General features: G+C 52.8%; 6 protein-coding genes across 13 annotated transcripts; 4 read left to right on the forward strand and 2 right to left on the reverse strand.

The window, feature by feature from the left end:
• Positions 1–7,857: 7,857 nt before the first annotated feature.
• Positions 7,858–26,492, forward strand: AGFG2 (ArfGAP with FG repeats 2). Of its 5 annotated transcripts, XM_084806880.1 has the most exons (12): positions 7,858–8,154; positions 13,234–13,327; positions 13,638–13,753; positions 14,599–14,719; positions 15,551–15,686; positions 17,274–17,399; positions 18,222–18,324; positions 22,084–22,148; positions 22,244–22,330; positions 23,066–23,194; positions 24,017–24,102; positions 24,443–26,492. In XM_084806880.1, exons 1-12 carry the CDS (start codon positions 7,883–7,885, stop codon positions 24,512–24,514), a joined length of 1,407 nt encoding a protein of 468 aa, XP_084663006.1. In that variant the 5' UTR covers positions 7,858–7,882; the 3' UTR covers positions 24,515–26,492. The 5 variants fall into 5 exon arrangements, with proteins under 5 accessions (XP_084663006.1, XP_084663003.1, XP_084663004.1 ...); XM_084806877.1 differs by lacking the exon at positions 23,066–23,194 and having other exon boundaries at positions 7,868–8,154; XM_084806878.1 differs by lacking the exons at positions 22,244–22,330; positions 23,066–23,194 and having other exon boundaries at positions 7,868–8,154.
• A 1,485-nt stretch (positions 26,493–27,977) lies between these two features.
• Positions 27,978–33,093, reverse strand: LOC146343208 (rhomboid-related protein 4-like). Its single transcript, XM_084808128.1, has 3 exons — positions 32,736–33,093; positions 28,821–28,956; positions 27,978–28,059 (listed from the first exon to the last, which is right to left on the reverse strand). Exons 1-3 carry the CDS (start codon positions 33,091–33,093, stop codon positions 27,978–27,980), a joined length of 576 nt encoding a protein of 191 aa, XP_084664254.1.
• Positions 33,094–41,919: 8,826 nt separating this feature from the next.
• On the forward strand, positions 41,920–49,606 carry LOC146343209 (uncharacterized). Its single transcript, XM_084808130.1, has 4 exons — positions 41,920–42,413; positions 44,960–45,029; positions 47,118–47,840; positions 49,430–49,606. Exons 1-4 carry the CDS (start codon positions 41,920–41,922, stop codon positions 49,508–49,510), a joined length of 1,368 nt encoding a protein of 455 aa, XP_084664256.1. The 3' UTR covers positions 49,511–49,606.
• Positions 49,607–49,878: 272 nt separating this feature from the next.
• Positions 49,879–66,293, forward strand: LOC146343210 (insulin receptor substrate 1-like). 4 transcript variants are annotated; one of them, XM_084806870.1, is made up of 3 exons: positions 49,879–50,329; positions 55,482–57,266; positions 65,554–66,293. In XM_084806870.1, the coding sequence occupies exons 1-3, from the start codon at positions 49,978–49,980 to the stop codon at positions 65,559–65,561; spliced, it is 2,145 nt and encodes a 714-aa protein (XP_084662996.1). In that variant the 5' UTR covers positions 49,879–49,977; the 3' UTR covers positions 65,562–66,293. The 4 variants fall into 4 exon arrangements, with proteins under 4 accessions (XP_084662996.1, XP_084662998.1, XP_084662995.1 ...); XM_084806872.1 differs by having other exon boundaries at positions 55,509–57,266; XM_084806869.1 differs by lacking the exon at positions 65,554–66,293 and having other exon boundaries at positions 55,482–57,373.
• A 514-nt stretch (positions 66,294–66,807) lies between these two features.
• Positions 66,808–73,424, forward strand: LOC146343211 (uncharacterized). Its single transcript, XM_084806895.1, has 2 exons — positions 66,808–67,342; positions 73,169–73,424. The coding sequence occupies exons 1-2, from the start codon at positions 66,887–66,889 to the stop codon at positions 73,328–73,330; spliced, it is 618 nt and encodes a 205-aa protein (XP_084663021.1). The 5' UTR covers positions 66,808–66,886; the 3' UTR covers positions 73,331–73,424.
• Positions 73,425–82,039: 8,615 nt separating this feature from the next.
• On the reverse strand, positions 82,040–95,682 carry LOC146343212 (uncharacterized). Its single transcript, XM_084808131.1, has 4 exons — positions 95,665–95,682; positions 89,016–89,175; positions 88,460–88,587; positions 82,040–82,315 (listed from the first exon to the last, which is right to left on the reverse strand). Exons 1-4 carry the CDS (start codon positions 95,680–95,682, stop codon positions 82,112–82,114), a joined length of 510 nt encoding a protein of 169 aa, XP_084664257.1. The 3' UTR covers positions 82,040–82,111.
• Between the last annotated feature and the right edge of the window lie 9,253 nt (positions 95,683–104,935).

Here is a 104,935-nt window from a genome sequence, read left to right on the forward strand (position 1 = left end):
ATCATGGCTATCAGGGACATTCAGATCTTTCCTGTATAGTTCTTCTGTGTATTCTTGCCACCTCTTCTTTATCTCATCTGCTTCTGTTAGGTCCCTGCCTTCTTTGTCCTTTATCATGCCCATCTTTGCACAAAACGTTCCCTTGAGATCTCCAATTTTCTTGAAGAGATCTCTAGTCTTTCCCATTCTGTTGTTTTCCTCGATTTCTTTGCATTGTTCACTTAAGAAGGCCTTCTTGTCTCTCCTTGCTATTCTCTGGAACTCTGCATTCAGTTGGGTATATCTTCCCCTTTCTCCCTTGCTTTTCGCTTCCCTTCTTTCGTGAGATACTTGTAAAGCCTCATCAGACAGCCACTTTGCTTTCTTGCATTTTTTTCTTTGGGATGGATTTCGTTGCTGCCTCCTGAACAATGTTACGGACCTCCGTCCATAGTTCCTCAGGCACTCTGCCTATCAGGTCTAATCCCTGAAATCTATTCCTCACCTCCACTGTATATTCATCAGGGATATGATTTAGGTCATACCTGAATGGTTGAGTGGTTTTCCCGACGTTCTTCAATTTAAGCCGAAATTTTGCAAGAAGCAGCTCATGATCTGAGCCACAGTCAGCTCCAGGTCTTGTTTTTACTGACTGTATGGAGCTTCTCCATCTTTGGCTGCAAAGGACATAATCAATCTGATTTCGATACTGACCATCTGGTGACGTCCATGTGTAGAGTCGCCTCTTGTGCTGTTGGAAAAGAGTGTTTGCTATGATCAGCATGTTCTCTTGGCAAAACTCTATTAGCTTTTGTCCTGCTTCGTTTTGTACACCAAGGCCATGCCTGCCTGTTATCCCGGTGATTTCTTGATTTCCTACTTTAGCATTCCAATCCCCTATGATGAAGAGGACGTCTTTTTTTGGTGTTAGTTCTAGAAGGTGTTGTAGGTCTTCATAGAACTGATCAACCTCAGCTTCTTCGGCCTCAGTGGTTGGGGCATAGACTTGAATTACTGTGATGTTGAATGGTTTGCCTTGGATTCGTACTGAGATCATTCTATCATTTTTAAGATTGTACCCCAGTACTGCTTTTCCCACCCTTTTGTTGACTATGAGTGCTACTCCATTTCTTCTAAGGGATTCTTGCCCACAATAGTAGATATGATGGTCACCTGAATTAAATTCGCCCATGCCTGTCCATTTTAGTTCGCTGATTCCCAAGATGTCGATGTTCAATCTTGCCATCTCATGTTTGACCACCTCCAGCTTACCTTGATTCATTGATCTGACATTCCAGGTTCCTAAACAATATTGTTCTTTACAGCATCGGATTTTCTTTTCACCACCAGACACATCCACAGCTGAGTGTCCTTTCGGGTTTGGCCCAGCAGCTTCACTCTTTCTGGCGCTACTTGGAAATACCCTCTGCTCTTCCCCAGTAGCATATTGGACACCTTCCGACCTGAGGGGCTCATCTTCCGGCGTCATATCTTTTAGCCTTGTGATACGTTCCATGGGGTTTTCTTGGCAAGAATACTGGAGTGGGTTGCCATTTCCTTCTCCAGTGGACCACATTTTGTCAGAACTCTCTGCTATGACCTGTCCGTCTTGGGTGGCCCTGCAAGGCATAGCTTATGGCTTCACTGAGTTACGCAAGCCCCTTCGCCACAACAAGGCAGTGATCCATGAAGGGGGCACCTCCTCCTCCAAGTCATTAATAACAATGTTGAGGAGCACTGGGCCCAGGACTGAGCCCTGCGGTATCCCACTCGTTACCTCTCCCCAGTTTGAGAAGGTCCCATTGATAAGCACCCTTTGAGTCCGATTCTGTAGGCAAGTGTGGATCCACCGGATTGTTGTTTCATCTAGCCCACTTTTTGCTAGTTTGCTCATCAGGATATCATGGGGCACTTTATCGAGGTATGCTGAAGTCGAGGTATATTATGTCTACAGCATAATATACCTTAAATATATCTTTATCCTTCTGAGTGGCTGTGAGCTCACCAGGTGCTTCTGAGAGCTTCAACTGAATTGGGGGTGTGTAGCCTGAGTACTCCCAGCAGCTGAGTTGGCAGGAAGTTTCAGTCTGTTTCCCGCCTCCCAGCTGAGCAGAGCAGAGCAGAGCAGAGCAGAGCCGAGCAAGCTGCTCCAGCTGGTCCAGGGACTACAGAAGCAGGCAAGCTCCCAGAGAGCGAGCGACCAGAGCGAGTGGACAGGGGAAGCAAACAGGAGTTGGCCAGGGGAGTTCAGCAGGTGAGGTCAAGGGGGAGGCCCCTAACTTTTTTTTTCTTTTTTAACTAACTTTTTTCCCCATTTATTTGTCTTGTAACACACACTTCCACACCAGTGGGACTCTGCTTTTAACCTCTACAGAGTAGAGGAGCAGGCACAGGCTAGTCTAGAACAATCACAAAGCTAGACACAAAAGGGAAAAGAGGCAATGGGACAGGACTCTCCAGTGGTGGTGACCTGCAAGGTGCGTGCAGTGTTTGTTTTCTTGCCTGAGAACAACATGGCCTACACCTGCAACAAGTGAAAGTTTATCACACTGCTGAAAAAAGTAAGTGGACTGGAGCGGCAACTGTCGACCCTCTGGGGAATAAGACAACACGGAGAGTTCTTGGACAGAATGGGGGAACTACAGCAGCAAAGGGAAGACCAGAAGCTTGAAGAGCAACAGCAAGATGAGGCAGAAGTGGGAAATGCTGAGGTGAAGAAAAATGGAGTAGAGGATACTCCTTGGAAAAGGGTGACAGTTAGGAGAAGAAGAACTAGACGCCACTCTTCACCAGTGGAAACAGTGGAGCTGTGGTACCGATTCCAGGTACTTGCAGATGAGACTGGAGGCCAGCCTGCAGAGGAAGAATCACAGCGGAACCTACATGAGAGTGAGCAAGAGGCTGAAGGCCAGTCAAGCAGAGGCAATGAAACCCAGGCCTACAACAAGAAGAGAAGAGTGGTAGTAGTGGGAGACTCCTTGCTGCGTGGGATCGAGACCGAAGTATGTCGCGAAGACCCGTGGACTCGCCAGGTATGTTGCCTCCCGGGAGGATGGATTAGAGACGTGACTGAAAGGTTGCCTGCACTCATAAAGCCCGCTGACAGGTATCCCTTTCTTCTCATCCATGTGGGAACAAATTATACTGCCAAGCGGAGCTACGAAGAAATCACGTCAGACTTTGAAGCTTTGGGAAGGAAACTCAAGAACTTTGGAGCCCAGATAGTTTTCTCATCCATCCTTCCAGTAGTTAGAAGAGGGATAGAAAGGAAATGAAAAATACTCCGGGTGAATGACTGGCTACGAAGGTGGTAGCAACGAGAGAGATTTGGATTCTGGGACCACGGGCTATACTTCCGGGAAGATGGGCTGTTGGCAAGGGACGGGTTGCACCTCACAAAGGCTGGAAAGAATGTGTTTGGACACAGCATGAAGAACTTCATCAGGAGGGCTTTAAACTGAATCCTACGGGGAAGGGAGATGTAAAGTTGAGGGTAACAATGGACGTAGGCTCATGCACTGCAACGGAGAGAACAGGTCTAATAGCGCCCAATAATAGTTTTCAGACACATGTCGGAAGAAAGCCATACTATGAAGCACGTGGTCTTTGATGTCTATATACTAATGCCCAGAGTATGGGAAACAAACAGAATGAACTTGAACTCTTAATACAGGAGGGAAATGATGACTTGATAGGTATAACTGAGACTTGGTGGGATGACTCTCATGACTGGAATACAGCACTTGAAGGATATAACTTGTTCAAAAAGAACAGGAGGAACAGAAAGGGAGGTGGGGTTGCACTGTATGTGAAAAATACATATCTCTGCACAGAAATACAGGAGGAGGAGCTTGGTAGGCCCATCGAGAGCATCTGGGTTAAAATAAATGGAGCAAAGAATAAAAGGAACCTGGTGGTCGGAGTCTACTACCGGCCACCCATTTAAGGAGAAGATGAGGATGAAACTTTGGAAAAGCAAATAGCCAGTGTTTTAAGGAAGCATGATGTAGTAGTAATGGGGGACTTCAATTTCCCCAATATTTGTTGGGAGACAAATTCTGCAAAACATGGTCCCTCCAAGAGATTCCTGACTTGTGTTGCTGATAATTTCCTCCTACAGAAAAGTGGAGGAAGGAACTAGAGGATCGGCTATCCTTGACTTGATTCTAACCAGCAGAGATGACTTAGTGGATAAAGTAGCAGTTACAGGAACTCTGGGGGAAAGCGACCATGTTGTACTTGAGTTCTTGGTTCTAAGGGAAGCAAAAGCCGAGTGTAGTCAAATGTGTACCCTGGATTTTAGGAAAGCTGATTTTAATAAACTCAGAACAATGATCAGTAAGGTCCCATGGCAGAAGCCAATGTGGCTTCACAAAAACCTTAAGAGATGACCTGAAAACAAAAAAGGACACATATAGGAAGTGGAAAGAAGGACAAGCAACAAAGGAAGAGTACAGGCAGGTAGCACAGAATTGCAGGGATGGCATCAGGAAGGCTAAAGCTGAGAATGAGCTGAGGTTAGCAAGGAATGCTAAAAACAACAAAAAGGCTTTCTTCAGCTACGTGCATAGTAAAAGGCAGAGGAAAGAAATGGTTGTTCAGCTGATAAATAAGGATGGCAAAACGGTAACAGATGACAAAGAAAAGGCAGAGGTGCTCAATTCCTACTTTGGCTCAGTCTTCTCCCAAAAGAGGGTCTATGACCCCCCCTGGCAAAGGCAAAGTACAGGCTGAAGGGGCAGGATTGCAGCTTGAGATCGACAGGCATATGGTCAAGGAACACCTCATTACTTTGAATGAGTTCAAATCTCCAGGGCCAGATGAACTGCATCCTAGAGTAATAAAGGAACTGGCAGAAGAACTCTCAGAACCGGTGTCTATTCTCTTTGCGAAATCATGGAGGACGGGGGAAGTGCCAGATGACTGGAGGGGGGCTAATGTTGTCCCTATCCTCAAAAAGGGTAAGAAGGAGGAACCTGGGAACTACAGACCAGTCAGTCTGACATCAATCCCTGGGGAAATTCTGGAGCAGATGATAAAACAATCCATCTGGAAGTGTTGCAGAACTCAGAGTCAGAGAGACCACGGAGTGAAGGAAAAAGAGTTTTTCTTTATTTAACACGCGGGCTTAAGGCTGGAATCACTTCCAAAGAGCCAAAAGCCCCGATTTACATCAGCAAATTGTTTTTATAGACATTATGACACATATGCAAAATCTCCCCCGCCCCTTTCTGTGTGGGTTTGCAGTATTCAGCATTTCCTCTCCTAGCACCATTGTTTATAATACAAGAAATGGGTTATAGGGTAGCCATGTTAAGCAGAGAACAGCAGAGAACATGATATACAATTCTATGACCTTAGCCTTTGTTGACAAGATAAGAAATTCCTGTCTCTGGTCAGCTTACAAACATATATTTTTGAAAGCAAGAGCTCAGCAAGAACATGAAGCATGAGGCTACTTAATCTGACCCCCGATATGGCTGCTACAGAAGCACCTTGAAAACAATGTAGTGATTACCTGAAGCCAACATGGATTTGTCAAGAACGAGTCCTGCCAGACAAATCTGATCTCATTTTTTGATCAAGTAACCTCCCTTGTGGACCATGGGAATGCTGTAGACATCATATACCTCGACTTCAGCAAAGCTTTCAACAAAGTGCCCCATGATATCCTGATGAGCAAACTAGCTCGAAGTGGGCCAGATAAAACAACGATCCGGTGGATCCACAGTTGGCTACAGAATCGGACTCAAAGAGTGCTTATCAATGGGACCTTCTCAAACTGGGCAGAGGTGGGGTACCACAGGGCTCAGTCCTGGGCCCAGCGCTCTTCAACATTTTTATTAATGACTTGGAGGAGGAGGTGCAGGGAATGCTGATGAAATGTGCAGATGACACAAAATGGGGCGGGATAGCTAATACTTTGGAAGACAGAAACAAAATTCAAAGTGATCTGGATAGACTGGAGCGCTGGGCAGAAAACAACAGAATGATATTTAATAGGGATAAATGCCAAGTTCTGCACCTAGGAAAAAGAAACCAAATGCAATGACAAGGTGGGTGATACGTGGCTCAACAAGACTACAAGTGAGGAGGATCCTGGAATTGTGGTAGATCACAAGCTGAATATGAGCCAACAATGTGATGTGGCTGCCAAAAAGGCAAATGCTCTTTTGGGCTGCATTCATAGAAGCATAGCTTCCAAATCCTGGGAAGTACTAGTTCCCCTCTACTCAGCACTGCTTAGGCCTCATCTGGAGTACTCTGTCCAGTTCTGGGCACCACACTTTAAGAAGGATGCAGACAAACTGCAGAGGGTTCAGAGGAGGGCAACAAAGATGATCAGGGGACTGGAAACAAAGCCCTATGAAGAGAGACTGAAAGCACTGGGCATGTTTAGCCTTGAGAAGATGGAGGGGAAATAGGATAGCGCTCTTCAAGTACTTGAAAGGTTGTCCCAGAGAGGAAGGCCAGGATCTTTTCTTGATCATCCCAGAGTGCAGGACACAGAATAATGGGCTCAAGTGACAGGAAGCCAGATTCCGGCTGAACATCAGGAAAAACATGACTGTTAGACCAATACGACAATGGAACGCATTCCCTAGGGAGGTGGTGGGCTCTCCCACACTGGAGGCGTTCAAGATGAGGCTGGACAGCCATCTGTCAGGGATGCTCTGACTTGGATTCCTGCATTGAGCAGGTGGTTGGACTCAATGGCCTTGTAGGCCCCTTCCAATCCTACTGTTCTATGATTCTATGATGCCCCAAAGCTATGTTTTTTGTCACTCATTCCCTAGGCATAATGTGTTCTGTGATATGATGGTGTTTTGGGGGCCTTTCTCTGTAAAAATCAACAAGATTCCTAAAGATCTCAGCCTTGGATCCATGTTTTTGTGCCATGGCTATGCCCATGAGTGGCAGATCTCTGATTTTTCTGTGATTAGATTGTGGTTTGGGGATTTTTTCTGTAAAAATCATGAGGATCCCTGCGGATCCTTGCCTCCATGTTTTTGAGCTGCAGCAGCACCAATGATTGGCAGACCCAATTTTCGTGGTTCAGTCGGTGGAGGCGGATGTGATCTGTGATATGATGGTGTTTGAAGGTATTTTTCTTGTAAAAATCATGAGGATCCCTGACTTGGATCCACGTTTTTGCGCTATGGCTGCGCCCACGAGTGGCGGATCTGTGATTTTTCCAGTTCAGTCCATGGAGGCAGATGTGCTCTGAGATTGGACCATGGTTTTGTGGGTCTCCCCTTTAAAAATCATATGAAATCACGAGGGTCCTTTTTCGATTTCATATATCCTTGTTTTACCCAGTCCCCATTTTATACCAAGGAAGCGGTTGGGAGATTTCTGCCAGGAGCTATTGGCAATACTTGGTGGGAATGGCAGAACTAGGGGGAAAGTGTTCCTTTTCTTTTCATTGTTGCGAGCTGGAAACTTTATAGAGGTGACTCGAGCCCCCATGAGCCCTAGCCTACAGGGGGCTGTGAATCCTCAGGTAAAACTGAGCAGTTAAAGCGGAGGCCGGCAGCCAGCGGGCGGCCGTTGGTGTTTTGGCGGGAAAGCCTCTTGCCACCCTCCGCGCTCCCCTCCCCCGCCACCAGGCGGCGCAAGAGCACGCCACACACCCCTGAGAAAAAGGCGGGAAAACTCCCGGACGCGCGTTGGGACCGAAGCCGGAACGGGGTCACGGCCTAAGGATATAGGGCGCACGCGCTCCAAAGGAGACCTTTCCCCATACACAAACCCAGGGTCTCCCTCCTCCGCCCGTCTGCCTGCCGCGTAACTCGGCGCACGCGCAGCCGAAGGAACGCCGCGAGCCCTGCGTGCGCGTGCGCGATGCAGCTCGGCAGGGGGCGGCGGGGAGAGTCGGGCAGAAGCCCAACCCGAGCGGAGCATGCGCCGCGCGTGGTGGGCGGCTGCCAGCGCATGCGCGGTGGCAGCGGCCGTGACAGGGAGTGAGGGGCTCAGGTGCGCCCGGATGGCGGCCGGGTCGAGGAAGCCGGGCTCCCCGCGGGACTCGGAGTCGGAGGTCTGGTCCCGCCGGGTGAGGGAGCTCGTCAGCTCCGAGCCCGCCAGCCGCCTCTGCTTCGAGTGCGGGCAGCGCGGCGTCACCTACGTGGACATCACCATCGGCAGCTTCGTCTGCACCGCCTGCTCGGGGGCGCTGTGAGTGCCGCGGGGGGGCGGAGGGGCCGCGAGGCCGGCGGCGGGGGGAGCGCTCCGCGTGGAAATGCGAAGGGGGCGAAGGAAGGGGAGGGGCGTTCGGTATGGAAATCCGAGGGTGGGGCGCAGGAGGGCGCTCCGTATGGAAATTAAAGGGGTGGCGCAAGAGGAAGGATGATTTCTATATGGTGGGCTGAGTGGGACATGTGGAGCAAGCGGTAGCGGGTGCGCGCTTTACGTTTTGGAAGGTTTCTCCATTAGTTTTTCCGTGTATAAATGAATGTCTGAAGTACCGTAATAATGGCTTTGCATGCAATATTTATATACTATTTTTATTTATTGTATATATTCATTATAGTTTTAAACCACCCAATAATCCAAGTTCTCTCGGCAGCATACAATATATTAATAACATACAATACAAACAACAAAACCATAAATAGAAACAGCACATAATGAAACTTGCAGCAAAGAGTAAAAATGTTTCAGCACCGAAGTAAAACCAGCCACCACCGAGAAGGCCCTGTCTCTTGTGCATGCCAGGCTAACCAATCTTAACCACAGGCACTCAAGCAGGACCCCTGAAGCAGATGTCACTTTACAGGCAGGATTATACTGGTGAAGGATGCCCTTCAAGTAAATTGGTCCCAAGCTGTTTAGGACTTTAAAGGTTAAGACCAGCACTGTGTATTGAGCCCAGAGTCTTACTGGCAGCCAGTGCAGTTGGCACAAAACTGGAATTGTTTTTAGGCTTCCGGGCAGCTGCACTTTGTACCAACTGGAACCACCATACTGTCCTCAGAGACAGCCCCATGTAAGTGCATTGCAGAAGTCCAGTTTGGAGGTAACCAGTGTATTATTTATTTATTAGATTTATTAGCCACCCATCTGGCTGGCTACCCGGCTACTCTAGGCAACGTACAATACAAATAACACAGAATACAAAAAATTTACATAACTGAACAAAACAACTTTGCTCTAAAAAATAAATAAATCCCTAAAAGGTAAAAAGGTGTCCCCAACCAGTCATGTCTGACTCTAGGGTGCGGTGCTCATCCCCGTTTCTAAGCCAAAGAGCCAGCGCTGTCCGAAGACGCTTCCGTGGTCATGTGGCCGGCATGACTGAACACCGAGGTGCACGGAACGCTGTTACCTTTCCCGCCGAAGCGGTACCTATTTACTTGCAATTTCTTGCTTTCGAACTGCTAGGTTGGCAGGAGCTGGGACTGAAGACGGGAGCTCACTCCGTCACGCAGCACTCGGGTCTTGAACTGCTGACCTGCCGACCTTCCAGTCTGCAGTTCAGCGTCTTAACCACTAAGCCACCGCGGCCCATTAAATAAATCCCTAACCCACCCCAAATCCCTACCTGAACAGCCAGGTTTTCAAAGCCCAGCGGAAGCTCATCAAAGAGGGGGTATGGCAGAGGTCACTAGGGAGGGAATTCCACAGAGCAGGGGCCACCACGGAAAAGGCCCTCTCCCTACTCCTCACCAGCCTAGCTGTCCTGGCTGATGGGACACACAGAAGGCCTACCAAGGCCGATCTCATTGAATGGCATCCCTGGTGTTGTTGGAGGCACTCCTTAAGATAGACCGGGCCAGAATCATATAGGTTTTTAAAGATCAATGCCAGCACCTTGGATTGGGCCAGGAAAACAACTGGTAACCAGTGCAGCTCCTTCAGCACTGGAGTGATGTGGTCTTGCTGATGGCTGCCTTTAATCAGGCAGGCCGCTTCGTTCTGCACCAGCTGCAACTTCCGGACTTTCTTCAAGGGCAACCCCACATAGAGCGCATTATGGTAGTCTAGGCGAGAGGAGACCAGGGCATGAGCTACTGATGGGAGCAGATGGTTAGGGAGGAGGGGTGCAGCCGCCGTATCACATGGAGTTGGTACAACGCTGTCCGGCTCACAACTGACACCTGAGCCTCCATGGACAGCTGGGAGTCTAAAATGACCCCCAGACAGTAGACCTGGTCCTTCAGGGGCAGCCACACCCCATTGAGAGCCAGTGTAGTGTAGTGGTGAGAGTGACGGACTGGGAGCCGGGAGATCCGGGTTCTAGTCCCCACTTGTCCATGGAAGCTCACTGGGTGACTTTGGGCCAGTCACAGACTCTCAGCCCAACCTACCTCACAGGGTTGTTGTTGTGAGGATACAACGGTGAGGAGGAGGATAATGTAAGCCGCCTTGAGTTCCTTGCGAGAGGGAGAAAGGCAGGGTATAAATGCAATAAATAAATAAATAAATTGAACACCAGGTCAAATTCTCCCAACCTCCCTTTGTCTCTCACAAAAAGTACTTCGGTTTTGTCAGGGTTCCGTTTCAACTTAGTCCTTTCCATCCAGCCACTCATCGTCTCCAGACACTTGGACAGGGTTTCTACAGCCAGCCTTGGCGAGGATTTAAATGAGAGATAGAGTTGCGTGTCATCCACGTATTGCTGGCACTGCTCCCCAACCCTCCTGATGATAGCCCCCAGCGGCTTCACACAGATGTTAAATAGCATTGGGGAGAGAATAGAACTCTGTGGCACTCCGCAAGCGAGCAGCCAAGGGTCTGAAGTTTCCTCCCTCAGAGCTACCCCCTGGTACCTGCCAGAGAGGAAGGAATGGAACCACTGTAATACAGATCCCCTATGCCCAACCCCTCCAGGCGGTCCAGGAGTATACCATGGTCAATGGTATCAAAAGCGGCTGAGAGATCAAGGAGAACAAGGAAGGAGCATTCGCCCCTATCCAGAGCCCTTCCCATATCATCCACCAAGGCCATTTCCGTCCCATGCCCAGGCCTGAAGCCCGATTGAAATGGATCCAGATAATCAGCTTCTTCCAAGTGTGCCTGCAGTGCCACCACCCACTCAATCACCGAGCCCCAAAACAGTAGATTCGACCGGGCAAAAGTTGTTGAAGTCTTAGGGATCCAAGGAGAGCTTCATTAACAGTGGTCTTATCATTGCCTCCTTGAGGGTTGATGGCATCACTCCCTCCTCAAGGGAGGCCCCCATCACCGCCTTGATCCCCTCCCTAAGTCTCTCTCTGCAGCTCATAATCAGTCAAGATCATAGAATAGTAGGGTTGGAAGGGGCCTACAAGACCATCGAGTCCAACCCCCTGCTTAGTGCAGGAATCCAAGTCAGAGCATCCCCGACAGATGGCTGTCCAGCCTCGTCTTGAATGCCTCCAGTGTGGGAGAGCCCACTACGTCCTTAGGTCATTGGTTCCATTGTCGTATTGCTCTAACAGTCAGGAAGTTTTTCCTGATGTTCAGCCGGAATCTGGCTTCCTGTATCTTGAGCCCGTTATTCCGTGTCTTGCATTCTGGGATGATCGAGAAGAGATGCTGGCCTTCTTCTCTGTGACAACCTTTCAAGTACTTGAAGAGTGCTATCATATCATAGCTTCCAAATCCCAGGAGGTACTAGTTCCCCTCTACTCAGCACTGGTTAGGCCTCATCTGGAGTACTGTGTCCAGTTCTAGGCACCGCATTTTAAGAAGGATGCAGACAAATTGGAGAAGGTTCAGAGGAGGGCAAGAAAGATGATCAGGGGACTGGAAACAAAGCCCTATGAAGAAAGACTGAAAGAATTGGGCATGTTTAGCCTTGAGAAGAGAAGACTGAGGGGAGATATGATAGCGCTCTTCGAGTACTAGAAAGGTTATCACAGAGAGGAAGGCCAGGATCTCTTCTTGATCATCCCAGAATGCAGGACATGGAATAATGGGCTGAAGTGACAGGAAGCCAGATTCCGGCTGAACATCAGGAAGAACGTCCTGACTGTTAGAGCAATACGACAATGGAACCAATTTCCTAGGGAGGTGGTGGGCTCTCCCACACTGGAGGAATTCAAGATGAAGCTGGACAGACACTTGTCAGGGATGCTTTGACTTGGATTCCTGCACTGAGCAGGGGGTTGGACTCGGTGGTCCTGTAGGCCCCTTCCAACCCCACTATTCTATCATTCTGTGACATTGTCATCCATGTATAACACTCATGTTTGCACACCAGTTATCCCATTGTTTTTTTCTAACCAGAAAAAAAATTGAGGAGGAAATAGGCTTTGGAATGGTAGCATCAGGAGCCCTTTGTCCAGAAGCACTTACAAATTTATAATGACATAAGTTTACATGCCCTGGAGTTCATTTCATCAGATACATTACTTGCTTTCCTCCGTTGGAAGGTATATATTATATGCATGACTTAGAGGAAAGACAAAAATTGTAAACAGTTGGGTCACATGACAATGAAAAGTAAATAGACAGCATGCTGCAGGAGTCATTCAAAGGCAGCTGCTTTGCGTCCATTTCAAGGGGTACAGGGTGCCCTTGATATTGAGGTGTCATGAGGGGGGGGGTTGCAAGTAAGGCCAGCTGTGGGTGACCCCTGAGTGAGGGATCTTTGCAGGGACAGAAATACTTTAAGCACATAAAACCCACGTACCCTCTCTGGCTCATGGGAGCCAACTCTGGAGCACACATGAAAAGGAAGTGTTGTGGAAGTGAATTGCAGCAAGATCTAGGACTTTGACTCCTTCCTCTTCTCTCCCCTGCCCCCCATGCCCTTGTAATGTTTAGTTATTCCTCCGTGTTGCCAGGATCCCTGGTCCGGCTCTGGTCCCAGAGAGGGCCATTCCTGTGTCCAGTTTGTAGCACAAGGCAATTCTGAATAGCCCTTTTAATAATTAACTGCCACCAGCAGTAAATCCTTGCCTCAGCAGTTCAGGGTGGTAGAAAATGGGAGCATGACTGAATGAGGGGGGCCTGGGGGCAGAGTTGACATCTGGGTACTGCGTGGCTCTGTAACCTGAAGGCCAAAACTATCTCCTGGCTTCCAGAGCTCATCATGCGCTCAAGGAGTGGTATGTGTCTCTCTTGGTTGCATGGACAGCTGCCAGCATCACTACTCACCAGGGTGCCTGTCTTGTAAATGCACGCGGTTCCCTGAAATCAGAGTGGAACCCCCAAGTTCACATTTCTTTTGCCCTTTAAGCCTTCTCCTCTCCCCTAGAGAACGTTGGCTTCCAATCAGTGGGCTTAATTGGCAGATTTTTTTCTGTTCTTTTTCCCACCCCAATGCAGCCGTGGCCTGAATCCCCCTCACCGGGTCAAATCCATCTCCATGACAACCTTCACAGAGAGTGAGGTACAGTTCCTCCAGTCCCGCGGGAATGAGGTGAGTTGGAGGCCAGGATGGGCCTTCGTTACTGTGTACGTTAAGGTAGCCTCTGTGCCATTTTATTTATATACTGCCTTTCCATGCGTAGTTCGTGCTCAGAGCGACTTACATTAAAACATGGCAAAATAGCAAAGGGACATGCTCTGTATCATTGCTGGGGAGGTGGGGGAAAGAAGGTACAGGGAGGTTTTCAGAGAGGCAGTGGTGGGCCTGCCCAGCTCTCACTCATTCAAGCTCACTCCCTTCGTAAAGAACCCTGGAGTCCTGAATTGCTGCTTCCTATGCTAACTCTGGCACCCCTCCCCAGGTCTGTCGGAAGATCTGGTTGGGCACATTTGACTCGCGGATGTCTCTACTGCCAGATTCCCAAGACCCCCAGAAAGTGAAGGAGTTCTTGCAGGAGAAATATGAGAAGAAGAGATGGTGAGAGGGAAAACAGGGGCTGGGAGGAGGGGGGGGGGTTATTGGGTAAAAGGGCTCTACATTCCACTGTCCTGCCAGCAGGTGCACATTAGATCCGTCTGCATGTTTTTCATATTTTATTTATGTACTACGTATTTGATTCACCCCATAGCCAAAGCTCTTTGGGTGGCTCATAAAGCTTAAAACGATCACTGCCTTGTTGTGGCGAAGGGGCTTGCGTAACTCAGTGAAGCCATAAGCTATGCCGTGCAGGGCCACCCAAGACGGACAGGTCATGGCAGAGAGTTCTGACAAAATGTGGTCCACTGGAGAAGGAAATGGCAACCCACTCCAGTATTCTTGCCAAGAAAACCCCATGGAACGTATCACAAAATTCATAATTATAGTATAAAACAATGTAAATTCTAAAACAGATTAAAAAGCCACATAATAAACCAAAGCAAAACCAACAGCAGAGGCAAGCAGCAGTAGAAAGATCTGAAAAGCACAAAAAAATTTAAAAAAAAATACTGAAAATACTGAAAAGCTTGGGGGAATAAAGCAGTCTACACCTAGACGGGTGCCAGGTGAGCCTCTCTGGGGAGTGTATTTCATAACCAAGGTCCCACCACTGCAAAGGCCCTCTCTCTAGTAGCCTCCCACATCACTTTATTCAATTGGGGCGCCTAGAGAAGGGCCTCAAGATGACCAAAGGGTCCAGTAGGTATATATGGGAAGAGGTGTTCCTAGAGCACAGCACTGAGTTTTCACAAGGAATAGGGTGGTTAATGGACAGGGATCAGGAAGCAGAGGGAGCAGGTTTTGGGGGGGGGAATGTCCTTGGTGGTTCATCCTCTTCTCTGCAGGTACATCTCCCCGGAGCAAGCCAAAGGCTTGGACTCTCTGACTGCCCAGAGCTCCACTGCAGAGGTTAAGATGCTGCTGGGGGACTCGGGACCAGTGCCTACAGCAGTCAAGCCTGCCCAGGTTGGAACTACTGCGCATCATTCTGACTCGGCTAAGTTGCTGGGTCCCTTCTTTCTGTGCTCCAGCCACCCCAGGCCAGCCTATTCTACGAGCACTCCTATTACTAGGTGTCTTGTCAGCTGCGACAGTGTAAAAGATACGTGTGGGGGAGGTGACAGTAGCACGATTCCTTCAGACTAGCCTTCTGAGCTCCCTAGCCCTCAAGTCCACGACGGGCTCTTCAGCTGTTAGTACTGCCTGGGCGTTCCATCTCCTTGGTGACAGTACAGTACTGTTATTCCACCAGTCACCATGGGAGCCTGCAGCCTCCTTCAGCATGGACTGGTGAAGTCTCTGAATGTCACATCCCATCTCTATCCAGGGGCGCCTTCTTTGTGCTTGTAGCTGATCCTGTCTGCCACAAGCCCCCTCAATAGAGGGTCCTTGAACGTGGGTTCAGACAAACATTGGAGCTAGCTGCTTGTTGTGTAAACGCAGGCAGAATTTGCAGGTCAGCAGCTCACTGGCTCCGAAGGACGGTAGGAGGTGGTGAGCTGCAATGGTTGTACTTTAGGCACAGAAGAGTATTTCCTTAAAGCAGTCCCTGTGCTACAAGAACACCCACCTTGTGGTGGTCCGCCCCCCCCCCCCACATGCCCCCTTGAATCCACCCTGTGTGGCTCTTCTTTCCTGTCCCTGGAGCGAGAGAGGCTCCATTAGAGCCTGAAAGGAAAGCGACTGGCTTCCATGGGCTACCTGGGAGCACCCCAGGCTCTGAGGGGAGAGGGGGGCAAGGTCTCTGGGAGGCCTGAATCCTGGGAGGCTTTCAGGGTGACCGGCTTTGTTTTCCAGACTCTGGACAAAGCCCAGCCGCAAGTCCCTCAGCCAGCCAAGAAAGCCAGTATGGACCTCCTAGCTGACATTGGGGGAGACCCCTTTGCTGCCCCTCAGCCCGGACCTGCCTTTACAGCCTTCCCTGCCTTTGGGAGTAAGTAACTTCCTGTCTTGTGGGAGTGGGCAGACACAGGTATGCAGACAAGCTGGAGGTCAGCTCCAGCCAGAGGGGTCTGGTGGGAAAGTGTTGAGCAAGGGACACCGATGCCGTGTGACAGAGAGACGGCGGTGCAGTGGCCACCTCTGGAGCCCCACGGTCAGTTCTGGTTGCTGGAAAAGGTGCCGGGAAGGGCAGCAGCCAAAGTGGTGGTTGGGTGGGAGCAGCTTCCTTTCCCCAGGAAGAAGGCTAAAGCCATTGTGGCTTTTTAGTTGGGAAAAAGGAACAAGAAGGATATAATGAAGGTGTATACAATTGTGAATGGGAATGAAGGGTGTGGATAGAGAGAACTTTTTCTCCTTCTCCCATCATGCCAGGTACTGAGGGCCACTCAGTGCCATTGGTGGGCAGTAGATTCAGCACAGACAAACGAGAGAACTTCTTCACACAGTGTATACTTAAGAACATCAGAACAGCCCTGCTGGATCAGACCAAGGTCTCGCTAGTCCAGCATTCTGTCGCCACGGTGGCCATCCAGATGCCCCAGCAGGAAGCCCCAGCAGGAAGCCCACAAGTAGGATAGGAAGCCGAGAGCACCCTCCTGCTCATGTTCCTAGAAATTGGCATTCAGGGGCATACTTCCTCTGATACTGGAGATAGCATGTAGCTAGCAGGACTAGTGGCCTTTGATAGCCTTCTCCATGTATTTGTTGTAAGCCCCTTTTAAAGCTGTCCAAGTTAGCGGCCATCACCACACACTGTGGAAGCGAATTATGTACTGTGTAAAGTCCTTCCTTTGATCTGTCCTGAATCTCCCACCAGTCAGCTTCATGGGATGACCCGTTTGGGTTCTAGTATTATGAGAGAGGGAGAAAAATGTCTCCTATCCACTTTCTCCACACCAGGCATCACTTTTGACACCTCTATTGTGTCTCCTCTCCCCTTACTTGCCTTTTTTTCTAAGTCAAACGGTTGTAAACACTGTAACCTTCCCTCATAGGGGAGTTGCTCCAGCTCCCTAATCATTTTGGTTGTCCTTTTCTACACCTTTTCCAATTTGACAATATCATTGACCAGAACCGTACATGGTATCCCAAGTGTGGTCGCACCATAGATTTGTATAAGGGCAGTATGATATTGGCAGTTTTATTTTCCTTTCATAATGATGTCCATCATGGAATTTGCCTTTTTCACTTTAATTAATGTATGGAATTTGTTGCCCCAAGATGTGGTGATGGCTGCTGGCTTAGCTGGTTTTCAAAGCGGACTAGACAAACTCACAGAGGAAGAGGAGGAGGAGAGTTGTCTTGGTCAGGATGGCTACAGAGAACCTTCTGATTCAGAGGCCATCTGCCACTGAAAGCCAAAGGCTCACTGACAAACGATGGGAGAACAGTTACCGCTGCAGCCTGGTTGTGGGCTTCCCAGAGGCATCAGGCTTGCTGTTGGATGAGATGGGGGCTCCTCTTATGACCGTCATCCTCAGACAAAGAGCCGCCTTGGGGCTAGAGCCCATAGTAAAGGAAAGGTATTCTGTGTCCCTCGTTTCCAGCTCACCCTTCCACTCCACCCCGTTTCTCTCAGGCCAGGTGCCAGCCCATGCCACCTTCACCAGCTTTGATGCTTTTGGCAGAGGTCCTGCAGCATCGACGTTTGGAGAAACGCTAGCCTCCAGCCACAGCCCTTTTCAGAGCCAGCCCATGGCAGCAGGTAATGCTCCCTGCATCTCTGCAAGCACCTTTTCCTGGGGAAAGCCAGGCCAACTGGATCCTGTGGTAGAGGTGAACCAGCCAGGATCCCAAAGGTCTTCAGGAGTGGCCATGGGGAAGAGGGCTAGACCCACCAGCTGTCCTGAGAAGAGAACATGTGGGAAGAACCAGCATCCCTGAACACTGGGGCGAGGGTGGGTGGGAGAAAAGAGTCCAAAGAATTTGGCCTCCCTTCTTATGGAGACCATATTGTGGGTTGGAGGGTGGTGGCTTCTGGGTTCTCCGCAGGGGTGTGGGGGCTTGGACTTGGAGGGCTGTAATGGGTTCGGTCAGGACTCCTGGGTTCTCTGAGGTGAAGCGTTCCCTTTCCTCCTCCCCATTTGGCAGAGAGGGCTGTTGCCTGATTAAATAAATCTTTGTCCATTCATCATTTGAGTTGTAGTTGATCAGCTGGTCAATTAAATTTGCAGACAAGTAAAAGCAAAGCTTCTTTTGGTTTTAGGTGATGCATGCACATGTCACCTTAGAAGAGGCATCCCTCACTCCCTATGGTGTGAGAGAAAGAAAGGAGGGGAGTCCGCTTTTAGGATGAGGCCTCTTGCATCCGCTGTGCTTATAAGTACTTGCATTAAAAATAATCTTTTTTAAAAAATTGCTGCTCGGTTAATTGGGGATACTTTTTTTTGTCAATCAAAGTGTTTTTAATTGGTTGATTGATGAAATATTGAAGCTCTGATTGCAGAAGCTTTGTTCCCCCTGTCCCCTATTAGGTAACAATCTAGGGCATCCCCCAGACCATCTCTTCTACTCTTCTTTTTTGCAGGTGGCACCCCCATGGGCGGATTCCCTGCCTCCCCTGCCAGCCAGCGAGGGGTGGGCATTCCAGACATGGGTGGGACCTTCAGAGTGGGAGGAGTTCCAAGCAGGTACTTCTTCTGGCTGTCTCTTCTGCCCCTTCGTGTGACTGGCTCGCATGGTCCAGTGCACCTACTTAGTTAGGGTGAACTTGAACCTTTTGCTGTAAGTAACATAGAAGACTGATTCTGCAATCCATTCGCCATCGGCGGCTGCACTGTATACATCGAAGGGGTTGGGCTCCATCCATCAGTCTGTTTATTTGTATTCTGCCTTTCCCAAAAAATGCCCTCAAAAGTGGTTTACAACAGACTAACACCAATAGCAAAACATCAATATATAACAAGTGTAACATCAGCATATCAAGCGAGTCCATTAACAATTCATTTCATACAGCAGTAAATCATTCAATGACAAACAAGTGCAATGCTAATAATATATAGCAAATATGACTACAACATTTCAGAATGATTCATTTTCATAAACATAGTTCATTTTAATAATGGATCATGTGAAAAGCAAGGAATCATAAATAAAGGGACGTAAACAATCATCGATCTTTGCCCTTAACCAGGAATGAGGAATGGCTGGTCATTACAGGGCCATAAAACAATACCTGGGGCAAAGGCTAAGAAGGAATTTCTCCTGGCACATCCGGAATCTTGTTGGGTTCATATTCTTCCCTCTGCAAAATTGTCGCAAGGGGCATCTGACAAACACAGACCACTTAAGCCCAACTTTGCCCAGTGGTGACCTGTCATCTACCCAAGAATCATGCTGGAAACATACAAAGGTGGTAATTCCTAACTGCTTGCTTAGGCATGGGCGGGGCTGGGGCTCAGTGATGGAACAGCTATTTTACATGCAGAAGGTTCCTGGTTTGATTCCCACCATCTCCAGCTAGGGCTGGAAAGATTCCTGTCTGAAACCCTGGAAAGCTGCTAACTGTCAGTGTTGACAATATTGGACTAGATAGACCATGGGTCTGGCTCAGTTTAAGGCTGCTTCCTCTGTTCCTAGGCTGGATCTATGAGGGAAGGTTACAGCAGCTGGGATTGTTTAGCTTGGAAAAAAGGCAAGTAAGGGGAGATATGATGGAGATATAAAAATTATGCATGGTGTGGAGAAAGTGGATAGGGAGATATTTTTCTCCCTGTCATAATTTTAGAACCCAAAGGGGTTATCTCATGAAGCTGCTTGGTGGGAGATTCAGGACAGATCAAAGGAAGGACTCCTTCACACAGCGCATAGTTAAACTATGGAATTCGCTACCACATGTAGTGATGGCCACCAGTTTGGATGGCTTTAAAAGGGGGTTAGACACATGCCTGGAGGAGAAGGCTCTCAATGGTACTAGTCCTGATGGCTATGTGCTACTTCCAGTAGCAGAGGCAGTGAGCCTCTGTACACCAGTTGCTGAGGAACGTGGGTGGGACGGTGCTGTTGCACTATTGTCCTGCTTGTGGGTTTCCCGTCGACTGCTGGTTGGCCACAGTGTGAACAGAATGCTGGACTAGATGGACCCTTGGTCTGATCCAGCATCAGGACTCTTCTGATGTTCTTATGATCTCTGTGGTGTGGGTATACAGCATGTTGGGCTTGGGATGCTTTTCCCTTCCCTATTCCGTTGACCCTTCTTCTCTGTTGCCTTCACCTGCAACGTGTGGCTTGCCTCACTTAGAATCATAGAATAGTAGGGTTGGAAGGGGCCTACAAGGCCATCGAGTCCAACCCCCTGCTCAATGCAGGAATCCAAGTCAGAGCATCCCTGACAGATGGCTGTCCAGCCTCGTCTTGAAGACCTCCAGTGTGGGAGAGCCCACCACCTCCCCAGGTAATTGGTTCCATTGTCGTATTGCTCTTACAGTCAGGAAGTTTTTCCTGATGTTCAGCCGGAATCTGGCTTCCTGTCACTTGAGCCCATTATTCCGTGTCCTGCACTCTGGGATGATCAAGAAGAGATCCTGGCCTTCCTCTCTGGGACAACCTTTCAAGTACTTGAAGAATGCTATCATATCTCCCCTCAGTCTTCTCTTCTCAAGGCTAAACATGCCCAGTTCTTTCAGTCTCTCTTCATAGGGCTTTGTTTCCAGTCCCCTGATCATCTTTGTTGCCCTCCTCTGAACCCTCTGCAGTTTGTCTGCATCCTTCTTAAAGTGTGGTGCCCAGAACTGGACACAGTACTCCAGATGGGGCCTAACCAGTGCTGAGTAGAGGGGAACTAGTACTTCCCGGGATTTGGAAGCTATGCTTCTATGAATGCAGCCCAAAAGAGCATTTGCCTTTTTTACAGCCACATCACATTGTTGGCTCATATTCAGCTTGTGATTGACAACAATTCCAAGATCCTTCTCGCTTGTAGTGTGGTTGAGCCACGTATCCCCCATCTTGTAACTGTGCATTTGGTTTCTTTTTCCTAGGTGCAGAACTTGGCATTTATCCCTATTAAATGTCATTCTGTTGTCTTCTGCCCAGCGCTCCAGTCTATCCAGATCACTTTGAATTTTGTTTCTGTCTTCCAAAGTATTAGCTATCCCGCCCCATTTTGTGTCATCTGCAAATTTGATCAGCGTTCCCTGCACCTCCTCCTCCAAGTCCTTAATAAAAATGTTGAAGAGCACTGGGCCCAGGACTGAGCCCTGCGGTACCCCACTCGTTACCTCTCACCAGTTTGAGAAGGTCCCATTGATAAGCACCCTTTGAGTCCGATTCTGTAGCCAACTGTGGATCCACCAGATCATTGTTTCATCTAGCCCACTTTGAGCTAGTTTGCTCATCAGGATCTCCTGGGGCACTTTGTCGAAAGCTTTGCTGAAGTCGAGGTATATGATGTCTACAGCATTCCCACGGTCTATAAGGGAGGTTACTTGATCAAAAAATGAGATCAGATTTGTCTGGCAGGACTTGTTTTTGACAAATCCATGTTGGTTTTGAGTAATCACGGCATTGTTGTCAAGGTGCTTCCAGGTGGATTCCTTTATCATCTGCTCCAGAATTTTCCCAGGGATTGATGTCAGACTGACAGGTCTGTAGTTCCCAGGTTCCTCCTTTTTACCCTTTTTGAAGATAGGGACAACGTTAGCCCTCCTCCAGTCATCTGGCACTTCCCCCATCCTCCATGATTTCTCAAGGAGAATAGACAGCGGTTCTGAGAGTTCTTCTGCCAGTTCCTTTATGACTCTAGGATGCAGTTCATCTGGCCCTGGAGATTTGAACTCATTCAAAGTAATGAGGTGTTCCTTGACCATATGCCTATTGATCTCAAGCTGCAAGCCTGCCCCTTCAGCCTGTACTTTGCCTTTGCCAGGGGGGTCATAGACCCTCTTTTGGGAGAAGACTGAGCCAAAGTAGGAATTGAGCACCTCTGCCTTTTCTTTGTCATCTGTTTTCATTTTGCCATCCTTATTTAATAGCTGAACAACCATTTCTTTCTTCTGCCTTTTACTATGCATGTAGCTGAAGAAAGCCTTTTTGTTGTTTTTAGCATCCCTCGCTAACCTCAGCTCATTCTCAGCTTTAGCCTTCCTGACGCCATCCCTGCAATTCTGTGCTATCTGCCTTGTTTAAGTCTTTTGCTCTGCAGGCATGTTTCTGCAGCACCCCACCTCTTTGCCTGCAGCATGCCATAGCCTAGATGGAATTGGTGGGGCTGGTGGGTAGATAGATGTTTCTGTCTTTAGGCAGAAGGATGGTCTAGATGGCCTATGTAATCCTCTCACTCTCCAATTGGAGAAAGCAGAAATTCTGGTGCTCTCTCTCTCTCTGAGAGTTTGCCTTAGCATTCTCCCAGATGCTCTTCTTCATGCTTAAGTGGTGTTTCTTTTTGCCAGTGTCTTCGGGGCCCTCAGCCAGTCACCTGTTCTACCCCCGCCCAGTCCTGCCCCAGCTTACGGGGGTAAGTAGCTTCATTTCTTACCCTCCAAGTTGATGGTCTCTCTGTGCATTCTGGTGCTACTCCCATCTTTCCCTCTGTCTCTCTCTCACTTCCAGCTTGCACCAACCCCTTTGCCACATCTGCTGTCACCCAGCCTACACTGCCTTCCACTAACCCATTCCAAAACAATGGCTTGGCCCCAGGTAAGCGCTTCTCTGTTGTCATTCCTGTTCCTTACTCTTAAGTGGGTGTGGGAGAAGGGAGAGACCAGGGGCAGGGGGATCAATCTCAGGTTTTCTGTGAGAGGTGCGAGAGCTTTATTTATTTGAAGATTTCAGCCCGGGTTTCAGTCAAATGAACCTCAAGGCTGCTTACAGGAGGTCACAATAATACAAAAAACCCTCAGCCCCCAAACCCACCACCCAGGAGCCCTTAGTCCTCCAGCCCATACCTGGGGCCAGAGGTGCTCCCCTTCTGTACTGCCATCTCAGGGCAGAGCCCTTAGTCCTCTAGCCCATGTCTGGGGCCAGAGGTGCTCCCCTTCTGTGCTGCCATCCCAGGGCACGGGGTGGTTGGGACAGAGTGTGCTTTCTGGGCAGGGGGAGGGAGAAGCAGTCCCCCTCTCCGTGCTGTTCTTCCGGGGATGCAGTAGGGTGCAGCACCCCAGTGGCCCTTGGGCCGCTGGGGGAGACCAGTGGGTGCTTCCCCTCGCTTCTGCAGTCTGAGGGCAGCCAGTGCCTGGTTTTGTAATGGGCAGCAGGCTCTCCGGGACTGGCTGCAGCTGTTGACCTGACAACTTAATTCAGCAGCAGAGCTATAGAGATTGAAGTGGGGGTCAGAAGGGAGCCGGGACTCCTGGGTTGTCTGGAAGGGAAAGGGGGAGAAGGTAAACAATGGGCTCCGTCAGTGTTTCTCCCCTCTTGGCCCTCTTCTTGCAGGCACCTTCATGGTTGGGTCTCCCAGCAGCTTCTCTGCCTCCCCCCTCTCCAGTGTCTTTGCTTCCCCACTGCAGCAGCAGCCGCCACTCTTCCCTCCCCAAGCGATTCTGGGTCAACAGCAGAATGGTGGTAAGGGGCCTTTGCATTTGGGGCATGTGGTTGGGGCTATTCCATACACATTCAGAGAAGCCACAGCTCTTCGGGATACAGGCCACAGGATTCAGCAACCCAAGAGTCTTGGCTTCGTGTTTTCCTTTTTCTTAAGGCCTTCATGGGCTGTGAATATGAGCTCATATGTGTGTGTGTCCGCAGTCTTTGAAGTTGTAGGAAGGCTTAGTCAGACTTCTCTGCATAGCTCCATGCCCTGTCTTCCCGTGACTAGTAGGAGCAGTGGAATACATTTATGCACACTTTCTTAATTTTAATAATTTGTACTAGTCATAGAGCTCAGATTTGTCAAGTATTTATTTTTAGCACACACTCAACTTTGCTCTCGTTGCAAAGCAAGAGCTTGCTGGGAAAACGGCTTTGGTTGTCCTGATTACACCTCTTTCTCCTGCTTGCTGTGTGTGATAGCACAAGGCTCTTCTGAAAAATCAGTTCTGGCTTTAAGGATGAAATGGGGTTTGGAGGACTCAGGACTCCTGTGGAGCATGCCAGGGCCATCCACAGCATCGGTCTCCAAAATTCAGGGCACAGTGTACATTCTAAGGAGAGAGCAGATCTCTGGTCTGTCTGATCTGGGAGGAAATTCCTTCTGGATCCCAGAGACACAAATCAGTCTGAATCTGGGCACAATCCAGCCCCAGGCCCTTCCTTTGGGCAGACGTGCCGGTCTCCCTAATTGCATTTTGGGCTGTCTGGCTGGGAGGAAGAGCAAGGTGCTCTGAGGCTTTTTCTCCCCACAGTAAAAGTTGCCGCCTCTCTCTTGGTTCTCCTTGCCTCTCTTAGGGTCCCCCTTCAGTGGATTTCCTGTAGCCAAAGCTGGACAGAGGGCCCCCGGGCAGCCAGTTGGTATCTCTACCAACCCTTTTGTGGTAAGTAGGTCTCCCATTCCCCAGCACCCCCGCCTGCTGCTTCCCCGCTCCCTTGTGATCGCATTTGCACCCTCTGCGTGCCTGTAAAGAGTAGGGGTGTGTGTGGCTCAGTCCAGTGAGGGTACAGTGAAAACAGGCAAGTGAAAAATGATGAATCCCACATGATACCGATGATTAAGAAAACACTGTTTTCCTCATTTTGTGGGGGGACAGAAATAGATGCATTTTTCCAGCCTTCAGAATGTGTGGATGTTTTAAGTCCTTAAGAATCTGTTCATTCAGTTGATCTGTGTGAGTCTCGGTCTCCTTTCACACACCTGCCTTTCTGTCTCTCCCACAGAGCCCGATGGCCGCAGGACCTGCTGTCCCTTTCACCGTGGCAAAACATCCCCCCACCAACCCTTTCTTATAGCGCTGGCATCAACAGGCCCTGGAGACAGCCCCCCCCCCCCCCCCCGCCTCTGTAGATAGGAGAGTGCCCTGACCCTGGGGCACGTTGCCAGATGGGGATGGGTGCAAAGTGCTTTAAGTGTTGGCCATTGAAGAGGGGCATGGCCAAAAGCAGTGCAGGATGGGGCTTGTCAGGCAGCTGTGGGCTTGCTGGAAATGGGGCAGCAATGCATGCTGGCTGGCTGGAAGTGTGGGGTGGGGAACATCAGGCTCCAAGAAGCTGTGTGGAGGTCTCCCTTAGCAATAAATGCTGAGACTTGATGTCCAGATGAGACCATAATCCCCAAGCAGCCATGCGTGTTGGGAAAGGGGAAGTCTTTGGAGTCAAGAGCCTGCTCTAGCCAAGGAGCTTCTCTGACTCTCCATGCTGCCGCTACCTCCTTCTCAGCCAGTCAGTCTCCTGGCAGCCTTTGCCGCTGGTCCACCCGGATTGCCAACGGGGAAGGAGAAAGTTTGGATGTTTCTTTGCACAGACCAACCTGCCTCGCCTCCCTGCAGTGACCCTTACAGCCCCCTTCTCTCCAGCCCCTTCCAGGCTCCCTTGCCTGCGCTCACATCCACTGTGTTGGGGAAGGAAGACTTCCAGCTTTGGATCCTCTTCTCACCCCACCCCACCCCCTGTCCTCCCATTTCTCTCATGATTTAATTGCACTAAATGGGGGGGTGGTGAATCCTGCTTCACATATTGAGGGCCAGTAGGGGCCTTCGCACACAAGTCAGTGGCACCCCCAACTTGCAAGCAGAGGAGGGAAGAAGCAATAATGACCTCCTGGCAGCCAAGAGCCCAGGAATCCATCCGCAGCCTAGGCTTGTCCTTGGGCCTGCATGGCGTCTGGAGCAATGTGGGGGTGCCAGGTTGTCCCACACCCCAGCAGCCCTCCTCTTTAAAGGCCAAAAGCATTTCAGGAGGCTTCCTTTGGCTGCCCACGCCTGGAAGCAAGACAGTGCAGGCAGTGCAGAGGACACCTTTGCTGGGGGCCTTTTTGCACATGGGCTTCCTGGAAAACTCACAAAGGAAGCTGGACTGTGTGGCAGTTCCATACCCAGCCTTATCCTGTTTGGATACCCCCTGGTCTACCGTGTGGCCTGCTGGGGGCTCATTACAAGCTCTGTAGCAATGGACTATGGGCTAGCAGGCGTGGGAGTTCTGGGGGAAAACCTCTGAGGAAAAGCTTGGGTGGGCCACCTGGAGAAAGGTGGAGCGGGGGAGTTGCTTTCCCTCACTCTCCTCTGCTGAGATGTGCTCAATGTTCTGGCTCTACCTTGTCCGAGTTCTGACCCATCACACAGATGTCCAGCCCTTGACCCCTCTACAATGTCTGCATTTCATCTTAGATGAAACTAGAAAGCCCCCTCAGACGTCTTCCACCAACCTCATCTGGTCAAAGAGTGCCTGTTGAGTCAACTTTTCAAAAGCTGCATTTTATGTTGCCCAGCTTTAGAAAGCAAAAGCAAGCTTGGTTTGGGGGGTTGGGCTTCTGTTTTCATTTTTTTGTGACATCACAAAGTCTGACCAAACTTAAGTTTCAGTCATTTAATTTCCACTTGATTGCAAGCAGAAAATCAGAAATGGGTGGAAATGTTCTTTCTAAATCTTAATTACCTGGGTGCAGAAAACTACAGCTTTGCTAAGAGAATGGTGTGTGTTCTGTTTTTTAATTGTGCTGTAGCCCAACTTATTCACACATCCTCCTCCATCTGCACTGTTTCATTCTAGGGCTCTTTTCAAAGGTAATGATCCACTCGCAGTATTCCACCGGTCCAGGTTCTCTGTGTTATCTGGGGCTTCTTTTGTAACCCCAATCTCTCCCCTGGGAAAGAAGAGGCAGCTCCCTTAAGGAAGACTGGAGTTTATATTTTCAAGAAAAATATGGACTACATTTTTAAAGATATATCTATATACTCAAAATATATAAACACAAAATTTGTTGCACTCAAAATGTCTATAAATGTATGGAAATCTATTTAAAAGCCATGGCGGTCTCTAGTCCTCTTGGTTCATATTTGGCGTGCTTTCCCCTGTGGTGACAAAGCGGGGGGGGGGGGTGTCCTGTGGCAGTTGCAGTCTGAGCATTAAGAAGAGAACTTGTGCTGGGCCCAAAAGGACCCCAGGAGGTTGGGCTCACGCTGTGTTCTGATCTTTGACGGTGTCTTGACTAGGGGAGCGGGTGGGGAGGCTGCAGCCTTTCCTGTCACAGCGAATGGGGAGGCGCTGGTGTCTTTATCTCGGGGGCGCGGGGCGGGGCGGGGGGGGGGCTCATTCTGCTGAATCCGCTTTATTTCTGCCTGGCCCCATGAGGCAGCGGCCTCGCTTGTTGAGAGTCGCTGTGCTGCAGACTCATGCCTACAGCCTGGAGCTAGAAGCCTGAAGGGTTCTGGGCTCTGTGCCTGGGTATCTGTTCAAACCTGCTGGAAGGCCCATCTTCCCCAGCTCCTGCGCCCTTGCCAAGAACACAGGCACCTGGCATCGAAGTGCACCTGCATTTGCCACACGCGCCCCTTGCCCCCTGAAGACGGGACGTTTGGTGAGCTTCCCGTGTGTGCCTGTTTCCATGACACTGACTTCACTTTCCTTGCAAAGGAGTCAAGAGGCTGCCATTTTCCCTCGTGCCCCCTCCGGAGAAAATGCCCCAGCACCCGGATCATCCCCCAGGAGAAGAAGCCAGAACCTTCCCTTGCCCAGTTCCCCTGAATGGGCCAGGGGGGCTAGTGCCCGTGCTCTGCATGCAGGCTCAAGGCAAGGGTTGACTAAGCCAGCCTGGCACCCTCCAGATGTGTTGGGCCCTTGGTCATGCTGGCTGGGGAGGATGAGAGTTGCAGTCCAGCGCATCTGGAGGGCACCAGGCTGGGGGAGACTGGACTAAGCGAGGGGAAAGCCACCCATGGGGTCTTGGGGAGCCATGGCTGCTGTGCCCCTTGGGCCACATGAGCAAAGCTTGACCTGGCACAAGGTGGCCTCCTCTGCCCCAGACCTCTGCCTTCCCCCCAGCGTCAGCAGAGCAGGTGCCTGCTGCCCTGTGCACCCCGCTGCAGGGCACAGCTGAGCAAGCCCTGGCACCAGCAGACCTTGAGGGTGGGCAGGTGGGCCCTCATGGGGCTGGGCCCAGGAGCCACTCCTTTCAGGAGCAAAGGCCCCTCCGGCTCCTTGGAGAGGCATTTCAGATCAAAGCCCCACACACACACCTTCCCCCCCAAACCTAGTTTGGCTGTCGGTGGCAAAAACAAACCATGGCCCCACTCTCCCCCGGTGGGCACCTCAGAGCTTCCCTGCTGCAGAAACTCGCCACTAGAGACCACGTGCGTTTCAGGACCCCTTTGGGCAAGGGGGGAGGTGTTGCTGTATTGCGGGGGGGGAGACAGGTCATGCGCGGGGGTGGATGTTGGCTCTTGCTCCTCCTGCAGCTGGAGAGGAAGAGGGGCGGACTTCAGGCAGTTCCTGGGTGCAAGAGAGCAGCAGACAGGGCCAGCCCGGCCAAGATCCCTGAGATGTGACCCGTGAGAGAGCTCCTGGAGGGCAGAAGGAGAGGCACAAGGAGGGAAGAGGGGTGTGCATAGGAGCGCTCTGAGCCGAGCATGCCCACACAGGCCTGCATGCCCGCGCAGCCCATGCCTCTCCCCTGCAGGCCCCCCAAACAACAGCTGCACTTTTCTGTGGGCGCACCCTGCTCTGCTCTGCTCTGCTCTGCCCACACAAGTTGCGCTGTGGGATTTGCTATCTCAAGCTGTAGTGATGGCTCTTGACTTGGACTGCTTTTAAAGGTCTAATCCAGACCGGTTCATGGAGCAGAAGGGGATCAATGGTCGCTCATCATGGTGGCCGTATGTTTCTGGGGGGCAGGAGCTGGAGGGTTCTCCTGTGCTCATGTCCTCCTCGTGGCATCCATGGGGGCGTTGGAAACAGGCTGTTGGACTAGACGGGCCCTTGGCCTGCAGTTCTTCAGACTCCCCTGGAAAACCAGGATGGTAGGAAGAGAGGGTTGAGTTCGGAGGCAGGCAGAGTTCCAGGGCCTGTCTCAACACCCCGGGACTTTCTCCTGAACATGCCGTGAAAAACTACAGCAACAATGCTCGGAGCCCCTCTGAGCTTGTGCAGAGTGCCTCACAGTTCTCCCTCAGGTCCCCTCACATCTGAACGTTTAGTTTGGCAGCCAAGAAGAGGGGGAACATCCTTTGCCTCCCTGTCTTTGAGGTAACTCCAGCCCCCTTGAGCTTCCTCCCCCAGGCATCAAAGCCATGTTGCCCCCACTCCACCCTCACCCAGCACTTACCTGGGATACAAAATGGCGAGGATGAAGCATTCCAGGAAGCAGAGCCACCTGGTTGTTATGACGATGCCACTGGCCATCGTTGCCACAGGGGTTGGGTCCACTTGCCTGCCCATGGCTTCCAGGGAGAAGAGGACCCCTGTGGCACAGAAGGAGGGGAGCCAAATGAGAGAAGAAGCCCGAGGTGCGGGGGGGGGGGCAAGGCCCCAGGGCATCTGGGCAGCGCTTCAGTTACTGGGGGAAAGATACATGAGCCCTTTACAAGATTCACAAGCCCCACTCCTGGCATCCCCACCCTATATTTTTATCCAAATCATCCCCCCCCCCCCAGTCATTTCCTAGAAACAGTAGCTCAGGAGCCCATCACAAGAGGTAAGGGGTCCAGGCCCCCTGCCCCCCCTCCCATCATTCAAACACTGCTTTGGGGTTAAAAGAAGAGCAGCGCAGGGCTGGGACGCTCTTGGCTGAAGGGAGGCTTCCTAGTTGTTCCAGAAGCACTGCAGGTAGCCAGAGGCCCTCAACTTCCAGGCAGAAGACGGAGCCTGGTTGAGCATCAGAGAAGGACTCCTGGGTCCTTTTCCGAGGCAGGGACAGTGCGTGACAGTGTTGGACTTGAGGTCATGGGGCTTTAGAAGGGGCCCCCAAGAGGCAGGGTCTCCAGACAGAGGCAGGACCTCGGTTTGCTGCCTGAGGCAGAGCAGCCAATTCCCCCCCCCCCCCGCCAAAGTCAATATGCAAAGGACTGGATCCATATTTAGCTACACTTCGAGTAGACACATTGAAACAAATGAGACTTAAGTTGAGTAGCTTACATCCCATTGATTTCCATGGGTCTGCCAGCAAGGTTATGCTCAAAATCCTTTGGCTTTTGGGTGGTATAGAAATGAAATAAATAAATAAAAATCCTACAAGCTAGGCTTCAGCAGTATGTGAACCGAGAACTACCAGAAGTACAAGCTGGGTTCCGAAGAGGCAGAGGAACTAGAGAGCAAATCACCAACATTCGCTGGGTCATGGAGAAAGCAAGAGAATTCCAGAAAAATGTCTATTTCTGCTTCATTGACTACGCTAAAGCCTTTGATTGTGTGGATCACAACAAACTGTGGCAACTTCTGAAAGAGATGGGAGTACCAGACCACCTCACCTGTCTCCTGAGAAACCTGTACAAGGGACAAGAAGCAACAGTAAGAACCGGACATGGAACAACCGATTGGTTCAAAATTGGGAAAGGAGTACGACAAGGCTGCATATTGTCACCCTGCTTATTTAACTTATATGCAGAGTACATCATGAGAAATGCCAGGTTGGATGAATCACAGGTCGGAATTGAGATTGCCGGGAGAATTATCAACAACCTCCGATATGCAGACGATACCACCCTAATGGCAGAAAGCAAAGACGATCTAAAGAGCCTCTTGTTGAGGGTGAAAGTGGAGAGTGCAAAAGCTGGTTTGAAACTCAGCATTAAAAAAACTAAGATCATGGCATCTGGCCCCATCACTTCCTGGCATATAGAATCATAGAATCATAGAATAGTAGGGTTGGAAGGGGCCTACAAGGCCATCGAGTCCAACCCCCTGCTCAATGCAGGAATCCAAGTCAGAGCATCCCTGACAAATGGTTGTCCAGCCTCGTCTTGAAGGCCTCCAGTGTGGGAGAGCCCACCACCTCCCCAGGTAATTGGTTCCATTGTCGTATTGCTCTGATACTCAGGAAGTTTTTCCTGATGTTCAACCGGAATCTGGCTTCCTGTCACTTGAGCCCATTATTCCGTGTCCTGCACTCTGGGATGATCAAGAAGAGATCCTGGCCTTCCTCTCTGGGACAACCTTTCAAGTACTTGAAGAGTGCTATCATATCTCCCCTCAGTCTTCTCTTCTCAAGGCTAAACATGCCCAGTTCTTTCAGTCTCTCTTCATAGGGCTTTGTTTCCAGTCCCCTGATCATCTTTGTTGCCCTCCTCTGAACCCTCTGCAGTTTGTCTGCATCCTTCTTAAAGTGTGGTGCCCAGAACTGGACACAGTACTCCAGATGAGGCCTAACCAGTGCTGAGTAGAGGGGAACTAGTACTTCCCGGGATTTGAAAGCGATGCTTCTATGAATGCAGCCCAAAAGAGCATTTGCCTTTTTGGCAGCCACATCACATTGTTGGCTCATATTCAGCTTGTGATCGACAACAATTCCAAGATCCTTCTCACTCGTAGTGTGGTTGAGCCACGTATCCCCCATCTTGTAACTGTGCATTTGGTTTCTTTTTCCTAGGTGCAGAACTTGGCATTTGTCCCTATTCAATGCCATTCTGTTGTTTTCTGCCCAGCGCTCCAGTCTATCCAGATCACTTTGAATTTTGTTTCTGTCTTCCAAAGTATTAGCTATCTCTCCCAATTTTGTGTCATCTGCAAATTTGATCAGCATTCCCTGCACCTCCTCCTCCAAGTCATTAATAAAAATGTTGAAGAGCACTGGGCCCAGGACTGAGCCCTGCGGTACCCCACTCGTTACCTCTCCCCAGCTTGAGAAGGTCCCATTGATAAGCACTCTTTGAGTCCGATGCTGTAGGGGAAGAAGGGGAAGAAATGGAAGCAGTGACAGATGTTATTTTCTTGGGCTCCAAGATCACCGCAGACGGTGACTGTAGCCATTAAATTAAAAGACGCTTGCTCCTTGGGAGGAAAGCTATGGCAAACCTAGACAGCATAGTAAGAAGCAGAGACGTCACCTTGCCGACAAAGGTCCGCATAATCAAAGCTATGGTTTTCCCAGTAGCAACGTATGGCTGTGAGAGCTGGACTACAAGGAAGGCTGAGTGCCAAAGAATTGATGCTTTCGAACTGTGGTGCTGGAGAAGACTCTTACGAGTCCCCTGGACTGCAAGGAGGTCAAATCAGTCCATCCTACAGGAAATCAACCCTGACTGCTCATTGGAAGGACAGATACTGAAGCTGAAGCTCAAATATTTTGGCCACCTAATGCGAAGAGAAAACTCCCTGGAAAAGACCCTGATGCTGGGAAAGATTGAAGGCAAAAGGAGAAGGGGACGGCAGAGGGTGAGATGGCTAGATAGCATCACCGATGCAATGAATATGGACTTGAGCACGCTCTGGGTGAGAGCGCAGGACAGGAAGGCCTGGCATGCTCTGGTCCATGGGGTCATGAAGAGTAGGACGCGACTTAACGACTGAACAGCAATAACAACAACTCTAAGAATTACTGCATCTGGATCCAACCTGTTGTGCCCAAGGTAGGCCGAAGTTGTTCTGGCACTGAAGGCAGAATGCCGCATAAGTGCCTCTCTTCCTCCCTGGCCATAAAATACTATCTATCTGTCTATCTATCTATCTATCTATCTATCTATCTATCTATCATCTATTTATATTTTCATCTCATTTCTAATCTGCCCAATAACTAATGTTCTCTGGGCAGATTACAAAAACTAAAACTAAAAATGCCATAGAACAATTAAAAATATAAAATACAATACAACTATTTAAAAGAATAAAATCCAATATAATGCAAGAGAAATAAACAGCACAGGAATCAATGAAACAGCCGTAATAACCTAGAGCTAGGTCTCCAAAATGCCTGGGAGAAAAGAAAGGTCTTTGTCTGGCACCAAAATGATAGCAGTGTAGGCATCAGGGGAACCTCTTTGGGGAGTTTATTCCATAAGTGGGGTGCCACCCCTGAGAAGGCCCCCTCTCTTGTAGCCACCCACCTGGCTTCCTTTGGTGGGGGCACCCAGAAGAGGGCTTCTGAAGATACAAACTAAGACAACATTAGTAAACCCAATAACCATCCATGGGCCACCTTTCCATAAGAGCTGCCATCAGCTTCAGTGAGGCAGCTGCCTCAGCCTGCCTAAGGATCGGGCTGGTCTTGCCCTTGGATGCCAGGATTTCGGGGCAGGAGGTGCCACACCTGAGAAGCCCACAGTGCAATGTTCCCGGTACCACTGGTGCCCTGTCGCCACCTCCAAGACCACGTTGAAGGCCAGATGCAGCAGCCCGCCCAGCACCGCCAGGCCCAGAAGGATCAGGCAGGTCTTCAGGCTGCCCACCTCCAGCTCCATCCCGCGGCCCAGCCAGGAGAGGGTGGCCATGTTCATCAGCAGGTGGCCCAGGTTCAGGTGGTGAAAGGGAGCCAAGAGGACCCGGCACCACTCGCCCTGATCCCACACTGTGCACACACTCAGGCAGGCACCCATGGGGGGCCGGAGGGGATGCCAGAACAGAGCCACATTGGTGGCCACCAGGGCCAGGGTGGCCCAGGGCACCATGAGGGGGGCAGCCTGCCCCCAGGGTTTGGGGCCAAGGGAGTGGGAGGAAGGGCTCTGTGACCTCAGAGGTGATGCAGGCCACCACCTTTGACCTGGAAGTCGTTCTCTGTCATCCTAGAGCAGCCTCCCACAACCTGGTGCCCTCCAGATGTGTTGGTCTACAGTTCCCATCACTTCCAGATGGTATGATCTAACATTACCCAATCATACTTTTGAAATGGTATTTGGGGTGGGGTGGGGCAGAGGCTAGGCATAGCTGGCTGGGGGGTGCTGGGAGGTGTAGTCCAACACGTCTGGAGGGCACCCGGCTGAAGAAAGCTGGCTTGGAGGGTTCTGTTTCTGCTCTTCTATATAGGGCCACCAGGTGGCAGCATTGAGAGGCGGCCGGGCTCTTGAAGGGAAGACGATCTTCATTTCTTTAAATTACACTAATCTCCTGTCTTTCTAGTGAAATGCCCAAGGTGGCTTTGGACCACAGAGCGTGGTGCTCAGTCCATGTTCACAGTGGCTTACCTCCCTGCTGCTTCTAGAATGTTCCCACAAGTAGGGCATGATGGCAAGAACAGCTGCCTGGTGTCCGTGGGTATGTCGCCTTTGCCCATTTAGCTACCCGGCCGCGTCACAGAGCAATTGCCCATGGCCATGGAGGAGTCACTGCTCCTCATCATGGCATCACAGAAACCTCCGTGTTCAGGTGCCATCTACCTCTGAAAGGTAGTTAGGGGGCTGCTCTTCTGTTTTTATGAAGTCCTTTGCAGATTCGGCTACAGCGTGGACTATCTCAGCCCCACCCCCAAACCAGGCCATGATACATTTGGCCAGAGAATCAAGGGCCCCTGGGAGGCTGCAAGCCCTGCCAGGAAGGGGGAGACCAGCCTAGCCCCATATATCAGCCAGGGAGGGAGCAGTGGCAGGTAGCTTGTTTCGCCCTCCCCTGCCAGAAAGAACCCCTATAGGGACTCTGAACCTAACAGCGGGTGCTTAAGCTGTCCTTTTTTTCTCCTCCCTCCAAACCCCTTTTCCTTTTGTGTCATGTCTTTTAGATTGTAAGCTGTTCTGGGAGCGTTTGAGGGCTGAAGAGCGAGGTAAAAACACTGTAAATAAATACAATAAAATACATTTGGTAGTATTTAAAGTGGCACAGGATGTTTCATTGCTTAACAGGGCATTTATAACCATTGCTGAGCCCTGCTGGCAGTGGGGAAACCCAGCACAAGAGAGTCCTTGGTCTATTTATTTATTACATTTCTATACTGCCCCATAGCCAAAGCTCTCTGGGTGGTTTACAAAAGTTAAAACATTAAAATGCAATATACAATGTTTAAAAACCATTTACATAAAAGCACACAGACAATATACACAAACAACATATAACTAAAAACAACTTTGAACTAAAAACAGTTTAACAAAGAACCATAAAAACAAGACAGCTTGAAAACAACACCGCTGAAAAACAGTATGCAATATACAAGAGTCGGCACAAGGGACAAGAGTTCTCAGGGGAGTCCCGCTGGAATAATAGAGCCTTTAATTCCTGCTTGAAGACCTCCGTTGAGGTCAGCAGGCGCATTTCGACCGGCAGGTCACCCCACAGCTGTGGGGCAGCAAAGGAGAAGGTCCTCTTGCCCGTGGCTGCCAGTCTCATGTTAGGCAGCCGCAGCAGAGAGCCCGCGGAGGACCTTGGGTGACGGACCGGGAGGTAAGGGGGGAGGCGCCCCCTAAGGTGCCTTGGACCTAGACCATGCAAGGCTTTAGAAGTAAGAAGCAGCACTTTATGTTTTGCTCGGAAACAAATTGGCAGCCAGTGTAAAGATTTTAAAACCGGTGTAATATGGTCTCCCCAGGGTGTCCCAGAGACCAACCTGGCTGCCATGTTTTGTACCAGCTGAAGTTTCCGAACTAAATATACAGTCAGCCCCAAGTGCAACGCATTGCAGAAATCATGCCTAGAGGTTACCAGCGCGTGCACCACCATTACCAGGTCCACATGTTCCAGGAATGGGCGTAGCTGGCATATCAGCTGAAGCTGATAACAGGCACTTCTCACTGTTGCCTCCACCTGGGAGCAGGGTTGGGTCAAGGAGCACCGCCAAGCTACGGACCTGCTCCTTCAGGAGTGCAACCCCATCCAGAACTGGTTGACATACTTTAATACCCAAATTAGGACCCTTCACAGTGAGCACCTCTGTGTTGCCTGGATTCAACTTCAGCTTGTTCTCCCTCATCCAGCCCATTACCAACTTCAGGCAGTCCTTCAGAGGAGTCCTGCCTTCCTTGGATAGAGATGATAAGGAGAAATAGATCTGGGTGCCATCAGCATACTGATAACAGTCAGCCCTAAACCTGATGATCTCTCCCAGCGGTTTCATGTAGATATTGAACAACATCGGGGATAAAATGGAGCCCTGAGGGACTCCACACAATAGTTCCTTTTTCGAGGAACAACTATCCCCGAGCAACCCCATCTGGAACTGTCCTGAGAGAAAGGAGTGGAACCACTGCAGAGTAGTGCCCCCAACCCCCAGCTCCCTGAGGCGATCCAGAAGGATGGTCGAATGGTGCTGAGAGATCCAAAAGAATCAACAGGGGTGCACTTGCCCTATTGACTCCCAGGCAAAGATCATCCACCAAGGCGACCATGGCAGTCTCAACTCTGTATCCCGCTCTGAAGCCAGTTTGAAATGGGTCCAGGTAATCAGTTTCATCCAAGACTGCTTGGAGTTGAATGGACACCCCCTTCTCGATTACCTTGCCCAAAAATGATGAATTACTTACTGGCCTATAATTATTGAAATCCAGGGGGTCAAGGGAAGCCTTCTTCAGAAGCGTTCTAACAATTCCTTCTTTTAGACACAATGGAAAATTACCTTCCTTAGGGAGGCATTACTCATATTCAGCAAGAATTGCTTTACCATCTCCTCTCCCTCGACTACAAGCCAGGATGGGCAGGGATCGAGAGGGCAGGTTGCTTTTTTGACCAAACCAAGCAGTTTGTCCACATCATCAGCAGGCACAAGCTGAAAATGATCCAATGTAATCGTGCAAGCAGAGTTGCTGGACACCTCACTGTGGATTTCTGCCCCCATGACAGTGTCCAAGTCAGCTCGTATCTGAGAGGTTTTATCCGCAAGAAACCTAATCACAACGAGCTACCGAAGGTTCTAAGACCGGATTCAATGTGTGTGGGTGTGGGGGGGCGCTGACTCAGTTCCCTAACCAACCTGAACAGCTCAGCTGGGCACGAGTTTGCGGATGCGATATGCACAGAGTAGAAAGCTCTCTTCGCTGCACATATCGCCACCCCGTAGGTCTTCAAATGATCCCTATGATGTATCTTGTTGGATTCAAGTCGAGTTCTCCGCCATCGACGCTCCAGTCGTCGTCCTTGCCGCTTCAGCTCCCTCAGTTCTTCTGTAAACCACAGAGCTTGTTTGGAAGCAGGTAGGAGAGGCCGTCTAGGAGTGACCATGTCAATAACCCTGGTCAGATCTTCATCCCACATGGAGACCAGGGACTCGACAGGGTCGGCGGCAGCACCAGCCAAGAACCCCCCCAAGGCATTTTGGAATCGCAGTGGATCCATCAGCCTTTGGGGGCAAACCATCTTAACTGGTCCTCCACCCCTGCAGAGGCAGATAGTAAGCATGATACCAGCCCTGACCAGGGAGCGATCCCTCCATGACAACATCTAAAAGCTTGATCTAGTGTCCCTCACCCGGCACTGCAAGCACTCCCTGATGACTCTCCTCTTCTGAAGTAATTTGGGCAGGATTCAGTTCAGGTCATCATCCCCATGTTCTCTTGACTGGCCCATCCTGGCTTCCCTGCTGTCTCTCCTGTGTCACACCCTGGGTCCATCTAGCCCAGTATTGCCAACACAGACTGGCAGCTGCAGCTCTCCGGGGTTTCAGGCAGGAGACTTTCCTAGCCCTGCCTGGAAATGCTGCTGGAGATCAAACCGGGGACCTCCTGCGTGCCAAGCAGGGGCTCTGCCGCTATGCTGGCGGGGGGATTATGGGAGTTGTAGTTCAGGACATTTGGAGGGCACCAGGTTGGAGAAGGCCGCTCTAAGGCCCTGTTGGGCTGTTGGAGACTCGAGGCCACACGTGCTTCCCGTCCATGCCTTCGCTTGTGATCACAACACCGGGATGCCTGCCTGGGCCACATGAACCACCGGCAGAGGGCAGGGGCAGTGCAGACTGTTTGCCCACAAACGCCAGGCGTGCCAAGCTCAGGTTTAGTAAACACGCCTGCGTGGCACCCAAAACAGCACCAGGAGGCTGGCTGGGCCGGATTCTCTTCTCTGGGACCACCTCCTCAGGGGAAGCGGAGGCAGCAGCACGGGGAGATGGTTTGTATCGGAAAGGGCAGTGTATAGATGCTGGTTAAGAACTCCATCTCCGGAAAAGGTGAGGAACCCGGCGCCATGGCCCTCTGGGCCCTCGGCTGGTGCATGTGCAGAGCCCAGTGGGAGGAGCTGAAGCCTAGTTTGCTCTGGGCCTGCTTGTGACTCTCTGTCTAAGCCATCGGTGCACCGTGGAGGCAACGCTGGCTTGCCTTGGTCAGGGAGACCTGGCGAGCCAGACAGTGACCACTTGCATGCATGGAGGGCCATGCCGAAGGGGCCGCGGTGGCTTAGTGGTTAAGATGCTGAACTGCAGACTGGAAGGTCAGCAGGACAGCAGTTCGAGACCCGAGTGCCGCGTGACGGAGTGAGCTCCCATCTTCAGTCCCAGCTCCTGCCAACCTAGCAGTTCGAAAGCAAGAAACTGCAAGTAGATAAATAGGTACCGCCTCGGCGGGAAAGGTAACAGTGTTCCGTGCACCTCGGTGTTCAGTCATGCCGGCCACATGACCATGGAAGCGTCTTCGGACAGCGCTGGCTCTTCGGCTTAGAAATGGAGATGAGCACCACACCCTAGAGTCGGACACGACTGGTTGGGGACACCTTTACCTTTTTTAGGGCCATGCCGGGTCAGACCAAAGGGGGCTCCTCTCGCCCATCATCCTGTCCCCACAGGGGCCAAGCAGATGCCCCCATGGGAGCCCACAAGCAGGCTGTACGCACCAGAGCACCCTCAGGTTTACATTCCCCAGTGACAGATATTGAGAGGCACCCTACCTCTGATCCTGGAGGGAATGTATCGCCATCAGGACCAGCAGACGCTGATAGCCTGACCCTCCATGAATTGGTCTAATTCCTTTTTAAAGCCAGCAATTCTTGTGGCCATCACTACGTCATGTGGCAATGAGTTCCACAAGTTAACGATCCCTTTCCTAGTCCTGATGACTCTGTGCTGCCTCCAGTATCAGAGGCAGTATGCCTGTGTACACCAGTTGCTGGGGAACATGTTGCACTCCTGTCCTGCTTGTGGGTTTCCTGTGGGCAGCTGGTCGGCCACTGTGTGAGCAGAATGCTGGACTAGATGGACCCTTGGTCTGATCCAGCATCAGGGCTCTTCTTACATTCTTATGTCCTCACAGGGCTGTTGTGAAGATAAAATGGAGGTCTGCTACCTTGAGCTCTTTGGAGGAAGACCAGGATAGAAATGTAACAGAGACATAATATCTTAGAAGAGGTATCCCCCTCTGCCTCCCGGGGGGAAGTGGAATGAGATGGCCCTTGCAGTGTGCTGTTTGTCATTTCAAACAGTAAATTAAAAACAACCACGATGCTGCCTGGTTAACTGGGGTGGGGGTGGGGGATATTAATCAGTATTAATGGTTTTTCATGTATTAATCTAGACCAGCCTTCCCTGACCTGGTAACCTCCAGATGTGTTGGGACCACAACTCCCATCACTGCCAGCCAGAGATGCAGGAAGGCTGATCAGATGATTAAAGGCTGAAATGACTGTGCTCTTCCACAGCTCCCAGTTGCCTTTAGTAGGCACTGAACAGGAGAATACCTTGGTTAGATGTCCATATATTTATTGGTGACAATTTCCAGAGGGGCAGCAGCCATCTTGCAACACCCTAAAGACGAACAAATTTAGTATGGCAGACGTTTTCTTATTAAGTCATAAGAACTTCTTTTGTCTTTAAAGTGCCACAAGATTGTTTGTTGTTTTTCAAAATCCATATAGCACAATACCTGTATTAGGTTACCTCAAAGATCACAAAAAAGTGCAAGCTTTCGAGATCTCCAGATCACCGGGCAAGATGACACAAAAAACAGGTAGGTGGGGGGATGAAATTGGGGTGGGGGGAAAGTCTGACAAGATGTCATCAGGATGTCTGCATGGTCAGACTCTTAAGACGATCTGGAGGAGGAGGGGTTGCAGACCATCAAACTGGGCTCTGTCAGGTGATGTGACAGTTTCAGGTTTCAGTGCCCTGAGGACCACTGGGAAGGAGAAAGTATCAGACAACGGTAGATCCTCCATTATTGAAAATATAAAATCAAGCTGTCAGTGCAAAACTGTCTCCATCCAAGGTGAACCAGACAGGTTCCTTGGTCGGTTTGTTCTGCCATCTCATCTAAAGACTCTCACCATGCACAGATCCTGGCTACAACATCCTGTCAGCCTCTTTTTCTCCTATCCCCCCCTGCCCTCCCACCTGCTTTTTGTAACATCTTGCCTGATGAAGAGATCTGGAGATCTCAAAAGCTGCTACATTTTTTTGTGATCTTTGAGTTAGCCTAAACAAGATCTTGCACTATATGTTTTTTGGAATTTCTCTTAGGGCCAACATGGCTGCCTTTGTGCTTTGTTGTTTTTGACATTAATGAGTGGGTACGGGGGTGGGGGTTCAATGTATAAGCCATCCCCCAAACCACTTAGGCACACACACAATCCAAAGGAAGCGATTCTGATGCTAACAAGGCTCTAATTGTTTGTCTCTCCCGATTCTACCTTGTTCGCCCCCTTGCTCTGCAAGCAAAAAATACATTTTATTAGCTCTGATTCCAGTCAATGTGTTCAACATGAGTCACGCTATGGAACTGCCATGGCCTGTCCGTTGGTGGATTCCTGTAGAATGGGGGGGCAGGTCATCACCGGTGCCCCCCAACCCAGTCGGTGGAATCACTTGGGTCTTGTCTGTTGACTTTTTCAAGGACTAGTCCAGCACTCCTGGCTGCTACTGGGGGCAGGGGTGGGCGCAAGGAGGGGGGCACAAAGCTGGTGGAGAGATAACTTATCGGGGATGAGTGTTTGGTGTAAATAATTTTCTGCCCTTTGTCTGTCCTTCGTTAATCTCGATGGCTCTTCGTTGATGATGCCTCCCAGTGCTGCCGACTGCCATTCCACCACCCCCTGACCTCCAGGGCACACCCCCCCCCCGCTCCCTGCTTGCAAATATGTAGGTCTTGGACCCTTGTACCGAGTCCCTGTTTACTCTTGGGGCAGAAGGATGTTGAAGTGGGTTGCAGACCGTGCTTTAGAATTAACACAAGGTCCCCTTCTGGCACTTTTGCATCCGGACACAAGGCAACCTTCAGCTCCCCTCCTAAACCAATCCCTCCATCCCACCCATTCATTTCCCTGATTTACCAAATCAAAAGACCACACCATTAAAATAAAAAATGAGGCGGGAGGGGGGAAGAATGGCAATTAAAAAACACACAAAACAACAAATATAACCTGAGTCATATAGGGAGTGATGAAGCCACCGCCAACAGGTCTTTCATTTCCCTTCCAGAAAAGAAGCAACAGCCCCAGATGACACAGAGAGAGAAATGTGTCCTGGTAAAGGGACTCAACAGCCACTCTTGACTGGCGATGGCCAGGCTGGCGTGCCTCTGGCCAGAGTGCCTGATTCTGTGTGCCGGGCCAGGCACGGCTTTGGCGGCCGCAGCAGCTCCCTCACGGCCGCCTCTCCTGCAGGCAGCCCCCCAACTCTGCGGCCTCCCCATCCATGGCTTGACTGCGAGGTGCTGGGGCTCCCCCCTGCCTGGAAGGCCTTGTCCCAGACCGAGGTCCAGGCTTGCAGTGCTCACTCAGGGGCAAGGGGCGCTTGGCTCATTCCTTTTTCCGGCTGCATTCAAGGCCATTTCCAGGGCTGAAATGAAGCCCGCCTCGTATTTAAGCACTTGCCTGGTCGCCACAGGTGACTCAGAATTGCCTGCAAGCACAGGCATGGGATCGCAGGCAGGTGAGTGAGCGGGTTGGCAGAGGAAGGGTGGAGCACGCCGTGCCTCCTCTGCACCCAGCATAGGAACCAAGCGGGCTCCCAGAGGAGGGAAGCCGCCGCCGCCTCCATGCCCAGCATAGAAATGCCGCAGGTTGCTGCAGACCTGATGGAGCCCCCTTGGAGGATTGAGATGAAGCCCTCAGTCCCTCCTCTGCCAGCCACCAGCAGGCTAGCAAGTGTCTGGCGGGCTAGTAAGTTCTGTGTGCTTATTTGCAAGGTTGGATTAAGCCTTCAGTTGGGCGCAGCATTTGTTGCTATTGCTCCAGTCCAGAGAACGCTGTTGCCCTGTTTGGCATTCCTCCAAGCCACGTGGAAATGGTGGGTGGAGAGGCTGCGGGGCCATACATGCTGCCCCATCCCTGACGTGTGCACATTCAGCAGGTGGCCTGCCCGCAACCAGGAGCCCTGAAGACGCAAGGCCCCCTCACAGAGAGGCTTCTGTGCACCTTGGGCCCCACACCTCCCTTCAGAACTCTGTGCTGAGCGCAGGACGGCCGGGCCGGGCCAGCCCATGCACCCGGGGGCCGCTCCATGCCCCAGTTCCTTGGAACAGGCCCTTCAGTAGGGCTTGTCTGCTGGCAGAACCAAATCATTCAGAGCAGAGCAGCCTGTGCTGGCTGAGGACTGTGGGACCTGGAGGGCAGCACACCTGGGTGGCCCCTGGCAGGGCAGGTGGGAGCAGAGGCCAAGCATGTATCAGGGGAGCCCTGCCAGAGGAGAACCAGGGTCCCGCTCCCCAGTGCCGGGGTTTTCAGGGCCCTCGGTCAAGCCCCCTTCGCGGCCCCCTCCCTCGGGGAGCCCGCCTCCCCCGCCATGGCCACCAGCTGCTCTGCTCCTCCTCCCCGCCTCGTCAGGGCTGCCTCTCGCTGGCTTGGCAGGCGGAGAGCCAGGGAGCGAGGGGGCAGCGCTGGGATCGGCTGCTGCTGCTCCTCCCACCCCCGCCGCCCCGCTGGAGCCAGAGGCAGGCGGGGAAGGGGAGCAGCAGCTCAAGAAGCTCCGGCCAGGGCCCTTGCTGGCTGTGGGCCCTCGGTGGGTGCCCAACCCAGCTGACCCTGGGCACCAGCCTGGCTTCTGGCCTTCTGGCATCCTGCTTCCCACAGCAGCTGGCCAGACGACCCGCTGGGAAGCCCAGAAGCAGGCCCTGAAGACTGACGCCGCAAACAGCGCCCCAGTTCCACCAGCTGCGTGAGGGAAGAGAGGAGCCTTGTGCCCTGCGCCAGACTGTGCCACACAGAGCCTTGGCTGGGTGCGATGTGCTGTGCGCACTCTTTGCATGAGCCGCCCTAGGAACGCCACGTTCTTGTCGCAAACACTGAAACATCATAGGCAAGTAAGGCACCACCTGCACAGCTGGGGGGAGCGTGCGGCGTCCTCTGCTCTTTGCCTGGGCCCCCCAGGGTGCTGTCTCCAGCCCATCCATCATGCTGGCAGTCCTCTGCCAACTGGCTTTGTTCAAGTGGCAGCACCGGATCTCTCTCTCTCTCTCAGATCTCGTAACTTTGCCGGCACTTTGCCGGCACCAACAAAACATATATTTGTTTAACGGAAAATGAAGTGTGCAAAACTGAGATGGACTAAGGGGTCCCGTGCTGTGTTCTCAAAGATACCATACAAAAACATCAGGCGGGGCGGGGCGGGGCGGGAGGTCCCGCAAAATAACGTATCTGGAAACACAAACAAGACACAGATGTGTCAGGGAACTTTAGAAAGTCTGGACACTCCAGTGTTTGGGGATGGGATGCATAGCAATAAAATATAGACCGATTCAAATGCTCGATATCTAAATGGGACCATGTCCTTTTCCTGGTGGCACCAAGGTACATATTCTGAAGTTAGTAATTCAAAACCCTCTTCAATGGAGTGTGACACCCACCTCCGTGAGAACAGACATGGCGGGTGACCCTCAGTGGGTATACCCAGAAGCAAGCTCCACAGTATTCACTGGGCCTTCCTGGTCAGTCTGTTTGGGGATTTCAGCCTTTGGTGCTCACCTGGCCATGCCCAGGCCCTTGCTGGCAGCTCTGAAACAGGGGCGACCCTGTCCTGGCCTGTGCTGGAGGTCAAAGGGGCCTCAGTTCTGTGTTTCAGTGGCGTAGCTACTGCTGTTTTGCTCCCTTCCTGGGGGCTGTGGGGGAGCCCCTTGATCACCTGCAACAGCTTCTAGCCTGGGGCACCTTATCACCCTTTGCCAGCCCTTGTTGCTCAAATGCAGTTCCACAGGCAGCCCTCACATTATCTGAGCTTTTGACCTCCACTTGTGTGTGAGCCTGCAGGAGGCAGGGAGAGAGGGAGGCCACAAACAAAACAGCATTTGCAGAGATCGCGATTGGGGGGGGGGGGGGAAGACATGCATGCAGCCCAGGATCTTGTGTGTGTTTGGGGTGCAGGGAGACACTATGGCACAGATAAATGCATTTTGGGAAGACTGTGTTCATGTTATGCATTTTTTTAAACATCTGGATTAATTCATCCATTCATCACACCCAGAGAATGGCCCGCATACGTCTGCTGCATGCATGGCTTTAGTCAAAGGCATCAGAATGGCTGTTCTGGATCCGGCCCAAGAGGGCCTTGCGAGTCCAGCATCCTGTTCCCACAGTGGCTATCCAGGCACCCTCATGGGAAGCCCACGAGTAGGACAGGAGCACAACAGCGCACTATTGCAATGACATCTGGGTTATCGCCCAACAACTTCTTGTGAATGACAGCTGACAAGCTAATTATCACTGTCTGTACTTGTCTGCATTTCTGTCCCCTCCGACGTTGCTGTTTACATCTCCCCCACCCCCACATCCCTGTGTAGATCAGCCAACTGGAGGTTGAAACTTCATGCATTTGATGATGTGGACGGTGTCTGCGGAAATGAATGGACCTTAAGTTAGTCATGACTAATTTAAGTCCTGTTTGTTTCAATGGGTCTATTCTACGTAGGGCTTAGGTTGGATTTTACCCTGTATGTCTGCATGTTTGTGAGCTTCAGAGATGCAGTTATTATTAATAATAAAACATTTTAATACCACCCTTTATTATATATGAAAGATAGACTGTTTTCAAAAAATATATTTTAAGCTAAACATTTCAGCTTCCACCCTATGTGTGTGTGTATATATTCTTTCTTTCTTTCTCTCCCTCTTTTTCTTTCTCTCTCCTTTCTCTTTTTCTTTCTTTCTCTTTCCTTCTTTCTCTCCCTTTCTTTTTCTTTCTCTTCCTTTTTCTTTCCTTCCTTCCTTCCTTCTCTCTCTCTCTCTCTCTCTTTCTTTCTCTCTCTCTCTCTTTCTGGCAGCCAGTGCAGCTGGAGAAGTACTGGTGTAATGTGATCTTGTTGGCCAGTCCCTGTGAACAATCTTGCTGCCCTATTTTGGACTAGCTGAAGTTTCCAGGCCATTTTCAAAGACAGCCCCATGTATAACACATTGCAGTAATCCAGATGAGGGTTATCATAGCATGGATAACTGTAGCTAGGCTATCTCTGTCCAGATAGGGGCGTAGTTGGTATACCAGCCTAAGCTGATAAAAAGTCCCTCTTTCCTATTAGGAATGGTAACCAAACACATTTAAGAAACTTTAAGCAACTCAACATATTATTTGAAGAGTGACATTTTATTCCCTTTTGCAAATAATTCTCCTTAATAAAGTCTTGATTTTTGTTCATTTTGAAAGGATGCCTCTAGTTGTGATGTTGACAATCCCACGCCCATGCCATAGGAACCAGGGTACTGAGTTTCTTTTAGGCACAGATGTATCACCCTTCTGGTGGTAGCACTTAAAGATTTTGTAGGGGAGAGGCAGCATTTCCAACTGGTGAGGTCTAATTGCTATTAAAAACTGTAGCAGTGAGTTCCATAGACCCAAGGTTCAAAGTGTCTGAAAGGACACATAGCTGGGATAACCCACGTCTTGTTCTGTCGCAAGTGGCGGTAGTGGTGGGATGCCCTATAGAGGTTCTCTCTCACACAGGTTTTAGAACCACGTTCCTTGGCTACTACAGCATCTAACCAGAACAAGCCCAGAAACACAGGATTCTATAGAACAAAACTGCCAAGATAGCACATTTTCTTCACATATCATGATATGGTGACTCTAGTCACATGCTCAGAAACTAAGCGTGACTTGGAGCATCCCTAAATGGCTATCAGTAAAGATACATCAGATCAATAATTTTAAGAAAGAATGAAAGAACCACTATGCTAGAATCTTACCAAGAAGACTTTTTAAAAATTCCCCATGGCTTTGACATTTCCACAAATTTTACATCTCTAGCCTTCCGATTACATAGTTTTTAGAAATCACTTTGGGGGAGTAATCACTCCCACACTGGAGGCCTTCAAGACGAGGCTGGACAGCCATTTGTCAGGGATGCTCTGACTTGGATTCCTGCAATGAGCAGGGGGTTGGACTCGATGGCCTTGTAGGCCCCTTCCAACCCTACTATTCTATGATTCTATGAGTAAAGGCCAGAACTACCGGAAGTACAAGCTGCGTTTCAAAGAGGCAGAGGAACTAGAGATCAAATCGCCAACATTCGCTGCATCATGGAGAAAGCAAGAGAATTCCAGAAAAACGTCTATTTCTGCTTCATTGACTACGCTAAAGCCTTTGATTGTGTGGATCACAACAAACTGTGGCAAATTCTTGAAGTGATGGGAGTACCAGACCACCTTACCTGTCTCCTGAGAAACCTGTACGAGGGCCAAGAAGCAACAGTAAGAACCAGACATGGAACAACCGAGTGGTTCAAAATTGGGAAAGGAGTACGACAAGGCTGTATATTGTCGTCCTGCTTATTTAACTTATATGCAGAGTACATCATGAGAAACGCCGGGTTGGATGAATCACAGGTCGGAATTAAGATTGCTGGGAGAATTATCAACAACCTCCGATATGCAGACGAAACCACCCTAATGGCAGAAAGCAAAGACGATCTAAAGAGCCTCTTGTTGAGGGTTCAAAAGCTGGTTTGAAACACAACACTAAAAAAACGAAGATCATGGCATCTGGCCCCATCACTTCCTGGCATATGGAAGGGGAAGAAATGGAAGCAGTGACAGATTTTACTTTCTTGGGCTCCAAGATCACCGCAGAGGGTGACTGTAGCCATGAAATTAAAAGACGCTTGCTCCTTGGGAGGAAAGCTATGGCCAACCTAGACAGCATAGTAAGAAGCAGAGACATCACCTTGCCGACAAAGGTCCGTCTAATCAAAGCTATGGTTTTCCCAGTAGTAACGTATGGCTGTGAGAGTTGGACTATAAGGAAGGCTGAGCGCCAAAGAATTGATGCCTTCGAACTGTGGTGCTGGAGAAGACTCTTATGAGTCCCCTGGACTGCAAGGAGGTCAAATCAGTCCATCCTAAAGGAAATCAACCCTGAGTGCTCATTGGAAGGACAGATCCTGAAGCTCCAATATTTTGGCCACCTAATGCGAAGAGAAAACTCCCTGGAAAAGACCCTGATGCTGGGAAAGACTGAAGGCAAAAGGAGAAGGGGACGGCAGAGGATGAGATGGCTAGATAGCATCACCGATGCAATGAATATGAACTTGAGCACGCTCCGGGAGAGAGCGCAGGACAGGAAGGCCTGGCGTGCTGTGGTCCATGGGGTCACGAAGAGTCGGACACGAGTGAACGACTGAACAACAGTTTTCTGAACGGTCTTCTGGGGCAGCCCCACATACAATGCATGTCAGTAGTCTCAGTGGGAGGTTCCTGGAGCATGGAGGATCGCCATCGCTCCGCTGTTCCTGGCTGGCCCCGAGAGGCAGAGTGCTGCTCTCGCTGGGCCCACCTCGGTCTGATCCAGCTCCTGGGGATGTTCGGGGGGGGATGAAGAGTGAGGAGAGGGGCTGTGAAACTGGAACGTGGGCGAGATTCCAGTGGGCCTACTCCCAAGGAAGTACGCACGCAGCTGCAGATCCGACCCACCACGGACCGCAGTCCAGCCGGCCGTGCGCGGCGAGGCAACGTCCGGCCGGGCGGAGGGGCCCGACAGGGCGCCCTCAGACGCCCAGGAGCGCCGCCCAGTTGCGCAGCGCCCCGCTCCCGCCCGCCGGCCGTTCCGCGCTTCACGGCATCCCCGGCACGTGGGAACAACTTCTGCCGCCCTGGTTCTCCGGACCTGCCGCAGCCGAGCGTGCGCCGCCCCGCGGCACCCCAGGCCGGCAGGGCGCAGGCGGGCCGGGCCGCCGTCCGCGGGGCGCCAGCTTGCGGGAGGCCGGCGGGGCGCGGCGCGGGGCGCGGCTCCGGGGCCTCCCCGCCCTCCGGCCTGCGGCGGAGCTGCGCGCAACTCGGGGGCGCCGCGCCGCGCTCCGCCCGCAGCGGCGCGAGAGCCGCCTCTGCGCGGGCCGCCCGCGGCGCCGAGCCCGGAGCAAAGGCCGCGCGGCGGGGAGGCGCGTGCCCGTGCGCGCCCAGGGCGCGGCGGCACGGGGCGGGGGGCGGCGGGCGCGCGCGGCGGGAGGCGGCGGCCGGGCCTTCCTCAGCCGCGCCGGCCAATGGCGGCGGGGCGGGGCGGGGCGGGCGCCCGTCTTCTGCCCGGCCCGCGCCTCCGCGCTCCGCCGCCTGCGCGTCGCCTGCCTCGCCAGCCCCGCGGAATCGCGCCTGCCGCGCCGGGGGACCAGTAAGTGCTCCGCGCCCTTCTCCTCACGGAAGAAGGAACTAAACTCTTCCATTTAACAGTAATCGGAATCCATTAACTTTTGCAATCTGAAAGCCGGCTTTGCCTTTTCCTGCCTTTGCAAGCAGCGCGAACTCGACAAAGTTCTGGTTTCCTTGGGGGCATCAAACTAGCCAATGTCGCCCCGCCCCCTTTCCACCAGCAACGGTGTTTCTCTCTCTTTTGCGCTGCTTGAGGAATCTTTTATTGCGCATTTGAAGTCAGCCACGCTTGTTTTGTGTTCACGTGTGAATATTTCTACAGCCACTTAGGCTATTAAAGAGCCATTTGTGTTTGATTTCTGGGCTGCGGCTATTCTACGCCACTTACGTTTTCCTTGTTTGGCTTTAATGCCTTGCCTATGTGATTGCTTTTTCCCTTGCCTTTAAAAAATATTATTATTATTATTATTGGTGTTGGGGAATACATTAGAGGACAAGTAATTTTTTTCCTTGGAGAGAGAGCGTCCAAAAACTTGCAACTTGAGAAGTTTAATGCAACATCCAGAGGGACATGCACCCACTTTTGCCAGAAGTGCATGGCAGTTGGCATTTTGCCTCTGAAGAAGCAGACGCTGTGTGTTAAATGTTATCTGTATATGCAGTTTTGGGATGATGCAAATATGACTCTTACTTCAGAAAGGGCTGCTCTGCTTGCTTTGGGAACCTTAAATGCACTCTTGTGCCAGTGAGTTCCTATAAATGAATTTCCCAACTGCAAACAGATTTATGAGAGAGAGAGAACTCTTAGCCTAACATTCCTCCTTCTGCGGATAAGGAAACACCTGACCTGATTCCTCTTCGTTTGTTTGTTAGGGCCACTTTTAAAAAGTTAATTTACTCTCTCTGAAATGTCATTGCAAGAAATAAATCAGTTTTTTGAGGGTGGGAGCAGAGCACATAGACTTTTTTTAGCAGCTGCCAAGTCTGCAGAGTGCAGGCAGGCACACGCACGCACAACTGCATGGAAAAAAACTGGAGTGATTGATTTTTCTTTTCCTGCTTTTTCCCTTCCTTCTCTCCACATGTGACTTTTATTAAAATCAAACTTGCAAAAGAAGGCGACTTTGTCTTGGAGCAAATAATTTCTCCTCCAATGCAAACAAGTGGGACAACTGAAGCCTTGTTGCCGGGCCGTGCTGCACTGGGGCATAAAACACATCTGCCCTTCTAGGTGTAGAGGGAGGATACTTTCTGCAGATGCCCTCAGCAGTTCTTTTTAATAATTATTATTTTAAAAAAGCTTTTGCAACCTGCTTCAGCAGAGGGCAAACTATTTTTTCTCTCCCTAGAAAGAGGAACCAGAATAATGCCCTGGCACCTGGTGTTGGTTGGACCTGAGAGACAGAAGGAAATTCAGTGGCATTCTGAGAGTTATGGATGCTTGAGGTCTTGCACCCCTGGATAATTAAGTTTTGTATTGGTGCATGTGTGTGTACAAGGAAATGAAGAGGAATAAAAGAGGCAGAATCTAGACAGTTTTCCCAAGGAGGACATGCTTTGCTGCCTGAACTTCTTGGTGCAGCTTTAAAAGAATATTTTTCCCTTTTTCAGAGTCAAAACTGTGACCCAGCTCTTCCGGAGAAACTCCTGAAGGTGGTCTCTCTTGCTGGGATTTCTTGCACTTGTACATGAGAAGAGGCTCCTTCCAGAATCGGCAAGCCCTGAAGTGAATCTCTTGTGCCCTCTGGAGTGTGTCATTTGTCTCCTGGGTACCAGTGCAGGGATCTCACTGCTACTGATCCGGTTTCTGCCTTCCTGAAGCAGAGGTGGTGGTGGGCATAGCTGCTGAAAGAGACGGTTGCGGGGGGGCAGATGAGGAGGTGCGCTCGATCACTGATCAAATCAAGGCGGCTGTTCTGTGGTGCAAACGCAGAGGCTCTTGCAAAGGTGTGGAAAGGGCACCTGTCGAACGAACCGCCTTTCTGCCAGTTTAGCGGATGTTGGTAACATTTGTTCTTCCAGAGGAGTGCTACTCTGCGCAAGAGGCGGGTGTCGATGCTGATGCACCTGGAGATCTCTGAGCCACGGGCACGACCAGGACCTGGGCAGAGGGCTGTGGTGCGCTCCCCTGAACCCATCTCACATCTGTCTTGCTCGCAATGGACCCCGGAACAGACCCCATCATCCTCTCGGACGTCCGCTTGTGCGGCTACCTGCGTAAGCAGAAGTCGCACCGCCGCCGCTACTTTGTGCTGCGTGGCGCGAGCGAGCGAGGGCCGGCCCGCCTCGAGTACTATGAGAACGAGAAGAAGTTCCGCACGGGGGGCCTGGGCTGCCGCCCCAAGAGGACCTTCCCGCTCGCCAGCACCCTCAACGTCAACAAGCGCACAGACGCCCGCTACAGGCACCTCGTCGTCCTGTACGGGCGCGACGGCACCTTTGGCGTGGCAGCCGAGAGCGCCGAGCAGCAGCAGGCATGGTACACGGCCCTGGTGGAGCTGCGCTGCACAGGTGACTGGAAGGGCGGGGCGGAGGGAGGCCTGCGCGCGGACACCTCGGGGGTGAGCTGGGCCACCCTCCCCCGGGCGGTGCCTGCCAGAGGGGGTGGCCTGCAAGCCCCATCATGGCCAGCCAGCATGCCTTTTGGCTGGGCGTGATGGGAGTTACAGTCCCACCCATCTGGCAGGCGCCTGTGATGCGAGACGGCCTGATAGCAGGAGGTCTGACCAGGTCTCTGCCCGGCCCACAGTTTTCTCTGGCTGGCATTTCCCCAGTGCTCCCCGCAGGGACGGGTCATCCCCCATCCCCTGCTACTGGATTCTTTGGAGCAGCAGTGCCAAAAAGCTGAACTGAGCTTTCTGCAAGCAAGGCATGTACTTTGCTACTGAGCTATCCCCCCGCCCCGAGGGGTGGAGGGTGGGGGGACAGCCGCCCCGGGCACAGCTTATGCATGTGGCGTGCACTCAGGGCCTTTCACACCCAAGGCGAGAGTTGTGCATCCCCCACCCACCTCTGCCAAATCAAGAAGCCAGGCTCGCTGTTCCGACCGGGGGCCAGCCCTGCCGTGAGGCCAGGTGAGGAGACCTGCCCCGGATCAGCAGCACATCCTGGAATACTGCACAAGGGCAGCAAGAGGCCCATCGTCATCTTACTGCCGGAAGGCGGGGACTGTTGCTGGGACGCTCTGGCTTGCGCGGTCCGATTCCTCGGGGCGCCTCTGCTCACAGCCCCTCCGGAGCCACGCGTGTCCCTCCCCGTCTGAGAGTTGCGCTCCCAGTGGCTGGTTTCCGCTGTCTGTGCTTCTGCCATTCCATGCCTGTCAGGGTGTGTCAGCTAGTGGAGAATTGGGGAGGGGGGCTGTAGTTCAGTGAGGAATGCCCCTGCTTTGCTTGCGGAAAGTCCCGGGCTCCGTCCGTGCCATCTGCAGGTGCGGCTGGGGAAAACCCCTGCCTGGAAGCCCCTGCTGCTGCCCGTCCGTGTTGGCGGTGCTGGGTGAGATGGAGCAAGGGTTTGAATGGGTAGAGTGTCTGGCTAAAATGGGCTTTGGGTGGATCTCGGTTTCCATGGTTTAAATAGGCAGCTGGTGGGACGTGAGCTCCCTAGTCAGGAGAGTCCGGAGAAGGCATTGTCCCACTTTCCACGACCTGGTGCCCCCCAGCTGACTACAACTCCCAGCACCCCCAGCCAGCCTGGGAGCCACATGCCTGGCAGTTCTTGGGGCCTCTACCTCTGGCTACTCCGAAGCAGTTTGACAGGGCCCGGGGGTCTCCAGCCCCCTTCCAGGGTGGCCCCGCCTCCCCTTCCGCTCCCAGCGCCCTCCGCCCGTGATCGGTCCCATGCCCGGCCTCGGGGGGCCGTTCTGGGCCTGCCTGCAGGTGCGGCTAGAAAGCCCTCCCGGCGGCTCCATCCGGAACGCCCGTTAAGCACTCAGGCAGGGTTCTCATCTCACCCTCTGTTCACAACCCCGGAGGTGATGGAGGGGGGCTGACCTCTGTGCTTGCCCACTGGCCACCCCCCGAAGCTTCACAGCTGGCTTCAGGGAGGTGGGGGGGCAGAATTGTTTGAGGTCTTCAGGCCCCACGTTCTTGGCCCCAGCACCATGTTTTTTGCCCCACCTTGGCACACACCAGCCTTCCTGAACCTGGTGCCCTCCAGCTGAGTTGGCCTACAACGCCCAGCCAGCACAGCCATGGGCCATGCTGGCTGGGGCTGATGGGAGTTGTAGTCCAACCCACACAGAGGGCACCAGCTTGGAGAAGCCTGGCATGTAGGATAAGTAACTATATTCAGCTGGGGGAAAACACTGCATAATTACGGGCACTGATAGCCAGCTCTCTGGCATCATTTCTGGGGCACTAAGAATTGTGAAGCTCCTCCAGCAATGTTTTAGGCAACCAGGTAAGGTGATTTTTCTGGCCCTGTTATCCCCCTCTGTTAAATACTAGAAACACACTGAATGACTCCTGCTGTCCTGGAAATCCTTCTCTAGGCTAAATGGACCCAGTTAATTTTTTAAAATCAATTTTTTTATTATCCAGGGAGGATACACTATCGAAAGAGGAAGAAGGTTTAAAACAAAAAGTGCAAAGGCTTCTGTGCTCGAATCAATGTTGCTTGTTTGTTATCTTTTATTTATTTAACACATAAAAGCACCTTGAGGGTGCCTTACAATAAAGCTTACAAATTCTTAGCGTAAATTTTTAAAAACAGAACAATAAACAGCATTCAGTAACAAACAGCATTAGAATAAATACAAACCAGCAGCAGAAAACCAAGACTGCCATTTCCCCACCCCGCCTCACTCACAGCTATGGCTGCCATGTTCCGAAGTCATGGTGTGCCTGTGCCCTTACTATGAGCACGTGCAGCATGGTAGCTTCAGGGTTGGCTTCCTAGCAGCAGTGAGTGCTGGCACTCGGTCAGGCAGGCAGCCATACTGCCCCCTGCCCCGATTTCCCTGAACGAGTCCGCCTTGTTCTGACCGGTGGCCTCCCCGGGCCCATGAAAGCCGCACACGCATCCCTTGGCTTCCACCCTGGCTTCCCTTCCCTTGGCTCCTCTGGAGGCCAGACTCCCCTGCACGGCCAGGCTAATTGACCACACTCCCTCCCCGCGTTGCTTATAGCTCTCCCTCAAATACGCTCAGTTCCTTGGTGGGAAATCTGGGCCCAGGAGACGGCGGCTTCCTTCTACTTCGCAAGGATCAGGGTGCCCTGCCCAGTGGCAGCTGCCAGTCAGCTGGTCGGGATGGCTTTGACCCAAGGTGGGGAGGATCAGGCCCTTGTTAGGGCTCCCTTAATGAAGCCGGGCTGCTGCTGAGTCAGGTGCAGGCTTTGGAGGCCCGAGCTCAGGAGCGGCCCTGCAGCTCTTGAGCAATTTCCCTGCTCCTCGCCTTTTCCTCCCAGGTTACGTTTCAGCCCAGGGCAAGGGGCCCTGGAGCAAAATGCAGCCGCTTCTGGGTTGGAGCCGCTGCTCCCACAGGCCTCGGCTGGTCTGGCTTGTCAACATGGCTTGAGATTATGGGGGAGCAAAGGTTCCTCTGTGGACCTTTGGGCTAGATTGGAAGACTGTCGCATAGCCAACCGTAGCCTGGCACCGAGGCACATGCACGGCGGGGGGGGAGGGAGGGAAGGGAGCGAGGAGGAGCGAGGAGTCGTGTCGGCATTGCTTCCACGACAATCGGTGGAACCGGGTCAGAACGTCGGGTGCCAAACCTTGGCCTGTGGAGAGGAGCATGCTGCTGACCTTTGCTCCAGATGGAGCGGGGTTATGGCCTGAATGGGGGCTGAGCAGTTCTGAGTCTCTTCCCCCTGTGGCGCTCAGCTTGGTCCAGGCCCCATCTCGACACGCCTGCCAGCTGTAATTCCCACCACTGCCCCGATACCCGTTGCTGACGCACTCCCCAGTTCTGTGGCTTGCAATGCTAGTTGTACACTGTGTGTGCGTGCGTGCGTGCCCGCATAGCTGGCACGCACCCTTGGTACATTTTGTCCTTTTTCCTGGATCCTATTCCTGACCGGAGGGGGGGTGCGATTGGGTGAGAGCTGGGTCATATGGGCACTGGCACTCCTGGGTTCTCTTGGCTGGGGGTGGGGTGGGGATGTTTCGGCCTGGGGGGGGCAGAGATGAATTCTGACCCGGATCCCAGCCTTGGTCTCCCCCCCCACCCCCCATGAATGCTTCTGTGTGGTTGCGTGCCTGTCACCCACCCCTGCCTTGTTCCAGGAACTATTTAGCTTAAACATCTTCTGTCCCTCAAAGCCCGGAGTTAACCTCCAGGGAAAATCAGCCCGCTCAGGTCTCCACGGCAACCAGCCGCATCTCTCCCCTCTCCAGGTGATGCGGCTGGGCGTGTTGCAGGGCGCTGAGCTGTTTCTGGGTGCGCTCATCCTCCTGGCTTGCTCGGCCTTCCCCTCACCACCAGCACCGCTGTGGTTGCCATGCTCCCTTCCCAACATGCCTCCTGAATAAACCGGGCCCCTCGGGCGAGGCGGCGCCCTCCTCCTGGCCGGCGCGGGATCCAGCGAGCGGCGGGATGTGCCCGGCCTCGAGCGGGGGCTGCCCCCAGGCGCGGCTGTGCCCCAGCGCCTCACCTCGAGGCAGGGCTGCTGCAGCTCTCCTCGCGTGGGGCGGCCCTGGTGGCCACCCAGAAGCTTTGGCTTGTGGCCAGAGTCACAGGCAGCCTCCCGGGGCTGGGGGAGAGTGGGAGCCGCAGGGCAGCACGTCTGGCGCCCACCAGGCTGGGCTGTGCGAAAGGAATGCAGGCCGCCCGGGGCAGTGGGCGGAGCGGCCTCACTCCCTGCTCCAGGTGCATGGCAGGCAGGCGGAGGGCATCCTGGATCCCATCCCGTGGCGCGTGTGTGTGAGGGGGCCCTCCAGGCCCCACCATGTGCTTGTGTGCCAGGGGGCTCTTCATCTGGACATCTGTCCCCCTCCCTCAGCCCTGCCGGAGAGCTGGTGTAGCCTGGTGCCTGAGCTGCAAATCGGGGAGGCCCCGGGGTGAAGGTTGCCTGTGCCGTGGACTCCTGCCTCCTGCCGTGGCGCTCTCAGCCTCAGTCCTCCCCCAGTGCGTTATGGGGCGGTGATGATGGTCACTGCCAATGCTGGCCCGCCTGGCCCGGCTGTCAGGCTGCTAGTTGGGCGGGGTGGGCTGCGGAGCGCTCCGAGCACCCGAGGCCGTGTTTGCCCCGGGGAGCAGCTGTCCCGTGCCTGGAGGCCTCTCCTGCAGTCCGTGGGTGCATTCGCCTGGTGTGAGGCCAGGCCAGCCCCGCCCCGCAACGACCTGCCGAGGAACCCAGACCGAAGTGTGGGTCAGAAGCTGAGATCTCTCCGTTCCTGGTGGTCAGAGGTAAACTAGCCACCGTACTGCCATGAGATTAGGCTAAAGCGCCGTCCGCAGGCACCTGAGATGGCACAGTTGGACAGGTCCCTGCCCCAAAGAGCTTATGGTCTAAAATTCAGTACGGTGGAGACTGCAGAAGCTGGGGGATGGACAGGAGGAACAAAGTGCCATTATCCCAGTTGCACAGACCTGGGTTTAGTTACCCGGGGGCATGAGTAGGGCAGTGGGGGGGCGGCAAGGAAAGACAGCCCTCCCTCTCTAGCGTCCCACGAGGCCACCAGTCCTTGTGACACCCCCTGCCTTGTTCTCCTCCTCTTTTAGAAATGGCTGTCCCTTGTTCGCTTGCAGGCAGAGCCTCCCTGGATGGTGCCCCGGACGCCACTGTGGCCCCGGTCCCGGCTTTCAAGGAGGTCTGGCAGGTGAGCCTCCGCCCCAGGGGCTTGGGCCACACCAGGAACCTGGCCGGCCTCTACCTGTTGTGCCTGACCAAGAAGACCATCAACTTCGTGAGGCTGAACGTGGACGCGGACGCCGTGGTCTTGCAGCTGCTCAGCGTCCGCCGCTGTGGCCACTCAGAGAACTACTTCTTCATGGAGGTGGGCCGCTCGGCCACCACGGGGCCCGGGGAGCTGTGGATGCAGGTGGAGGACCTGGTGGTGGCGCAGAACATGCACGAGACCATCCTGGAGGCCATGAAGGCCCTGAGCGGGGAGCTCCGGGTCCGCAGCAAGAGCCAGTCGCTGGCCTCCATGCCCATCTCGGTGCCCCCCCGCCGGCCACCCCCCAGCCATCTGCCTGCCAGCCAGGGGGTGTTCCCCTGGAGGCCCCAGGGCCCGGAGGGGGTGCCCCCCCCGAGCCACCGCCCCGGAGGCTCCGGGCGGAAGGCCTCCCCGGGGCCCAGCAAGCCGGGCTCCCTGAGCGACTTCAGCATCATCTCCTCCGATGAGGGGGGCTCCAGCCCGGGGGAGTCGCAGCCACCCAGCACTCCGGACCCGCCGAGCTACCTGCTGGTGGAGGGCGAGCTGGACTACATCATGATGGGCCGGCGGACGTCCCCCGACGGGCCCTGCCTGGCCCCGCGGGCAACTGGGCCGGCAGCCCCTGAGGGGGCGACCCCGCTGGCGCAGGACACGGGCACGCCCAGCCAGCCGCGTTGGGCGCTGGCGCCCGGGGTGGTCTCTGCCAGCTACCCCGAGGGGCTCAACCTTCATGGCGCATATCCTGGCTACGTGGCCATGCTGCCCGGCGTGGCCATGGGTGCCGAGGACCGGGACTACGTCCCCATGATCCCCGGCAGCATCTCGCCTCCCCGGGAAAGCGGGGGCTACATGCTCATGTCCCCTAGCAGGAGCTGCTCTCCGGACGGGCCAGGCCAGTGGGCCTCGGGCAGTGGCGGGGAGGCCAAATCTTTGGGCAGCGACTACATGGACATGTCCCCCGCCAGCCGGTCGGCCTCCAGCAGCCCCCCCGAGGACTGCCCCCGGCTGGCCCTCCCTGGCGGGGCCCCGTTCTCCTCCCTGCCGTGCGCCTGCAAGCACCCCCCCCGCCTGCTGCCTCGCTCCTTCAGCCCGGGTCGGCGCTCCCGCTCCTCCTCTGCCAGCTCGGAGAGCCTGGAGGAGCCCGTCGGGGTCCCCCGTTGCCCGCTTGGTCTGCTCGTGGGCCTGCCCAGAGCTGCGCCGCCCGCCACCCCCAGGAGCCCTGGGGAGCACGTGAGCATTGAGTGCCGCTCCAGAGCCGCCGACTACGCCAACGTGGGACGCCGCACTGCACCGGCGGAATGCCGTGGGACAGCCGTGCCTGGCGCTGGTGCCGACAGGGCGCCAGCTGCCTGGCTTGTGTGGGCGCACCCTCCGGGGAGGCGGCGCCACTGCTCGGAGACATTCGCCGAGGCGGAGGGGGGCGTGGTGCTGCCCAGCGAGGCCCAGGCGGAGACAGGCTTGAACTACATCGATCTCGACCTGGCGAAGGAGGCCCGCCCCAAGATGGCCCCCACCCTGCGCCCACCGGCTGCTCCTGCCCAGGCGGGGCTGCCCCACGCCTATGCCAGCATCGACTTCCATCACTTAGGGGAGCTCCGTGGGTGCAAGGCCAACTCCAAGGGAGCAGGTGAGGAGGCCCGGGCCGGAGGGGTTGTGTAGTACTTGCTGGGGGCATTTGGAAAGAGGGTATCTGGTTGGTGGGAGCTCTTGGAGTCAGCCTTCCCCAACCCGCCGGCCTCCAGGTGTGTGGGACTGCAGCTCCCTTTGTCCGCAGCCAGCACGCCTGTTGGGGATGAGGGGAGTTGCAGTCCCACCCATCTGGAGGCCAGCGGGTTGGGGAAGGCCGAGTGGAGGCTTTGGAGGCACAGAAGTCAGGCTGCCTGGCTCATATTTTGGCCGCCGACTCACTCCATGCAAGCCGCTCTTCCTGCCTCAGTCGCTCGGTCTGTCATATTGGGCACGACGGCCACCTGCTCTTGCTGCGGAGCCTTACAGACTCGGAGAAGCACTTTGAACGTTCTGTCGGGCTGCATAACGGCTTTTGCAATGGGCTGCAGCCTCTCCCTTTGCCTGGGGCTTGGGTTCGAGGTAGGCTGAAGCCCGTGTTCAGAGCCTTGCCCATGGCTGTGGTGGAGTCTGCTCTGGGACCCTCCCCAGGGCTCCATCCGTACTGCTGCTCTGTAAGCCTGTGGCGGAGGGGGCTGGGATTCCCCCCCCCACGATCCCAGTGGTCTGAGCCTCCTGCTTTGGGTCTCCACCGACATGCTCCCCCCGCCAGGCCCGCCTGTTTGCAGGCAGAGAGGCCCAGCACCCTCTAGCTGCTCTGTCCCCAGCGGCAAACACCAGCTCTTCACAGAATATTTATGAGGTGCTATTAAGTCTCTTCCCAGCCCAGGGTGTGAAGGCAGGTGGGGGCCGGGGGGAGATAGTGCAATGCCAGTCCCGGATTGGACATGCTGCGTTGGAGCCAGGGTTAGAATCATAGAATAGTAGGGTTGGAAGGGGCCTACAAGGCCATCGAGTCCAACCCCCTGCTCAATGCAGGATCCAAGTCAGAGCATCCCTGGCAGATGGCTGTCCAGCCTCGTCTTGAACACCTCCAGTGTGGGAGAGCCCACCGCCTCCCTAGGGAATGGGTTCCTGCAGCACTACAGCTTGGCAGCCTCTGGGAACGGCGAGGCTGCATCGGAGACAGAACGCTGGTCTGCCTGGGCCTTGGTTGGTGCTTAGGGTGGCCTCTTTGATGGAGGACTGTCCTCTACTCCAAGGCCTGCCAGAGGATCATTCTCTGTTTGAAGGGCTGCCTGGTCCAAACCGGGATCAACAATAACGAACCATCAGAACCGCTGCCTCTCTGCCAGGGCCGCCCAAGACATTTTGCTGCCTGAGGCAGAGCAGCACCTCACCCTCTCACCAAGTCAAGGTGCGCCGTATCCGGAGCCAGCCACGTTGTCCTGGTGCATGAGGCAGCAAATCCCATGAGCCCCTCTTCCCCACCCCTGGCAGGAGAAATACAGTAAAAGCACGGGAAACAACAAAGCATTTGCCGCCCTTCCAGGACGCCCCAAATCTGCCTGAGCCCACTGCCTCAGCGAGCGCCTGAGCAGGCGGGCGTGCAGGTCGCCCGGTCACAGCCTTCCACGGTGCACGGATGTGTGCTGTATTTCCAGTTAAATTATGATGACTTTGGAGTTTGCGTCTATACGAAAGAATTGGCATAGGCACGCCGCACGCAAATCAGTCCCCTTTCTGTGGCAGTTCACAGGCGGCCGGCCGCCCAGTGGGTGGCGTTGCTGCCGAGGTCCACTTCAGTGGCGCCTGTAAGCCTAGCAGGTCACTCAAAGAAAAGGGTCCTTAATTCGCAGAGTACTTAGTATGTATTTGTTACATCTCTGATCCGCCAATAACTAATCCTGCACCGAGTCTCCAGGACAGAGTGGGAGAGGCCAAGCCGCTCCCAGAGGCGTTCGGTGGAAGACCGAGCCCCTTCTGTTCCTCACCCCTCGCCGCACCTGATCGTGGCCCCAGGGAGGCTAGCGGCTTGCGCTGAGTGTAAAGCGGGGAGAGCTGCCTTCCCTTAATCGGCCAGCTTCTGTCAGGGGAGCATTTGCAGCCTTCTTAGTTGATACAGGTCTCTTCATCAGGCGTGGCTGGCAAGACACAGACGACCTTGACTGCGGTTGCTGCTCTTGCTGGTTTTGTGCACAGAAGCGGCACTGGAACCGGGGGGTGCCTGGAAAAATATTGGCCAGCCAGGCCCCGCAAGTTTGGCCCTCAGATTAGACAGGCGCTCAGCAGTGCTGAGCAGTGGTGAAACGAAGCCGCCTCTTGTGGGGGACTGACGTTTGCTCTCCTGGCCGCAGACAGCCGGCCCGAGGAGCAAAGGTCCGATGAGGGGCTGCTCGGGGAGGGGTGGAGCAAAAGCAGGAGTGACCAAGGCTTCTGAGTTTAGGAGAAAAGTTTAGGAGAGGCAGCTGAAGGGGACAGGATGGAGGTGTTTAAAGCTGCATGGTGTGAGAAGAATGGCAGGGGAAGTCTTCCCCCCTCTCTCGTAGTACTGGGGGCGGGGGTCAGCCCATGAAATACATTAATTTCTTACATTTATATCTTGCCTTTTCCTCCAGCGAGCCCCAGGTGGTGTACATGGCCCTCCTCCCTCTCCATTTTATCCTCACAACAACCCTGTGAGGTAGGTTAGGCCACTTGCTTACATTGAACCACATTTGCCATTTGGCTGCCCATTCCCCCAGTTTGGAGAGATCCTTTTGGAGCTCCTCACAATCCCTTTTTGTTTTAACCACCCTAAAAAATCGGGTGTCATCGGCAAACTCGGAATGTTACTCAGCTGACTTTAAAAGGGAATTAGACAAATGAATGCAAGAGGTGTAGTGGGTGGTCTCTGAAGGGTTGCCTGTCAAGATGGTGATATGCTAGCCCAGGTTCAGGGCAGCCTCCCCAGCGATGAATTTGAAGTGCGGACTCTTGTGGTGGCATCCCCATAGCAGTCCCCCCAGGAGAGTACAACCTGCAGGCAGCTGTGTGGATAGATCTCTATACATGTGTTTGTGTACATGCGCTGCCACCCCCAACACGCAGCAGTGCGTAGCTCAATTCCCAGTTTATTGGGCTCCCCTGCCAGTCATCACGGAGTGAGCTGGCAAAGGGCAGTGTGGTGGTATGTGGACTTTGGCTGGAGAGAGCGAAGGTTGCCCAAGAAAGGTCAAAAGAGGGACACACCATGTCCCCAAACAGTGTAAGGCCACCAGCTCAAGCAGCTTCTTTTTCCAGCACCGCTGAGAAACATTTTTTCTCAAAGTCAAGAAACCAGTTCTAGCGGTGCTTATCTCGACCAGGAGAGACCTTTAGCAAAGTGACGGGGTCTTAACTCCTGGTTCAAGACCAAGCCTGCCCCCCACCCCCAAATACTTTGCATTACAACAGGGGAGTTCCCAACTATATACTTTTGCTGAGAAACCCCCCCCCCCCCACTACTGTGAGGATGGCAGCTGAGCTCAGCGGGAACAGGGTAGCGGTGGGGGGGGGTCAGCATCTGTGCTGCCCTGGCCCCACTGCCCCACAGAGCCTCCCCCAAATGCCAGCTGCTAGGGAACAGGGCAGGGCTGTCTGCTTCCTGCCCTGCAGTGTGGGCTTCTCAGAAGCGCCTGGTCGGGCCGCAGGCGGAAGGAGAATGGTGCCAGTCTAGATGCTCTGACCGGGACCCCTGCACTGAGCAGGGGGCTGGACGCGATGGCCTTGCAGGCCCCTCCCAGCCCCGCTGTTCCATGATTCCGTTGCCCTGTGGTCTGATCTAGCCTGGTACAGAGGGAGCCTCTTGGCTCCGGTGCGGGAGCTGAGCCAGCCCCTCCTCGATCTCCCCCAGCTCTTCCTGCCCCTTCGAAGCCCCCCTCGTGCTCCCCCGCCTTCGCCGGCCCCCTTCCAGCCTTGAAAGCTGCCGCCTGCTAGGAGAGCCAGTCTCCATCCTTGGGGGGCAGAGGGGAGTTTGCCTGCAGGGCTGCGCCGGTCCTGTGGCCTCAGCTTTCTCCACCGGTGGCCACGGGGGTGGGAGCGAACTGCCCACTCAGGGCTGCATAGCTGAATGCGGCACACTTCCAAAGGGCAACCCAAGGGGAAAGGGCTCTGCTGAAGAACTGCTGTGCATCCCCCCCCATCTCTCTTGCCCCCAGTACCCTGAGCTGGGGGCAGAAGAGGAAGAGGAACGAAATGTGGCACTGCTGGGACCCCCAGCTTCCAAATCCCCACCTGGCCCTATTACTTCTCTCTCCCTCTCTCTCTCTCTCCCCTACCCCCCCCCCCCGCTTCTCGGACAGTTGAAGCTGCCCTGAGATCCTCGCGCTCCTCCGCCTGCTCCTAAGTCTGTCTCCCCCCTCTTCCTTTCCTCTGCCCCATCTGTCTCTCTCGCCCATGCCTCCCTGTTGAGGACACACCACGGGCGCAGAGCAGCTCTCCGCCACCGCTGCTCCTCCCCTTCTCTCCGCTTTCGCCCTGCAAGCCACCGCCTCCCTCGGGCCTCTTTGCCCCCTTGAACTTGGTTCCATTTTCGTGGGCTTGGGATAATGGGGTGCCTGTTTAGCCCCCGTCCGTTCTTTTTAGTTGAACTGGCCACAGTGTATATCTATTTTAAAATACTGGGATGTTCCCAAGCCCTCGACCCAAGCTATAATTTTCATGCCAGGGAGGGCCTCTGCTCCTGTGGTCCCTGTGGCATTTTCCTTTCCAGAATTACTCTTTGAACTTGGCTGCTTCGGGGGTTTAACTCGAGATGTTATTCTTCGGGCAAAACTCTCTCTTTGTCGTGTGCCTGCCATCAGTGGGCCGGGTCTGGATTCTGCACTTGGGATAGACATCCCCACGCTGGCGTTCGCTGAGCAGGGTTTGCGGGAGTTTGCCAACATTCTGGAGAGCTTTTTTTCTTCTTTCCTAATGCGAAGAGAAAACTCCCTGGAAAAGACCCTGATGCTGGGAAAGCCTGAAGGCAAAAGGAGAAGGGGACGGCAGAGGATGAGATGGCTAGATAGCATCACCGATGCAATGAATATGGACTTGAGCACGCTCCGGGAGAGAGCGCAGGACAGGAAGGCCTGGCGTGCTGTGGTCCATGGGGTCACGAAGAGTCGGACACGGCTGAACAACTGAACAATAGGACTCTCCTAGGACTTTGTCCTGCTGGAGGGAAACCTTCCCCAACCTGGTGCCCTCCAGGTGTGCTGGATGACAACTTCTTATGCTGGCTGGGAGTTTATGGGAGTTGTAGTCCAATATGTGTGAAGTGGCAATGGAGTTCCTCTGAGCATGTGGAAAATGCTTTGCCTACAACATCGTGTAGCTCAGCTCCCCCCTCCTCTCCAGCCGATCCATGCTGTTGCCCAATTGTGGCCCCCGTAATGACACTTAATTGGGGGCAGCTTATTGTGTGTGTGCATGTGGGGCGGATACATTGGGGTGCCCTGTGCTGTGGGGCCAGGCTCGCTCTTTCTTCAGTCCCACGGGCGGGGGGGAAGGGCCTCTTTTCCATGTCGATAGCTTATAAATCTAAACTGAGCCTCTTCTGTGTGTGGTTAAACTATGGAATTTGCTACCATGACATAGTGACAGCCACCGCTCTGGATGGCTTTAAAAGGGGGTTGGACAAATTCCTGGAGGAAAAGGCTATCAGTGGTTACTAGTCCTGATGGCTCTGTGCTACCTCCGGTACCAGAGGCAGTGAGCCTGTGTACACCCGGGAGCATGGGCAGGAGGCTGCTGTTGTGCTCCTGCCCTGCTTGTGCCTTTCTCGCAGGCAGCTGGTTGGCCACTGTGTGAACAGAATGCTGGACTAGAGGGACCCTGGCCTGATCCAGCAACAGGGCTCTTCTTCTGTTCTTTTCTTATGTTCAAATCCCCACTCAGCCATGGCCATCACTGATCAATTTCACTCTCTCCATCAGCCTAGCCTACCCCAAAGGGTTGTTATGAGGATGGGTGTGTGTGTGCACGTGTGTGTGAATCATTGTATACTACCCCAGTTCCTTGTTGTGCACCCTTCCCCCCACCCCAAATCACCTCCCTTCTGCCCCAAGTCTTGGGTTTGGCACAGGTGTGCTGGACAGTCGTGGGTCCCTCTGGCTACCCTGGCCCCCTGGAGTTCCAGTCTCCCATCATCCATCAACACTTCTTCTGTTCTTTGGGGGGGGCGAGGGGGTGTCTTAATGGTGCCTCTTTTGGTGCTGCATTCCAGCCATTGGCATGGGGAGAAAACAATTTGGGCTGGGTTGAGGGCAGGGGGAGTTCTCAGCAAGCCCCTATTTCAGTGGGGGGCTTGTCTGGAACTTTCCCCCATAGGCCCTAAGCCTGTTCCTAAAGGATCCTCTCCTTTCTCAGCGGTGTCTGGGCCGTCACTCTGACCCAGAACTAGGGATGGCAGAACCAACATTTTTTGAGCTTGCCAGAATTCTCAAATGTGCAGTTTCAAGCACATTTCGCCAAGCTCCTGTTCTTATTTTTGATCTATTTGAGGGCTTGTTTGAGCAGGGAAAGTGCACATTTCAAGTAGGAAAAATGTACACGCTTCCTCCCATTGACTAAAGTGTAAAAATGAGCATCTTTGGAAAATTCACATTTTTAAAAAAGTGCATTTTTTTTAACGTGGTTACAATTTTCATGAATTTTCAAACATTTCTTTTAAAAAAAACTGCATGTAAACATGACATTTTCAGATAATTTTAAAAGAGGCGGTAATTAGACCACTCCTGAAAAAGCCTAACCTGGACCCGGAGGATGTTAACAATTATAGGCCAGTGGCCAACATCCCCTTCCTGGGCAAGATGCTTGAGTGGGTGGTTGTAGGACAGCTCCAGGCACTCTTGAATGAAACGGATTATCTAGATCCATTTCAATCGGGCTTCAGGCCTGGTTTTGGAACGGAAACTGCCTTGGTCGCCCTGTGGGATGACCTCTGCCGGGAGAGGGACGGGGAGTGCGACCCTGTTGATTCTCCTGGACCTCTCAGCGGCTTTCGAGACCATCGACCATGGCATCCTTCTGGATAGGTTGTCTGGGTTGGGAGTTGGAGGCGCTGCACTACAGTGGTTCCGCTCCTACTTGGATGGCCGATTCCAGAAGGTGGTGCTGGGGGATTATTGCTCTGTGCCATGGCAATTGTGCCATGGGGTTCCACAGGGCTCTATTTTATCCCCCATGCTGTTTAACATCTACATGAAACCGCTGGGGGAGGGTATCCGGAGGTGTGGGCTGAGGTGCCATCAATATGGGGATGACACCCAGCTCTACCTCTCTTTCTCATCAAAACCAGGTGAGGCAGTGGCTGTTCTGAACCAGTGCCTGGGCATGGTAATGGACTGGATGAGGGCCAATAAACGGAAACTCAATCCAGACAAGACGGAGGTACTGTTAGTGGGTGGTTCGTCTGCCCGGCTAGGTGATATTCAACCTGTTCTGGAGGGGGTGCACTCCCCCTAAAGGATCAGGTTCGTAGTTTGGGGGTGCTCTTGGATCCAGAACTGTCACTTGAGGCACAGGTGAACTCAGTGGCACGGAGCACTTTTGATCAGCTTAGGCTGGTATACCAACTGTGCCCTTATCTGGACAGAGATAGCCTAGCTACAGTTATCCATGCTCTGATAACTTCTCGTCTGGATTACTGCAATGCGTTATACGTGGGGCTGCCTTTGAAAATGGTCTGGAAACTTCAGCTGGCCCAAAATAGGGCAGCAAGATTGTTAACAGGGGCTGGCCTGCGAGCTCATATTACGCCAGTACTTTTCCAGCTGCACTGGCTGCCAGTCCATTTCCGGGCCAGATTCAAAGTGCTGGTGTTAACATTCAAAGCCCTTAACGGCTTGGGGCCAGGTTACCTGAAGGATCGCCTCCTCCCATATGTGCCTGCCCGGACCTTAAGATCATCCTCAGCAGGCCTTCTCCATGAGCCCCTGCCAGAGGAAGTGAGGCGGGTGGCTACTAGGAGGAGGGCTTTTTCTGCTGTGGCACCCCGGCTCTGGAATGAGCTCCCTAGTGAGGTTTGCCTGGCACCTACATTGTATTCCTTTTGGTGCCAGGTGAAGACCTTTTTATTTTCCCAGGCATTTTAGCATTTTAGCTTTCTAAATTTTTATCTTTGCTGTTTTAAATCTGTATTTTAAACTCCTGCACTGCTGCTAGGTTTTACTGTGGTTGTATTGTTATATTGTGGTTTTAATGTTCTATATATTTTAAATCGTTTTATTATGTGCTGTTCGGTTATAATTTCTGTGAACCGCCCAGAGAGCTTCGGCTATTGGGAGGTATAGAAATAAATAAATAAATAAATAAATAAATAAAATGATTTGTGAACATAAAATTAATTCTCTTACATCCCTACCCAGAACTGACCCTCTTTTTTTTCCTCGCTTTGGTTTCAGACTCCTGACTCTGCCAAGAGGAACCATCTTGTAATAACGCGAATCGGACTCTATTTCTTTTTTGCACTGTAGCAACTTTGCTTTCCCCTGACTTCATCTGTCCATCCATTGCAGTGTGTTGATGCCAAGTGCCGGGGGGCGGGGGGGCGCTCTCCCCCACCCCATCAGAAGACTCTAACACTGTTCCTGCCTGACCCACACCAAAGATTTCTGTTGCTTGCAGCAGGGGGAGCTCTGTCTGTGGTCCTCTGCAAGGGCCTTTGTGCCTTTGGCTATGTAACTGGACGGGGAGGGGGTGAATGAGGGAGATAAACCATGGAACTGTAACTGAAGTCTTTAAGGAAAAATTAGGACCCAAGTTTTGCTGCTCAGGGCACCAGTTTTTAAAAGACATGTGACCTTCTTACGTGCATCTTGTCCTGCTATCTGTCTCATTCCTCCCACTCCCCACTTCACACACCCGACTGACTCAGGTGCCTGAGTTCATCCTCTTGACGACCACGTAGTTGCCCCCTCCAAGGTAAAACTGTCACCCCCTTCTCCACCCCCACCCCCTAGGTAGCAGTTTGCCCAGGGAGCCCTAGATAACTGCTCTGGAAGGAGACTGGAGTTGTGCATATTTTGGGGTCTGCTGAAATGCCCCCCCCCCGCTAGAAATTCTTTCTGTCCTGTGCTAGCTGTTGGGAATGAACTGAATTTGCATCTCTGATATTTGAAAATAAAGACGTTTTAAGCATGGGAAAAGATGTTTTGTCCTGCACTTGACTGAAAAGTTGCAGCAGCCTTTCCTGCCCCAAAGCCATGATGGCTGGGGATGATGGGAGCTGCAGTTCAACCCTTCCAGAGGACACCAGGCTGGGGGTGATGGGAACTCCCTCCATGGCTGCGCCACCTCTTCAGGGCAGCCTGCTCCTCTTGTGCCCTTCCTCCTGCCTGGGCGCCGAGCACCAGGCTGAGTCTGAACTGGAGCGGGGCCTCTGCCTCCCCTCCGTGGGCCAGTGCGATCCCCTTTCAAAGCCAGCGGAGCGAGTCCGCGTCCCCCCGCGGGGGCTTTGCTCCTCTGCTGGGGTGGTCCGCGGACGCGTGTGCTCCGCATGCACACGTTCTCCCAAGTGCGCGGTGCGCTGGCCGCGCTCCTGCGGTTGCCGCTGGCCCCTCTGGAAGCACGGGGCAGGCCGGGCCCGAGGCCTCCCGCAGCCTGGGCTCGCCACGCGGCGAGGGGGCCGGGCTGGGGCAGAGGGCCTCTCTCTCGGCGGGCCTCTTGGCGTCAACGGCTCCGCAGCTGCGCTGGCCCTAGGAAGCGCCTGGAAGGGAGGCCGCTGTCCCCGCGAAAATGCTGGGCGGCGCGACCTCGAGCCGCAGCCCGAAAGGCGGCTGCTGCCGCGGTGTAGATTTGCATCGCGAAGGGAAGCGGCCGGCGCCCGTGGCGAGGCGAGAGCGGAGCGGAGCGGGCAGCCTCCGCAGAAGCGCAGGCCCGGGCCAATGTGCGGCGCGGTGTAAAAGGGCCCCCCGCGCGCGCTTTCCTGAGGGCAACGGGGTCAGGGCGGAGCGCCGGGCGAGGGCGCGCGCCTCTAGCCGGACGCCCGGAACGGCGGGCCGGGAGCGGAGCGGAGCGGAGCAGCCGGGCGGGGGCGACGCCGAGGGCGGCGGCGGGCGGGCGGGCGCGCGTCTGAGCAGCCTGGAGCGCGGCCCTCGCCCTCGCCCGGGCTTCCCCCGGCCCCTGCAGCCCGCTCGCCCTGCCAGAAGGCCGGAGGGCTCTGCGGACGGGGCGCGCGCTTGCGAGGGGCCGGTGAGCGGGGCTGCAGAGAGGGGCGCGCGCGTTCCCAGCGCGCGCAGTCGCTCTCGGCGGTGCTGGCGCGGCGCGTCCTCCGCCAAGGCCGCCCGAGGGCGGCAGCGCGGCGGGGGCCCTCCTGGGCAGCCTTCCCCAGTGGTGCACCCCCCGGTGTTCTGGACTACAGTGCCCATAATTCCCGGCCAGCATGGCCAATGGCTGGGAACTGCGGGAGCGCATCCAGGGAGCGCCGGGCTGGGGAGGGGCTCTCGGTCCCGGCCTCAGCTTCCCGGAGGCGGCGCGGTGGGTTTTCCCCGCGAGAGCCCCGCCAGGCCGCCCGCAGCTCCGAAGGCGGCGGAGAGGCGCGCCCTTGTCGGGGCCGACGAAAGCAGGCCGGGCCAGCGCGGGGGCGCGCTTCGAGGCCTCCGGGACCCGGCTCCGCGCGCGAAGCGGAGCCGGAGAGGGGAGCGAGGCGGCGGGCGCGCTGCGCTCGCCGTTTGCGGGATGGAGGCCGCGAGCGGTCGGGGGCTTCCAGACGGGGCTTTTGCGGCGCCATCGCCCTGCCACGTTCGCGGGAGTACAGGGGTCCCGCCCTGGCTTTGGGGCCGGACGTCCCGCAGCCCAGTTGTGTCGGAAGGTGCAGGGCGAGAGTGACCCTGTCGCCCCTCCTCGGCCTCTGCGGGCTTGGGACGCTCCGGGGCCTCCCGGGGCTGGAGGCCGATGTGCCGCTGGCTCTGCGCCCGCCTCCGGGGCTGGTTGCAGACAGCGGCGCAGGGGCTTCTGCGGTGCCCTGTGGCAGCTGTTCTGTGGCCCCCACCGCTTGTCCCCGAGTCTGTCTCGTAGCCATAGGGAAGTGCTGGTCGGGGCGAGGGGCTCTCGGTGATCTGATGGCGCCCGGCACTCCCTCTCCTCTCCCAAGGAAGCCTGTGCTGGAAGCAGGGCTGGGCTGGGGAAGGCCATCAAATGCAGGTGCCATCCTAGCACAGCGGTGGGCACTGTGCCTTGGTGGTGCCCAGGGACTGGGGCGGCCTGGTCTGGACAGGGTTGCACTGCCTCCAAAGGCGCGGATGCAGAGCCAGGTACTCTGTGGGCCTGCCTTGGGCCTAGAGGCCGGCATGGCTGCAGTGGTTCACCGGCTACAGGCAGTCCCTGTAGGACTGCCTGTAGGCAGACAGGCAGACAGGGATAGCCTTGTTGTTGTTGTTCAGTCGTGTCCGACTCTTCGTGCCCCCATGGACCAGAGCACACCAGGCCTTCCTGTCCTGCGCTCTCCCCCGGAGCGTGCTCAAGTCCATATTAATTGCATCAGTGATGCTATCTAGCCATCTCATCCTCTGCCGTCCCCGTCTCCTTTTGCCTTCAGTCTTTCCCAGCATCAGGGTCTTTTCCAGAGAGTTTTCTCTTTGCATTAGGTGGCCAAAATATTTGAGCTTCAGCTTCAGTATCTGTCCTTCCAATGAGCACTCGGGGTTGATTTCCTTTAGGATGGACTGATTGGACCTCCTTGCAGTCCAGGGGACTCGTGTAAGAGTCTTTTCCAGCACCACAGTTCGAAGGCATCAATTCTTCGGCGCTCAGCCTTCCTTATAGTCCAGCTCTCACAGCCATACATTACTACTGGGAAAACCATAGCTTTGATTAGACGGACCTTTGTCGGCAAGGTGATGTCTCTGCTTCTTACTATGCTGTCTAGGTTGGCCATAGCTTTCCTCCCCAGGAGCAAGCGTCTTTTAATTTCATGGCTACAGTCACCATCTGCGGTGATCTTGGAGCCCAAGAAAATAAAATCTGTCACAGCTTCCATTTCTTCCCCTTCTATACGCCAGGAAGTGATGGGGCCAGATGCCATGATCTTCGTTTTTTTAGTGTTGAGTTTCAAACCAGCTTTTGCACTCTCCTCTTTCACCCCCAACAAGAGGCTCTTTAGATCCTCTTCGCTTTCTGCCAGTAGGGTGGTATCATCTGCGTATCGGAGGTTGTAAGTAATTCTCCCGGCAATCTTAATTCCGACCTGTGATTCATCCAACCCGGCGTTTCTCATGATGTACTCTGCATATAAGTTAAATAAGCAGGGTGACAATATGCAGCCTTGTCATACTCCTTTCCCAATTTTGAACCACTTGGTTGTTCCATGTCTGGTTCTTACTGTTGCTTCTTGACCCTCGTACAGGTTTCTCAGGAGACAGGTAAGGTGGTCTGGTACTCCCATCACTTTCAGAATTTGCCACAGTTTGTTGTGATCCACACAATCAAAGGCTTTAGCGTAGTCAATGAAGCAGAAATAGACGTTTTTCTGGAAATCTCTTGCTTTCTCCATGATCCAGCGAACGTTGGCGATTTGATCTCTAGTTCCTCTGCCTCTTCAAAACCCAGCTTGTACTTCCGGTAGTTCTCGGTTCGCATACTGCTGAAGCCTAGCTTGTAGGATTTTGAGCATCACCTTGCTGGCATGTGAAATGAGCGCAATGGTGCGGTAGTTTGAACACTCTTTGGCGTTGCCCTTCTTTGGAATTGGAATGTAAACTGACCTTTTCCAGTCTTGTGGCCACTGTTGAGTGTTCCAGATTTGTTGGCATATTGAATGCAGCACTTTAACAGCATCATCTTTTAGGATTTTAAATAGCTCGGCTGGAATACTGTCATCTCCGCTAGCTTTGTTGTTACTAATGCTTCCTAAGGCCCACTTGACTTCACTCTCGAGGATGTCCGGCTCAAGTTCAGTGACGGCACTATCATGGCTATCAGGGACATTCAGATCTTTCCTGTATAGTTCTTCTGTGTATTCTTGCCACCTCTTCTTAATCTCATCTGCTTCTGTTAGGTCCCTGCCTTCTTTGTCCTTTATCATGCCCGTCTTTGCACAAAACGTTCCCTTGAGATCTCCAATTTTCTTGAAGAGATCTCTAGTCTTTCCCATTCTGTTGTTTTCCTCGATTTCTTTGCATTGTTCATTTAAAAAGGCCTTCTTGTCTCTCCTTGCTATTCTCTGGAACTCTGCGTTCAGTTGGGTATATCTTCCCCTTTCTCCCTTGCTTTTCGCTTCCCTTCTTTCGTGAGCTACTTGTATCATCAGACAGCCACTTGGCTTTCTTGCATTTCTTTTTCTTTGGGATGGATTTCGTTGCTGCCTCCTGAACAATGTTACGGACCTCTGTCCATAGTTCCTCAGGCACTCTGTCTATCAGCCGCTTCACTCTTTCTGGCGCTACTTGGAAATACCCTCTGCTCTTCCCCAGTAGCATATTGGACACCTTCCGACCTGAGGGGCTCATCTTCCGGCGTCATATCTTTTAGCCTTGTGAGACGTTCCATGGGGTTTTCTTGGCAAGAATACTGGAGTGGGTTGCCATTTCCTTCTCCAGTGGACCACATTTTGTCAGAACTCTCTGCCATGACCTGTCCGTCTTGGGTGGCCCTGCACGGCATAGCTTATGGCTTCACTGAGTTACGCAAGCCCCTTCGCCACAACAAGGCAGTGATCCATGAAGGGGGGGAGGGCAGTACAAAACTGTAACAGCCCCTCTCCCACATGCAGGCCATGATTCCATCCCGCACATGCCATCTCCCGAAACATGAAAGCAAGCATAACTATTTTAATTCTGAAACTGCAACAGTACACTGGCTTTTATACCATGCTCCAAAACAGCCGCCCTCTTTTGTTTCTTTTTGCAATTTGTGTTCAACATAAACTCCAGCCTGTGTCCTACAATACTCGCTAACTCGTTTCAACTTTTGGGTTGGTCCTGTTGAATGTTTTTATTCTTATGGACCACTGGCGCTGCAGACATTTTATAAGTAGACCAATTCACTTTACAGCCTTATCTCCCCAAATTCAATTTGCCCTGCACGTTCACGCACAAGAGGCCACAGCCAGGTAGTTTAACTGTTCTTGCCCCAGAGCAGAACACCTTGCAGTTTCTGTGGAGTGCTCCTTTGCTGAAACATCTTTCAGTTTCGGCCACACTTCACTGAAGCTGCGTTGCACTTGTGTGTTCTTCACTCACCCTAACTTAATATGAGAAGTTGCGCCTCTTCTTCCTCTTTCACAAACACATACTTGAAGGGGTTTTCCTCAATCACATTTCACAAAGGAAATTCTCAGAACCGGGTGCTTCTGAAGTGGACATTTAGTAGGTATTGTCATCGCTGTATTTACCGTTTCCGTTGTTACTTTATTGCCTGGGGTGTTTATCGTTGGAACCTGCCCCGAGGGCGTCTCCCGGCTGGGCAGCGCGTGTGCGCGTATTGACGAGCAAGCCCGCCCAGAAACAGACACGGCAGAACGGGGGGCCGACCCGAGACACGCCCTCGCGCACGTTCCGGGCCGGCCGCCCCAGCAGCAGCACCGGCTCCCGCGGGGATCGGCGTCCCCGCGCGGCGCGGCGCCCTTCGCGCCGGCTGTCGCGTCCTCAGGCTGCCACGAAGGGCTCCGGGCGGGCGGGGCGGCGGTCGAGAGGCCGCGCTGCCTCGGGAGGCGCGCCTCTCTCTCGCTCGAAGTGCGCGTCCCGGGCGAGCGGCCAGGGAAGGGCCGGCGCAGGCCAGCCGCGCCCCGCCCAGAGCGTGCCCCGCGCCGCTTCTCTGCTCGGCTCCAGCCAACCTCACGGCACCAGGACCCCGTCGGGACGGAGGCGGGCCGGCCGCGTGGCCTCAGCGCTCCCGCCGCGGCGCTCGCGAGGCCCTGGACCTCCGGCGGGCCCGGCTCGGCCTGTGCCGCGAGCGCCCGTGCCTCCGCCCGCCGTGCGAGGCTGCCCCTGGCGGCCCCTGCGTGGCCCGCGCCCGCGGGGAAGGAGCCGCCGCGCCGGCCCGGCAGCACCCCGCGGCTCGGGCGCCAGGGGCTGCCGGCGCCGGCCGGCCAGCCCCGCCTGCGGCGCGCCCGCATCGCCCAGCAACCGGCCGCCTTGGAACGCGCCGCAGAACCGCCGCCCGAGGGCTGCGCGTGCACGCATGGGGCGGGGGGCGTCGTGGGCCGTGGGGCTCTTGCTGGCCAGCAGCCTGTGGGGCGCGTGCTGGTCGCAGCGCCCCCGCTGGTACTACGGGGGGCTGGAGCCCGCCTTCGGGGTGCCGCCGGATCGCTCCCAGGGGGCCGCATTCGACGCCCGCGCGCTGCTGTGGTACAGCTACTGGACTGCCGTCGGCTCCGCGGCCGTGGCGGCCGTGGCGGCGGGCGCCTGCTTGATGAAGCGGTTTGCCAAGGCGCAGAAGGCGAGCGGGGCCGGGGCTCTGGCGCCTGGCGGGGCGCGCCGGGCATGCCACGAGGCCTGCTCTCCCTCATCCGCCAGCCGCTTGGGTGCACAGAGGAAGCCACGGGGCTGACCCATGCGGCCGTCACCTTGAAAGCTGGGCAGCCACAGCGAAGGGCTGCTCAGCTGGAAGGGGCACCCTACCCCTGGGGCCCAGCGCTGCGTGCGGGGGGGTCTCGGGGGCCCGCTGCCGTTGCCACCGTGTTCTGTACTCGGGGCCGAGCCGCTTCTCAATCTCCGCCTTGGCGCGCAGAGCCCTCCGCAGGCCCGCGAGCTGAGCCACCCCCGGTTTTCGTGCGCACTCAGCCTTCCCCAACCTGGTGCTCCCAAGCTGCATTGCACCGCAAGCCCCTTTATGCCAGGCCAGCGTGGCTGCAGGGGATGGTGGGAGTTGCAGTCAAACGCATCTCCAGGCCACCAGGCGTTTGCCATTTCATGGAGACTTGGCAGGGGCCTGCAAACACCTCCCCGCATGCCCCCCCCCCCGGGCCCAGGTGATTTGTGTCTGTTCCTCTGCAGTGCAGCCCTGCCCCAAGGACCATTAGGACTGGGAGGAGAAAGTAACGGCCTCGTTCTCCTTGCCCCCTTCTTCTCCTTCCCCCAGAAGCGAGGGGAGAGTGAGCCACTCCAGCAGGCAGACCCCGAGGAAGCGGCGTTAATGGACGCCATGCACCTGCTGGACGTGATGATGGAGAAGACCTGGCGCCATCTGTGCCGGCTGGAGAGGAGGCGGAGAAGCCGCCAAGAAGCCCACACCTTCCGCTGAGGGGGTGGAGCACGCCGGTCTGGGCCCAGCCGGAATAAAGAGGCCCTGTGGCCCCATTGCAGCTCAGCAGTGCTGTTCTCTATTCAGGGGCGGGGTGGGTGTTCGAGCCTTACCCTTGCAGACAAGGAAGGCCTTGATCCTGTTGCGGTGCTCGGAGTCTGTCCCTGTTCAGCTGTTTTCTGGGGACACTGGAAGCTGCCTCCCCGCTAGCCACCTGTTGGTCTGTCTAGCTCTGACGGATTGCTACCCTGGCTGGCAGCACTCTCTCTCAGCTCAAGCAGGATGGATCCTGGGGTCTTTGGCAAGCCAAGGAGAGGCTTGACCACTGAGCAGCAGCCTTTCTGGTAGGGCGCCTCTTGCAGGCTTGCAGCATCCATGCCGTGGCAGAAGGGTGCCTTTGGAACACTGCTGTGGCCTATGCCCTGGTTCAGAGAGCTTCTCAAACGCTACTGTCAGTACGTTGGCAACCACGGAACACAGTCTACAGTCACATTTCTCTTACAAGCAGATACCATCTAGAGCCAGTTCAATACTTCACTCTGATTATAGGTAATACAGAATTCTAGTTGTTAAGACACACTCCCTTAGACAAGATTTTGTCTTTTACTGCAAAGTATTAGCATAACAGTACTAAATACAAGAGCTTATGTATGCATAAATTCACACACACATAAATTTAACATTCTTAAACAAGGCTTCTAAGCAGAGTCAAGTACGTTTGCTAGTTCTCAATGATACTCAATATCAAGCTTACCAGGTTAATTCTACAGGCGGCACGTTGTGGAAAGCTGATCCTACAGGAGAGCTTCCACTGTTGTGTGTTTCAAGCCTCCTTTATATACTTTTTGGATGCTAAAAATATGTTCAAACTATTTTTACTACAGCTTATATTATCCAAGAATTCCAAAGATAACCTTTCTACACTAAATCTTCATATGTCTAAATAAGAATATCAAATTTTGAAGTTTCTTATCAAGATTAATGTGCATACCAACATACTAAACATCTTAACTTTCTTTGACATGTTACAGTTATGTTTTTGACACAAACCTATTCACTTGATGCCATCCTGTCTTGTGAGCTTGTTTTTCTTACATATTTACAGTCTGGAATGAGGCCTCTCGCTCACTTATCTGACCTGATGACTTTACAAGGCTTTACCAGTTGAAAGTCATAAACCTAAATTTAACATTGACACCTCCTTATCTAGATTCCTTTCTAAACAGTAAAAGTATCTAATGATCTATTTCTAATTGCCTGGTACAATTGCCTCTAATCTGGCAAACCTCAGAGCTAAGACATTTTAATTACTCTTGGGTCAGAAGCCCATACTGGGTGATATTAGGCATTGGGATCCCATTTTTTAATTCCAGAATTCTCTTGGAGGCATTTAAGTTCAGAATTTCCTGATTGAGCAGCAGGGGTGAGATCATGCAGACATGAAAGATTTGCTTGATCTGCCACACTGTGCACACATCTGCTTGCCACATCTCAAAACGGTGTGGTGGCGCTCTAAGGTGGGGAAAAGGGCAACTAAGGGCACAATCCTATGGCTGCTAGTCGGCGGCTAGACAGCCATAGGATAGTCAGTTCCCTGAGAACCAACCTCCCTCCCCCGCCCACGCTGCCTCGTAGCGAGCACGGATTGGCCCCGTGCTTGGAAGAGGAGGGTGGTGTGGCAAAAATGGGGTGTTCCCAGGGGCGTGCTGGGATGGGGAGGGCAAAAGTGCCGTTCCGACGCTTCCTATGCATCATCCGGCGTCTGCTTCCCCCCACTCCAACTTCCCACAGCTAGACAGCCAAAATCGGCTGTCTAACTGCGAATGCAGGGCAGCTGAAGTGATCCCCTCCATGCTTCTCCTGCCCTGCACTGGATAGGTGGTCACCTCTGAGTTTGGAGGCGGCTGCCCATCCTGACAGGATTGCACCCTAAAATGATCACGGGCTGGTGCAACTCCCCTTTGAGGAAAGGCCACCACCACACCTTGGGCTCTTAAGGCCTGGCGTGCTCTGGTCCATGGGGTCACGAAGAGTCGGACACGACTTAACGACTGAACAACAACAAGCAGAAGACCAGAGAGGGGTGTTGCGGTGTAAAGAAAGTGGAGAGGGAGACTTTTTCTCCCCCTCTCATAATGCTAGAACCTAAAGGGGATGTGCCATGAAGTTGATTTGCAGCAGACTCAGGAGAGACAAGCCAGGGCCCCCGTCCACACAGCATGGAATTCGTTTATGCAGCTCACTGCGACAACGCATGATGCCTCTGGCTCTGGAGGCTTTGAAAGGGGCTTGGGCAAATGTGGGGGAAGGTGTGCTGGTCAGCTACTGCAGGCAGACAAGAACGTAAGATAAGCGGAAGCGGATCAGGCCGGAGTCCCCTCTAGTCCAGCACCTGCTGCAAAAGCAGCCACATGGCTGCCCCCATGGGAAGCCTGGAAGCAGGGCAGGTGAGCACGCACACCCCTGCCTCGCAACTGGCAGACGGGGGACCTGCCTCCAGTCCGGGGGGATGGTGAGCCATCAGGGCCAGTAGCCACTGGTGGATGCACCCTCCATGGATTGCTCTAGCCCTCTTGAGAGCCGTCCACGTGGGTAGCCACGGCTGCATCTTGCCGCAGCAAATCCCACAGAGGCATTCTATGATCTGGGTAGTTTTATTTTCATTTCCTTTTCTACTTATGCCCGTCATGGAATTTGCCTTTTCCACAGCAGCCGCGCACAGGATCAACCTTTTCTTTGCATTGTCCACCCCAACTCCAAGACCCTCTTCCATGACCACCAGCTCGGACCCCGTCAGCATGTACGAGAAGTTGGGGGTTTGGGCCCAAACACGCAAGGCCCCTACAAGGCAGATGGCCAGCTGTGGCTCCTGGGGCAGAGGGCAAGGGAAGAAACACACCAACGGGGGGGGGGGGCTGCTACCTTCCAACCTGGTGGGGAGCTGGACCCTCTGATCCAGCGGGGCTCTCTTTCTGTGGGAAGGGCACATTGGCTTGGGCTCCTGGACCGGTCAGAACAGGTGAGAAGATGGCAGGAGGTGGGAGAGAGGCGGGTGAGGGAGACATGCACGTTCGCGCTTCTCGGGCTGCCGCCTGGAGCTGCCCACGGCTGGGGGGTCCGCAGGTTGCGCTCGACTGGATGGGGGAGGGCACACGGGCGACGGCAGCGGGGGCGATGCTCCCGAGAGCGGCGGGAAGGCCAGGACCAGGGAACAGGGCGGCGCGGGGGAGGAGAGCAGCCCTGGCTCCTTGCGCTCGCCGCATCTCCGCGTTCCCCGGCGGGGGCGGCGCGGGCAGAGGCGGCGCGGAGGCCTCGCCCCCGGGGGCGGCGCGGGCCTCGGGCTGCCGGGGCGCCCCGCGAGGGGCCCCGCTCTGCCTCTCTTGCCCGGCCTTGGCCGAGGAGCTCCCTTTCCCTCCGGCTTCTCCAAGAACTAGGCGCCTCGCCTCCGCCCTGCCCTCCCGTCCTTGCCGCTGCTGCCGCCGCCATGCACGGCGGCGCGCGGCGCGGCTGCCTTTCCCCGCCCCCACCCTAAGCAGCACCAAAACCCCCGGAAGGCTGCGGGGGCCGGGATCGCCCCGGGGCTCGCCCGAAGCCCCAAGCACTTCGCGGGACGCCCACAGGCGCCGGCGCATGGGCGTTTCTCCTCGACGCGCACAGTCGCGGGCGGCAGCAAGCAGCCCCCCCCCCGCTTCGGGGGCCGCCGCCGCCGCCGCCGCCGCTGACCGCCTCAGACGAGACGCGAGGGCCGAAGGACACGGGCCAGGCGGCCGCCCAGCCCCGAAGGCCCGCCCAGCCCCCACGGGCGGCCCTCCCCAGCGGCGCAGCCGTCAGCGCCATCTGGCCCGAGGGGCGCCCGCCGCATGGCGCCCCGAGCCGGGCAATGGCCCGCCTCGGGCCGGGCCGGGCCGGAGCGCCGGGCTCTGCCGGCGGCACCCTCGCGGCCCGCAGGCGCCGACCCGGAGCCGCTCCCCCTCCAGCGCCGCCACGTCTTCCCCCGGCAGGAGGGGCTCTGCCGCACGCCTGCGTCGCGGCCCCCGCCGGCCGGAGCGCCAGGAGGGCAGAGACCGCTGCGCACTCCAGCTCCGGGAGCCACTGGCGGGCGGGCGCCGAGGCCCGGGCTTCACGGGCGGACCCGACGGGCGCGGGGGCGCTGAGGTGGAGGCCGCGCACGGCCTGGGGGAGGGCCGGGCCGGGGCGTCGGCGGAGCGCCAGGGGCTGCCGGGCTAGAGGGACGCGCGAAGACTCGGGAGACCGGGCTCAAGCCCCCCCCAGCCACGAAGACGGCCGGTTGCCGTCGGCCCGGCCTTCCTCGCAGGGCTGTCGCGAGGGCGAGAGGAAGGCGAGTCCCGCGCGCGCCCCCTGAGCCGCCCCGGGCCGGATCGCGGCGCGCTGGAGAGGCACAGGCCCCGCGCTCCTGCCCCTGATCCTGCGCGGCGCTCCTCCCGCCGCCCCTCCGGGCTGGGCCTCCAGGGTGAAGGAGAGGGTTCATCAGCCGAGCCCCCTGCCTCAGGGTGGCTGCTTTTTTGGAGGGCCCCGCGCCCCGTGCTGAGGCTCCAGTTCGCTTTCTGGGCCCGTCTTACACCCACCGCCCTCCTGGGGCCCCTTCCTTGGGCTGCGGGAGCGGTGTCAGGAGCGGCACCGACCTCCTGGGAGCAGCTGCAGAGCCAGCTGTGCATCCGGTGGCCTGGCGGCAGGGTCGGGTCTGTGTAGGAGCAGCTGCTGCAGGCCGCGAGGGGGAGAGGCCCTTGGAGGCGGGAGGGAAACGGGGCGGGGGCGGCCGGGGCGGGCACAGGCACCCCGGCCGTGGCAGCACCTGCTGCCCCCTCCAGCCCGGACAGCGCGCGCCCATCAGCCCTCACTTCCTCCTCCCCCCACATAAAGGATTTTAAAGTATTTTATTTTGAAGGGGAAAATAATACTAAACCAGCAACAACCAGTGTTTCTTGCGCATGCCAAGTTATACACACTATCAGAAACCCCAAGGCCAGTGGAGGTTTCAGTCCCAGAGTGGTTTCTTCCTTTGTTTTTCCCTTCCCTTCCCCCCCACCCTCACCCCCGTCCTCTCAACATCACAAAATGAGCACTGAACTCAGATGCAAGCGGCTTCCATGCATTGTTTTTATCAGGTCTGCACACATAACCCATGGAAGCCATTTTTCTAGGAAGCCTTCCACCAGGGATGGGCTATGTGTCCCTTTAATTTGGTCTGAAACCTCATCCATAACTAAGAATTCCCATCTTATCAAACCAACTAGTAATCAGTGGCAGGCATTTCTCTTTCCCCCCTTCATGGATCACTGCCTTGTTGTGGCGAAGGGGCTTGCGTAACTCAGTGAAGCCATAAGCTATGCCGTGCAGGGCCACCCAAGACGGACAGGTCATGGCAGAGAGTTCTGACAAAATGTGGTCCACTGGAGAAGGAAATGGCAACCCACTCCAGTATTCTTGCCAAGAAAACCCCATGGAACGTATCACAAGGCTAAAAGAGATGACGCCGGAAGATGAGCCCCTCAGGTCGGAAGGTGTCCAATATGCTACTGGGGAAGAGCAGAGGGGATTTTCAAGTAGCGCCAGAAAGAGTGAAGCGGCTGGGCCAAACCCGAAAGGACACTCAGCTGTGGATGTGTCTGGCGGTGAAAAGAAAATCCGATGCTGTAAAGAACAATATTGTTTAGGAACCTGGAATGTCAGATCAATGAATCAAGGTAAGCTGGAGGTGGTCAAACATGAGGTGGCAAGATTGAACATCGACATCCTGGGAATCAGCGAACTAAAATGGACAGGCATGGGTGAATTTAATTCAGGTGACCATCATATCTACTATTGTGGGCAAGAATCCCCTAGAAGAAATGGAGTAGCACTCATAGTCAACAAAAGGGTGGGAAAAGCAGTACTGGGGTACAATCTTAAAAATGATAGAATGATCTCAGTACGAATCCAAGGCAAACCATTCAACATCACAGTAATTCAAGTCTATGCCCCAACCACTGAGGCCGAAGAAGCTGAGGTTGATCGGTTCTATGAAGACCTACAACACCTTCTAGAACTAACCCCCCAAAAAAGATGTCCTCTTCATCATAGGGGATTGGAATGCTAAAGTAGGAAGTCAAGAAATCACCGGGATAACAGGCAGACATGGCCTTGGTGTACAAAATGAAGCAGGACAAAAGCTAATAGAGTTTTGCCAAGAGAACATGCTGATAATAGCAAACACTCTTTTCCAACAGCACAAGAGGCGACTCTACACATGGACATCACCAGATGGTCAATATCGAAATCAGATTGATTATGTCCTTTGCAGCCAAAGATGGAGAAGCTCCATACAGTCAGTAAAAACAAGACCTGGAGCTGACTGTGGCTCAGATCATGAGCTGCTTCTTGCAAAATTTCGGCTTAAATTGAAGAACATAGGGAAAACCACTAAACCGTTCAGGTATGACCTAAATCATATCCCTGATGAATATACAGTGGACGTGAGGAATAGATTTCAGGGATTAGACCTGATAGACAGAGTGCCTGAGGAACTATGGACGGAGGTCCGTAACATTGTTCAGGAGGCAGCAACGAAATCCATCCCAAAGAAAAAGAAATGCAAGAAAGCAAAGTGGCTGTGTGATGAGGCTTTACAAGTAGCTCACGAAAGAAGGGAAGCGAAAAGCAAGGGAGAAAGGGGAAGATATATCCAACTGAATGCAGAGTTCCAGAGAATAGCAAGGAGAGACAAGAAGGCCTTCTTAAATGAACAATGCAAAGAAATCGAGGAAAACAACAGAATGGGAAAGACTAGAGATCTCTTCAAGAAAATTGGAGATCTCAAGGGAACATTTTGTGCAAAGACGGGCATGATAAAGGACAAAGAAGGCAGGGACCTAACAGAAGCAGATGAGATTAAGAAGAGGTGGCAAGAATACACAGAAGAACTATACAGGAAAGATCTGAATGTCCCTGATAGCCATGATAGTGCGGTCACTGAACTTGAGCCGGACATCCTCGAGAGTGAAGTCAAGTGGGCCTTAGGAAGCATTAGTAACAACAAAGCTAGCGGAGATGACAGTATTCCAGCCGAGCTATTTAAAATCCTAAAAGATGATGCTGTTAAAGTGCTGCATTCAATATGCCAACAAATCTGGAACACTCAACAGTGGCCACAAGACTGGAAAAGGTCAGTTTACATTCCAATTCCAAAGAAGGGCAATGCCAAAGAGTGTTCAAACTACCGCACCATTGCGCTCATTTCACATGCCAGCAAGGTGATGCTCAAAATCCTACAAGCTAGGCTTCAGCAGTATGCGAACCGAGAACTCCTGGAAGTACAAGCTGGGTTTCGAAGAGGCAGAGGAACTAGAGATCAAATCGCCAACATTCGCTGCATCATGGAGAAAGCAAGAGAATTCCAGAAAAACGTCTCTTTCTGCTTCATTGACTACGCTAAAGCCTTTGATTGTGTGGATCACAACAAACTGTGGCAAATTCTTAAAGTGATGGGAGTACCAGACCACCTTACCTGTCTCCTGAGAAACCTGTACGAGGGTCAAGAAGCAACAGTAAGAACCACACACGGAACAACCGAGTGGTTCAAAATTGGGAAAGGAGTACGACAAGGCTGCATATTGTCACCCTGCTTATTTAATTTATATGCAGAGTACATCATGAGAAATGCCGGGTTGGATGAATCAGATGTCGGAATTAAGATTGCTGGGAGAATTATCAACAACCTCCGATATGCAGACGATACCACCCTAATGGCAGAAAGCGAAGAGGATCTAAAGAGCCTCTTGTTGAGGGTGAAAGAGGAGAGTGCAAAAGCTGGTTTGAAACTCAACATTAAAAAAACTAAGATCATGGCATCTGGCCCCATCACTTCCTGGCATATAGAAGGGGAAGAAATGGAAGCAGTGACAGATTTTACTTTCTTGGGCTCCAAGATCACCGCAGACGGTGACTGTAGCCATGAAATTAAAAGACGCTTGCTCCTGGGGAGGAAAGCTATGGCCAACCTAGACAGCATAGTAAGAAGCAGAGACATCACCTTGCCGACAAAGGTCTGTCTAATCAAAGCTATGGTTTTCCCAGTAGTAATGTATGGCTGTGAGAGCTGGACTATAAGGAAGGCTGAGCGCCGAAGAATTGATGCTTTCGAACTGTGGTGCTGGAGAAGACTCTTACGAGTCCCCTGGACTGCAAGGAGGTCAAATCAGTCCATCCTAAAGGAAATCAACCCTGAGTGCTCATTGGAAGGACAGATAATGAAGCTGAAGCTCCAATATTTTGGCCACCTAATGCGAAGAGAAAACTCCCTGGAAAAGACCCTGATGCTGGGAAAGACTGAAGGCAAAAGGAGAAGGGGACGGCAGAGGATGAGATGGCTAGATAGCATCACGGATGCAATGAATATGAACTTAAGCACGCTCCGGGAGAGAGCGCAGGACAGGAAGGCCTGGCGTGCTATGGTCCATGGGGTCACGAAGAGTCGGACACGACTGAACAACAACAACAACAATTTCTCTTTCCATTTAGCCACTACTTGCAGTTCAGCAGCTGTTCATAATAATACCATTAAATCTCTTCTAATTCTTGGCAAGGCCTTCTGCATCTGAAAGTCCTAGCAAGGGCTATGCTGGAGATGATAGGCCTTGTAGTCCCACACATCTTGCGGGCATCAGGTCGGGGGAGGCTGTTGCAGAGCTTTGGGGTGGCCTTTTTGACTGAATGAACCATTTTGTTCGGAGATTTCCAAACCCAGTGAAATGCCTATTAATTTTTGCACAAATGCAGCAGTCTTCAGTCAAAGGGCTTGCCTGTAGGCATTGGTGCCAGGGGTCCCATGTGTTCCCTCCTCCCTTGATTGCTCACCTGCTTTGGGTTCGGGCTCCAAGGGCAAAATGTGGTCTGCAGGAGGCGAGAGGAGCGGTTGCAGGTGGAGATGGCGGTGTAGAAGGATTGGAAGGATGGGTGGGAAAGAGTTCGGGAGGCACCCAAGAGAGCCTGCAAAGGAAGAGGTCAAGCAAAGGTGGAAATGCCACCCCCCCACAAACACACACACAAACACCCCTGCTGGCCCCACCAGCCTTCAGCACGTTCAACTATAGGTGACTGACCCCTGTTTATAGGGACCCCTGAGAATTTCATTTTTCTGAAAGGGTCGAAGATCCCCAAGACAATTTGTGGCACCCCGACTCAACTCACCCACCCCAAGACTCCTCAATGGGAACCCACAACTGCTAAGCCCATTTAGGGTTAGGGTTTGTAGGAAAGTTGAAAACCAAGAGACAAGACATGAGAAACGGGTTGATAAATTGACTAAAACCAATGCAAAAAATTTGGTTAAATTGGCATACAAATAAAAAGAAAAAAGTCTTCTTCCCTTGTGTTTTGGGTGCCACACACGTTTGTCCTCACTACAACAGTAGTATTTAAACGCAGTAAATAAATACATCAATAAATAAATAAATTTCAGCTTCAGCAGTATGCGAACTGAGAACTACCGGAAGTACAAGCTGGGTTTCGAAGAGGCAGAGGAACTAGAGATCAAATCACCAACTTTCGCTGGATCAGGGAGAAAGCAAGAGAATTCCAGAAAAACGTATATTTCTGCTTCAATGACTACGCTAAAGCCTTTGATTGTGTGGATCACAACAAACTGTGGCAAATTCTTAAAGAGATGGGAGTGCCAGACCACCTTACCTGTCTCCTGAGAAACCTGTACGAGGGTCAAGAAGCAACAGTAAGAACCGGACATGGAACAACTGATTGGTTCCAAATTGGGAAAGGAGTACGACAAGGCAGCATATTGTCGCTCTGCTTATTTAACTTGTATGCAGAGTACATCATGAGAAACGCCGGGTTGGATGAATCAGAGGTCGGAATTAAGATTGCTGGGAGAATTATCAACAACCTCAGATATGCAGATGACACCACCCTAATGGCAGAAAGCGAAGAGGATCTCAAGAGCCTCTTGTTGAGGGTGAAAGAGGAGAGTACAAAAGCTGGTTTGAAACTCAACATTAAAAAAACTAAGATCATGGCATCTGGCCCCATCACTTCCTGGCATATAGAAGGGGAAGAAATGGAAGCAGTGACAGATTTTACTTTCTTGGGCTCCAAGATCACCGCAGATGGTGACTGTAGCCCTGAAATTAAAAGACGCTTGCTCCTGGGGAGGAAAGCTATGGCCAACCTAGACAGCATAGTAAGAAGCAGAGACATCACCTTGCCGACAAAGGTCCGTCTAATCAAAGCTATGGTTTTCCCAGTAGTAATGTATGGCGGTGAGAGCTGGACTATAAGGAAGGCTGAGCGCCGAAGAATTGATGCTTTCGAACTGTGGTGCTGGAGAAGACTCTTACACGTGTCCCCTGGACTGCAAGGAGGTCAGATCAGTCAATCCTAAAGGAAATCAACCCTGAGTGCTCATTGGCAGGACAGATACTGAAGCTGAAGCTCAAAATATTTTGGCCACCTAATGCGAAGAGAAAACTCTCTGGAAAAGACCCTGATGCTGGGAAAGATTGAAGGCAAAAGGAGAAGGGGACGGCAGCGGGTGAGACAGCTAGATAGCATCACTGATGCACTGAATATGAACTTGAGCGCAGGACAGGAAGGCCCGGCGTGCTCTGTTCCATGGGGTCACGAAGAGTCGGACACGACTGAACAACAACAACAACAAATAAATACAATGCTATTGTGAGGAGGACAGTGTGAGGGCTGGGGGGGGGCAAAGCTGGAGGAGAGTGGCTGGCCCACAGCCACACAAGGGGGCTCTGGTACAAGGGAGGCCTTGTCACAAGAAGAATGAAAAACAGAGCCCCCCTCTGCCACCACTTCTATTGGTTGAAAGAGCACGTCAAGAAGTTAATCCTGTATTTAAATCCAGAGGCACAAAAATCTCCCTACTGAGGAGGAATTAACGTTACTTGTGGTAGAATCCAGTAACGGTGAGCTTTTATATTTTCCAAAGAAAAATGAGCATTTATTCTCTTCCAGTAGCTCTCTGTACAACTTGAAATCTGTTTAGCATCTCGCTCATGCTACCTATTGAAGTCTGCTAATACGCCTCCATTGTGTCTTAAGACTATGAAAATCACTGACGGAGGCAGCGGGGGGAGAGTTGGGGGCCAGAACATACCGAGGCTGGGCGGCAGGCGCTGGTGGAGCGCTGGGGGCAGCAATGCCAGGTAAGGGGAGCAAGGGAGGGATGTGTAATATCTGTCCCCTGCTCCGGGCCTGTCCAGAGCCAAAAGATGGCTGGGGGAGGCGTGACTCCATCTTCTGGCCTTCATCTGCTGCCCTGCAATGCCAGGTCTGTTACCCAGAAAATATCCTTCATCCATGACATGATCCAGGATGAGGGTGCAGGCCTGGCATGTATTACGGAGACCTGGCTGGCTGAGGCCGCTGCTCCAGCTCTGGTGGCCATGTGCCCAGCCGGGTTTTCGTATGCACAGCAGCCGAGGGCTGGGGATCGGGGAGGGGGAGTGGCTGTTATCTACCGGGAGTCCTTGGTCTTCACGGGACCCGCTCCGGGAGACCAAGATTGCCGAGCGCAGTACTGGAGGTTGGGCTGAAGGGCAGTCTGGGGATTCCGCTCATGTACCGTCCACCGTGCTGCACAACTGACTCTCTGGCCGAGGTGCTTGAGGTGGTCTCTGATGTGCGTGTGCAGTCCCCTAACTTATTGGTGTCGGGGGACTTCAGTGTACATTCAGAGGCTGTCCTCACAGCAGCACCTCGGGACTTCATGGAGACCATGGCTTCCTGGGAGCTGTGCCCTATTCCAACTGGGCCCACCCATGTAGCTGGTCATGCAGGAGACCTTGTATTTGTTTCTGGAGAAGCGGGGAGTCATCTGGAAGTTGGGGGCATATCCACCACCCCTTGTCATGGTCAGACCACTATCTGGTGGCGTTGGACTTCTCGGTTCCACAACCCCTCCGGAGGGGTGGAGGACCCATTAAAATAGTCCACCCCAGGCGTCTTATGGATCCATATGGACTCCTGAACGCGCTTGGGGATTCTCTGGAGCACGCCACTGGCCACTTGGTTGAGGCCCTGGTGGGTGGCTGGAATGCTGCAATCACTGGGGCATTAGATCGGGCAGCTCCGAAACGCCCTCTCCCCCTGAACAGGGCTCGGACTGCACCATGGTTCAATCCACGGTTACGAGCTCTGAAACAGGAGGTGAGACGGCTAGGGCGCCGGTGGCGATCAGACATGGGCTAGAGCTGTATCTTCAGCCTATCACGTGGCGGTGAAGGCAGCAAAAAAGGAATACTATGCTGCCTCTATCGCGTCTGCATAGTGCTGTCCCAGGAGGCTGTTCCAAGTGGTCCAGAGCCTGGTTGGTCCAGTTGCTCCGGAACCGCTGGAGCATTCTAAGGCCTCCTGTGAGGCCTTGGCAAGGCACTTTGCAGATAAAATTGATCGGATCAGGAGTGTTACTCCGTGCGCTGTGGATACAGTTAACAACCGAGAGGCAGCCTGTGGCAAACCGGTTTTGTGGGATCGGTTCCAGCTTCTTCCTTCTGATGAAGTGGACAAGGTGCTTTCAGCTGTAAGGCCAACCACCTGCTTACTCGATCCTTGCCCATCTTGGCTCATTATGAGCTTCAGAGAGAGGCTGGGTGAGGGGATCAGGGTGGTGGTGAACGTCTCCCTTGAGGAGGGAGTGATGCCATCAGCCCTCAAGGAGGCAGTGATAAGACCGCTCTTAAAGAAGCCCTCCTTGGATCCCCAAGTTTTGAACAACTTTCGCCCAGTCTCAAATCTGCCATTTTGAGGCGAGGTGATTGAGCAGGTGGTGGCAATGCAGTTGAGGGCACACTTGGAAGAAGCCGATTATCTAGATACATTTCAATCGGGCTTCAGGCCTGGGCATAGGACAGAAACAGTCTTGGTCACCTTGGTGGATGATATGAGGAGGGCTTTGGATAGGGGTGAATGCTCCTTCCTTGTTCTCCTCGACCTCTCAATGGCTTTTGATACCGTTGACCACAGTATCCTCCTGGACCGCCTGGAGGGGTTGGGCATTGGAGACACCGTATTACGGTGGTTCCGGTCCTTCCTCTCTGGCAGGTACCAGAGGGCAGCACTGGGAGAGGAGGTGTCGGACCTGTGGACGCTCACGTACGGGGTGCCACAGGGTTCCATCCTCTCCCCGATGCTATTTAAAATCTATGCGAAGCTGCTGGGGGCCATCATCACGAGGTTTGGGGTGCGGTGTCATCAATATGCGGATGACACGCAGCTCTACCTCTCATTCAAATTTTCACCAGGGTTGGCCATGGAATCCCTGTCCAAATGTCTGGAGAAGGTGAGTGGCTGGATGGGGAGGAATAGGCTGAAGCTGAACCCTGACAAGACCGAGGTACTTTTGGTGGGAGACAAGAGGAGGCTAGGGGATGTTGACCTGCTGTTGAATGGGGTGCGGCTACCCTTGAAAGACCAGGTCCGCAGCCTGGGGGTCATTTTAGATTCCTAGCTGTCCATGGAGGCTCAGGTGTCAGCCATGAGCCGGACAGCATTGTGCCAACTCCATCTGATACGGATGGCTGCGCCCCTTCCTTCCCGACCATCTGCTCCCATCGGTAGTACATGCCCTGGTCTCCTCTCGTCTAGATTACTGTAATGCGCTCTACGTGGGGTTACCCTTGAAGACGGTTCGGAAGCTGCAGCTGGTACAGAACGCTGCGGCTCGCCTGATTAAAGGCAGCTGCTGGCGTGATCACATCACTCTGGTGCTGAAGGAGTTGCACTGGTTACCTGTTGTTTTCCGGGCCACATTCAAGGTGTTGGTTTTGACCTTTAAAACCCTATATGGTTCCGGCCCAGCCTATCTCAAGCAGTGCCTCCAGCAACACCAGACGCTCAACAAGATCAGCCTCAGATGGCCTTCTCTCTGTCCCATCAGCCAGGACAGCTAGGCTGATGAGGACGAGGGAGAGGGCCTTCTCTGTGGTGGCCGCCACTCTCTGGAACTCCCTTCCTAGGGAACTCTGCCATGCCCCCTCTTTAATGAGCTTCCGCTGAAAACTTGATTATTCAGGCAGGCATTTGGGGTGGGTTAGGGTATTTTTAAACAATGTTTTAATGTATAATTTTACTGTTTTAAATTGTACCATTGTACATCGCCCAGAGTGGCTGGGTGACCGGCCAGATGGGTGAGTAAGTAAGTAAATAAATAAATAAATAAATTGAATATGGTATACAGTTGGGGGGTTGTTTTTCATTTTGCCCAGAAACATCTTTTTGTCCCCCACTTTTGTTTGGTTTATTCTGTTGTTGCTCCAGATCAAGCATCCGGAAGAACTTTGATGAATTCAAAAGCTTGCTCGCTTCTTTGAGACATTTCAGTTGCTCCAGTAAAAAATGCATTAATTTACTCAGCCTTTCCCAACCTGGGCCCCTCCAGATGTGTTGGACTACAAAGCCCATCAACCCCAATCCAGCTCAACACATCTGCAGGGCCCAAGGTTGGGGAAGGCTGGTTTACCTTTGGAAAGTTACTTGTGTGTTTTGAATACCTGAAGAGGAGGAGTTTGGACAGTGGGACCATGTGACTCAGTTTGACTCTGCTTTGCTGGGGGTGTTACACAGAGGCTGGAGGGCTGCCTTTTGGGGTCACCGTAGCTGCATCCTGCACTGCACAGGGGGTTGGACTAGATGCCTCTAAGGTCCCTCCCAATTCTATGATTCCAGGCATCTGTTTCGCTGGGGCTTTATGGAACTGGGGATGTGTATTCTGGGGGGATGTGGCAAAATGTTCTGAAAGGAGGGAGGGATGAGTTTGGCAATCATGGAGCTTCCTAGAAAGGCAAGGCAAGTCAGAGCACGTGTGGGGTTTGATGGGGGTTCCCCTTTGAAAGACAAAAGCGGGGGGCGGGGGCTGCATTTTGACCACTCCCTGCGAATCTGGGCATCTGCCGGAGCTAAGACGACAGCTTTAAAGCATTTCAGCCTGAGACTATGTGAAGCAAGGAGGGTGTTTATGAGTGTGTAGAGTGCCTTTTTCCTCCTGGTGAGCGAGTGCAGCCCACCCCCAGAACCTGACCGGGGGAGGGGGCAGGCAGAGTGCCTCTCTTTCAACCAGGCCCCCATGGCCAATGTGCCACCTCCCTTCTTCCAAACAATTACCTGTTCCATCGGGCACTTTCTCATGCAGACAGCTTTTCTATCATACACCCAGTTAGAGGGGGGCTGGCCCCAGGGGGGAATATCTCTCCCCCAGGGGCCTGTTTTTGTTCCATTGCAGTTTGTGGGCCCTATAAACAGGAGATATAAAGTCAGAGGCATGCACACAACATCACTGGAACCAGCAACTGAGGAGGGAAGAGACTGGAACACATCAGCCGGAGGTGGGTCATGGAAGACCCATTCCCAGAGTACCCCATCCCCTTTTGCAGAGCTCCCCCTTGCTGAAACCCCACAGCCCCCACGCAGCAGGATTCCATCGGCCTCAGGACCCAAACCACTTCTGAGTGCAAAGGCACAATCCTGGAAGACACGTGTAACATGAAAGGCTCCTCTGAACATGTCTAGAGCGCCTCCCTGCCCAGCCAAGGGCACCACGGCCCCTGCCCGTGTGCACTTGGGATTTAGAGAGGCATCTGAGCTCCAGCCCCTCTTCCCTTTTAAGAAATCAATCAACCTCTGACCTGCCCCCCCATCCCCTCCCCACCCTCCAACCTACCTGAGTAATGCTGATCCTGGCAGCCACCCTGGCAGGCCAACAGGGTGGAGGGCTGCTGCTGCTGGCAGCAGCGCTGGGGTTCCCAGAGGTGCTGTGGCAGCGGCAGGCAAGGGCCTGGGTCCTGGCACCTGCAGAAGGTCAGTGCAGCAGAGGCAGGACTCTAGAGAGGCTGCAGAGCCAGTCCGGCCACTGGAGGCTCAGTCCAGCCCTGCGGTGCTCCGCCGGGGGCCACACTCCCTTTCCCCCAACCTGCAGGCCCTGGGGGGGCTCCCCAGCTGAACCACATGCCCCCCGTTGAGAAGGCCGAAACGCCTCGCCTGAGGCTTCGCACCTGCCTGGGAGAGCACCACGGTCCCAGATGCGGGCGTGTCTGGCCTTTGGCCCCACCCCTGCCTTGGCCCCGCCCCCACCAGAGGGTGGCCCCTGGAGCTTCCCCCAAAGGACGAAGGCCCCCCCCCCCGCCCTGTTGGGCCTGCTCCTCTGGAGAGGACGTTCGGCCTGTCCTCCCACCAGCCATCGAGAGGGAGCCCCGGCCTCCCCTGGCAGAATGACGCCTCACACCGACTGGGCGTTGAGGCCGCTGACAATGGGCACAGCTATGAAGAGGCTGCAAAGCAAGAAGAGATGTAAGCAGAAAGGGCATCTGTGCATTTGCAGGAGAATAGACCACAAGAGAACACGCTGATCATAGCAAACACTCTTTTCCAACAGCACAAGAGACGACTCTACACTTGGACATCACCAGATGGTCAATATCGAAACCAGATTGATTATGTCCTTTGCAGCCAAAGATGGAGAAGCTCTATACAGTCAGTCAAAACAAGACCTGGAGCTGACTGTGGCTCAGATCATGAGCTGCTTCTTGCAAATTTCGGCTTAAATTGAAGAACGTAGGGAAAACCACTAAACCTTTCAGGTATGACCTAAATCATATCCCTGATGAATATACAGTGGAGGTGAGGAATAGATTTCAGGGATTAGACCTGATAGACAGAGTGCCTGAGGAACTATGGACGGAGGTCCGTAACATTGTTCAGGAGGCAGCAACGAAATCCATCCCAAAGAAAAAGAAATGCAAGAAAGCAAAGTGGCTGTCTGATGAGGCTTTACAAGTAGCTGAGGAAAGAAGGGAAGCGAAAAGGAAGGGAGAAAGGGTATATCCAACTGAATGCAGAGTATATCCAACTGAATGCAGAGTTCCAGAGAATAGCAAGGAGAGACAAGAAGGCCTTCTTAAATGAACAATGCAAGGAAATCAAGGAAAACAACAGAATGGGAAAGACTAGAGATCTCTTCAAGAAAATTGGAGATCTCAAGGGAACGTTTTGTGCAAAGATGGGCATGATGAAGGACAAAGAAGGCAGGGACCTAACAGAAGCAGATGAGATTAAGAAGAGGTGGCAAGAATACACAGAAGAACTATACAGGAAAGATCTGAATGTCCCTTTGCAGATTTGCAGATGACACAAAATTGGGAGGGATAGCTAATACTTTGGAAGACAGAAACAAAATTCAAAGTGATCTGGATAGACTGGAGTGCTGGGCAGAAAACAACAGAATGGCATTTAATAGGGACAAATGCCAAGTTCTGCACCTAGGAAAAAGAAACCAAATGCACAGTTACAAGATGGGGGATACGTGGCTCAACCACACTACGAGCGAGAAGGATCTTGGAATTGTCGTCGATCACAAGCTGAATATGAGCCAACAATGTGATGTGGCTGCAAAAAAGCCAAATGCTATTTTGGGCTGCATTAATAGAAGCATCGCTTCCAAATCCCGCGAAGTACTAGTTCCCCTCTACTCAGCACTGGTTAGGCCTCATCTGGAGTACTGTGTCCAGTTCTGGGCACCACACTTTAAGAAGGATGCAGACAAGCTGGAGAGGGTTCAAAGGAGGGCAACAAAGATGATCAGGGGACTGGAAACAAAGCCCTATGAAGAGAGACTGAAAGAACTGGGTATGTTTAGCCTTGAGAAGAGAAGACTGAGGGGAGATATGATAGCACTCTTCAAGTACTTGAAAGGTTGTCACAGAGAAGAAGGCCAGGATCTCTTCTTGATCATCCCAGAGTGCAGGACACGGAATAATGGGCTCAAGTTACAGGAAGCCAGATTCCGGCTGAACATCAGGAAAAACTTCCTGAGTGTCAGAGCAATACGGCAATGGAACCAATTACCTGGGGAGGTGGTGGGCTCTCCCACACTGGAGGCCTTCAAGACGAGGCTGGACAGCCATTTGTCAGGGATGCTCTGACTTGGATTCCTGCATTGAGCAGGGGGTTGGACTCGATGGCCTTGTAGGCCCCTTCCAACCCTACTATTCTATGATTCTATGATTCCCTGATAGCCATGATAGTGCGGTCACTGAACTTGAGCCGGACATCCTCGAGAGTGAAGTCAAGTGGGCCTTAGGAAGCATTAGTAACAACAAAGCTAGCAGAGATGACAGTATTCCAGCTGAGCTATTTAAGATCCTAAAAGATTATGCTGTTAAAGTGCTGCATTCAATATGCCAACAAATCTGGAACACTCAACAGTGGCCACAAGACTGGAAAAGGTCAGTTTACATTCCAATTCCAAAGAAGGGCAACGCCAAAGAGTGTTCAAACTACCGCACCATTGCGCTCATTTCACATGCCAGCAAGGTGATGCTCAAAATCCTACAAGCTAGGCTTCAGCAGTATGCGAACCGAGAACTCCCGGAAGTACAAGCTGGGTTTCGAAGAGGCAGAGGAACTAGAGATCAAATCGCCAACGTTCGCTGGATCATGGAGAAAGCAAGAGATTTCCAGAAAAACGTCTCTTTCTGCTTCATTGACTACGCTAAAGCCTTTGATTGTGTGGATCACAACAAACTGTGACAAATTCTGAAAGTGATGGGAGTACCAGACCACCTTACCTGTCTCCTGAGAAACCTGTATGAGGGTCAAGAAGCAACAGTCAGAACCAGACATGGAACAACCGAGTGGTTCAAAATCGGGAAAGGAGTACGACAAGGCTGCATATTGTCACCCTGCTTATTTAATTTATATGCAGAGTATATCATGAGAAACGCTGGGTTGGATGAATCACAGGTCGGAATTAAGATTGCTGGGAGAATTATCAACAACCTCTGATATGCAGACGATACCACCTAATGGCAGAAAGCGAAGAGGATCTAAAGAGCCTCTTGTTGAGGGTGAAAGAGGAAAGTGCAAAAGCTGGCTTGAAACTCAACATTAAAAAAACTAAGATCATGTCATCTGGCCCTATCACTTCCTGGCATATAGAAAGGGGAGAAATGGAAGCAGTGACAGATTTTACTTTCTTGGGCTCCAAGATCACCGCAGACGGTGACTGTAGCCCTGAAATTAAAAGACGCTTGCTCCTTGGGAGGAAAGCTATGGCCAACCTAGACAACATAGTAAGAAGCAGAGACATCACCTTGCCGACAAAGGTCCGTCTAATCAAAGCTATGGTTTTCCCAGTAGCAACGTATGGCTGTGAGAGCTGGACTATAAGGAAGGCTGAGCGCCGAAGAACTGATGCTTTCGAACTGTGGTGCTGGAGAAGACTCTTACGAGTCCCCTGGACTGCAAGGAGGTCAAATCAGTCCATCCTAAAGGAAATCAACCCTGAGTGCTCATTGGAAGGACAGATACTGAAGCTGAAGCTCAAATATTTTGGTCACCTAATGCAAAGAGAAAACTCTCTGGAAAAGACCCTGACCCTTTTTGCCAAGAGAGGGAGGGAAAACCGTGTTTTTGACTGAGAATTGTGGAACCGAACGCGCTGGAGCGCTGCTCTTATGTGTGGGGGGGGGAGTGGGCAGGGATGACACCACAGATATGTGCCACCAGAAGTAATTCCCATTCAGATTATTTCTTTTGTCAGTAATAATGCCAAAGAACAACATTATACAACAGGACACAAATAATTGTGGCGTGATCGAAGCATTACATCAGCCTTCGTCAACACTGTGCTCTCCAGTTATGTTGGACTACAGCTCCCGTAATCCCCTGCACTACCCAATACTCATATTCCACCTCTGTTCATTTTGTAAATGCCCTTAATGTTCATGATGCTACATTATTTCCAAGGAATTCCCTATACACACATCCTAGGCCTAGAGCGTTATGGGCCCCTTCTGAGAACTGGGAATACCCGCCCAAAGATCAACTTGCTAGGTGCAGCAAGGCCACTTTCTACTTGGGGAAAAATATACATTCTTGACTCAGTCTTGGTGTTCCATTTCCTGGGAAGAAGTAAATAGATATTAACTACTAGCTGCTTCCAAATGTAGTAAGTACAGTTTCATAATCTTTCCCATCACTAAATAGAATTGGATCAGTAGCGGATTAAAAGACAGGAAGCAGAAAGTAGGAATAAATGGCTGGTTCTCATAACGGAAGGATGTAAACAGTGGGGTCCTCTCAAGATCTGTATTTGGGGTGGTGCTTTTTAACTTGTTCTTCAATAATTTGGAGTTAGGGGTCTGCCAGATTTGCAGATGACACCAAATTATTTAGAGCGGTTAAAACAAATTGATGCATGTTGGGGCAGAATTCTAACTTCATGTAGACACTGATGGGGTCTGCACTGGCAATGACTGAACAGGAAAGAGATCTTGAGGTTGTGATGGATAGCTCAAAAATGCCAACCCAGTTCGCAGCTGCTGTGATTAAGGCATATGCCATGTTGAGGATCATAAGAACATACGAAGAGCTGAGCTGGATCAGGTGAAGAGTCCATCTAGTCCAGCATTCTGTTCACCCTGTGGCCAACCAGCTCTGACTGGGAAGCCACAAGCAGGACATGAGTGCAACAGCAAGCTCCTGCTCATGTTCCCCAGCAACTGGTGCACAGAGGCTCACTGTCTCTGCTACTGGAGTTAGCACATAGCCATGAAGACTAGTAGCCATTGACAGCCTTCTCCTCCAGGAATTTGTCCAACCTCCCTTTAAAGCCATCCAAACTGGTGGCCATCACTACATCCTGTGGTGGCAAATTCCATCATTTAACTATGTGTGAGGAGGTCCTTCCTTTGATCGGTCCTGAATCTCCCACCAATCAGCTTCACAGGATGACCCCACTGGGTTCTAGTATTTTGAGAGAGGGAGAAAAATGTCTCCCTATCCACATTCTCCACACCAGGCATAGTTGTGTACGCCTCCATCATGTCTCCCCTTGCCTTCCTTTTTTCTAAGCTAAACATCCCAGCTCTTGTAACCTTCTCACACAGGGGAGATGCTCCAGGCCCTTGATCATTTTAGTTGCCCTTTTCTGCACTTTTTCCAACTCTACAATATTTCTTTTTAGGTACAGTGACGAGAACTGGACACAGTATTCCAAGTATGGCACCATAGATTTGTATAGGAGCAGCATGATATTGGCAGTTTCATTCTCAGTTCCTTTTCTAATTATGCCTAACATGGAGTTTGCCTTTTTTACAGTGGCCGCACACTGGGTTGACAATTTTCATCGAGCCGTCCGACTGTATTGGTTAGACCAGACCAAGTAGGATTTATTAAAAACAGACAGGGGGCTGATAATCTTAGATTAGTTGTTGATTTAGGGTGCAATCCTACCTAGATAGGCGGCTGCCTCCGAACTCAGAGGCAACTGCCTATCCAAAGCAGGGCAGGAGAACCATGGAGGGGATAATTCCCACTGCTCTTCTCCTGCCCTGCTTTATCGGCAAGACAGCCAATTGCAGCTGTGTAGCTGCGGGAGCACGGAGTGGGGAGGGAGGCTGCTGTACGACACATGTGTTGTACAGGCAGCTACGCTCCCCTCGCCCTGGAACGCCCCCAGCCATGACCCTTTCCGGCCGCTCCACACTCCTCTTGCGAGCACAGAGGGCAGGATTGTTCTGAAGTGGGGGAGGTCGGTTTTCCGAGAACGGACCACAGGGCTCCGAGGTCAGTTCTGGAAAACAGCATATCCTATGGCTGTCTAGCTGCTGTCTAGCAGCCATAGAATTGCTCCCTCCATTGCTTTAAACTTGGAAAGAACGGATCATGTGGCCATCATTTCCTTGGATGCAGAAAAGGCCTTTGATAAAATTCATTGGAAATTTATGTTTATTACATTGACTAATATTGGTTTTCCTACAGAATTTTTGAAATGGGTTAACATTTTATCCTCAGCTCCTAGAGCGAGAGTAATGGCTAATGGTTTTTTCTCAGTTTTTTTTACTTGGGCGGGGCACCAGACAAGATTGCCCACTTTCCTTATTGATATTCAATTTATGTTTGGAACCCCTGGTGTGCGCTATTAGACAAAATAATAGTATTCATGGATTTGCCCATTTTGGTTTAGAATTCAAAATTAGCCTTTACGCTGATGATCTTTTGTTGTTTATCTCGAGACTCCAGTCGTCAGTTCCAGCTTTGATGAAATTGATTAATACCTTTGGTGAACTGTCCGGCTATTCAATTAATTGGTCAAAGTTGGAAATAATGCCGATTGGAGGTAGGGTATGCTCTAGTGTATTACCCAATTGGCAAATTCGATGGTGCCCAGAGTTTATTTACTTTGGAATAATTATTCCTAGAGATGTACCTCGAATGATTAGGTTAAATTTAAACAAGTTGATTAATGATATTTAACGAGATATAGCTAGAAGGGCATCTTTGAAGTTGAGTTTCTGGGGTGAGGTGAATACCCTTCGGATGAATAGCATGTTGTCGCTGCTGTTCAGTCGTTAAGGCGCGTCGGAATCTCCCGGCCCCGCGGCCCAGGGCACGCCAGGCCTCCCCGTCCTCCGCTCGCTCCCGAGCGCGCCCAAGCTCATATTCCCTGCACGAGCATGCGCCCCCCCGGCGTCCTGGCACGCGGAGGGCTCCCTGCGCCCCGCGGGGAGGCCGCCGCCTCCCGCGCCTCGCGCCTCCCCGGCCGCCCGGAGCTCATCGGAGCCGCCGGGCGCAAGCGAGGCTTCCTCGCGGAGGGCCGCAGAGGTGCAGGGCGGCCGGGCCGGGCCGGGCCGGGCCGCGCCCCGCCATTCGCCCGCCCTCCGGGAAGGCTCCGCGGCGCCCCTGGCCGAGCGGGCCCCTGGGCAGGGCGGCGGCCCGGCCAGGCCTCCCCGCGACGAGCCCGGCAGGCCCTGGGGGCGCCGGGCGGGCCCTTCCCGCGCCGCCTCCAGGGAGGGAGGCGCCGAGGGCGCCGCGGCCCAGCAGCGAGGCCCGGCCCGCCCCGGCCCGGCCCGCCCTGCCCTCCTTGGCTCCGCCGCTCGCCGGTGCGCAAGCGCGCCTGAAGGCTCCGGCCCCCGGCACGAGCTTTGGGACGCGCACGCGGCGGCGGCGGGCGGCGGCGGAGGAAGGGGCCGGGCCGCGCGGAGGACGCCCGGGCCCGCGGGCGCTAGCGAGTGCGGGCCGCGGGGCTGCGCTGCGGCCCTCCGAGCGCTCCGGCCGAGGCGGCCCCCGCGCATGCTCGCCCTCGCGGCCCCGCGGGCTCGGGCGCAGGAAGGCGCAGCCGCCGGCCCGGCGCCCCTCGCCGCCCGGCGGACCCGAAGCCCTGTCGGCGGACGCGCGTGGGCGCGGCTCCGGCGCAGCGGCGGACCCCAGGGCGCCTGCTGCCCCGGGCCGGGCCGGCCGCCCCGGGCGCGGAGCGCGTTCGGGCCCTCGGTGGGCGTTGTGGGCGCGCTCACCAGGTGGCCGTGGGTGGGACGGTGACGACCGCTCGCGAAACGCGGCCCCGGGGGCCGGCCGGGACTCGCCCGCGAGCCGCAGCCCGAGGCAGGGGGGAGGGCTGAGCGCCGGCCGGCAAACCCCTCTCGGCCCCGAGCAAAGCCCGCAGGGCTGAGTTGTGTGCTCGAAACATTTGTGCCCCGCCCCGTCTCTCTCGGGCGGCGTGCAGATAAACTCGGCCTCAGCAGTGTAAAGCAATAAATAGTTTAAACAGCTAAACACACCAAACCATTACGCTCATACCAGTTACAATCTAAAACAACAACACAGTTAAAGCAGGGAAAGAAATTCTACTTTCGGGAATGCACGTAGCCCTCGAGGGCCTTGGTAAAAACACGAGTTTTTACTTGGCGTCGGAATTACACCAACTTACGGGCCAGTCAGGACTCCAAGGGGGGCATCCTGCAACTGCCGGCAGGCCCTTCACGTTGCAAAATGTCAGCCTCCCCGTTAACTTTTTTCTCATTAAAATACCTTACCAAGTAAAATGCAAATTGGGGGAGGCCTGGAGCCTGGCAAGGGAAGTCTCTGCAGGCTCATTTTGCCCGCAGGCACCACATTGCAGACCCCACCTCCGGGTGAGTTGCAGTGGAGTCGAGGGCTGCTGCGGTCTCCTTTGTGCAACTTCTCATAGAATCATAGAATAGTAGCGTTGGAAGGGCCTACAAGGCCATCGAGTCCAACCCCCTGCTCAATGCAGGAATCCAAGTCAGAGCATCCCTGACAGATGGCTGTCCAGCCCCGTCTTGAATGCCTCCAGCGTGGGAGAGCCCACCGCCTCCCTAGGTCATGGGTTCCATTGTCGTATTGCTCTGACAGTCAGGACGTTTTTCCTGATGTTCAGCCAGAATCTGGCTTCCTGTCACTTGAGCCCATTATTCCGTGTCCTGCACTCTGGGATGATCAAGAAGAGATCCTGGCCTTCTTCTCTGTGGCAACCTTTCAAGTACTTGAGTGCTATCATATCTCCCCTCAGTCTTCTCAAGGCTAAACATCCCCAGTTCTTTCAGTCTCTCCTCACAGGGCTTCGTTTCCAGTCCCCTGATCATCTTTGTTGCCCTCCTCTGTACCCTCTCCAGTTTGTCTGCATCCTTCTTAAAGTGTGGTACCCAGAACTGGACACAGTACTCCAGATGAGGCCTAACCAGTGCTGAGTAGAGGGGAACTAGTACTTCCCGGGATTTGGAAGCTATGCTTCTATGAATGCAGCCCAAAATAGCAGTTGCCTTTTTGGCAGCCACATCACATTGCTGGCTCATATTCAGCTTGTGATTGACCACAATTCCAAGATCCTTCTTGCTTGTAGTGTTGTTGAGCCACGTATCCCCCATCTTGTAACTGTGCATTTGGTTTCTTTTTCCGAGGTGCAGAACTTGGCATTTATCCCTCTTCAATGTCATTCTGTTGTTTTCTGCCCAGCGCTCCAGTCTATCCAGATCACTTTGAATTTTGTTTCTGTCTTCCAAAGTATTAGCTATCCCGCCCAATTTGGTGTCATCTGCACATTTGATCAGCATTCCTTGCACTCCTCCAAGTCCTTAATAAAAATGTTGAAGAGCACTGGGCCCAGGACTGAGCCCTGCGGTACCCCACTCATTACCTCTCCCCAGTTTGAGGAGGTCCCATTGATAAGCACCCTTTGAGTCCAATTCTGTAGCCAACTGTGGATCCACCGGATTGTTGTTTCAACTAGCTCACTTTGAGCTAGTTTGCTCATCAGGGTATCATGGGGCACTTTGTCGAAAGCTTTGCTGAAGTCGAGGTATATTATGTCCACAGCATTCCCACGGTCCACAAGGGAGGTGACTTGATCAAAAAATGAGATCAGATTCGTCTGGCAGGACTTGTTCTTGACAAATCCATGTTGGCTTCGAGGAATCACTGCATTGTTTTCAGGGTGCTTACAGACTGATTGCTTTATCATCTGCTCCAGAATTTTCCCAGGGATTGATGTCAGACTGACTGGTCTGTAGTTCCCAGGTTCCTCCTTTTTGCCCTTTTTGAAGACAGGGACATTAGCCCTCCTCCAGTCATCTGGCACTTCCCCTGTCCTCCATGATTTCTCAAAGAGAATAGACAGTGGTCTGCTGTTGTTGTTCAGTCGTTCAGTCGTGTCCGACTCTTCGTGACCCCATGGACCATAGCACGCCAGGCCTTCCTGTCTTGCGCTCTCTCCCGGAGCATGCTCAAGTTCATATTCATTGCATCGGTGATGCTATCTAGCCATCTCATCCTCTGTCATCCCCTTCTTTTCCTTCAGTCTTTCCCAGCATCAAGGTCTTTTCCAGAGAGTTTTCTCTTTGCATTAGGTGACCAAAATATTTGAGCTTCAGCTTCAGTATCTGTCCTTCCAATGAGCACTCAGGGTTGATTTCCTTTAGGATGGACTGATTTGACCTCCTTGCAGTCCAGGGGACTCGTAAGAGTCTTCTCCAGCACCACAGTTCGAAAGCATCAATTCTTCGGCGCTCAGCCTTCCTTATAGCCCAGCTCTCACAGCCATACATTACTACTGGGAAAACCATAGCTTTGATTAGACGGACCTTTGTCGGCAAGGTGATGTCTCTGCTTCTTACTATGCTGTCTAGGTTTGCCATAGCTTTCCTCCCAAGGAGCAAGCGTCTTTTAATTTCATGGCTACAGTCACCATCTGCGGTGATCTTGGAGCCCAAGAAAGTAAAATCTGTCACTGCTTCCATTTCTTCCCCTTCTATATGCCAGGAAGTGATGGGGCCAGATGCCATGATCTTGGTTTTTTTAATGTTGAGTTTCAAACCAGCTTTTGCACTCACCTCTTTCACCCTCAACAAGAGGCTCTTGAGATCCTCTTCGCTTTCTGCCATTAGGGTGGTATCGTCTGCATATCGGAGGTTGTTGATAATTCTCCCAGCAATCTTAATTCCGACCTCTGATTCATCCAACCCGTCGTTTCTCATGATGTACTTTGCATAGAAGTTAAATAAGCAGGGTGACAATATGCAGCCTTGTCGTACTCCTTTCCCAGTTTTGAACCACTCGGTTGTTCCATGTCTGGTTCTGTCTGTTGTTTCTTGACCCTCGTACAGGTTTCTCAGGAGACAGGTAAGGTGGTCTGGTACTCCCATCACTTTCAGAATTTGTCACAGTTTGTTGTGATCCACACAATCAAAGGCTTTAGCGTAGTCAATGAAGCAGAAAGAGACGTTTTTCTGGAATTCTCTTGCTTTCTCCATGATGCAGCGAATGTTGGCGATTTGATCTCTAGTTCCTCTGCCTCTTCGAAACCCAGCTTGTACTTCCGGGAGTTCTCAGTTCGCATACTGCTGAAGCCTAGCTTGTAGGATTTGGAGCATCACCTTGCTGGCATGTGAAATGAGCGCAATTGTGCGGTAGTTTGAACACTCTTTGGCGTTGCCCTTCTTTGGAATTGGAATGTAAACTGACCTTTTCCAGTCTTGCGGCCACTGTTGAGTGTTCCAAATTTGTTGGCATATTGAATGCAGCACTTTAACAGCATAATCTTTTAGGATCTTAAATAGCTCAGCTGGAATACTGTCATCTCTGCTAGCTTTGTTGTTACTAATGCTTCCTAAGGCCCACTTGACTTCACTCTCGAGGATGTCCGGCTCAAGTTCAGTGACCGCACTATCATGGCTATCAGGGACATTCAGATCTTTCCTGTATAGTTCTTCTGTGTATTCTTGCCACCTCTTCTTAATCTCATCTGCTTCTGTTATGTCCCTGCCTTCTTTGTCTTTTATCATGCCCGTCTTTGCACAAAACGTTCCCTTGAGATCTCCAATTTTCATGAAGAGATCTCAAGTCTTTCCCATTCTGTTGTTTTCCTTGATTTCTTTGCATTGTTCATTTAAGAAGGCCTTCTTGTCTCTCCTTGCTATTCTCTGAAACTCTGCATTCAGTTGGATATATCTTCCCCTTTCTCCCTTGCTTTTCGCTTCCCTTCTTTCCTCAGCTACTTGTAAAGCCTCCTCAGACAGCCACTTGGCTTTCTTGCATTTCTTTTTCTTTGGGATGGATTTCGTTGCTGCCTCCTGAACAATGTTACGGACCTCCGTCCATAGTTCCTCAGGCACTCTGTCTACCAGGTCTAATCCCTGAAATCTATTCCTCACCTCCACTGTATATTCATCAGGGATATGATTTAGGTCATACCTGAATGGTTGAGTGGTTTTCCCTACGTTCTTCAATTTAAGCCGAAATTTTGCAAGAAGCAGCTCATGATCTGAGCCACAGTCAGCTCCAGGTCTTGTTTTTACTGACTGTATGGAGCTTCTCCATCTTTGGCTGCAAAGGACATAATCAGTCTGATTTCGATATTGACCATCTGGTGACGTCCATGTGTAGAGTCGCCTCTTGTGCTGTTGGAAAAGAGTGTTTGCTATGATCAGCGTGTTCTCTTGGCAAAACTCTATTAGCTTTTGTCCTGCTTCATTTTGTACACCAAGGCCATGCCTGCCTGTTATCCCGGTGATTTCTTGACTTCCTACTTTAGCATTCCAATCCCCTATGATGAAGAGGACATCTTTTTGGGGGGGTTAGTTCTAGAAGGTGTTGTAGGTCTTCATAGAACTGATCAACCTCAGCTTCTTCGGCCTCAGTGGTTGGGGCATAGACTTGAATTACTGTGATGTTGAATGGTTTGCCTTGGATTCGTACTGAGATCATTCTGTTGTTTTTGAGATTGTACCCCAGTACTGCTTTTCCCACCCTTTTGTTGACTATGAGTGCTACTCCATTTCTTCTAAGGGATTCTTGCCCACAGTAGTAGATATGATGGTCACCTGAATTAAATTCGCCCATGCCTGTCCATTTTAGTTCACTGATTCCCAAGATGTTGATGTTCAATCTTGCCATCTCATGTTTGACCACCTCCAGCTTACCTTGATTCATTGATCTTACATTCCAGGTTAAACAATATTGTTCTTTACAGCATCGGATTTTCTTTTCACCACCAGACACATCCACAGCTGAGTGTCCTTTCGGGTTTGGCCCAGCCGCTTCACTTTCTGGTGCTACTTGGAAATTCCCTCTGCTCTTCCCCAGTAGTATATTGGACACCTTCCGACCTGAGGGGCTCATCTTCCGGCGTCATATCTTCTAGCCTTGTGATACGTTCCATGGGGTTTTCTTGGCAAGAATACTGGAGTGGGTTGCCATTTCCTTCTCCAGTGGACCACATTTTGTCAGAACTCTCTGCCATGACCTGTCTGTCTTGGGTGGCCCTGCACGGCATAGCTTATGGCTTCACTGAGTTACGCAAGCCCCTTCGCCACAACAAGGCAGTGATCCATGAAGGGGTTTGATATGGAGGGGTTTCAAATGCATCACTTCGAGGGCTGGATTGCTGAGCCTTTCACACCCCACCCCACCCCACCCCGCTTGGGCATTCCAAATGCTAAACAGAACAGTTGGCTGGTTAAAAGTTTTGCATCTGTGACAACCTTGCTCCTTTCTAGCTGGCATGCATAGCTAAGTGTTCTGTGTGCATTTCCCAACTCCAGCAAAATATTGGCTCAGGGATCCAAGAAAGAGGCCACCCTTGTTTGACCTGGTTAGAGTCTTTTTCCTCCGGAACTGGCAAAAAATCCTGCGGCGCCTTTAAGATGCAGCGGAGCTTCTGCAGGCTCGAGTCCACTTCATCAGGTCCATTTAGTTTTATGTAGTTATGGTTTTGTGTTCATCTGTTTTATTTTGGCTTTAAATGCTCTTTTTAATTGTATTGATCTTTTCTTGTTGCAAACTGCCTGGGTGTGGGAGTGTGTTTCTTTTTAGAGCCAAAAGGCAGCACAGAAATTATTTATATATTTATAACAAATAAGGTGTAGTCATCCCCAGCTTTGTAAATACAAAAAAACACCTTTTACATGTTTTTTTGTTTAATGCTAGGAAAGAACTTTCTGTAAAAGGGCTTAATACCAACTAACCGCATAGTCCTATGCATGTTTACTCAGAAGTAAGACCCCCTGGGTTCAATGGGACTCATCTGGAGGGCACCAGGCTGGGGAAGGCTGTTGTATGTAGTAAGTGGGCTGCGCCTCAAATTGCAGCATTTGAAATGCCCACATCACCCCTGAACACCAGGCTGTGAAAGGCTCAAGGACCCCGGGACTGGCCCTTTGTTGTGTGGGCGATGCATTTGAAGTCTCCCTCTTAAAAGACTGCAATGCGCACAGCTCCACTGACCTCAGGGGGAATTGTCTCTGAGAAACATGCGTTGGGTGCACACTGCCCCAGGACTGGGATGTGACACAAAGGCCCCTTCTATTTCAGGCACGCCTGAGAGAGCCCATGTAGCTTGCGCTCCCTCTTCCAGACGGAGTCACGCACATCACTCCAATGGCCAAGGCATTTCAATGAGATTTGCTGACGTGGGAAATCCAGACACCATTCTTTGCATGTGCTGTGAAAACACCATGATGGCAAACATTGATTTGCACGTACAGAGGGATTGCTTCCGAACTCCTCTTTTGTGGTACTCGGGTCCTTCTAAGCTCAGCATCCTCCTCTTGCCTTCTGCCCTAAGGAGGATCAGATGATGGGTGGTCCAATCCTTATCCTCTTGCTGTGTTGACCCACCACCAGGGGCAGCATTAGAACATAATAGCCTTGATGCTGCTGCATGCATCAGACCAAGGGTCCATCTAGTCCAGCATTCTGCTCATACTGTGGCTGACCAGCTGTCGACCAGGAAACCTCAAGCAGGACACAAGTGCAACAGCACTATCCTGCCCATGTTCCCCAGCAACTGGTGTACACAGGCATACTGCCTCTGATACCGGAGGTAGGATAGAGCCATCAGGACTAGTAGCCTTTGAGAGGCTTCTCCTTCATGAATTTGTCCAATCGCTTTTTAAGGCCATCCAAATTGGTGGCCATCACTACATCCTGTGGCAGCAAATTCCATAGTTTTGCTCTGTGCTGTGTGAAGGAGTCTTTCCTTTTCTCTGTCCTCAATCTCCCACTAATCAACTTCATGGGAGGACCCCATTGGCATCTAGTATTATGGGAGAGGGAGAAAAATGTCTCCCTATCCACATTCCCCACACCATGCGTAATTTTGTACACCTCCATCACGTCTCCCCTTACCTTCCTTTTTTCCTGTTGTAACCTTCTCTCATGGGGAGATGTTCCAGCCCCTTGAACATTTTAGTTGCCCTTTTCTGCACCTTTTCCAGCTCTACAATAGTTCTTTTTAGGTACAGTGACCAGACCGGTACACAGTATTCCAAGTGTGGCCACACCATTGATTTGTATAGGGGCAGTATGATGTTGGCAGTTTTATTCTCAATCCCTTTTCTAATTATGCCTAGCATGGAGTTTGCCTTTTTTACAGCAGCCGCACACTGGGTTGACAATTTTCATCGAGCTGTCCACCACAACCCCAAGATTTCTTGCTTGGTCGGTCGCTGCTAGCTCAGATCCCATCAGGTTATACTTGAAGTTGGATTTTTTTGCCCCAACGTGCATCACTTTACACTTGCTTACATTGAACCACATTTGCCATTTGGCTGCCCATTCTCTCAGTTTGGAGTTCCTTATGGAGTTCACCACAATCCCTTTAATGTTTTAACCACCCTAAATAACGTGGTGTCATTTGCAAACTTGGCCACATCACTGTTCACTCCTAATTTCAGATCGTTTATGAACCGGTTGAAAAGCATTGGTCCTAATACAGATCCTTGTGGGACACCACTATTCACATCCCTCTATTGGGAGAACTTGTTCATTGCTACTCTCTGCTTTCTGTACTTTAACCAGTTACTGATCCATAAGAGGATCTGTCCTCTTATTCCATGATGGCCGAGTTTGCTCAGGAGTTGTTGGCTGAGGGACTTTGTCAAAAGCCTTTTGGAAGTCCAAGTAGACAATGTCTACCGGATCACCCCTGTCTACATGGCTACTGACACTCTCAAAGAACGGTAAAAGGTTAGCGAGTCAGGATTTGCCTTTGTGGAAGCTGTGTTGATTCTTTTTCAGCAGGGCTTGTCCTTCTATGTGCTTACTAATTTTATCTTTAATGATGCTTTCAACCAATTTACCTGGAACAGATGTTAAGCTAACCAGCCTGTAATTTCCTGATCCCCTCTCAATTCCTTTTTAAAAATTGGTGTTACATTAGCCATCTTCCAGTCCTCTGGTACAGAGGCTGATCTTAGGGACATCTTGTGTATTTTTGTTAGAAGGTCAGCAATTTCATATTTGAGCTTCCCCTCCTGTACATATTTGAGCATAGCTGACTCGGGAATGCTG

This window comes from Heloderma suspectum, chromosome 6, assembly GCF_057233095.1.
Source record: "Heloderma suspectum isolate Gila_16-S chromosome 6, 16-S_ref, whole genome shotgun sequence".
In the NCBI taxonomy this organism is placed as follows: domain Eukaryota; kingdom Metazoa; phylum Chordata; class Lepidosauria; order Squamata; family Helodermatidae; genus Heloderma; species Heloderma suspectum.

What these genes read in the sequence shown, in the direction of transcription:
- AGFG2 (XM_084806880.1), top strand. Translation starts at nt 7,883, where the DNA reads ATGCGCCGCGCGTGGTGGGCGGCTGCCAGCGCATGCGCGGTGGCAGCG. An exon ending in TCCAGTCCCGCGGGAATGAG is followed by an intron (nt 13,328 to 13,637) that starts GTGAGTTGGAGG and finishes ACCCCTCCCCAG; the next exon opens with GTCTGTCGGAAGATCTGGTT. An exon ending in GGGTCAACAGCAGAATGGTG is followed by an intron (nt 23,195 to 24,016) that starts GTAAGGGGCCTT and finishes TGCCTCTCTTAG; the next exon opens with GGTCCCCCTTCAGTGGATTT.
- LOC146343208 (XM_084808128.1), bottom strand. Translation starts at nt 33,093, where the DNA reads ATGGTGCCCTGGGCCACCCTGGCCCTGGTGGCCACCAATGTGGCTCTG. An exon ending in TTGCACTGTGGGCTTCTCAG is followed by an intron (nt 28,957 to 32,735) that starts GTGTGGCACCTC and finishes TCTGTGCCACAG; the next exon opens with GGGTCCTCTTCTCCCTGGAA. An exon ending in CTCGCCATTTTGTATCCCAG is followed by an intron (nt 28,060 to 28,820) that starts GTAAGTGCTGGG and finishes TCTGCCCTCCAG; the next exon opens with GAGCTCTCTCACGGGTCACA.
- LOC146343209 (XM_084808130.1), top strand. Translation starts at nt 41,920, where the DNA reads ATGTATCAGGGGAGCCCTGCCAGAGGAGAACCAGGGTCCCGCTCCCCA. An exon ending in GCCCCAGTTCCACCAGCTGC is followed by an intron (nt 42,414 to 44,959) that starts GTGAGGGAAGAG and finishes AGTTTCTTTTAG; the next exon opens with GCACAGATGTATCACCCTTC. An exon ending in CCTGCCGCGCCGGGGGACCA is followed by an intron (nt 47,841 to 49,429) that starts GTAAGTGCTCCG and finishes TCCCTTTTTCAG; the next exon opens with AGTCAAAACTGTGACCCAGC.
- LOC146343210 (XM_084806869.1), top strand. Translation starts at nt 49,978, where the DNA reads ATGGACCCCGGAACAGACCCCATCATCCTCTCGGACGTCCGCTTGTGC. An exon ending in GGTGGAGCTGCGCTGCACAG is followed by an intron (nt 50,330 to 55,481) that starts GTGACTGGAAGG and finishes CTCCTCTTTTAG; the next exon opens with AAATGGCTGTCCCTTGTTCG.
- LOC146343211 (XM_084806895.1), top strand. Translation starts at nt 66,887, where the DNA reads ATGCTGGGCGGCGCGACCTCGAGCCGCAGCCCGAAAGGCGGCTGCTGC. An exon ending in CGCGCGCTTGCGAGGGGCCG is followed by an intron (nt 67,343 to 73,168) that starts GTGAGCGGGGCT and finishes TCCTTCCCCCAG; the next exon opens with AAGCGAGGGGAGAGTGAGCC.
- LOC146343212 (XM_084808131.1), bottom strand. An exon ending in CCAGGATCAGCATTACTCAG is followed by an intron (nt 88,588 to 89,015) that starts GTAGGTTGGAGG and finishes TCCTGTTTATAG; the next exon opens with GGCCCACAAACTGCAATGGA. An exon ending in GAAAGTGCCCGATGGAACAG is followed by an intron (nt 82,316 to 88,459) that starts GTAATTGTTTGG and finishes CTTCCTTTGCAG; the next exon opens with GCTCTCTTGGGTGCCTCCCG.